This window comes from Crinia signifera, chromosome 4 (assembly GCF_055691185.1).
Source record: "Crinia signifera chromosome 4, ASM5569118v1, whole genome shotgun sequence".
Taxonomy (NCBI): Eukaryota; Metazoa; Chordata; class Amphibia; order Anura; family Myobatrachidae; genus Crinia; species Crinia signifera.
In genome coordinates, this window is record NC_139220.1 from 336696072 (window position 1) to 336840250 (window position 144179).

At 50.9% G+C, this 144179-nt stretch overlaps 1 protein-coding gene across 1 annotated transcript; it reads right to left on the reverse strand.

Moving 5' to 3' along the window:
* Positions 1-19601: 19601 nt before the first annotated feature.
* EPO (erythropoietin) lies at positions 19602-64391 on the reverse strand. The gene is made up of 5 exons (XM_083180080.1): positions 64003-64391; positions 25911-26029; positions 22741-22815; positions 21770-21934; positions 19602-19907 (listed from the first exon to the last, which is right to left on the reverse strand). The coding sequence occupies exons 1-5, from the start codon at positions 64013-64015 to the stop codon at positions 19764-19766; spliced, it is 516 nt and encodes a 171-aa protein (XP_083036206.1). The 5' UTR covers positions 64016-64391; the 3' UTR covers positions 19602-19763.
* Between the last annotated feature and the right edge of the window lie 79788 nt (positions 64392-144179).

Below are 144179 nucleotides of genomic sequence, written 5' to 3' on the forward strand. Positions count from 1 at the left end.
AAGTCGTCCACATTCGCCAATTCCCGATCATTCTCTGCTAGATCAATGCGCAGATACGGATATTTGTATGTCTGTATACAGATAAGTGTGTTTGCTGTCGCTGTTTATTCTGGAGTGTGTACACACGTCGGGGTGCGGAGTTTGTTATTTACTTTGCTTTTCTGTTTGTTTCAGACTTTGTTGTCGTCCTTTCTTTTGGTTTAATTTCCTTATTTGAGTGCGCTGATTGGCTCTGCCAGCCGACTGGCAGATTTATGGAATTGGCCACTTATACCCCTTTCACATCACACAAATAACCTTCTATTGCTGGGCTCAGGCTGCCCATGTGACCTCTGGGTGATCAGAGACAACGCCGGGCGTACTAGCAGGAAACAATTGGATGAGACAATAGGGCACTGGTAGAACGAGGCGTCACCAGCCTGTATGATGTCCATGGGAGCCCTGGGTATATTTATGTCCCTGACATCACGGTGCCATCCCAGAGTAAACAGGATCATTGTTAATGTAAATATGGCAGAGATGGCTGAGACCCGATCGCCCGAGCGGCAGCGTTCTGTTTACTGCGCCCTGATTACAGCCGCGATGGCTGCAGGAAGGGACTTGTTTCCTATCTGGGCGCCCAGGTTTTCTACGTACGGCACCGTACTGAAATCGGATCGCATCGCATCGTATACATACACGATATTGAACGATGCGATGCGATGCGATGCGATGCGATCCGATTTCCCATAGGAAACAATGTTAAATGGCTCAATTTAGCCAAATTATCATAGGAACAATAGTAAATGGGCCAAAAACACCCCTGAACATTGAAATGTCCCCCCAAAAGTAGTTGACGCCACCCCGCCATCAACGTGAACCCGAAGCGTGGCGAGCGCAGCGAGCCCGCGAGGGGCGGCGGTACGCGTCCTCCGACCTTTTCATGCCCTACTATCCACTAGGGCGTGGAGTGAGAATAGAATAGTGTGGCGAGCGCAGCGAGCCACCGAGCCCGAAGCGTGGCGAGCGCAGCGAGCCCCGCGAGGGGACGCGGATACCTTCACAGTTATACGCGTCCCCTCGCGGGCTTCCCAGGTGTCCATGGCGACGCGGACACCTGGAAAGCCCGCAAAGGGACGCGTTTACCTGTGAAGGTATCCGCGTCCCCTCGCGGGGCTCGCTGCGCTCGCCACGCTTCGGGCTCGGTGGCTCGCTGCGCTCGCCACACTATTCTATTCTCACTCCACGCCCTAGTGGATAGTAGGGCATGAAAAGGTCGGAGGACGCGTACCGCCGCCCCTCGCGGGCTCGCTGCGCTCGCCACGCTTCGGGTTCACGTTGATGGCGGGGTGGCGTCAACTACTTTTGGGGGGACATTTCAATGTTCAGGGGTGTTTTTGGCCCATTTACTATTGTTCCTATGATAATTTGGCTAAATTGAGCCATTTAACATTGTTTCCTATGGGAAATCGAATCGGATCGCATCGCATCGCATCGCATCGTTCAATATCGTGTATGTGTACGATGCGATGCGATCAGATTTCACTACGGAGAATAGCATGGTGCTCAATTAACTTAGTGGGCGCCCAGATAGGAAACAAGTACCGGGATGGCTACAGGGGGGCACACTACAGGAGCGGGGGGCTGAGGGATGGTTATAGGGGGGCACACTACAGGAGCGGGGGGCTGGGGGATGGCTACAGGGGGGCACACTACAGGAGCGGGGGGCTGGAGGATGGTTACAGGGGTGCACACTACAGGAGCGGGGGGCTGAGGGATGGCTACAGGGGGGCACACTACAGGAGCGGGGGGCTGAGGGATGGCTACAGGGGGGCACACTACAGGAGCGGGGGGGCTGGGGGATGGTTACAGGGGCACACTACAGGAGCGGGGGGCTGAGGGATGGCTACAGGGGGGCACACTACAGGAGCGGGGGGGCTGAGGGATGGTTACAGGGGCACACTACAGGAGCGGGGGGCTGAGGGATGGCTACAGGGGGGCACACTACAGGAGCGGGGGGCTGAGGGATGGCTACAGGGGGGCACACTACAGGAGCGGGGGGCAGAGGGATGGCTACAGGGAGGCACACTACAGGAGCGGGGGCTGAGCGATGGTTACAGGGGGGCACACTACAGGAGCGGGGGGATGGAGGATGGTTACAGGGGTGCACACTACAGGAGCGGGGGGCTGGAGGATGGTTACAGGGGGGCACACTACAGGAGAGGGGGGCTGGAGGATGGTTAAAGGGGGCACACTACAGGAGCGGGGGCTGGAGGATGGTTACAGGGGTGCACACTACAGGAGCGGGGGGCTGGAGGATGGTTACAGGGGGGCACACTACAGGAGAGGGGGGCTGGAGGATGGTTACAGGGGGCACACTAGAGGAGCGGGGGCTGGAGGATGGTTACAGGGGTGCACACTACAGGAGCGGGGGGCTGGGGGATGGCTACAGGGGGGCACACTACAGGAGCGGGGGGATGGAGGATGGTTACAGGGGTGCACACTACAGGAGCAGGGGGGCTGGGGGATGGCTACAGGGGGGCACACTACAGGAGCGGGGGGCTGGGGGATGGTTACAGGGGTGCACACTACAGGAGCGGGGGGATGGAGGATGGTTACAGGGATGCACACTACAGGAGCGGGGGGGCTGGAGGATGATTACAGGGGTGCACACTACAGGAGCGGGGGGCTGGGGGATGGTTACATGGGGCACACTACAGGAGCGGGGGGCTGGAGGATGGTTACAGGGGGCACACTACAGGAGCGGGGGGCTGGAGGATGGTTACAGGGGTGCACACTACAGGAGCAGTGGCTGGAGGATGGTTACAGGGGGGCACACTACAGGAGCGGGGGGCTGGAGGATGGTTACAGGGGTGCACACTACAGGAGCGGGGGGCTGGAGGATGGTTACAGGGGTGCACACTACAGGAGCGGGGGGGCTTGAGGATGGTTACAGGGGGGCACACTACAGGAGCGGGGGGATGGGGGATGGATACAGGGGGCACACTACAGGAGCAGGGGGGCTGGGGGATGGCTACAGGGGGGCACACTACAGTAGCGGGGGGCTGGAGGATAGTTACAGGGGTGCACAGTACAGGAGCAGGGGGCTGGAGGATGGTTACAGGGGTGCACACTACAGGAGCAGGGACTGGAGGACGGTTACAGGGGAGCACACTACAGGAGCGGGGGGATGGAGGATGGTTACAGGGGTGCACACTACAGGAGCAGGGGGCTGTAGGATGGTTACAGGGGGGCACACTACAGGAGCGGGGGGGCTGGAGGATAGTTACAGGGGTGCACAGTACAGGAGCGGGGGGCTGGAGGATGGTTACAGGGGGGCACACTACAGGAGCAGGGACTGGAGGACGGTTACAGGGGTGCACACTACAGGAGCGGGGGGATGGAGGATGGTTACAGGGGGGCACACTACAGGAGCAGGGGGCTGTAGGATGGTTACAGGGGGGCACACTACAGGAGCGGGGGGGCTGGAGGATGGTTACAGGGGTGCACACTACAGGAGCGGGGGGCTGGAGGATGGCTACAGGGGTGCACACTACAGGAGCGGGGAGCTGGAGGATGGGTACAGGGGAGCACACTACAGGAGCGGGGGGCTGGAGGATGGTTACAGGGGTGCATACTACAGGAGCAGGGGGCTGGAGGATGGTTACAGGGGGGCACACTACAGGAGCGGGGGGCTGAGGGATGGCTACAGGGGGCACACTACAGGAGCGGGAGGGCTAGAGGATAGTTACAGGGGTGCACACTACAGGAGCGGGGGGGCTGGAGGATGGTTACAGGGGTGCACACTACAGGAGCGGGGGGGCTGGAGGATGGTTACAGGGGTGCACACTACAGGAGCGGGGGGGCTGGAGGATAGTTACAGGGGTGCACACTACAGGAGCGGGGGGCTGGAGGATGGTTACAGGGGTGCACACTACAGGAGCGGGGGGCTGGGGGATGGCTACAGGGGTGCACACTACAGGAGCGGGGGGGCTGGGGGATGGCTACAGGGGGGCACACTACAGGAGCGGGGGGGCTGGAGGATAGTTACAGGGGTGCACACTACAGGAGCGGGGGGCTGGAGGATGGTTACAGGGGTGCACACTACAGGAGCGGGGGGCTGGGGGATGGCTACAGGGGTGCACACTACAGGAGCGGGGGGACTGGGGGATGACTACAGGGGGGCACACTACAGGAGCGGGGGGGCTGGAGGATAGTTACAGGGGTGCACACTACAGGAGCGGGGGGGCTGGAGGATGGTTACAGGGGTGCACACTACAGGAGCGGGGGGCTGGAGGATGGTTACAGGGGTGCACACTACAGGAGCGGGGGGCTGGGGGATGGCTACAGGGGTGCACACTACAGGAGCGGGGGGGCTGGGGGATGGCTACAGGGGGGCACACTACAGGAGCGGGGGGCTGGGGGATGGTTACAGGGGGCACATTACAGGAGCGGGGGGCTGGAGGATGCGTACAGGGGTGCACACTACAGAAGCGGTGGCTGGAGGATGGTTACAGGGGGCACACTACAGGAGCTGGGGGGTGGAGGATAGTTACAGGGGTGCACACTACAGGAGGGGGGGGCTGGAGGATCGTTACAAGGGGCACACTACAGGAGCGGGGGGCTGGAGGATGGTTACAGGGGGGCACACTACAGTAGCGGGGGCTGGAGGATGGTTACAGGGGGCACACTACAGGAGCGGTGGCTGTAGGATGGTTACAGGGGTGCACACTACAGGAGGGGGGGCTGGAGGATGGTTACAGGGGGCACACTACAGGAGCGGGGGGCTGGGGGATGGTTACAGGGGTGCACACTACAGGAGGGGGGGCTGGAGGATGGTTACAGGGGGGCACACTACAGGAGCGGGGGGATGGAGGATGGCTACATGGGTGCACACTACAGGAGCGGGGGGGCTAAAGGATGGTTACAGGGGGCACACTACAGGAGCGGGGGCTGGAGGATGGTTACAGGGGTGCACACTACAGGAGGGGGGCTGGAGGATGGTTACAGGGGTGCACACTACAGGAGCATGGGGCTGGAGGATGGTTACAGGGGTGCACACTACAGGAGGGGGGCTGGAGGATGGTTACAGGAGTGCACACTACAGGAGGGGGGGCTGGAGGATGGTTACAGGGGTGCACAGTACAGGAGCGGGGGGCTGAGGGATGGTGACAGGGGTGCACAGTACAGGAGCGGGGGGCTGGAAGATGGTTACAGGGGGCACACTACAAGAGGGGGGGGATGGAGGATGGTTACAGGGGTGCACACTACAGGAGCGGGGGGCTGGGGGATGGCTACAGGGGTGCACACTACAGGAGCAGGGGGCCGGAGGATGGTTACAGGGGGGCACACACAGGAGCGGGGGGCTGGAGGATGGTTACAGGGGAGCACACTACAGGAGCGGGGGGCTGAGGGATGGTTACAGGGGTGCACACTACAGGAGCGGGGGGGTGGAGGATGGTTACAGGGGGGCACAATACAGTAGAGGGGGCTGGAGGATGGTTACAGGGGGGCACACTACAGGAGCGGGGGGCTGGAGGATGGTTACAGGGGTGCACACTACAGGAGCGGGGGCTGGAGGATGGTTACAGGGGGGCACACTACAGGAGCGGGGGGGCTGGAGGATGGTTACAGGGGTGCACACTACAGGAGCGGGGGGCTGGAGGATGGTTACAGGGGTGCACACTACAGGAGCGGGGGCTGGAGGATGGATACAGGGGTGCACACTACAGGAGCGGGGGGATGGGGGATGGGTACAGGGGGCACACTACAGGAGCGGGGGCTGGAGGATGGTTACAGGGGTGCACACTACAGGAGCAGGGACTGGAGAACGGTTACAGGGGTGCACACTACAGGAGCGGGGGGATGGAGGATGGTTACAGGGGGGCACACTACAGGAGCAGTGGGCTGTAGGATGGTTACAGGGGGGCACACTACAGGAGCGGGGGGGCTGGAGGATGGTTACAGGGGTGCACACTACAGGAGCGGGGGGCTGGAGGATGGCTACAGGGGTGCACACTACAGGAGCGGGGGGCTGGAGGATGGGTACAGGGGAGCACACTACAGGAGCGGGGGGCTGGAGGATGGTTACAGGGGTGCATACTACAGGAGCAGGGGGCTGGAGGATGGTTACAGGGGGGCACACTACAGGAGCGGGGGGGCTGGAGGATGGTTACAGGGGTGCACACTACAGGAGCGGGGGGCTGGAGGATGGTTACAGGGGTGCACACTACAGGAGCGGGGGGCTGGAGGATGGTTACAGGGGGCACACTAGAGGAGCGGGGGCTGGAGGATGGTTACAGGGGTGCACACTACAGGAGCGGGGGGGCTGGGGGATGGCTACAGGGGGGCACACTACAGGAGCGGGGGGATGGAGGATGGTTACAGGGGTGCACACTACAGGAGCAGGGGGGCTGGGGGATGGCTACAGGGGGGCACACTACAGGAGCGGGGGGCTGGGGGATGGTTACAGGGGTGCACACTACAGGAGCGGGGGGATGGAGGATGGTTACAGGGGTGCACACTAAAGGAGCGGGGGGGCTGGAGGATGATTACAGGGGTGCACACTACAGGAGCGGGGGGCTGGGGGATGGTTACATGGGGCACACTACAGGAGCGGGGGGCTGGAGGATGGTTACAGGGGGCACACTACAGGAGCGGGGGGCTGGAGGATGGTTACAGGGGTGCACACTACAGGAGCAGTGGCTGGAGGATGGTTACAGGGGGGCACACTACAGGAGCGGGGGGCTGGAGGATGGTTACAGGGGTGCACACTACAGGAGCGGGGGGCTGGAGGATGGTTACAGGGGTGCACACTACAGGAGCGGGGGGGCTTGAGGATGGTTACAGGGGGGCACACTACAGGAGCGGGGGGATGGGGGATGGATACAGGGGGCACACTACAGGAGCAGGGGGGCTGGGGGATGGCTACAGGGGGGCACACTACAGTAGCGGGGGGCTGGAGGATAGTTACAGGGGTGCACAGTACAGGAGCAGGGGGCTGGAGGATGGTTACAGGGGTGCACACTACAGGAGCAGGGACTGGAGGACGGTTACAGGGGAGCACACTACAGGAGCGGGGGGATGGAGGATGGTTACAGGGGTGCACACTACAGGAGCAGGGGGCTGTAGGATGGTTACAGGGGGGCACACTACAGGAGCGGGGGGGCTGGAGGATAGTTACAGGGGTGCACAGTACAGGAGCGGGGGGCTGGAGGATGGTTACAGGGGGGCACACTACAGGAGCAGGGACTGGAGGACGGTTACAGGGGTGCACACTACAGGAGCGGGGGGATGGAGGATGGTTACAGGGGGGCACACTACAGGAGCAGGGGGCTGTAGGATGGTTACAGGGGGGCACACTACAGGAGCGGGGGGGCTGGAGGATGGTTACAGGGGTGCACACTACAGGAGCGGGGGGCTGGAGGATGGCTACAGGGGTGCACACTACAGGAGCGGGGAGCTGGAGGATGGGTACAGGGGAGCACACTACAGGAGCGGGGGGCTGGATGATGGTTACAGGGGTGCATACTACAGGAGCAGGGGGCTGGAGGATGGTTACAGGGGGGCACACTACAGGAGCGGCGGGCTGAGGGATGGCTACAGGGGGCACACTACAGGAGCGGGAGGGCTGGAGGATAGTTACAGGGGTGCACACTACAGGAGCGGGGGGGCTGGAGGATGGTTACAGGGGTGCACACTACAGGAGCGGGGGGGCTGGAGGATGGTTACAGGGGTGCACACTACAGGAGCGGGGGGGCTGGAGGATAGTTACAGGGGTGCACACTACAGGAGCGGGGGGCTGGAGGATGGTTACAGGGGTGCACACTACAGGAGCGGGGGGCTGGGGGATGGCTACAGGGGTGCACACTACAGGAGCGGGGGGGCTGGGGGATGGCTACAGGGGGGCACACTACAGGAGCGGGGGGGCTGGAGGATAGTTACAGGGGTGCACACTACAGGAGCGGGGGGCTGGAGGATGGTTACAGGGGTGCACACTACAGGAGCGGGGGGCTGGGGGATGGCTACAGGGGTGCACACTACAGGAGCGGGGGGACTGGGGGATGACTACAGGGGGGCACACTACAGGAGCGGGGGGGCTGGAGGATAGTTACAGGGGTGCACACTACAGGAGCGGGGGGGCTGGAGGATGGTTACAGGGGTGCACACTACAGGAGCGGGGGGCTGGAGGATGGTTACAGGGGTGCACACTACAGGAGCGGGGGGCTGGGGGATGGCTACAGGGGTGCACACTACAGGAGCGGGGGGGCTGGGGGATGGCTACAGGGGGGCACACTACAGGAGCGGGGGGCTGGGGGATGGTTACAGGGGGCACATTACAGGAGCGGGGGGCTGGAGGATGGGTACAGGGGTGCACACTACAGAAGCGGTGGCTGGAGGATGGTTACAGGGGGCACACTACAGGAGCTGGGGGGTGGAGGATAGTTACAGGGGTGCACACTACAGGAGGGGGGGGCTGGAGGATCGTTACAAGGGGCACACTACAGGAGCGGGGGGCTGGAGGATGGTTACAGGGGGGCACACTACAGTAGCGGGGGCTGGAGGATGGTTACAGGGGGCACACTACAGGAGCGGTGGCTGTAGGATGGTTACAGGGGTGCACACTACAGGAGGGGGGGCTGGAGGATGGTTACAGGGGGCACACTACAGGAGCGGGGGGCTGGGGGATGGTTACAGGGGTGCACACTACAGGAGGGGGGGCTGGAGGATGGTTACAGGGGGGCACACTACAGGAGCGGGGGGATGGAGGATGGCTACATGGGTGCACACTACAGGAGCGGGGGGGCTAAAGGATGGTTACAGGGGGCACACTACAGGAGCGGGGGCTGGAGGATGGTTACAGGGGTGCACACTACAGGAGGGGGGCTGGAGGATGGTTACAGGGGTGCACACTACAGGAGCATGGGGCTGGAGGATGGTTACAGGGGTGCACACTACAGGAGGGGGGCTGGAGGATGGTTACAGGAGTGCACACTACAGGAGGGGGGGCTGGAGGATGGTTACAGGGGTGCACAGTACAGGAGCGGGGGGCTGAGGGATGGTGACAGGGGTGCACAGTACAGGAGCGGGGGGCTGGAAGATGGTTACAGGGGGCACACTACAAGAGGGGGGGGATGGAGGATGGTTACAGGGGTGCACACTACAGGAGCGGGGGGCTGGGGGATGGCTACAGGGGTGCACACTACAGGAGCAGGGGGCCGGAGGATGGTTACAGGGGGGCACACACAGGAGCGGGGGGCTGGAGGATGGTTACAGGGGAGCACACTACAGGAGCGGGGGGCTGAGGGATGGTTACAGGGGTGCACACTACAGGAGCGGGGGGGTGGAGGATGGTTACAGGGGGGCACAATACAGTAGCGGGGGCTGGAGGATGGTTACAGGGGGGCACACTACAGGAGCGGGGGGCTGGAGGATGGTTACAGGGGTGCACACTACAGGAGCGGGGGCTGGAGGATGGTTACAGGGGGGCACACTACAGGAGCGGGGGGGCTGGAGGATGGTTACAGGGGTGCACACTACAGGAGCGGGGGGCTGGAGGATGGTTACAGGGGTGCACACTACAGGAGCGGGGGCTGGAGGATGGATACAGGGGTGCACACTACAGGAGCGGGGGGATGGGGGATGGGTACAGGGGGCACACTACAGGAGCGGGGGCTGGAGGATGGTTACAGGGGTGCACACTACAGGAGCAGGGACTGGAGAACGGTTACAGGGGTGCACACTACAGGAGCGGGGGGATGGAGGATGGTTACAGGGGGGCACACTACAGGAGCAGTGGGCTGTAGGATGGTTACAGGGGGGCACACTACAGGAGCGGGGGGGCTGGAGGATGGTTACAGGGGTGCACACTACAGGAGCGGGGGGCTGGAGGATGGCTACAGGGGTGCACACTACAGGAGCGGGGGGCTGGAGGATGGGTACAGGGGAGCACACTACAGGAGCGGGGGGCTGGAGGATGGTTACAGGGGTGCATACTACAGGAGCAGGGGGCTGGAGGATGGTTACAGGGGGGCACACTACAGGAGCGGGGGGGCTGGAGGATGGTTACAGGGGTGCACACTACAGGAGCGGGGGGCTGGAGGATGGTTACAGGGGTGCACACTACAGGAGCGGGGGGCTGGGGGATGGCTACAGGGGTGCACACTACAGGAGCGGGGGGGCTGGGGGATGGCTACAGGGGGGCACACTACAGGAGCGGGGGGCTGGGGGATGGTTACAGGGGGCACACTACAGGAGCGGTGGCTGGAGGATGGTTACAGGGGGGCACACTACAGGAGCGGTGGCTGGAGGATGGTTACAGGGGGCACACTACAGGAGCTGGGGGGTGGAGGATAGTTACAGGGGTGCACACTACAGGAGGGGGGGCTGGAGGATCGTTACAGGGGGCACACTACAGGAGCGGGGGGCTGGAGGATGGTTACAGGGGGGCACACTACAGTAGCGGGGGCTGGAGGATGGTTACAGGGGGCACACTACAGGAGCGGTGGCTGTAGGATGGTTACAGGGGTGCACACTACAGGAGGGGGGGGCTGGAGGATGGTTACAGGGGGCACACTACAGGAGCGGGGGGGCTGGAGGATGATTACAGGGGGCACACTACAGGAGCGGGGGGGCTGGAGGATGGTTACAGGGGGCACACTACAGGAGCGGGGGGCTGGAGGATGGTTACAGGGGGGCACACTACAGGAGGGGGGGCTGGAGGATGGTTACAGGGGGGCACACTACAGAAGCGGGGGGATGGAGGATGGCTACATGGGTGCACACTACAGGAGCGGGGGGGCTAAAAGATGGTTACAGGGGGCACACTACAGGAGCGGGGGGCTGGAGGATGGTTACAGGGGTGCACACTACAGGAGGGGGGCTGGAGGATGGTTACAGGGGTGCACACTACAGGAGGGGGGCTGGAGGATGGTTACAGGGGTGCACACTACAGGAGCATGGGGCTGGAGGATGGTTACAGGGGTGCACACTACAGGAGGGGGGCTGGAGGATGGTTACAGGAGTGCACACTACAGGAGGGGGGGCTGGAGGATGGTTACAGGGGTGCACAGTACAGGAGCGGGGGGCTGAGGGATGGTGACAGGGGTGCACAGTACAGGAGCGGGGGGCTGGAAGATGGTTACAGGGGGCACACTACAAGAGGGGGGGGATGGAGGACGGTTACAGGGGTGCACACTACAGGAGTGGGGGGCTGGGGGATGGCTACAGGGGTGCACACTACAGGAGCAGGGGGCTGGGGGATGGCTACAGTGGTGCACACTACAGGAGCGGGGGGCTGAGGGATGGTTACAGGGGGCACACTACAAGAGGGGGGGATGGAGGATGGTTACAGGGGTGCACACTACAGGAGTGGGGGGCTGGGGGATGGCTACAGGGGTGCACACTACAGGAGCAGGGGGCTGGGGGATGGCTACAGGGGTGCACACTACAGGAGCAGGGGGCCGGAGGATGGTTACAGGGGGGCACACACAGGAGCGGGGGGCTGGAGGATGGTTACAGGGGAGCACACTACAGGAGCGGGGGGCTGAGGGATGGTTACAGGGGTGCACACTACAGGAGCGGGGGGGTGGAGGATGGTTACAGGGGGGCACAATACAGTAGCGGGGGCTGGAGGATGGTTACAGGGGGGCACACTACAGGAGCGGGGGGCTGGAGGATGGTTACAGGGGTGCACACTACAGGAGCGGGGGCTGGAGGATGGTTACAGGGGGGCACACTACAGGAGCGGGGGGAATGGAGGATGGTTACAGGGGTGCACACTACAGGAGCGGGGGGCTGGAGGATGGTTACAGGGGTGCACACTACAGGAGCGGGGGCTGGAGGATGGATACAGGGGTGCACACTACAGGAGCGGGGGGATGGGGGATGGGTACAGGGGGCACACTACAGGAGCGGGGGCTGGAGGATGGTTACAGGGGTGCACACTACAGGAGCGGGGGGCTGGAGGATGGTTACAGGGGGCACACTACAGGAGCGGGGGGCTGGAGGATGGTTACAGGGGTGCACACTACAGGAGCGGGGGGCTGAGGGATGGCTACAGGGGGGCACACTACAGGAGCGGGGGGCTGAGGGATGGCTACAGGGGGGCACACTACAGGAGCGGGGGGGCTGAGGGATGGCTACAGGGGTGCACACTACAGGAGCGGGGGGCTGGAGGATGGTTACAGGGGTGCACACTACAGGAGCGGGGGGGCTGAGGGATGGTTACAGGGGCACACTACAGGAGCGGGGGGCTGGGGGATGGTTACAGGGGTGCACACTACAGGAGCGGGGGGCTGGGGGATGGTTACAGGGGTGCACACTACAGGAGCGGGGGGCTGGAGGATGGTTACAGGGGTGCACACTACAGGAGCGGGGGGCTGGAGGATGGTTACAGGGGTGCACACTACAGGAGCGGGGGGCTGGAGGATGGTTACAGGGGTGCACACTGCAGGAGCGGGGGGGCTGGGGGATGGCTACAGGGGTGCACACTACAGGAGCAGGGGGCTGGAGGATGGATACAGGGGGGCACACTACAGGAGCGGGGGGGCTGGAGGATGGTTACAGGGGGGCACACTACAGGAGCAGGGGGGCTGGAGGATGGTTACAGGGGTGCACACTACAGGAGCGGGGGGGCTGTAGGATGGTTACAGGGGTGCACACTACAGGAGCGGGGGGGCTGTAGGATGGTTACAGGGGTGCACACTACAGGAGCGGGGGCTGGAGGATGGTTACAGGGGGGCACACTACAGGAGCGGGGGGGCTGGAGGATGGTTACAGGGGTGCACACTACAGGAGCGGGGGGCTGAGGGATGGCTACAGGGGGGCACACTACAGGAGCGGGGGGCTGAGGGATGGCTACAGGGGTGCACACTACAGGAGCGGGGGGGCTGGAGGATGGTTACAGGGGTGCACACTACAGGAGCGGGGGGCTGGAGGATGGTTACAGGGGTGCACACTACAGGAGCAGGGGGGCTGGAGGATGGTTACAGGGGGCACACTACAGGAGCGGGGGGCTGGAGGATGGTTACAGGGGGGCACACTACAGGAGCGGGGGGATGGGGGATGGGTACATGGGGCACACTACAGCAGTGGGGGCTGGAGGATGGATACAGGGGGCACACTACAGGAGCGGGGGGATGGGGGATGGGTACAGGGGGCACACTACAGGAGCGGGGGCTGGAGGATGGTTACAGGGGTGCAAACTACAGGAGCGGGGGCTGGAGGACGGTTACAGGGGTGCACACTACAGGAGCGGGGGCTGGAGCATGGCTACAGGGGTGCACACTACAGGAGCGGGGGGCTGGGGGATGGCTACAGGGGGGCACACTACAGGAGCGGGGTGCTGGAGGATGGTTACAGGGGTGCACACTACAGGAGCAGGGGGCTGGAGGATGGTTACAGGGGGCACACTACAGGAGCGGGGGGCTGAGGGATGGTTACAGGGGTGCACACTACAGGAGCGGGGGGCTGAGGGATGGTTACAGGGGGCACACTACAGGAGCGGGGGGCTGGAGGATGGTTACAGGGGGCACACTACAGGAGCGGGGGGCTGAGGGATGGTTACAGGGGTGCACACTACAGGAGCGGGGGGCTGGAGGATGGTTACAGGGGGCACACTACAGGAGCGGGGGGCTGGAGGATGGCTACAGGGGGGCACACTACAGGAGCGGGGGGCTGAGGGATGGCTACAGGGAGGCACACTACAGGAGCGGGGGGCTGAGGGATGGCTACAGGGGTGCACACTACAGGAGCGGGGGGCTGAGGGATGGTTACAGGGGGCACACTACAGGAGCGGGGGGCTGGAGGATGGTTACAGGGGGCACACTACAGGAGCGGGGGGCTGAGGGATGGCTACAGGGGTGCACACTACAGGAGCGGGGGGCTGGAGGATGGTTACAGGGGGCACACTACAGGAGCGGGGGGCTGGAGGATGGCTACAGGGGGGCACACTACAGGAGCGGGGGGCTGAGGGATGGCTACAGGGAGGCACACTACAGGAGCGGGGGGCTGAGGGATGGTTACAGGGGTGCACACTACAGGAGCGGGGGGATGGAGGATGGTTACAGGGGGCACACTACAGGATCGGGGGCTGGAGGACGGTTACAGGGGGACACTACAGGAGCTGGGGCTGGAGGATGGTTACAGGGGTGCACACTACAGGAGCGGGGGCTGGAGCATGGCTACAGTGGTGCACACTACAGGAGCGGGGGGCTGAGGGATGGCTACAGGGAGGCACACTACAGGACTGGGGGGCTGGGGGATGGCTACAGGGGGGCACACTACAGGAGCGGGGGGATGGAGGATGGTTACAGGGGTGCACACTACAGGAGCGGGGGGCTGGAGGATGGCTACAGGGGGGCACACTACAGGAGCGGGGGGCTGAGGGATGGTTACAGGGGTGCACACTACAGGAGCGGGGGCTGGAGCATGGCTACAGGGGTGCACACTACAGGAGCGGGGCGCTGAGGGATGGTTACAGGGGTGCACACTACAGGAGCAGGGGGGCTGGAGCATGGCTACAGGGGTGCACACTACAGGAGCGGGGCGCTGAGGGATGGTTACAGGGGTGCACACTACAGGAGCAGGGGTGCCTATTGCCCAGCGAGCGCTGGCACAGTTATTATACAATAATTGCCTACTTTTGAAAACTAGTTTCAGGGAGATTATAGTTATTTAGAATTTTGCAAAGCACCCCATTGAGCGTGTCATGCTCTACCCAAAGGGCGTGTCCAGTTTCATATATGGAGAGATTGTGAATTGAGATTGTGAACGTAGCACCAAGAATGTGTGTTATATCCAAATGTAGATGAGCCCAAAGCAGTTAGTAAGAGCTACTATACTTGGTAAAGTGCTGGGAAAGGATTCAGTATTGAATACCGGCGGTCGGGATCCCGGCGTTCAGAATCCCGACGCCGGAATCCCGACAGCCGAAATGCCGACAAGGGGGGGACGTGGATCGCCCCCCCTTGCGGGCTCGCTGTGCTCGCCACGCAGCGGCCCAGTGCCTCGCTACGCTTGGCACACTAATTTATTCTCCCTCCAGGGGTGTCGTGGACACCTACGGAGGGAGAATGTGTCGGTATTTCGGCGGTCGGGATTCCGGCGTCGAGATTCTGAACGCCGGGATCCTGACCGCCGGGATTGTAACTGCATCCCCTGGGAAATGGTGCTGATGATTCAATGTAAATCATTCCTTTTTTCCCAAAAATGTAACAGTGTAATGTGGGCTAGGGAACATGAGAGAGAGAGGGAGATTGCTGCTATGTCAGGGAGTCTCCTGCAGAATGCAGGAGGGGAGGTAACTATGATGTAACAGTGTAATGTGGGCTAGGTGACATGAGGGAGATTGCTAGACTAATGAGGGAGAGAGGGAGATTGCTGCTATGTCAGGGAGTCTCCTGCAGAATGCAGGAGGGGAGGTAACTATGATGTAACAGTTTAGTGTGGGCTAGGTGACATGAGGGAGATTGCTAGACTAATGAGGGAGAGAGGGAGATTGCTGCTATGTCAGGGAGTCTCCTGCAGAATGCAGGAGGGGAGGTAACTATGATGTAACAGTTTAGTGTGGGCTAGGTGACATGAGGGAGATTGCTAGACTAATGAGGGAGAGAGGGAGATTGCTGCTATGTCAGGGAGTCTCCTGCAGAATGCAGGAGGGGAGGTAACTATGATGTAACAGTTTAGTGTGGGCTAGGTGACATGAGGGAGATTGCTAGACTAATGAGGGAGAGAGGAAGATTGCTGCTATGTCAGGGAGTCTCCTGCAGAATGCAGGAGGGGAGGTAACTATGATGTAACAGTGTAATGTGGGCTAGGTGACATGAGGGAGATTGCTAGACTAATGAGGGAGAGAGGGGATTGCTGCTATGTCAGGGAGTCTCCTGCAGAATGCAGGAGGGGAGGTAACTATGATGTAACATTTTAATGTGGGCTAAGTGACACGAGGGAGATTGCTAGGCTAATGAGGGAGAGAGGAAGATTGCTGCTATGTCAGGGGGTCTCCTGCAGAATGCAGGAGGGGAGGTAACTATGATGTAACCGTGTAATGTAGGCTAGGTGACATGAGGGAGATTGCTAGACTAATGAGGGAGAGAGAAAGATTGCTCTATGTCAGGGAGTCTCCTGCAGAATGCAGGAGAGGAGGTAACTATGATGTAACCGTGTAATGTGGGCTAGGTGACATGAGGGAGATTGCTAGACTAATGAGGGAGAGAGGAAGATTGCTGCTATGTCAGGGAGTCTCCTGCAGAATGCATGAGGGGAGGTAACTATGATGTAACAGTGTAATGTGGGCTAGGTGACATGAGGGAGATTGCTAGACTAATGAGGGAGAGAGGGAGATTGCTGCTATGTCAGGGAGTCTCCTGCAGGAGGGGAGGTAACTACGATGTAACATTGTAATGTGGGCTAGGTGACATGAGGGAGATTGCTAGACTAATGAGGGAGAGAGGGAGATTGCTGCTATGTCAGGGAGTCTCCTGCAGAATGCAGGAGGGGAGGTAACTATGATGTAACATTGTAATGTGGGCTGGGTGACATGAGGGAGATTGCTAGACTAATGAGGGAGAGAGGGAGATTGCCGCTATGTCAGGGAGTCTCCTGCAGAATGCATGAGGGGAGGTAACTATGATGTAACAGTGTAATGTGGGCTAGGTGACATAAGAGAGATTGCTAGGCTAATGAGGGTGAAAGGGAGATTGCTGCTATGTCAGGGAGTCTCCTGCAGAATGCAGGAGGGAGGTAACTATGATGTAACAGTGTAATGTGGGCTAGGTGACATGAGGGAGATTGCTAGACTAATGAGGGAGAAAGGGAGATTGTTGTTATTTCAGGGAGTCTCCTGCACAATGCAGGAGGGTAGGCATTGATGCCTTATACCCAGCGTGCCCTGGAACAGTCCTTATAGTCAGCGAGTCCTGGCACAGTTCTTATACCCAGTGAGCCCTGGCACAGTACTTATACCTAGCAAGCGCTGGTACAGTCCTTATACCCAACCAGCCCTAACACGGTCCTTATACCCAGCGAGCACTGGTACAGTCCTTATACCCAGCGAGCACTGGCACAGTCCTTATACCCAGAGAGCACTGGCACAGTCCTTATTCCAGTGAGCACTGGCACAGTCCTTGTACCCAGCGAGCCCAGGCACAGTCCTTATATCCAACCAGCCCTAACACGGTCCTTATACCCAGCGAGCACTGGTACAGTCCTTATACCCAGCGAGCACTGGCACAGTCCTTATACCCAGCAAGCACTGGCACATTCCTTATACCCAGCGAGCACTGGCACATTCCTTATACCCAGCGAGCCCTGGCACATTCCTTATACCCAGCAAGCACTGGCACATTCCTTATACCCAGCGAGCCCTGGCACAGTCCTTATAGTCAGCGAGTCCTGGCACAGTTCTTATACCCAACGAGCACTGGCACAGTACTTATAGTCAGTGAGCACTGGCACAGTCCTTATACCCAGAGAGCACTGGCACAGTCCTTATACACAGATCGCACTGGCACAGTCTTTATACCCAGAGAGCACTGGCACAGTCCTTATATCCAAGCAGCCCTGACATGGTCCTTATACCCAGGGAACACTAGCACAGTCCTTATACCCAACGAGCACTGGCACATTCCTTATACCCAGCGAGCCCTGGCATAGTCCTTCAATTTAGTGAGCACTGGCACAGTCCTTATACCCAGCGAGCACTGGCACATTCCTTATACCCAGCAAGCACTGGCACATTCCTTATATCCAGCGAGCCCTGGCACAGTCCTTATACCCAACCAACCCTGACACAGTCCTTATACCCAGCAAGCACTGGCACAGTCCTTATACCCAGCGAGCCCTGGCACAGTCCTTTTACTCAGCTAGGACTGGCACAGTCCTTATACCCAGCAAGCACTGGCATAGTACTTATAGTCAGTGAGCACTGGCACAGTCCTTATACCCAGAGAGCACTGGCACAGTCCTTATACCAAGAGAGCACTGGCACAGTCTTTATACCCAGAGAGCACTGGCACAGTCCCTATACCCAGCGAGCACTGGCAATGTCCTTGTACCCAGCGAGCCCAGGCACAGTCCTTATACACAGCGAGCACTGGCACAGTCCTTTTACCCAACCAGCCCTGAGACGGTCCTTATACCCAGTGAGCACTGGCACAGTCCTTGTACCCAGCGAGCACTGCCAAAGTACTTATAGTCAGCAAACACTGGCACAGTCCTTATACCCATTGAGCACTGGCACAGTCCTTATACCCTGCGAGCACTGGCCCAGTCTTTATACTCAGCGATCACTGGCAAAGTCCTTATACCCAGCAAGCCCAGACATAGTCCTTATACACAGCGAGCACTGGCACAGTCCTTATACCCAGCGAGCCCTGGCACAGTCCTTTTACCCAACCAGCCCTGAGACGGTCCTTATACCCTGCGAGCACTGGCACAGTCCTTGTTCCCAGCGAGCACTGCCAAAGTACTTATAGTCAGCAAAACCTGGCACAGTCCTTATACCCATTAAGCACTGGCACAGTCCTTATACCCTGCGAGCACTGGCACAGTCTTTATACTCAGCGATCACTGGCACAGTCCTTATACCCAGCAAGCCCAGACATAGTCCTTATACACAGCGAGCACTGGTACAGTCCTTACACCCAGCATGCTCTGGCACAGTCCTTCTATCCAGAGAGTACTGGCATAGTCCTTATACACAGCGAGCACTGGAACAGTCCTTATACAAAGTGATCGCTGGCACAGTTCTTATACCCAGCGAGCCCTGGCACAGTCCTTATACCCAGTGAGCACTGGTACAGTCCTTACACTCAGCATGCTCTGGCACAGTCCTTCTATCCAGAGAGCACTGGCATAGTCCTTATACACAGCGAGCACTGGAACAGTCCTTATACAAAGTGATCGCTGGCACAGTTCTTATACCCAGCGAGCCCTGGCACAGTCCTTATACCCAGTGAGCACTGGTACAGTCCTTACACTCAGCATGCTCTGGCACAGTCCTTCTATCCAGAGAGCACTGGCATAGTCCTTATACACAGCGAGCACTGGTACAGTCCTTACACTCAGCATGCTCTGGCACAGTCCTATCCAGAGAGCACTGGCACAGTCCTTATACCCAGAGAGCACTGGCACAGTCCTTATACCCAGCGAGCACTGGCACCTGCCCTGCAATAGTAATAGTCCCTCTGGTGTCAGTCTGGTCCGATCTAGGCACAGGGTGATTGTATTGTGGATCTATGTGGTCAGTAGCCCCTGAGTCTGCCTGCTGGGCACAGATCAGATCACTGGCCCTGATAGGATTGTTTGCGTCTGTTTGCTGGGAAGTGGCGTAATGAATATAGGAGACAGCAGGAAGACAGAGACTGGCAGAGCGGCTGGGAATTCCGTCCGTCCCTGGCTTTCCTTTCATGCTAATCTGATGTTGTTGTAAACAAGACCAATGATGGCGTTCACTGCGGCAGCTTCGTGCCGACTGTGCCGACAGGCCGTCCCCGTGCCGTCCCCAACCTGCGTTCTACACAGGTGTGTCAGACCCGGCTTCACAAACACCGCAAAACACCAGAAAATAGATTTATTTCACCTAAAAAGATAAATACATAGAAATCTTTACATTTCTCGTTCTTTAACTTAGTATCAAATATAAAATATCTCGATCGCGTTTTGACCTCTTTCTTTTTTTCTTTTTTGACCGTTAATGAAACACAAGCAGAACTGTCCAGTGGTGCGGTACAGGTGCAGCGGGTCTGCGCTGCGTGGAGTGACATCATGGTGGCGGGGCCGCGTCATCTGCGCTGAGCCCTCTTGCATACGGACAAGAGAAGGGTTTTGTATTTCCCTTGTAGAAAGTTTCTGTAAACAGTGTAGAATTGCTGCGCACTGCGCACAGCGAGTGTCCTGGCTTCTCTCTGCGACGTGTGCGTTCCGGCCTGCAGGGGAAGTGGGGGAGGAAGACAGGTTACACACGGAGACGGTGCTGCAGTGTATATATATATATATATAGATTCCTATGCGGAAACTGGACCCTTCAAACTCAGATCATATTGTAGTTGGGGGCTATAAATAGGACGTACAGGGGATGTTCTGTGCTCTGTAATAATCCTGAGATTCCTGTGCACCAGTCTCAGTGATTGTAATGCGGACGCCTGTAGCCGCACGTTCACTGTCCTCCTGTATCCAGTAATGGTCCCAGCATGTCCACCTGTCATACGGGTCCGTTATGTCATTCTGTCATTGTTACACCCCCCCCCGGGACTATGGCCCGATTCAGACAGGATCGCACTGCCCTATAATGTGCTCACTGTGCGATGGATGTGTACGACTGCGAATCTATCCACAGCCACACGAATATGTCACAGGGTCACCACCTAACGATTCTTACACTGGGCACTGGTCATCACAGGCTCAGGGTGCAGCAGCCCTGGACTTACTCAGCAGTGCAATGGAATAAGGCATATCCGGCCTGGAGCTGACTTCACACACCCTCCCCTACTCTGATCACGCCCACCTAGCATTATCCTGGACACGCCCAGCATTCCTCCACGGACACTCCCAGCGTTTCCCCCGGACACGCCCAGCATTCCCCCACAGACACTCCCAGCGTTTCCCCCGGACACGCCCAGCATTCCCCCACAGACACTCCCAGCGTTTCCCCCGGACACGCCCAGCATTCCCCCACAGACACTCCCAGCGTTTCCCCCGGACACGCCCAGCATTCCCCCACAGACACTCCCAGCGTTTCCCCCCGGACATTCCCAGCGGTTCCCCCGGACACTGCCAGCGTCCCCCCACGGACACTCCCAGCACTTCCCCGGACACTTCCAGCGTTTCTCCCGGACACTCCCAGCGTTGCCCCCCGGACATTCCCAGCGTTTCTCCCGGACACTCCCAGCATTTCAACTTGGACATTCCCAGCGTTTCCCTCAGACACTGCCAGCATTCCCCCACGGACACTCCCAGCACTTCCCCGGACACTCCCAGCACTTCCCCGGACACTCCCAGCGTTTCCCTGTAAACTCCCAGCGTTTCCCCCGGACACTCCCAGTATTTCCCCCGGACACTCCCAACGTTTCTCCCGGAAAGTCCCAGCGTTTCCCACGGACACTCCCAACGTTTCTCCCGGACACTCCCATCTTTTCCCCGGGACCCTCCCAGCGTTTCTCCCGGACAGTCCCAGCGTTTCCCCCAGAAACTCCCAGCGTTTCCCCCGGACCCTCCCAGCATTTCCCAGGACACTCCCAGCGTTTCTCCCGGACACTCCCAGCATTTCCCCCGGACCCTCCCAGCGTTTCCCCGGGACCCTCCCAGCATTGTTTCCTAGGCACACCTGCGTCTTTCTTAGCACTCCCACTAAATGTCCGCGTACCACCCCCAGACGCCTACTTGTGGTCGATCACCTTGCAAATGGCGTGTCTATAGAATGAGTTGCAGGACAGCCTTGCATATGTGTGCAGTGTATCGATAATCCGATGCTGTGCAAATTCGCAGTGGTGCAATCAGGTCTGAGTTGGGCCCTATGACCGGGATCAGCTGGAACTGTATCAGCTACCTGCAAGACTCTCACATAGGTATATAGGTGCCCCCATAAGGGTATATAGGTGCCCCCAAATCCCCCCACATATATACAGTAGGTGCCCCATTGCCCTAACAAAGGTATATAGGTGACACCATTGCCCCCATAAGGGTATATAGGTGCCCCCACAAGGGTATATAGGTGCCCCCACAAGGGTAAACAGATGCCCATATTGCCACATTACGGGGAACGAGTGGGCAGCAGCGGCACAATGCTCACCTGAGTGCGGAACCTCTCCAGTAGGTTCTTCAGTGTCCGCGTGTTGCTGGAGAATACTTGTGAGGACCAGTCCAGGTTGCATTTCAACAGGAGCGTCTTCACCTTGGGGGCAGCGGTGAGGAGCAAGGCAAGACCTTGCTGGGCCTCATCCTCCTGCTGCGGAGTCTAATGGGGGAAGCAGACGTAGGAATTACAATACTATTATTATTATTGTTTATTTATATGGCGCCAAAAGGGTTCCGCAGCGCCTCAGCGTGATTAGCATGGCATTCGGCCGGAGAGGAGAACATGGGGGCATGTGGGCACCGTATTCTAGGCCTGTATTAGTGTATCCTGCAATGGTTTGCAGAGAATAATCCCCCAGATGTCTGTATAGGCTGCAATGTTATGTAACTCCATACTCCCCCAGCCTTTACTGAGATTCTTATAGAATCTTGTCTGCTGGTCTTTGATGTGGTGACGTCAAATGCCTTCCTGTCCCCATGTCACTGTCATCAGGTGGTAATTATCTCCATCCCACCGCCACCTCCAGCTGGTATTCTTACGTAAAGTCTCCCATTTACGCCAAGCTTTCCTGGCTGGTATTGTGGGGCGGGCAGGGGGCACCGCGAGTCTCTGATGTTATTGTTTCCATGTCACTAGGGGATCACTACAGAAGACTGGCCAGTAACAGAGGATGTATGCGTGTGTCTATACGCCATATGGTGGGACATTCCTAGAGGGATCGGGTACCGTATAAGTCTTGCATATATCGCAGAATGAGCCAATCACAGGCATCAGAGTGGCGCCAGGCTGCGACTTTACCCCACACAGGACCCGGGCTCACACATGTGCACAGTCACAGCGGACTCGGAGTTAGAGATAGAGGGGGGGGTTCCACCACCTGTAATGTGGCAGGGCATGCTGGGATGTGTAGTTTCACAGCAGCTGGAGGGACACAGGTTATATTAGATAATTACATGTCTATGTACCTGCAGCTTCCGCCATTCCGCATTCATACTCGGCTCCGGCACAGCGACGTCTTCGCCGAAGTCACACGGGATGTTCTATATGGGAGAATAAGCATGAGAGCAGGGGATACGGTCAGTAGGTCTACAAGCAGATGTCGACATGCAGGAAGGTCCACATGGGTCATTAGGTCGACACAAGCATGGGATACATCGGGCAGCTTCGCATCCCCCATAGAAACCTATGGGGGATACGGACAGCGGAGCTGCAGGGGGGGGGGATCGGAGATTCCTGCTGTGGTCCCACTTAATACATTTAGGTGATACTTAGTATTTGCGGTTATTTGCGGGATTTAACCGCAAATATTACTTGATAAATTGGCCCCTTATACACTTATAAATGCCCACTGAGGAGCAATGCCATGACATCTTATAATCAGTCCCCTCTGTGCACCCTCTACATACCCTCTGTGCACCCTCTGCATGCCCTCTGTGCACCCTCTGCATACCCTCTGTGCACCCTCTGCATCCCCTCTGTGCACCCTCTGCATACCCTCTGTGCACCCTCTGCATCCCCTCTGCATCCCCTCTGTGCACCCTCTGCATACCCTCTGTGCACCCTCTGTGCACCCTCTGCATACCCTCTGTGCACCCTCTGCATACCCTCTGTGCACCCTCTGTGCACCCTCTGCATACCCTCTGTGCACCCTCTGCATACCCTCTGTGCACCCTCTACATACCCTCTGTGCACCCTCTACGTACCCTCTGTGCACCCTCTGCTTACCCTCTGTGCACCCTCTGCATACCCTCTGTGCACCCTCTGCATACCCTCTGTGCACCCTCTGCATATCCTCTGTGCACCCTCTGCATGCCCTCTGTGCACCCTCTGCATACCCTCTGTGCACCCTCTGCATACCCTCTGTGCACCCTCTGCATCCCCTCTGCATCCCCTCTGTGCACCCTCTGCATACCCTCTGTGCACCCTCTGTGCACCCTCTGCATACCCTCTGTGCACCCTCTGCATACCCTCTGTGCACCCTCTGTGCACCCTCTGCATACCCTCTGTGCACCCTCTGCATACCCTCTGTGCACCCTCTACATACCCTCTGTGCACCCTCTACGTACCCTCTGTGCACCCTCTGCTTACCCTCTGTGCACCCTCTGCATACCCTCTGTGCACCCTCTGCATACCCTCTGTGCACCCTCTGCATATCCTCTGTGCACCCTCTGCATGCCCTCTGTGCACCCTCTGCATACCCTCTGTGCACCCTCTGCATACCCTCTGTGCACCCTCTGTGCACCCTCTGCATACCCTCTGTGCACCCTCTACGTACCCTCTGTGCACCCTCTGCTTACCCTCTGTGCACCCTCTGCATACCCTCTGTGCACCCTCTGCATACCCTCTGTGCACCCTCTACATACCCTCTGTGCACCCTCTGCATATCCTCTGTGCACCCTCTGCATACCTTCTGTGCACCCTCTGCTTACCCTCTGTGCACCCTCTGCATACCCTCTGTGCACCCTCTGCATACCCTCTGTGCACCCTCTGCATACCCTCTGTGCACCCTCTACATACCCTCTGTGCACCCTCTACGTACCTTCGTCATACCCTCTGTGAACCCTCTACATACCCTCTGTGCACCCTCTGTGCACCCTCTGCATACCCTCTGTGTACCCTCTGCATCCCCTCTGTGCACCCTCTGCATCCCCTCTGTGCACCCTCTGCATCCCCTCTGTGCACCCTCTGTGCATCCTCTGCATACCCTCTGTGCACCCTCTGCGTCCCCTCTGTGCACCCTCTGCGTCCCCTCTGTGCTGTCTCTATGTCTATGGACAGCCTGGCGAGCAGGTCTGAATTACCACCTATGTCTAATGACAGCCTGATGAGCAGGCCTGAATTACCCCCTCTGTGGACAGCCTGGTGAGCAGGCCTGAATTACCCCCTATGTCTATGGACAGCCTGGCGAGCAGGCCTGAATTACCCCTATGTCTATGGAGAGCCTGGCGAGCAGGCTTGAATTACCACCTATGTCTAATGACAGCCTGGCGAGCAGGCCTGAATTACCCCCTCTGGACAGCCTGGTGAGCAGGCCTGAATTACCCCCTATGTCTATGGACAGCCTGGCGAGCAGGCCTGAATTACCCCCTTTGTCTAATGACAGCCTGGCGAGCAGGCCTGAATTACCCCTATGTATATGGACAGCCTGGCGAGCAGGCCTGAATTACCCCCTAAGTCTATGGCCAGCCTGGCGAGCAGGCCTGAATTACCCACTATGTCTTTGGACAGCCTGGCGAGCAGGCCTGAATTACCCACTATGTCTATGGACAGCCTGGCGAGCAGGCCTGAATTACCCCCTAAGTCTATGGCCAGCCTGGCGAGCAGGCCTGAATTACCCCCTATGTCTATGGACAGCCTGGCGAGCAGGCCTGAATTACTTCCTATGTCTAATGACAGCCTGGTGAGCAGGCCTGAATTACCCCCTATGTCTATGGACAGCCTGGCGAGCAGGCCTGAATTACCCACTATGTCTTTGGACAGCCTGGCGAGCAGGCCTGAATTACCCACAATGTCTATGGACAGCCTGGCGAGCAGGCCTGAATTACTTCCTATGTCTATGGACAGCCTGGCGAGCAGGCCTGAATTACCCCCTATGTCTATGGACAACCTGGCGAGCAGGCCTGAATTGCCCCCTATGTCTAATGACAGCCTGGTGAGCAGGCCTAAATTACCCCCTATGTCTATGGACAGCCTGGCGAGCAGGCCTGAATTACCCCCTTTGTCTAATGACAGCCTGGCGAGCGGGCCTGAATTACCCCTATGTATATGGTCAGCCTGGCAAGCAGGCCTGAATTACCCCCTATGTCTATGGACAGCCTGGCAAGCAGGCCTGAATTACCCCTATGTCTAATGACAGCCTGGCGAGCAGGCCTGAATTACCCCCTATGTCTATGGACAGCCTGGCGAGCAGGCCTGAATTACCCCCTTTGTCTAATGAGAGCCTGGCGAGCAGGCCTGAATTACCCCCTTTGTCTAATGACAGCCTGGCTTCCCAGTGTACACATCTCCATCCCAAGGCCTTTGTAGCGATGACCTACATGCAATATTTATCTAACCTCTGACAGTATGGAAAGGGGCGTGACCCCACACCGCGACCTGTGACCTGTGACGCCTGTCTGTGGCTCCTGCTACTCACCATTAGCTTCTCCTGTTCTATAGCAGCTCGGATTAGAGGATCCACAAAATTGCAGGTTGTGGGGGCGGCGGCAATAAGCTTCACATTAACAAGCAACATTTGTAGCAGGATAAGTAAACCTGTAACATAAAGCAGCACATGTCACTGGTGATCACGTGTGACCTGTGTCATGTGTGTACTGACATGTGACGTGTGAAGTGACACATATAACAGATTCCCCAAAGGTGTCAGTGACAATATCAATTGGAAATGTATACGGGTCTAATGGTCAACTCAATAAAGGCTGACATACATTGCGTCGACCACTGAAGGTAGACAGGGCTTAAGTCGACATCTGAAAAAGTTTGACATGGCTAAGGTCAACAGGGTCGGAACGTCGACATAAGCATTAGGGCGAGGCGTCCATTTGTGGCGTGCCTTTGGAAGGAAGAGACCCGCTGACATCATGGCGAACAGGGGGGAAATCCATTTGATGGTGAATGGATTTCTCTCTGTGTGCACGGCCAAGAACCAATTCACAGCCATGCACAGCGATCTACATCAGGCAAGCTGGCTGGTTACTAAGCGACAGAGCAGCAGCACAAACACATGGCAGGTAATAGCATATACAGTACGAGGCAATGCCACACAGCAGTGGTAGAACAGGAGGATGGTAAACTATACAACCCCATAGAAAGTAACCAAGAAGGTGTTCATTATTCAAGGACCAGCTCAAAATCCCGAGGGCAGTAAAGGGAAATGGAGGTGTAGCATGTAATTGAAGGCAGGTAAAGAATGATAGATTGATAGAATAGATTAGTAAAAAAAAAAAAAAAAGCAACTGGGAAAAGGTCATAAGAGAATACATGATTCATTGACTGATTATTTTTTTTTTATAAATTAACATGCGTGAGGCCTAAATTAACATGCGTGAGGCCTAGAAGTTTGAGAGCTATTGTCTGTTTTCAGCACTGTGAAAATTCCATGAAACAAATAATAAAATGAGTGACAATTAGTAAAGAATTTAGATCAATACGGAAACCAATACATTTGTTTGTCTCTGCAAAACAGAACATTACCAATGACCCCAAAAACATTAAAAGAAATGTTAATTAATTAATTAAAAGAAAATTTGTGCAAGATGTAATTGTCCCACCCGCCCTTATGCTGTATGTTAAAAAAAGGACATTCACAGTTTAACAAACCAATCACTTCAGTGACATGAAGTGCTTGGTTTGTTTGAGTGCCCTCAAAACAATAGTTTGGAAGGACTACCCCCGTTCATTAATGATGAGGTTGATGATGACGTTTTTGGTGTCAGACATTACAAGGCCAAATTGCTGGTAGCTGATATTGGACTGCTTGGTAATATTTTACAAGAAATAGGAAAAAATGGCTGTGCGCTACAGATCAGAACGCTCCGAAGACATAGAGCACGTTTTAACCTATTATTTGGGCAGCAGTCAGATGTGGGTACTCGAAAAATACAATAGAGAGTAACTATATAAAAATGGAGAAGAAACAGACTGCGCCAAGAAATAATAGTTAATGTAATCAAAATAAACATTAAAACGCAAGTGAACATACAGTAGAAACACAGAAAAATATGGCAAACAATGTTCCTAAAAATCACTGTGGATCAACAATAGCTAAGATTTCAGGGCAAGAGTCCCTAACAAACAGGGATTCATCACTCATCTGCCTGCTAACTACTACTGGAACTGTGTTCTAACATGTTCGTCATCATCATCATCATCATCACTCATCTGCCTGCTAACTAATACTGGAACTGTGTTCTAACATGTTCGTCATCATCATCATCACTCATCTGCCTGCTAACTACTACTGGAACTGTATTCATCCATGTTCGTCATCATCATCATCACTCATCTGCCTGCTAACTACTACTGGAACTGTGTTCTAACATGTTCGTCATCATCATCATCACTCATCTGCCTGCTAACTACTACTGGAACTGTGTTCATCCATGTTCGTCATCATCATCATCACTCATCTGCCTGCTAACTAATACTGGAACTGTGTTCTAACATGTTCGTCATCATCATCATCATCACTCATCTGCCTGCTAACTACTACTGGAACTGTGTTCTAACATGTTCGTCATCATCATCATCACTCATCTGCCTGCTAACTACTACTGGAACTGTGTTCTAACATGTTCGTCATCATCATCATCATCACTCATCTGCCTGCTAACTACTACTGGAACTGTGTTCTAACATGTTCGTCATCATCATCATCACTCATCTGCCTGCTAACTACTACTGGAACTGTGTTCTAACATGTTCGTCATCATCATCATCACTCATCTGCCTGCTAACTACTACTGGAACTGTGTTCATCCATGTTCGTCATCATCATCATCACTCATCTGCCTGCTAACTACTACTGGAACTGTGTTCTAACATGTTCGTCATCATCATCATCACTCATCTGCCTGCTAACTACTACTGGAACTGTGTTCTAACATGTTCGTCATCATCATCATCATCATCACTCATCTGCCTGCTAACTACTACTGGAACTGTGTTCTAACATGTTCGTCATCATAATCATCATCATCACTCATCTGCCTGCTAACTACTACTGGAACTGTGTTCATCCATGTTCGTCGTCATCATCATCATCATCACTCATCTGCCTGCTAACTACTACTGGAACTGTGTTCATCCATGTTCGTCGTCATCATCATCATCATCATCATCATCACTCATCTGCCTGCTAACTACTACTGGAACTGTGTTCTAACATGTTCGTCATCATCATCATCATCATCATCATCATCATCACTCATCTGCCTGCTAGCTACTACTGGAACTGTGTTCTAACATGTTCGTCATCATCATCATCATCATCACTCTTCTGCCTGCTAACTACTACTATGGAACTGTGTTCATCCATGTTCGTCATCATCATCATCATCACTCATCTGCCTACTAACTACTACTGGAACTGTGTTCATCCATGTTCGTCATCATCATCATCATCATCATCATCACTCATCTACCTGCTAACTACTACTGGAACTGTGTTCATCCATGTTCGTCATCATCATCATCATCATCACTCATCTGCCTGCTAACTACTACTGGAACTGTGTTCATCCATGTTCGTCATCATCATCATCATCATCATCATCACTCATCTGCCTGCTAACTAATACTGGAACTGTGTTCATCCATGTTCGTCATCATCATCATCATCATCATCATCACTCATCTGCCTGCTAACTACTACTGGAACTGTGTTCATCCATGTTCGTCATCATCATCATCATCACTCATCTGCCTGCTAACTACTACTGGAACTGTGTTCTAACATGTTCGTCATCATCATCATCATCACTCATCTGCCTGCTAACTACTACTGGAACTGTGTTCATCCATGTTCGTCATCATCATCATCACTCATCTGCCTGCTAACTACTACTGGAACTGTGTTCTAACATGTTCATCATCATCATCATCATCACTCATCTGCCTGCTAACCACTACTGGAACTGTGTTCATCCATGTTCGTCTTCATCATCATCATCACTCATCTGCCTGCTAACTACTACTGGAACTGTGTTCATCCATGTTCGTCATCATCATCATCATCACTCATCTGCCTGCTAACTACTACTGGAACTGTGTTCATCCATGTTCGTCATCATCATCATCACTCATCTGCCTGCTAACTACTACTGGAACTGTGTTCTAACATGTTCATCATCATCATCATCACTCATCTGCCTGCTAACTACTACTGGAACTGTGTTCATCCATGTTCGTCATCATCATCATCACTCATCTGCCTGCTAACTACTACTGGAACTGTGTTCTAACATGTTCGTCATCATCATCATCATCACTCATCTGCCTGCTAACTAATACTGGAACTGTGTTCATCCATGTTCGTCATCATCATCATCATCATCACTCATCTGCCTGCTAACTACTACTGGAACTGTGTTCATCCATGTTCGTCATCATCATCATCATCATCACTCATCTGCCTGCTAACTACTACTGGAACTGTGTTCTAACATGTTCGTCATCATCATCACTCATCTGCCTGCTAACTACTACTGTAACTGTGTTCTAACATGTTCGTCATCATCATCATCATCACTCTTCTGCCTGCTAACTACTACTGTAACTGTGTTCTAACATGTTCGTCATCATCATCATCATCACTCATCTGCCTGCTAACTACTACTGGAACTGTGTTCTAACATGTTCGTCATCATCATCATCATCACTCTTCTGCCTGCTAACTACTACTGTAACTGTGTTCTAACATGTTCGTCATCATCATCATCATCACTCATCTGCCTGCTAACTACTACTGGAACTGTGTTCATCCATGTTCGTCATCATCATCATCATCATCATCACTCATCTACCTGCTAACTACTACTGGAACTGTGTTCATCCATGTTCGTCATCATCATCATCATCATCATCATCACTCATCTGCCTGCTAACTACTACTGGAACTGTGTTCATCCATGTTCGTCATCATCATCATCATCATCATCATCATCATCACTCATCTACCTGCTAACTACTACTGGAACTGTGTTCATCCATGTTCGTCATCATCATCATCATCATCATCATCACTCATCTGCCTGCTAACTACTACTGGAACTGTGTTCATCCATGTTCGTCATCATCATCATCATCATCATCACTCATCTGCCTGCTAACTAATACTGGAACTGTGTTCATCCATGTTCGTCATCATCATCATCATCATCACTCATCTGCCTGCTAACTACTACTGGAACTGTGTTCATCCATGTTCGTCATCATCATCATCACTCATCTGCCTGCTAACTACTACTGGAACTGTGTTCTAACATGTTCGTCATCATCATCATCATCATCACTCATCTGCCTGCTAACTAATACTGGAACTGTGTTCATCCATGTTCGTCATCATCATCATCATCATCACTCATCTGCCTGCTAACTACTACTGGAACTGTGTTCATCCATGTTCGTCATCATCATCATCATCATCACTCATCTGCCTGCTAACTACTACTGGAACTGTGTTCATCCATGTTCGTCATCATCATCATCACTCATCTGCCTGCTAACTACTACTGGAACTGTGTTCTAACATGTTCGTCATCATCATCATCATCACTCATCTGCCTGCTAACTACTACTGGAACTGTGTTCATCCATGTTCGTCATCATCATCATCATCATCATCACTCATCTGCCTGCTAACTACTACTGGAACTGTGTTCTAACATGTTCCCCATCATTATCACTCATCTGCCTGCTAACTACTACTGGAACTGTGTTCTAACATGTTCGTCATCATCATCATCATCATCACTCATCTGCCTGCTAACTACTACTGGAACTGTGTTCATCCATGTTCGTCATCATCATCATCATCACTCATCTGCCTGCTAACTACTACTGGAACTGTGTTCTACCATGTTCGTCATCATCATCATCACTCATCTGCCTGCTAACTACTACTGGAACTTTGTTCATCCATGTTCGTCATCATCATCATCATCACTCATCTGCCTGCTAACTACTACTGGAACTGTGTTCTACCATGTTCGTCATCATCATCATCACTCATCTGCCTGCTAACTACTACTGGAACTGTGTTCTAACATGTTCGTCATCATCATCATCATCACTCATCTGCCTGCTAACCACTACTGGAACTGTGTTCATCCATGTTCGTCTTCATCATCATCACTCATCTGCCTGCTAACTACTACTGGAACTGTGTTCTAACATGTTCGTCATCATCATCATCACTCATCTGCCTGCTAACTACTACTGGAACTGTGTTCATCCATGTTCGTCATCATCATCATCATCACTCATCTGCCTGCTAACTACTACTGGAACTGTGTTCATCCATGTTCCCCATCATCATCATCATCATCACTCATCTGCCTGCTAACCACTACTGGAACTGTGTTCATCCATGTTCGTCATCATCATCATCATCATCACTCATCTGCCTGCTAACTACTACTGGAACTGTGTTCTAACATGTTCCCCATCATCATCATCATCATCATCATCATCATCATCATCACTCATCTGCCTGCTAACTACTACTGGAACTGTGTTCATCCATGTTCGTCATCATCATCATCATCATCATCATCATCATCACTCATCTGCCTGCTAACTACTACTGGAACTGTGTTCATCCATGTTCGTCATCATCATCATCATCATCATCATCATCATCACTCATCTACCTGCTAACTACTACTGGAACTGTGTTCATCCATGTTCGTCATCATCATCATCATCATCATCATCACTCATCTGCCTGCTAACTACTACTGGAACTGTGTTCATCCATGTTCGTCATCATCATCATCATCATCATCATCATCACTCATCTGCCTGCTAACTAATACTGGAACTGTGTTCATCCATGTTCGTCATCATCATCATCATCATCATCACTCATCTGCCTGCTAACTACTACTGGAACTGTGTTCATCCATGTTCGTCATCATCATCATCACTCATCTGCCTGCTAACTACTACTGGAACTGTGTTCTAACATGTTCGTCATCATCATCATCATCATCACTCATCTGCCTGCTAACTAATACTGGAACTGTGTTCATCCATGTTCGTCATCATCATCATCATCATCACTCATCTGCCTGCTAACTACTACTGGAACTGTGTTCATCCATGTTCGTCATCATCATCATCATCATCACTCATCTGCCTGCTAACTACTACTGGAACTGTGTTCATCCATGTTCGTCATCATCATCATCACTCATCTGCCTGCTAACTACTACTGGAACTGTGTTCTAACATGTTCGTCATCATCATCATCATCACTCATCTGCCTGCTAACTACTACTGGAACTGTGTTCATCCATGTTCGTCATCATCATCATCATCATCACTCATCTGCCTGCTAACTACTACTGGAACTGTGTTCTAACATGTTCCCCATCATCATCATCACTCATCTGCCTGCTAACTACTACTGGAACTGTGTTCTAACATGTTCGTCATCATCATCATCATCACTCATCTGCCTGCTAACTACTACTGGAACTGTGTTCATCCATGTTCGTCATCATCATCATCATCACTCATCTGCCTGCTAACTACTACTGGAACTGTGTTCTACCATGTTCGTCATCATCATCATCACTCATCTGCCTGCTAACTACTACTGGAACTGTGTTCATCCATGTTCGTCATCATCATCATCATCACTCATCTGCCTGCTAACTACTACTGGAACTGTGTTCTACCATGTTCGTCATCATCATCATCACTCATCTGCCTGCTAACTACTACTGGAACTGTGTTCTAACATGTTCGTCATCATCATCATCATCACTCATCTGCCTGCTAACCACTACTGGAACTGTGTTCATCCATGTTCGTCTTCATCATCATCACTCATCTGCCTGCTAACTACTACTGGAACTGTGTTCTAACATGTTCGTCATCATCATCATCACTCATCTGCCTGCTAACTACTACTGGAACTGTGTTCATCCATGTTCGTCATCATCATCATCATCACTCATCTGCCTGCTAACTACTACTGGAACTGTGTTCATCCATGTTCCCCATCATCATCATCATCATCACTCATCTGCCTGCTAACCACTACTGGAACTGTGTTCATCCATGTTCGTCATCATCATCATCATCATCACTCATCTGCCTGCTAACTACTACTGGAACTGTGTTCTAACATGTTCCCCATCATCATCATCATCATCATCATCATCATCACTCATCTGCCTGCTAACTACTACTGGAACTGTGTTCATCCATGTTCCCCATCATCATCATCACTCGGTAAATTGGAAATCTCATTCATTTCAAACTTCGTCTGTTCCCGTTTACATTCTAAGTGCAGTCAGCTATATATCATTTTGCTATTTTTAAGGTGTTTATTTAAACCCTTTCCCAATTACGGGGTGGCATTATAGTTGCATTGCTTCTGTACCGATATTTTTAACTATTGTGGATCCACAGTGATTTTTAGGACTATTGTTTGTCATATGGTTCTGTGTTTTGTATGTTCATTTCCTCAGTAGCCGCTGATTCCTACAAAGGCGGAGAAACGCGTTTTGTTGCTGTACCCTATTGCTTATCCAGTGACCGCTAAGGACTACTGCGAATACAAACAAATGAGCGGTTAACAATATTCATTTGCTGGGAAACTGGCTCTCTCTCCATAACATCAGGGGAGCACCTCCATTGAATTAGAGGTTGGACTGTCCATCACCAGAGCCGGAGTTCCACCATCAGAGACACTCTCTTGAAATTATTGCGGGACTGGTAACTATATATATACTGCATTTGCCTTGCGCAACAATCTCCAATTGATGCTTATACAATTATATTCTAGCCTCATACCAGCTGTTTTTGCTCCATTGGTACAGCTTCTGTTTGTTACATGTTGTCTGTCTTGTACTGTCTGGTCTATTGTAATATACTTGAAGTTCACTTCTTATTGTCATTATATATTTATACATGTTTCTTTTTTAAATAAATCTTTTATAGAAATCAACTGTCTATTATTGTGCTAGGCACGATTGCGCCCCTTGGAAGCACATGCTAGTGTAAACTACATGCGCTTTACTATTTCTCTTGTCTTGCTTGAGGCACACAACCTCTGACAAGGGGCTGCAACAGTGTATAGCAACTGGGGATCTTTAGATACATATCACCAGCGCTTCTAATAGCCCTAGGGCTACTTTTGTCTTTTTGCTTATGGTAGAGCCAGCCCTGGTTGTAGTACTATCGTGACTGGCAGCAGCCACAGTGCTAGTACTAGGTTGCTGCTCTTCTTTAATCCGGTTGTGAACTATAGAGACTCACAACAGTTACATTATTAATGAGCATTATTGTAACACAGTGCCACTGCCTGTTTCTGAACACACACAATATTATTATTATGGGGAGGGGGGGTGCCCCAAAGATGCTCAGCCCAATCCTATCACCCCTCCATACTGTCTACAATGCTAAAATTGCATTCAGTCATGGGAGAGGGACTTTTATATGGCTAAAACATGCAAGATCGCACCAGGAACAGGATGTTTTGCCTTGTTTCAGGATCTGAACATGGCTGGAATTTAGGTCTGGGTTCATGCATAATGGGTAAGTTCAGCTGGGTTCAGTTTCCTGGAAAAATGCATCACACACAGATGATAATAATAACGCACTCCGACCAGGCGGTGATAACGCACTCCGACCAGGCGGTGATAACGCACTCCGACCAGGCGGTGATAACGCACTCCGACCAGGCGGTGATAACGCACTCCAACCAGGCAGTAATAACGCACTCCGACCAGGCAGTAATAATGCACCCAGACCAGGCAGTAATAACGCACTCCGACCAGGCAGTAATAATGCACCCAGACCAGGCAGTAATAACGCACTCCGACCAGGCGGTAATAACGCACTCCGACCAGGCGGTAATAATGCACCCAGACCAGGCAGTAATAACGTGCTCCGACCAGGCAGTAATAACGCACTCCGACCAGGCGGTAATAATGCACCCAGACCAGGCAGTAATAATGCACCCAGACCAGGCAGTAATAACGCACTCCGACCAGGCGGTAATAACGCACTCCGACCAGGCGGTAATAATGCACCCAGGCCAGGCAGTAATAACGCACTCTGACCAGGCAGTAATAACGCGCTCCGACCAGGCGGTGATAACGCACTCTGACCAGGCAGTAATAACACACTCTGACCAGACAGTAATAAAGCACTCTGACCAGGCAGTAATAACGCACTCCGACCAGGCAGTAATAATGCACCCAGACCAGGCAGTAATAACGCACTCCGACCAGGCAGTAATAATAACGCGCTCCGACCAGGTGGTAATAACGCACTCTGATCAGGCAGTAATGACGTGCTCCAACCAGGCGGTAATAATGCACCCAGACCAGGCGGTGATAACGCACTCCGACCAGGAGGTAATAATGCACCCAGACCAGGCAGTAATAACGCACTCTGACCAGGCGGTGATAACACTTTCCGACAAGGCAGTAATAACGCACTCTGACCAGGCAGTAATAACGCACTCCGACCAGGCGGTGATAACGCACTCCGACCAGGTGGTAATAACGCACTCTGACCAGGAGGTAATAATGCACCCAGACCAGGCAGTAATAACGCACTCCGACCAGGCAGTAATAACGCACCCAGACCAGGCAGTAATAACGCACTCCGACCAGGCAGTAATAATATGCACCCAGACCAGGCAGTAATAACGCACTCCGACCAGGTGGTAATAATGCACCCAGACCAGGCAGTAATAACGCACTCCGACCAGGCAGTAATAACGCACTCCCACCAGGCGGTAATAATGCACTCCGACCAGGTGGTAATAATGCACCCAGACCAGGCAGTAATAACCCACTCCGACCAGGCGGTAATAATGCACTCCGACCAGGCAGTAATAACGCACTCCCACCAGGCGGTAATAATGCACTTCGACCAGGCAGTAATAATGCACCCAGACCAGGCAGTAATAACGCACTCCGACCAGGCAGTAATAATGCACCCAGGCCAGGCAGTAATAATGCACTCCGACCAGGCAGTAATAACGCACTCCCACCAGGCGGTAATAAAGCACCCAGATCAGGCAGTAATAACACACTCTGACCAGACAGTAATAAAGCACTCCGACCAGGCGGTAATAACGCACTCCGACCAGGCAGTAATAATGCACCCAGACCAGGCAGTAATAACGCACTCCGACCAGGTGGTAATAATGCACCCAGACCAGGCAGTAATAACGCGCTCCGACCAGGCGGTAATAACGCACTCCGACCAGGCGGTAATAACGCACTATGACCACGCAGTAATAACGCGCTCTGACCAGGCAGTAATAATGCACCCAGACCAGGTGGTAATAACTCACTCCGACCAGGCAGTAATAATGCACCCAGACCAGGCAGTAATAACGCACTATGACCACGCAGTAATAACGCACCCAGATCAGGTGGTAATAACGCACCTAAACCAGGCGGTAGTAGTGCACCCAGACCAGGCAGTAATAACTAACCTAGACCAGGCAGCAATAATGCACCCCAAGCAGGCGTTAATAATGCCCCTAGACCAGATGGTAATAGTGCACCCAGACCAGGCGGTAATGGCGCACCCAGACCAGGCAATAATTATGCACCCAGACTAGGCGGTAGTAGCGTACCCAGACCAGGCAGTAATAACGCACCCCAAGCAGGCGGTAATAATGCACCCAGACCAGACGGTAGTAGTGTACCCAGACCAGGCAGTAATAATGCACCCCGAGCAGGCGGTAATAATGCACCCAGACCAGGCAGTAGTAGCGTACCCAGACCAGGCGATAATGGCGCACCCAGACCAGGAGATAATTATGCACCCAGACCAGGCGGTAGTAGCGTACCCAGACCAGGCAGTAATAACGCACCCCGATCAGGCGGTACTAATGCACCCAGACCAGACGGTAGTAGTGTACCCAGACCAGGCAGTAATAACGCACCCCGAGCAGGCGGTAATAATGCACCCAGACCAGACGGTAGTAGTGTACCCAGACCATGCAGTAATAACGCACCCCGAGCAGGCGGTAATAATGCACCCAGACCAGACGGTAGTAGTGTACCCAGACCAGGCAGTAATAACGCACCCCGAGCAGGCGGTAATAATGCACCCAGACCAGGCAGTAGTAGCGTACCTAGACCAGGCAGTAATGACGCACCCAGACCAGGAGATAATTATTTACCCAGACCAGGCGATAATGGCGCACCCAGACCAGGAGATAATGGCGCACCCAGACCAGGCGGTAGTAGCGTACCCAGACCAGGCAGTAATAACGCACCCCGAACAGGCGGTAATAATGCACCCAGACCAGACGGTAGTAGTGTACCCAGACCAGGCAGTAATAACGCACCCCGAGCAGGCGGTAATAATGCACCCAGACCAGGCAGTAGTAGCGTACCTAGACCAGGCAGTAATGGCGCACCCAGACCAGGAGATAATTATGTACCCAGACCAGGTGGTAATGGCGCACCCAGACCAGGCGGTAATGGCGCACCCAGACCAGGAGATAATTATGCACCCAGACCAGGCAGTAGTAGCGTACCCAGACCAGGCGGTAATGGCGCACCCAGACCAGGAGATAATTATGCACCCAGACTAGGCGGTAGTAGCGTACTCAGGTTTCTGCTCTCGCTGCCCCCATTCTGCACCAAGGGCATAACTACCATAGGTTCAAGTGGTGCAGCTGCTATGGGGCCCAGAGCTGAAGGGGGCCCATCTTTACTGTCCAAGTAATATGTTATACATACATTTATCACCATCAGTTGCTAAATAAAGGGCCCTTACAAACTTTTGCTATGGGGCCTAAGAATATCTAGTTACGCCGCTTGTTCTGCACTATATATCTGCCTTAGGCCCCCATTTACCATTGATCGCATTTACAATGTGATCTGGGCGGAATATTACTGCCCAGGATCGCATTGTGAAATGCGATCATTTCACCCGAATGTATTACCGGCCAGGGTGCAGGGACAGGGCTCCGAAAAGAGCCCTTCCCTGCAATGCCCAGAGCCGGAAGCCGCATGCGCAATTACGCGCTGACCCCCCTGCGACCCCGCTGACTGCTCTGCCGCTCGCGCAGTGCGATATGTACCCATAGGCTACAATGGGCTATCGCCATATCAGAATGGCGATAGCCCAGGGGTGCGAAGCCGGGCTGCCCAATGTTGATACATAGGGCCGGTGGCGCTGCAAAGTGGCCGGTGGCGCTGCAGGGGGGATCGCAGCAGGGATCGGAGATTCCTGCTGCGGTCCCCTGTGATACATTAGGGGGATACTTAATATTTGCGGTTGACCCCCGAAAACAGGTGTTTTCGTGGATTAAGCCGCAAATATTAGTTGATAAATGCGGCGCTTAATGTGTTAATGTGAAGTAATTACACTTCTAGCTTTATAATCCCTCCTTCTCTGCGGGCTGGGATATGCGTAATAATGAGTGTGAGCTGTCACGTACGCCTGTGACTGACCCCTGCAGCTTCTGCCCTTAGTTTGTTTAACCCTTATTACCAGTAACCTGCAGCTCAATCCTGTATATTCCTAGAAACCTGGAGGTCAGAGCTTCCTGGGGGGAAGTAAAACCACACGGCCTCATGTGCTCTCCATCTGGAAGACAAATTTTGTAGGTTTCCTACACCATCGTCATCATCGTGAGGCGGACATGCTGCGGAGTTACAGATCCCAGAGGGGACCAGTAACCTGTGCTGACCATGGCGAGCCACCTTGCCCGTAGCACAGTGATCGAAGCGGGGCACTAACTCGGATCACACGTGGTCTCAAATGGTAAATGCCACCTGAATACAACAAACATTAAATTGTGTCCACTATTTATTGTGTCAACATTTTTTTACTGTGTTGATCTTTTGAATCTGATGACCTCCCTTCTCAGGTGTCTACTTTTTAAATGTTACCTATTTACCCTGTTGACTATGTCGGCCATATGAGGTTGATTTATTCACTGGCGGAAAAATTATGGTTGACCTGGATGATCAACACCCAAATGAAAGTGCCTCTGTGTCCACAGTTGTGTCAGCAAAGTTTGGAAATGTGGGGATAGATGGAGTCCAATCTAATGTGAATCATGGGGGTTCAAGCACTGAACGTCCCCACTATTCCGCTTCTCCACTCCTTTTCACGCTGAATACTTTCAAAATACTTTGGGTGACATTCTATGGATTCAGATAAATGCGCATGTTTTTATATCTCACCACAACGCACTTTAGAAAATCGCAAGATTGGCCCGTTATTCGCATATTTAATGAGATGCGAAAAACGGGCCAAATAGTGCGAATAGGTGCGATTTGGTGCGATTTCTTTAGTCCTGAAAATGTGCGATTTTCAGGTCTGAAAATCGCATATTTGCAGGAAATCGCAATTTAAAATAAAAAAAAAAACGAGCGCGGGGTCCCCCGCCAGAGCATAACCAGCCCCAGGCTCATTGAGCCGGTGCTGGTGACATAAAATCAGGGTCCCCGACAAATAGGGGTCCCCTTGATTTAATGAAACCAGCACAAGGCTCAAGGTCCGGCGCTGGTTCCCGAAATACGGGGGACAAAATGACTAGGGGTCCCCCGTATTTTAAGAACCAGCACCAGACCCAACCAGCCAGCAGGGTAATGCCACAGCCGGGGGACACTTATTATATAAGGTCCCGCGGCCAAAGCATTATCCCCCTGGCTGGTCAACATGGGCAGGGGTCCTGGTGAAGTGGGGACCCCCCCAATAAAGGGGTCCCCCCCCTCCAGGACTTACCAGCCCATGCTGAAAGTCCGGGGCTGTCCCCGATGCCCCTGGGCGGTGGGCATCGGGCTGATGCAAAGTGTAAAAAATAGAATAAAAACTATTGTTTTCTATTGTAGAACTATGAGTCCCAGCAAGCCTACCCCGCATGCTGGGACTTGGAGAACCACAAGTCCCAGCATGCGGGGCATTAAAGGGCCCGCTGGCACTTGTAGTTCTACAGTACAAAAAATAGTACAAAATATGGACCCCTGCCCATGCTGACCAGCCAGGGGGATAATGCTTTGGCCGCGGGACCTTATATAATAAGTGTCCCCCGGCTGTGGCATTACCCTGCTGGCTGGTTGGGTCTGGTGCTGGTTCTTAAAATACGGGGGACCCCTAGTCATTTTGTCCCCCGTATTTCGGGAACCTGCGCCGGACCTTGAGCCTGGTGCTGGTTTCATTAAATCAAGGGGACCCCTATTTGTCGGGGACCCTGATTTTATGTCACCAGCACCGGCTCAATGAGCCCGGGGCTGGTTATGCTCTGGCGGGGGACTGCGCGCTGGTTTTTTTTTTATTTTAACTGTTTAAACTTTTTTTTACACCAGAACCCTGCACAGATCATTGCGATCTGTGCAGGGTTCTGGCTAATTCCCCCATCAGAACCTGGCCTGATTTTTGGGCGAATTATAGACACAGTTTATACAAATCGCATACCATTAAATATGCGATTTGTATACTTTTTAATGTGAAAACATCTGGATGCGATGTGCTGCGAAAAGCAGCCATCGCATTTCCAGTGTGTCCAACTTGTTGGCCAAAATTGCCCTTTTTTAACATTTTCGCAGCTCATTAAATATGTGAAAATGGAAAAAAATGCGATTTCGGCAGTTTTTGCGAAAAAAATCGCCAAAGTCAGATTATCTCATCCCATAGAATGTCACCCTATGTATGTAATGTAACATTCCTTATACAGATACAGCCATGGTCACACCAGAATATAAGTATGTTGCATATCATATTACTGACACTGTAACGCAGCATTCTGTATGCAAATACAGCCATGGTCACACCAGAATATAGGCATGCTGCATATCATATTACTGACACTGTAACGTAGCACGCCGTATGCAGATTCAGCCATGGTCACACCAGAATATAGACTTGCTGCATACCCATATTACTGACAATGTAACAGAGCATTCCGTATGCAGATACAGCCATGGTCACACCAGAATATAGGCATGCTGCATACCCATATTACCGCCACTGTAACGCAGCATTCCGTATGCAGATACAGCCATGGTCACACAAGAATATAGACTTGCTGCATACCCATATTACTGACACTGTAACAGAGCATTCCATATGCAGTTACAGCAATGGTCACACCAGAATATAAGCATGCTGCATACCCATATTACTGCCACTGTAACGCAGCATTCCGTATGCAGATACAGCCATGGTCACACCAAAATGTAGACACGCTGCATACCCATATTACTAGAGATGTGCAGGTTCTGATTTACTCTGATTTCAAAGCAGGATCTTATTGGCTATACCAAATCACAATGACAGTTGTTGACAGTTGATAGCCAAAAAAATCCTGCTTTGAAATCAGAGAAAATCAGAGCCTGCACATCTCTACATATTACTGACACTGTAACAGAGCATTCCGTGTGCAGATACAGCCATGGTCACACCAGAATATAGGCATGCTGCATATCATATTAGTGACACTGTAACATAGCACTCCGTATGCAGATACAGCCATGGTCACACCAGAATATAAGCATGCTGTATGTCCATATTACTGACACTGTAACGAAGCACTCTGTATGCAGATACAGCCAGGGTCACACCAGAATATAGGCATGCTGCATATCATATTACTGACAATGTAAAGTAGCATTCCAAATGCAGATACAGCCATGAATATAAGCATGCTGCATACCCATATTACTGACACTGTAACCATATTCAGATACAGCCACGGTCACACAGAATATAGGCATGCTGCATATCATATTACTGACACTGTAACCCAGGATTCTGTATGCAGATACAGCCATGGGCACACCAGAATATAAGCATGCTGTATGCCCTTATTACTGACACTCTAATGAAGCACTCTGTATGCAGATACAGCCAGGGTCACACCAGAATATAGGCATGCTGCATATCATATTACTGACAATGTAAAGAAGCATTCCAAATGCAGATACAGCCATGAATATAAGCATGCTGCATTCCCATATTACTGACACTGTAACGCAGCATTCCATATTCAGATACAGCCACGGTCACACAGAATATAGGCATGCTGCATATTATATTACTGACACTGTAACCCAGGATTCTGTATGCAGATACAGCCATGGTTACACCAAAATATAAGCATGCTGCATACCCATATTACTGACACTCTAACGAAGCACTCCATATGCAGATACAGCCAGGGTCACACCAAAATATAAGCATGCTGTATGCCCATATTACTGACACTCTAACGAAGCACTCTGTATGCAGATACAGCCAGGGTCACACCAGAATATAGGCATGCTGCATATCATATTACTGACAATGTAAAGTAGCATTCCAAATGCAGATACAGCCATGAATATAAGCATGCTGCATTCCCATATTACTGACACTGTAACACAGCATTCCATATTCAGATACAACCACGGTCACACAGAATATAGGCATGCTGCATATCATATTACTAACACTGTAATGTAGGAAACGATGGTTAATTGCAGAGCGGTGTGAGTATCAAATTGTTTATTGAGCTTATCCCTTGTCTCCAATGTAAAACCAACAGAGCGGGATTATATCTTGCAGCACAGCAACACCAGCCAATCATAAAATAGACTTATCTGTGTAGTACAACGGAATATGCTGCGCTATATAAGAAACTGTCATTAAATAAATAAATAATAATAGTGCAAGCTAGAAATGAAAGCAAGCGTCTGCCTGGCTGCTTTGTGTAATATTAGTGCATAGCTCTCGGTGAGTTACTTGTGGATGAGCAGGAAGCCAGGAATATTCGTGTAGAATGACTCGCCCCATGAAGTATTGATGTGTATGATATCATGAATCTTATTGTATAGTCATGTGCTGGACGGGGGCCAAGGGCACTTAATAAGCGCAGTTCATAAATAGCCAGACTGCTATTTATATTCTTCAAGGACTTTCCATCCTCTGGCGCGGTGCCCTAGACTGGCGTGAACGGGTGTGCTGCCACTGTTTGCACAAAGAACACAATCTAGGTGAGCTTGGCACAGACACAGGATAAGGATAAATACAGGGCAATGGGTGTAAATGTCTCACGAACCTTACAATGTTTATCTATATTCTATATCTCTCACACACACACACCCCAGATGCTGCGGGAGACCCCTGGATTTCTTAGGTTGTCCCACAGCCCTGGTAGAGTAGGTGGCTTTCCTGCATGTGATGATCACTGATCGCAGGAACGAGTGGGCATAAATGACTGGAATCACCTCATTTGCCTTCACCCCTCATCACAGACCTACGAATGATGGGACAACTAGGCCTCACCCCTCAGAGTGGCCTGCAGTTTCTCCAGTCTGAGCTTCTCCTGTAGAGGAGGTAAGTATTTATCATCTACCAACCTATCTGGGGTGCCGTTTCCATGCTGGCAATTGGGATACTGGAGGTTAAAATCCTGGTGTCCGAATACCACTAGGTGGGGGCTGGGTTTAGGGACTACAGGGAGATGGTGGTAAGGGTTAGTCACTAAAAAGGGGGAAGGGTTAGGCTGTAGGGGGGTATGGTTAGGTTGCAGGGGGAGCAGTTAGGGTTAGGCTGTGGGGTGGGGGTAAGGTTAGGTTGCAGAAGGAGAGGTTAAGCCCTGTACACACGGGGGAGATATATCGCTCAGTTTCTCCTGTTCATCAGCGACCAGAGATGGTCGCTGATGAAAAAGAAACTGCCGGGGGAGCCCGGCAGTGGAAATCAGCTGGTCGCAGGAGCATGTTCCTGCGACCAGCGATCACCACAGGGGCAAAAACGGGAGCGCGCACCCTGCGCACTCCCAATGCGGGCAATATGGTCGCTCAGCGACCATATTTCCTGCGATTATGCACAAAGGGTGGTTAGGGTTAGGCTGCAGGGAGGGGAGGTTAGTGTTAGACTGTGGGGGGGGGGAGTTAGGCTGCAGGAGGGGAGGTTAGGGTTAGACTGCAGGAGGGGAGGTTAGTGTTAGACTGCGGGAGGGAAGGTTAGGGTTAGACTACAGGAGGGGAGGTTAGTGTTAGACTGCGGGAGGGGAGGTTAGGGTTAGGCTGCAGGAGGGGAAGTTAGGGTTAGGCTGCAGGAGGGGAGGTTAGGCTGCAGGAGGGGAGGTTAGGGTTAGGCTGCAGGAGGGGAGGTTAGGGTCAGGCTGCGGGAGGGGAGGTTAGGGTTAGGCTGCAGGAGGGGAGGTTAGGCTGCAGGAGGGGAGGTTAGGGTTAGGCTGCGGGAGGGGGGGTTAGGCTGCAGGAGGGGAGGTTAGGGTTAGGCTGCAGGAGGGGAGGTCAGGGTTATGCTGTAGGAGGGGAGGTTAGGGTTAGGCTGCAGGATGGGAGGTTAGGGTTAGGCTGCAGGAGGGGAGGTTAGGGTTAGGCAGCAGGAGGGAAGGTTAGGGTTAGACTGTGGGGGGGGGAGAGTTAGGCTGCTGGAGGGGAGGTTAGGGTTAGGCTGCAGGATGGGAGGTTAGGGTTAGGCTGCAGGATGGGAGGTTAGGGTTAGGCTGCAGGAGGGGGGGTTAGATTTAGGCTGCGGGAGGGGAGGTTAGTGTTAGACTGTGGGGGGAGAGCTAGGCTGCAGGAGGGGAGGTTAGTGTTAGACTGCGGGAGGGGAGTTAGGGTTAGACTGCAGGAGGGGAGGTTAGTGTTAGACTGCGGGAGGGGGGGGGGGGTTAGGCTGCAGGAGGGGAGGTTAGGCTGCCGGAGGGGAGGTTAGGGTTAGGCTGCAGGAGGGGGGGTTAGGGTTAGGCTGCAGGAGGGGGGTTAGGGTTAGGCTGCAGGAGGGGAGGTTAGGCTGCGGGAGGGGGGTTAGGCTGCAGGAGGGGAGGTTAGGGTTAGACTGTGGGGGGGGGGAGAGTTAGGCTGCTGGAGGGGAGGTTAGGGTTAGGCAGCAGGAGGGGAGGTTAGGGTGAGGCTGCGGGAGGGGAGGTTAGGGTTAGGCTGCAGGAGGGGGGTTAGGCTGCAGGAGGGGAGGTTAGTGTTAGACTGTGGGGGGAGAGCTAGGCTGCAAGAGGGGAGGTTAGTGTTAGACTGCGGGAGGGGAGGTTAGGGTTAGACTGCAGGAGGGGAGGTTAGTGTTAGACTGTGGGAGGGGAGGTTAGGGTTAGACTGTAGGAGGGGATGGTTAGTGTTAGGCTGCAGGAGGGGAGGTTAGGGTTAGGCTGTGGTGGGAGAGATTAGGATTAGGCTGTGGGGAGGGTTAGGCACGAATAGGGGAATGATAGGGTTAGGCTACAGGGGGTGGTTAGAGTTAGGCTGCAGGGAGAGATTAGGGTTAGAATGTGGGGGGTAGGGTTAGGTTGAGGGGAGGGAGGGTTAGGCACTAATATGGGAATGATAGGGTAAGGCTGCTTGGGGTGGTTAGGGTTAGAGTATGGGGGGAGAGGTTAGGGTTCGGCTGCAAGGGGTGGTTAAGGTTAAGCTGCAGGGGGTGGTTAGGGTTAGGCTGTGGGGGGGAGAGGTTAGGGTTTGGCTGCTGGGAGTAGTTAGGGTTAGGCTGTGGGGGGGGAGGTTAGGTTTTGGCTGCTGGGAGTAGTTAGGGTTAGGCTGTGGGGGGGAGGTTAGGTTTTGGCTGCTGGGAGTAGTTAGGGTTAGGCTGTGGGGGGTGGGAGGTAAGGTTTTGGCTGTTGGGAGTAGTTAGGGTTAGGCTGTGGGGGGGGAGGTTAGGTTTTGGCTGCTGGGAGTAGTTAGGGTTAGGCTGTGGGGGGGAGGTTAGGTTTTGGCTGTTGGGAGTAGTTAGGGTTAGGCTGTAGGGGGGGAGGTTAGGTTTTGGCTGCTGGGAGTAGTTAGGGTTAGGCTGTGGGGGGGGGAGGTTAGGTTTTGGCTGCTGGGAGTAGTTAGGGTTAGGTTTGGGGGCGGAGGTTAGGTTTTGGCTGCTGGGGGTAGTTAGGGTTAGGCTGTGGGGGGGGGGGTTAGGTTTTGGCTGCTGGGAGTAGTTAGGGTTAGGCTGTGGGGGGGGGTTAGGTTTTGGCTGCTGGGAGTAGTTATGGTTAGGTTTGGAGGCGGAGGTTAGGTTTTGGCTGCTGGGGGTAGTTAGGGTTAGGCTGTGGGGGGAGAGGTTAGGTTTTGGCTGCTGGGGGTAGTTAGGGTTAGGCTGTGGGGGCGGAGGTTAGGTTTTGGCTGCTGGAGGTAGTTAGGGTTAGGCTGTGGGGGGGGAGGTTAGGTTTTGGCTGCTGGGAGTAGTTAGGGTTAGGCTGTGGGGGGGAGGTTAGGTTTTGGCTGTTGGGAGTAGTTAGGGTTAGGCTGTAGGGGGGGAGGTTAGGTTTTGGCTGCTGGGAGTAGTTAGGGTTAGGCTGTGGGGGGGGGGAGGTTAGGTTTTGGCTGCTGGGAGTAGTTAGGGTTAGGTTTGGGGGCGGAGGTTAGGTTTTGGCTGCTGGGGGTAGTTAGGGTTAGGCTGTGGGGGGGGGGGTTAGGTTTTGGCTGCTGGGAGTAGTTAGGGTTAGGCTGTGGGGGGGGGTTAGGTTTTGGCTGCTGGGAGTAGTTATGGTTAGGTTTGGAGGCGGAGGTTAGGTTTTGGCTGCTGGGGGTAGTTAGGGTTAGGCTGTGGGGGGAGAGGTTAGGTTTTGGCTGCTGGGGGTAGTTAGGGTTAGGCTGTGGGGGCGGAGGTTAGGTTTTGGCTGCTGGAGGTAGTTAGGGTTAGGCTGTGGGGGGGGAGGTTAGGGTTTGGCTGCTGGGAGTAGTTAGGGTTAGGCTGTAGGGGGGAGAGGTTAGGGTTTGGCTGCTGGGGGTAGTTAGGGTTAGGCTGCGGGGGGGGAGAGGTTAGGTTTTGGCTGCTGGGAGTAGTTAGGGTTAGGCTGTGGGGGGGGAGAGGTTAGGGTTTGGCTGCTGGGGGTAGTTAGGGTTAGGCTGTGGGGGGAGAGGTTAGGTTTTGGCTGCTGGGAGTAGTTAGGGTTAGGTTGGGGGGCGGAGGTTAGGTTTTGGCTGCTGGGAGTAGTTAGGGTTAGGCTGTGGGGGGGAGGTTAGGGTTTGGCTGCTGGGAGTAGTTAGGGTTAGGCTGTGGGGGGTAGAGGTTAGGGTTTGGCTGCTGGGGGTAGTTAGGGTTAGGCTGTGGGGGGTGGTTAGGGTTTGGCTGCTGGGAGTAGTTAGGGTTAGGTTGGGGGGCGGAAGTTAGGTTTTGGCTGCTGGGAGTAGTTAGGGTTAGGCTGTGGGGGGGAGAGGTTAGGTTTTCGCTGCTGCGGGTAGTTAGGGTTAGGCTGAGGGGTAGTACAATTACCTCGCCCCATCAGGATTCTGTTCAGAGGAATGCCACTGTCGGTCATATGCTGTCTCTGTCTATTTTATATTATTAGTAATTTATATTATTTTGAAATACTTCTCGTGGCTCTTTGTGGCGGCGCTCAGGAGTATGCAGTACCGCCCCCTCTGGTTTGGTGCAATCAGTGAAATCATTCCAGAAAGGGATAAGACAAATATCTGCCCAAATCCCCCGGGAGAGGCCGCTATACAGCACTATCAGGAATACTCTTCTGTATATAAGAAAAGTCTGCGGCCCCTCCTGGTGGGAGGGGAGAGCTGGTGTTCAGTCAGGGGGAGCGTGGGCTGCTGTGGGCTTCATAGTGGACACAGGATCGGTGACAGGCGGTAAGGTCTGTGCGTTATCATATTCTATTATTTCCTATGAATGCGGCTGTCCCATCTATACTGTACATGTGAGTCAGGGAAGCCTGGGCAGGAATCAGCTGCTATCTGGGAGAGGGTGACGGGGTCAGGAGGAGGAAATGGAATGAACAATTACTCAGCAATAAGGAAACATCTCCACGTGCCGAATCTGGGCCTGTGATATGACGGCAGCGCTGGGGAATGCCATCTGGAAATACTATACAGTCCTGACACGGGAGCATTGGTCGCAGAGACACACGGGGCCAGATGTACTAAGCCTTGGGGGGAGAGAGATAGAGTTACTGTACATACTGATTGGCCGCTAGTTTATCACTTGGCTTAGTACATCTACCCCAGAGCGAGAAACGTTTAAACCAGGGGAGAGGAGTCAGTGTGTAGTTATGTGGGTAACACATAAACTCACCTCTAAACTCTGGCCAATGGCTATGTCGCTGCCCATGTAAAGAATTGTGGGGGGCAGAATTATTAAGCCAGGTGAAGTGATAAAGTACAAGATGATAATGCAGTAGCCAATCAGCTTCTAGGTAACCAGACCTTAATATCCCAACTGTGTAATTCACAAAAGCTCCCAACTGTACCGCTTACCGCGGGAACGTCCCAGTTTTTGGGGACATTCCTATGTCCCGCCCAGGGCCAGACATATCGATGGTCATCCATTGTATTTGATTGATTGGCCTGTTGGCCAATCAAAACACAGGGGGCAGGGCTTCGGGGGTGGAGCTATGCTCCGTGTCCCGGCACTTTGAAAAAAAAAACAGCAAAACATCATTTTGCTATTCCATCGATGGAGGGAAACCATCTGGTTCTCCCCCATGGATGGCAAAAGTATTCGACATCGGCCATGAACCATCGATGATTTTGAATCATTGATGGTCGATGGCCATCCCTACTTCCAAGATAATCTGGCAAATCTACTCATGCCTGTGTGTAGGGAGGGATTTATTTTATGCTTAATGATATATCGGGGGACAGAGAGATTTGGGAAGAAATCTCCAGTATTATTAAAGCGGCAATCATTTACACTGCAAAATCAAACTGGTTTTGCAGTGTAAATGATTGCCGCTTGAAGAAAACTGGAGATTTCTTACCAAATCTCTCAGTTTCTGAATCTCTCATCCTATTACATGTCACCCATAGTATCCTGGAATCATACCTCCCAACATGACCCTCTCCAGGAGGGACACAATGCCCTATTCCTGGACTTCCCCCTGAATGTATGATTACCCTCACCTGTGGTGAAACACCTTTCTTATTAGATAACCTGTTCAGAACAGGTGACAGCAATGATAAAGTAAGAGGAAAGTCCAGGAGTAGAGTAGTTTGTCCCTCCTGGCATGGGTCATGTTGGGAGGTATGTGGAATGCCAGAATTGTTTAGGTAAGCAACAGTCGGGACCCCGACAGGCATTTACCCAACGTTGCGATCCTGACAGCCATTACCTGATGTCGGGATCCCGACTGTCGGAACCCTATACCACACCCGTATTGCAGGGGGTGACGACTGAGCGAGTAGATTCCAGTTATTGGGAAGTGGGAATACGTGCATTGTTTCAGTATTTAAGTCTCATTGCATACGGCTGTGGCCATAGTTTAGCTGTGGGCCTACATTGAAGTGGGCCGTTATCAAAGTGGGAAAAATTGAATCATAACTACAGCGTTATATCAGCGTTAAACCGAAGTGAATCTGAAGGAGACCACTCTATCAAAGCTCAGCAAGCTAAAGACCAACTTTAACAAATGTGATTTCACTTGCACTCCTCACCATTCACCTCCCAGCTGCTTAATCTGCTACACAGCACAGAACACCATGTTTTGGACATTACAGAAACGTAACATTTCAACAGCAAATGCTCTTATCTCAACTGCCATCTTTATTTCTTGTTAATCCTGCAATTTACACTCTGTCTGTGATCACTATATAGCCAGTGTCAGTGTCTGTGATCACAATATAGTCAGTGCCTGTGATCACAATATAGCTTGTGTCAGTGTCTGTGATCACTATATAGCCAGTGTCTGTGTCAGTGTCTGTGATCACTATATAGCCAGTGTTTGTGTCAGTGTCTGTGACCACAAAATATCATGTCAGTGTCTGTGATCACTATATAGCCAGTGTCTGTGTCTGTGATCACAATATAGTAAGTGTCTGTGATCACAATATAGCTTGTGTCAGTGTCTGTGATCACTATATAGCCAGTGTTTGTGTCAGTGTCTGTGATCACAATATAGTCAGTGTCTGTGATCACAATATAGCTTGTGTCAGTGTCTGTGATCACTATATAGCCAGTGTCTGTGATCACTATATAGCCAGTGTTTGTGTCAGTGTCTGTGATCACAAAATAGCATGTCAGTGTCTGTGATCACTATATAGCCAGTGTCTGTGTCAGTGTCTGTGATCACAATATAGTCAGTGTCTGTGATCACAATATAGCTTGTGTCAGTGTCTGTGATCACTATATAGCCAGTGTCTGTGATCACTATATAGCCAGTGTTTGTGTCAGTGTCTGTGATCACAAAATAGCATGTGTCAGTGTCTGTGATCACTATATAGCCAGTGTCTGTGTCACTGTCTGTGACCACTATATAGCCAGTGTCTGTGTCAGTGTTGTGTGATCACTATATATCCAGTGTCTGTGTCAGTGTCTGTGATCACTATATAGCCAGTGTAAGTGTCTGTGATCACTATATAGCCAGTGTCTGTAATCACTATATAGCCAGTGTCTGTGATCACTATATAGCCAGTGTCTGTGTCAGTGTTGTGTGATCACTATATAGCCAGTGTCTGTGTCAGTGATCACTATATAGCCAGTGTCAGTGTCTGTGATCACTATATAGCCAGTGTCTGTGATCACAATATAGCCTGTGTCAGTGTCTGTGATCATTATATAGCCAACTCATGTTTAAAATGTTGTTTTTAATGCTATCATTTGTTGGACATTGTAATCCACTGGGTTAGAAATGTTGGTGTTCGGCAAATACTGTGGGTGACATTTAATGAGATGCGAAAATTTGATTTTTGCGATTCTTAGTAAAAAGAAAACGTCCGAAATCGCATATTTAATGAGATGCGAAAAACAGCAAAAACTGTGTTTCTTGATGCGAAATCGCACGTTCTGAAGGTGCGATTTTTTAGTAGCGCCGGAACTCGCATCCAGATGTTTTCCAATTGAAAAGCATATGCAGTAAATGCAGTAAAATGTGTCTGAAAATCCCCACACATGTAGACCAGGTTGTGACAGGTGAATTGGCCAGAACCCTGCACAGATCAGTGAGATCATCATGGTCCTGTCTTAAAAAACGTGTTAAAGTTTTTTGTTTTTTGTAAATGGCGTGGGGTCCCCGCTCCTGAGCATAACCAGCCCCGGGTTCGTTGAGCCGGACCTGTTTCCAAAAATACGGGGGACAAAAAGTGTAGGGGGTCTTCCATATTTCTGAATCCAGCACCAGACTCTTGGACCGGTCCTGGTTCCAAAAATCTGGGGGACAAGAAATCTGGGGGTCCCCCATATTTTGAAACCAGCACCGGACTGCAACAGATCGCGGTGTCATGCCACAGACAGCCGGGGGACACTTTTTACATAAGGTCCCACGGCCGAACCATGAGCACCGTGGCTGTTCGCCCTTGGACAAGGTCCCTGGGGGAGTGGGACCCCCCAATGAAGAGGTCCCCCCAGGCTTCACCTGTCCAGGGCTGAATCCCGGGGCTGCCACCGGTGTTTGGACGCCGGCCAGAAAGGGTTAAAACACTTATGCATAACATTGCTTTATACAGGTGAAATACAAGTGCCAGCAGGCCTCCTCGACGTGCTCAGACTTGGCGAACCACAAGTCCCAGCATGCTGGGCATTAATGGGCCCGCTGGGACTTGTAGTCCACCTGCAAAAAGAATGTTAAAATAAAACACAAAAACAGAAAAGTAGAACTTTATTACACACACAAACACACATCTCAGTTTTACACCAATATACTTACCGACCCAGGGTCCAGCGCTGACTCCCTCCTCCAGAGCCAGCTCACACCGCACTGATCACAGCTTCTATAGCGTTATCCCAGAGCTACAGAGGCTGCTAGCGTGGTTGGTCGATGCATCTCCATGGAGACGCATACCTCAGCCCTGATTGGCTGAGCTATGCATCTCCATGGAGACGCATTGAGCCAAAGATGCTAGCAGTCTCTGTAGCGCTGGGACAGCGCTATAGAAGCTGTGATCAGCGCCGGAGGAAGCCAGCTCACCCTGCTATCAGTGCTGTGTGAGCTGGCTCTGGAGGAGGGAGTCAGCGCTGGACCCTGGTAATAAGTATATTGGTGTAAAAGTGAGATGTATGTTTGGCCTGGGACACCGGTGACAGCCCTGGGCTTCAGCCCTGGACGGGTGAAGCCTGGGGGAGACACCTTTATTGGGGGGGTCCCCACTCCTCCAGGTACCCCGTTGAAGGCTGACCAGCCACGGTGCTCATGGTGCGGCCGGGGGACCTTATGTAAAAAGTGTGACTTGAAAGTCACTTTTATATGCATGTAGCTTCCACATCTTTCGATGGTTGGCGACCATCGATAGATGTGGGAGGTTACCCGCAGCATACGAATGGATGTTTATGCTAAAAGGGGGGCCACCCAGATCACATTGTAAATTATTATTCCACCCAGATCACATTGTAAATGTCTCCTACATCTCCTCCTCTCTCCTCTCCTCTGTCTCCCATCCTCCCCTTAGTTACCCTTCCCCTCCTCTCCTGTTACCCTATTGTCACTAACATCTACCCCATCACGGGCCCTCTACACCACCACTCAGCTCTGCTCCCTCATTCCTCCTACAGTTTCCCTTCCTATAAGGAGTCGGCACAATCACTGCACCCTCTACATCTCTGCCTTCCAAACTAATATCACCTTACTATCACAGGTAAGGGGAGGGGGGAACAGCTGGGTGGTGAGATGGGGGAGTCACAGGTAAGAGGAGGGGGGGCAGCTGGGTGGTGAGATGGGGGAGTCACAGGTAAGAGGAGGGGGGACAGCTGGGTGGTGAGATGGGGGAGTCACAGGTAAGGGGAGGGGGAACAGCTGGGTGGTGAGATGGGGGAGTCACAGGTAAGGGGAGGGGGAACAGCTGGGTGGTGAGATGGGGGAGTCACAGGTAAGGGGAGGGGGAACAGCTGGGTGGTGAGATGGGGGAGTCACAGGTAAGGGGGGGGGGACAGCTGGGTGGTGAGATGGGGGAGTCACAGGTAAGAGGAGGGGGGACAGCTGGGTGGTGAGATGGGGGAGTCACAGGTAAGAGGAGGGGGGACAGCTGGGTGGTGAGATGGGGGAGTCACAGGTAAGGGGAGGGGGAACAGCTGGGTGGTGAGATGGGGGAGTCACAGGTAAGGGGAGGGGGAACAGCTGGGTGGTAAGATAGGGGAGTCACAGGTAAGAGGAGGGGGGAACAGCTGGGTGGTGAGATGGGGGAGTCACAGGTAAGAGGAGGGGGAACAGCTGGGTGGTGAGATGGGGGAGTCACAGGTAAGAGGAGGGGGGAACAGCTGGGTGGTGAGATGGGGGAGTCACAGGTAAGAGGAGGGGGGACAGCTGGGTGGTGAGATGGGGGAGTCACAGGTAAGAGGAGGGGGGACAGCTGGGTGGTGAGATGGGGGAGTCACAGGTAAGGGGAGGGGGAACAGCTGGGTGGTGAGATGGGGGAGTCACAGGTAAGGGGAGGGGGAACAGCTGGAGAGGGAGATGGTGGAGTCACAGGGAAGGGGATGGAGAACAGCTGGAGAGGGAGATGGTGGAGTCACAGGTAAGGGGAGGGGAACAGCTGGGTGGTGAGATGGGGAAGTTACAGGTAAGGGGAGGGGGAAAAGCTGGAGGGGGAGACGGTGGAGTCACAGGTAAGGGGAGGGGGAACAGCTGGGTGGTGAGATGAGGTAGTCACAGGTAAGTACGCTGATACCGGTCACACCGCTCTGTATAATAATACTGAGTATATGCTGATACCGGTCACACCGCTCTGTATAATAATACTGAGTATACGCTGATACCGGTCACACCGCACTGTATAATAATACTGAGTACACACTGATACCGGTCACACCGCACTGTATAATAATACTGAGTATATGCTGATACCGGTCACACCGCTCTGTATAATAATACTGAGTATACGCTGATACCGGTCACACCGCACTGTATAATAATACTGAGTACACACTGATACCGGTCACACCGCTCTGTATAATAATACTGAGTATACGCTGATACCGGTCACACCGCACTGTATAATAATACTGAGTATACGCTGATACCGGTCACACCGCACTGTATAATAATACTGAGTACACACTGATACCGGTCACACCGCTCTGTATAATAATACTGAGTATACGCTGATACCGGTCACACCGCACTGTATAATAATACTGAGTATACGCTGATACCGGTCACACCGCACTGTATAATAATACTGAGTATACGCTAATACCTGTCACACCGCTCTGTATAATAATACTGAGTACACGCTGATACCGGTCACACCGCACTGTATAATAATACTGAGTATACGCTGATACCGGTCACACCGCTCTGTATAATAACACTGAGTATACGCTGATACCGGTCACACCGCTCTGTATAATAATACTGAGTATACGCTGACACCAGTCACACCGCACTGTATAATAATACTGAGTATACGCTGATACCGGTCACACCGCACTGTATAATAATACTGAGTACACGCTGATACTGGTCACACCGCTCTATATAATAATACTGAGTATACACTGATACCGGTCACACCGCACTGTATAATAATACTGAGTACACGCTGATACTAGTCACACCGCACTGTATAATAACACTGAGTATACGCTGATACCGGTCACACCGCTCTGTATAATAATACTGAGTATACGCTGATACCGGTCACACCGCACTGTATAATAATACTGAGTATATGCTGATACCGGTCACACCGCTCTGTATAATAATACTGAGTATACGCTGATACCGGTCACACCGCTCTGTATAATAATACTGAGTACACGCTGACACCAGTCACACCGCAGTGTATAATAATACTGAGTATAAGCTGATACCGGTCACACCACTCTGTATAATAATACTGAGTATACGCTGATACCGGTCACACCGCACTGTATAATAATACTGAGTATACGCTGATACCGGTCACACCACTCTGTATAATAATACTGAGTACACGCTGATACCGGTCACACCGCACTGTATAATAATACTGAGTATACGCTGATACCGGTCACACCGCACTGTATAATAATACTGAGTATACGCTGATACCGGTCACACCGCTCTGTATAATAATACTGAGTATACACTGATACCGGTCACACCGCACTGTATAATAATACTGAGTATACGCTGATACCGGTCACACCGCACTGTATAATAATACTGAGTATACGCTGATACCAGTCACACCGCACTGTATAATAATACTGAGTATACGCTGACACCAGTCACACCGCTCTGTATAATAATACTGAGTATACGCTGATACCGGTCACACCGCTCTGTATAATAATACTGAGTATACGCTGACACCAGTCACACCGCTCTGTATAATAATACTGAGTATACGCTGATACCGGTCACACCGCTCTGTATAATAATACTGAGTATACGCTGACACCAGTCACACCGCACTGTATAATAATACTGAGTATACGCTGATACCGGTCACACCACTCTGTATAATAATACTGAGTATACGCTGACACCAGTCACACCGCTGTGTATAATAATACAGAGTATACGCTGACACCAGTCACACCGCTCTGTATAATAATACTGAGTATACGCTGATACCGGTCACACCGCACTGTATAATAATACTGAGTATACGCTGATACCGGTCACACGGCACTGTATAATAATACAGAATATACGCTGATACCGGTCACACCGCTCTGTATAATAACACTGAGTACACGCTGATACCGGTCACACTGCACTGTATAATAATACTGAGTACACGCTGATACCGGTCACACCGCTCTGTATAATAATACTGAGTATAAGCTGATACCTGTCACACCGCTCTGTATAATAATACCGAGTATACGCTGATACCGGTCACACCGCACTGTATAATAATACTGAGTATACGCTGATACCGGTCACACCGCACTGTATAATAATACTGAGTATACGCTGACACCAGTCACACCGCACTGTATAATAATACTGAGTACACACTGATACCGGTCACACCGCACTGTATAATAATACTGAGTATATGCTGACACCAGTCACACCGCTGTGTATAATAATACTGAGTATATGCTGATACCGGTCACACCGCACTGTATAATAATACTGAGTATAAGCTGATACCGGTCACACCGCACTGTATAATAATACTGAGTATACGCTAATACCTGTCACACCGCTCTGTATAATAATACTGAGTATACGCTGATACCGGTCACACCGCACTGTATAATAATACTGAGTACACGCTGATACCGGTAACACCGCACTGTATAATAATACTGAGTACACGCTGATACCGGTCACACCGCACTGTATAATAATACTGAGTATAAGCTGATACAGGTCACACCGCACTGTATAATAATACTGAGTATACGCTGATACCGGTTACACCGCATGATATAATAATACAGAGTATACGCTGATACCGGTCACACAGCACTGTATAATAATACTGAGTACACGCTGATACCGGTCACACCGCACTGTATAATAATACTGAGTATACGCTGATACCGGTCACACGGCACTGTATAATAATACAGAGTATACGCTGATACCGGTCACACTGCACTGTATAATAATACTGAGTACACACTGATACCGGTCACAGTGCAGTGTATAATAATACTTAGTATACGCTGATACCGGTCACACCGCACTGTATAATAATACTGAGTACACGCTGATACCGGTCACACCGCACTGTATAATAATACTGAGTATACGCTGATACCGGTCACACCGCTCTGTATAATAATACTGAGTATACGCTGACACCAGTCACACCGCACTGTATAATAATACTGAGTATACGCTGATACCGGCCACACCGCACTGTATAATAATACTGAGTACACGCTGATACCGGTCACACCGCTCTGTATAATAATACTGAGTACACGCTGATACCTGTTACACCGCTCTGTATAATAATACTGAGTATACGCTGATACCGGTCACACCGCACTGTATAATAATACTGAGTATACGCTGACACCAGTCACACCGCACTGTATAATAATACTGAATATACGCTGATACCGGTCACACCGCTCTGTATAATAATAGAAACATAGAATTTGACGGCAGATAAGAACCACTTGGCCCATCTAGTCTGCCCCTTTTTTTAAACATGTTACCTCAAACCATATTTGATCCTTATTTTTTTGTAAGGATATCAATATGCCTATCCCAAGCATGTTTAAATTGTACTATTGTATTTGCGTCTACCACCTCTGATGGTTGGCTATTCCACTTATCTACTACTCTTTCTGTGAAAAAATTCTTCCTCACATTTCCCCTGAATCTTCCTCCCCCCAGTGTCAGTGCATGTCCTCGTGTTCTGTTGCTCTTCTTCCTGTGACTAATGTCTCCCACCTGTACCTTCCTCCCCCCAGTGTCAGTGCATGTCCTCGTGTTCTGCTGCTCCTCTTCCTGTGAAGAATGTCTCCCACCTGTACCTTCCTCCCTCTAGTGTCAGTGCATGTCCTCGTGTTCTGTTGCTCCTCTTCCTGTGACTAATGTCTCCCACCTGTACCTTCCTCCCTCTAGTATCAGTGCATGTCCTCGTGTTCTGCTGCTCCTCTTCCTGTGAAGAATGTCTCCCACCTGTACCTTCCTCCCTCTAGTGTCAGTGCATGTCCTCGTGTTCTGCTGCTCCTCTTCCTGTGAAGAATGTCTCCCACCTGTACCTTCCTCCCTCTAGTGTCAGTGCGTGTCCTCGTGTTCTGCTGCTCCTCTTCCTGTGAAGAATGTCTCCCACCTGTACCTTGTTAAAACCCTTGATATATTTGAAAGTTTCTATCATGTCCCCCCTTTCCCTTCTCTGCTCTAAAGTATACATATTAAGATATTTTAGTCTTTCCTGGTACGTTTTGTGATGTAGGCCATGCACCATTTTAGTTGCCCTTCTTTGTACAGTCTCTAATGTATTTATATCCTTCTGGATGGTCTCACCTTTAAAAGCCATAAGGACATGGCAGTTGAGCTTTAACCCAGGAAAATAACACATGTTCATTTTAGCTATGATGTGCAAACAGTTGCCAGGTTCCCATGAAAATCAGTTGTTAGTGTAGGACTTGCACTTAAATGGGGTCCCTTGGCGATGGGCTGCAAGCTTAAATGCATTGATCAGGGCCGGCTCTACCATTAGGCAGCTTTAGGCAGCTGCCTAGGGCGCTGGGATATGGGGGGCGCCACCAATTCTGCCTATCATAAAATCAAGGATGTCTATGAGAATCCTTGTTGTATTTAATTCAGGTGATAGCTGTGGAACTTCTAAGGCCTAGCCTCCATACTTTCCCTTGGGGCATACTTTCCTATTTTGCTGCCCTCTCCTGGGGGCCTCCAGGGAACGTGCCCACCTTCCCAGGGGGCTGCGAGGACCACCCGAGTTTTGGGAGAATCTATTCCGGATCGTTAAGCAAGTATGCCTTAAAGGGTTGAAAAGTGGGTATTGGCAGTATAGAAGGAAGGGGGGGGGGGGGTACAGTAGGTTGATGTTTTGCCTAGGGTGCTGAGAAGCATTACACCGGCCCTGGCATTGATCAATTCATGAACTAAAACCCCATTATTTATTTAATTGATTATTTGAATGTTAAGGTGAGTTAGTTTGTTGTAGTGAGTGCTGGGCCCCCTGTGTTTGTATTTACTAGAGTGTGTGGTCACAGGCCACCGCACCCCACCCTGGGAAGTGGGTGCTGTTTGCGCCCCATTCTTAGGAATGGCGAGTGTGTTGGTACTTCTGTATCTATATATCCTTCTGGAGATATGGCCTCCAGAACTGAACACAATACTGTAGCTGAGGTCGTACCAATGACCTATACAGTGGCATTATTACTTCTTTCTTTCTACTGCTGATACCTCTCCCTATGCAACCAAGCATCTGACTTGCCTTCTTCATTGCTTTGTTACATTGCCTCCCTGCCTTTAAGTCCCCTGAAATAGTGACACCTAGATCCCTCTCTTCCTCAGTAGTTTCCATTATAGTGCCATTTATACTATATTTAGTCTTTGGATTTCTGAGACCCAAGTGCAGGATTTTGCATTTTTGGGCATTAAACTGTAGTTGCCATTCTCTTGACCATTTCTCTAATCTACCTAGATCCTTAATCATTTGTTTTACCCCTCCTGGTGTGTCTACCCGGTTGCATACCTTTGTGTCATCTGCAAAAAGGCACATTTTACCCTCAATTCCATTTGCAATATCACCAATAAAGATATTAAAAAGCACTGGTCCAAGTACAGATCCCTGGGGTACTCCACTTGTAACCTTTCCCTCCTTTGACTGTACTCCGTTTACTACAATTCTCTGTTTTCTGTCCTGCAACCACGCTCTTATCCATTCAACTATCTTAGAATCCAATCCCAAGCTTTCAAGTTTATTTAACAGTCTGTGATGTGGGACAGTGTCAAAAGCTTTACTAAAGTCTAGATAAGCTACATCTACAGCCCCACCTTGATCTATTACTTTAGTCACCCAGTCAAAAAAGTAAATAAGATTTGTTTGACATGATCTTCCCCCAGTAAACCCATGCTGTTTTGGATCCTGTAAATTGCTGGTTTTGAGATATTCTACAACTCTTTGTTTTAAGAGTGTTTCCATCAATTTCCCTACTACTGATGTAAGGCTCACTGGTCAATAGTTGCTTACCTCTTCCTTGCTTCCACTTTTGTGCAGTGGGACTACATTCACTGTTTTCCAGTCCTCTGGGATTACTCCAGTAGCTAGTGACTGGTTGAATAATTCTGTTATTGGTTTTACCAGCTCCCCTTTAAGCTCTTTTAGTATCCTTGGATGTATCCCATCTGGTCCCATTGATTTATCCACTTTCAGTTTTGAGAGTTCTGTGAGAACTTTCTCCTCTGTAAATGTACTTGTCTCTCCCTCAGTTTTCTGACTATACTTGCAACTTAACTGTGGCCCCTTCCCCTCTCTTTCAGCAGTGAATACTGAGCAGAAATAATTATTAATATTATCTGCTATTACATTGTCCCCCTCAAGGAAACTTCCACTCTCTGTCTTCAGTCTAATTATTCCACTTTTTGTTTTTCTCCTTTCACTTATATACCTAAAAAAAGTTTTCCCCCCTTTACCCACTGACTGGGCCATTTTCTCTTCAGCCTGTGCTTTTGCACATCTGATTACCTTCTTAGCCTCCTTCTGTCTAACAAGATACACCTCTTTGTCCTCATTCTTCTGCGTCTGCTTAAATTTCTTAAAGGGCAACTTTTTTGCTTTCACAATACTTGCTACTTCCTTTGCAAACCACAATGGCTTTCTTTTTCTTGTGTTTTTCCTAACTCTTTTGACACAAAGTTCTGTTGCTTTTAGAATTGCACTTTTTAATTTTTCCCATTTATCCTGCACTCCTTCCAAATTCTTCCACTATGCCAAAGAATCCCTTACAGAGATTCCCATCTCTACAAAATCAGCCTTCCTAAAATCTAACACCTTTGTTTTTGTGTGCGATGAGTCAGTCTCTGTCTTTATTTTGAACCATACAGCTTGATGGTCACTGGATCCCAGATTTTCACCCACATTTATGTCAGATATTCTGTCACCATTTGTAAGTATTAAGTCTAATATTGCGTCCTTAATACTGAGTATACGCTGATACCGGTCACACCACACTGTTTAATAATACTAAGTATATACGCTGATACTGGTCACACTGCACTGTATAATAATACTGAGTATACGCTGATACCGGTCACACCGCTCTGTATAATAATACTGAGTACACGCTGATACCGGTCACACCGCACTGTATAATAATACCGAGTATATGCTGATACCGGTCACACCGCTCTGTATAATAATACTGAGTACACGCTGATACCGGTCACACCGCTGTGTATAATAATACTGAGTATACCCTGATACCGGTCCCACCGCTCTGTATAATAACACTGAGTACACGCTAATACCGGTCACACCGCACTGTATAATATTACTGAGTATACGCTGACACCTGTCACACCGCACTGTATAATAATACTGAGTATAGGCTGACACCTGTCACACCGCACTGTATAATAATACTGAGTACACGCTGATACCAGTCACACCGTTCTGTATAATAATACTGAGTATACGCTGACACCGGTCACACCGCACGGTATAATAATACTGAGTATACGCTGATACCGGTCACACCGCTGTGTATAATAATACTGAGTATACGCTGATACCGGTCACACCGCACTGTATAATAACACTGAGTATACGCTGATACCGGTCACACCGCACTGTATAATAATACTGAGTATACGCTGATACCAGTCACACCGCACTGTATAATAACACTGAGTATACGCTGATACCGGTCACACCGCTCTGTATAATAATACTGAGTACACGCTGATACCGGTCACACCGCACTGTATAATAACACTGAGTATACGCTGATACCGGTCACACCGCACTGTATAATAATACTGAGTATACGCTGATACCGGTCACACCGCTGTGTATAATAATACTGAGTACACGCTGATACCGGTCACACCGCTCTGTATAATAATACTGAGTATATGCTGATTCCGGTTACACCGCTCTGTATAATAATACTGAGTACACACTGATACCGGTCACACCGCACGGTATAATAATACTGAGTATACGCTGATACCGGTCACACCGCTCTGTATAATAATACTGAGTACACGCTGAAACCGATCACACCACACTGCATAATAATACTGAGTGTATGCTGATACCGGTCACACCGCATGGTATAATAATACTGAGTATACGCTGATACCGGTCACACCACTCTGTATAATAATACTGAGTATACGCTGATACCGGTCACACCGCACTGTATAATAATACTGAGTATACGCTGATACCGGTCACACCGAGTATAATAATACTGAGTATACGCTGATACCGGTAACACCGCACTGTATAATAATACTGAGTACACGCTGATACCGGTCACACCGCACTGTATAATAATACTGAGTACACGCTGATTACGGTCACACTGCTCTGTATAATAATACTGAGTATACACTGATTACGGTCACACTGCTCTGTATAATAATACTGAGTATAAGCTGATACCGGTCACACAGCTCTGTATAATACTACTGAGTACACGCTGATACCGGTCACACCACACTGTATAATAATACTGAGTATACGCTGATACCTGTCACACCGCTCTGTATAATAATACTGAGTATACACTGATACCAGTCACACCGCACTGTATAATAATACTGAGTATACTCTGATACCGGTCACACCGCTCTGTATAATAATACTGAGTATACACTGATTACGGTCACCCCGCACTGTATAATAATACTGAGTACACGCTGATACCGGTCACACCGCTCTGTATAATAATACTGAGTATACGCTGATACCGGTCACACCGCTCTGTATAATAATACTGAGTATACGCTAATACCGGGCACACCGCACTGTATAATAACACTGAGTACACGCTGATACCGGTCACACCGCACTGTATAATAATACTGAGTACACGCTGATACCGGTCACACCGCTCTGTATAATAATACTGAGTATACGCTGATACCGGTCACACCGCTCTGTATAATAATACAGAATATACGCTGATACCGGTCACACCGCACTGTATAATAATACTGAGTATACGCTGATACCGGTCACACCGCACTGTATAATAATACTGAGTACACGCTGATACCGGTCGCACCGCGCTGTATAATAATACTGAGTATACGCTGATACCGGTCACACCGCACTGTATAATAATACAGAGTACACGCTGATACCGGTCACACCGCACTGTATAATAATACAGAATATACGCTGAGACCGGTCACACTGCACTGTATAATAATACTGAGTATACGCTGATACCGGTCACACCGCTCTGTATAATAATACTGAGTACACGCTGAGACCGGTCACACCGCTCTGTATAATAATACTGAGTATACGCTGATACCGGTCACACCGCTCTGTATAATAATACTGAGTATACGCTGATACCGGTCACACCTCTCTGTATAATAATACTGAGTATACGCTGATACCGGTCACACCACACTGTATAATAATACTGAGTACACGCTGATACCGGTCACACCGCTCTGTATAATAATACTGAGTACACGCTGATACCGGTCACACCGCTCTGTATAATAATACTGAGTACACGCTGATACCGGTCACACCGCTCTGTATAATAATACTGAGTACACGCTGATACCGGTCACACCGCACTGTGTAATAATACTGAGTACACGCTGATACCGGTCACACCGCTCTGTATAATAATACTGAGTATACGCTGATACCGGTCACACCGCACTGTGTAATAATACTGAGTACACGCTGATACCGGTCACACCGCTCTGTATAATAATACTGAGTACACGCTGATACCGGTCACACCGCTCTGTATAATAATACTGAGTATACGCTGATACCGGTCACACCGCACTGTGTAATAATACTGAGTACACGCTGATACCGGTCGCACCGCGCTGTACAGTGCACATGCTGCTCCGTATAGTTATACTGAGTACTCTCTGGGATAGTTACACCCACCCACGTTACACAGACAGCGCAGGCAGCAGTGCTGTGATACTATATATATAGATGCAGGTGACACCAGCTCTCCGTCATCTGATCCACTGCAGGGATTATTAATGCAGGCAGGTTATATATATGTCGGCAGATGCCAGAACTGTAATAATTACCTACCAGTCACACCCATATCCAAGTCTTCACATGTAGGGGCCCCGCATTTTCCATCTCATCAGATGGAGATTTACTTTCATAAGAGAAAATCCAAAGTGATATTCCGGAGATTTATATCCAGAGGAATAATCCAGAAAGCGGAAAAGAATGAGAATCTTCAGGAGGATTTATAGGGTTGCGTGATTGGGAATCCCCGGTGCAGAAGGCTTATTGCCGGTGTAGGATCCTGGCTTCCATGGGAGAATGTGGTCTGCAGGACAGACAGTCGCGGTTAATATTTCACCAGCAGTTGGAACTGGGAGAAAGGTGCAGGGACAGTGATTCCCCGTCCACTTCACAGATGTGTCTGTACGGGAGGATTTCCTGAGGAAAGGAGATTTAGCCATCCTGGAGGAAGTAGGCAATGCATTAGGCTTCACGTCAGCACCCTCTGAGGATTGGGGACCTATATAAGCATATGCAAGCCTAGGAGAGTCCTAGTTCTTAATGCACAGAGTACAGACCGGGCTGGTAGGTGCACAGTTATCATGCCTAAACTGTAAACTGTGCAGAAGTTATTGCTGCTGCCTGTGGTTACCATGGATCAATGTGGTGCAACAGCAGCCAGCAAACCGGCCTGAGACATTAATGAGCAGCTTGTGGGATACTTTACTGTGTATCACTGTGATGCCAGCGATGGGACTGCGGAGAAAGCTCCCAGCAGTGCTGCTGATGCATTGGACAAGCAGAGCGGCCAGTGAGGGCACACAATGAGGGTTCCCTGACATACTGTACTGTAGCTTCATTACCAGGCTGGGGGGGGGGGGCTGGTACTCTGGCATAATGTGTACTGGGGGCACCGCAGGACTACAAATATTGTACAGCTGTGTACCACAAACCTGTATTATGTCTATCACTGTTATTGTGTGAGATTGAATACATGTTATATAATATTCTGGCCACAGGGTTGAATATATTAAGTGTTGATAACATTTTTAGTCTAGAACCCATACAAAGATTACTTTCTAAAGGCATCGACCGGAGATAAATCCACAGTAGCATAAGAACATGTAGCTCTGGTAAGAGACAGAAGCCTAGATGTATCAAGCTTCAAAAAGTTACAATGTGGAGAGTGATTAAAAAAAAACAGCCAATCAGCTTCCATGGCAGTTAGGAGCTGTTTGTTTATCACTCTCCATTTTATCACTTTTTGAAGCTTGATACATCTGGCTCTAACTGCTTTTTCCCACTTAGCGATAAAAGGCAATACCTTTCCCTTTTTTAGGCACCATCACAGTATATATATAGGATTATGTAGGTTGAAACACAGTCATTAACTGAAACAGGAACAGCTGTTAAAGGGCCGCATTTATCAACTAATATTTGCGGCTAAATCCCCAAAAACACCCATTTTCGGGGGTTAACCGCAAATATTAAGTATCCCCCTAATGTATCACAGGGGACCGCAGCAGGAATCTCCGATCCCTGCTGCGATCCCCCCCTGCAGCGCCGCCGGCCGCATCCCCCATAGGTTTCTATGGGGGATGCGAAGCTGCCTGATGTATCAACATCGGGCAGCCCGGCTTTGCACCCCTGGGCTATCGCCATTCTGATATGGGATAGCCCATTGTAGCCTATGGGTGCATATCGCACTGCCCGAGTGGCAGTGCGGTCAGCGGGGTCGCGGGGGGGTCAGCGCGTAACTGCGCATGCGCAGACCCCCCGGCTTCCGGCACCAGGCATCGCAGGGACGGGCTCTTTTCGGAGCCTTGTCCCTGCGCCTAGCAGGTAATACATTGGGGCGAAATATTCCGCCCAGATCGCATTGTAAATGCGATCAATGGTAAATGGGGGCCAAAGAGGGTTAAACTGGGTGAGGCACAGTCAAACTCTGCTACAAAGGTGAGGTGTGGAAGGCAGATTCCATCAACTCAAAACTGGTACCTGGTACCAGTGGGACCTCATCTACTGATGAGAAGTCTGGTCAGAAGTGGTCATCATAGTCAATTTACAGCAAAAAGCCATAGCTTCGATGTGGAAACAGGGCCAAGCAACTCAACTATGCATGAGAACATAGAAACCAGCAGGACCTTATCCATCATGTGATACCAACAGGAAAGGCATCTGATTGGCTCCTGATTTATTCTACAGCAGGACAATGACCCCATACATCCAGCCAATGTCATTAAGGACTATCTTCAGCAAAGGGCAGAACAGGGAGTCCTGGAAGTGATGATCTGAGCCCTGATCTCTACATCATGGAGTCCGTCTGGGATTACATGAAGAGGCAGAAGTTCAGTCACAATTTGTTAATCAATATATAGATAGATAGATAGATAGATAGATAGATAGATAGATAGATAGAAATAACCCTTTCACTGCGCTGTAGAACGTATATATATAAATATATATATATATATATATATATATATATATATATATATATATATATATATATGGCTGCAACTCTATAAATCCTCCCTGTTAATAGGGGATGGAGAACAAAATACACAGAAAGGATATAGAGTGCGCCTCTTCGTGTATCACCACCACCACAGGATTCAATGGTACATATCACTCATATAATCAATTGAGATAAAATAATTTAACAGACATTTTAATAAAAATCTTTAAAAGTGAACAGTCGTGTAAGATTCTTATGCAGCCCAATTTGATCCAATATTTCATAAGAAATCAATTCATATAGCAGTCATCCTAATTACCCGACGCGTTTCGTCAATGAGACTTCATCAGGGGTGAGAGTAAACTCGATGGTAGAATGCATCTTATTGTTAATCAATTTTATACTAGTCCGGTTCCTCTAGGACTCTCGAAAGAGCTAAAAAAAGGCGTTCACTGGTCTTAACTGAGTTTGATGTATATGGCAGGAGTTTGTATAATCCGATAAGGAACTTATTAGTAGATCCTGTCCAATAAATCTGAGTATCACACTGTGTTTCCAAGTGAATAAGACACTCCAAGTGCTGCAAGTGGACTTAAGTTCCTTATCGGATTATACAAACTCCTGCCATATACATCAAACGCAATTGAGGCCAGTGAACGCCTTTTTTTAGCTCTTTCGAGAGTTAAATTGGACTGCATAAGAATCTTACATGATTGTTCACTTTTAAAGATTTTTATTAAAATGTCTGTTAAATTCTTTTATCTCAATTGATTATATGAGTGATATGTACCATTGAATCCTGAGGTGGTGGTGATACACTAAGAGGGGCTATATATATATATATATATATATATATATGTGTAGGGCACACTCTCAGGCCCCACCCACACCATCCTTTGCCTTAGCCAGCATTGCCCCATGTAAGATATGTCTTACTCTGTGGCTATCCTTGCTGGGCGTCACCTTCTCTAGCTCCTCCTCTGGGACCCTGGTGGGCGACCTGTGCACATTGCCAACTGCATCATTGACCTGTGAAAAAAGGGAGCATCATAGATCAGGAATTTGGGTTTTATTTAACAACAACCAGTAATAAAGTCATCAAATATCTTCCCGATTACAAGTCGCCCTAATGTATACCCTTATCTGAGGTCTCCAGCCAACCTATTATTTCCCCATATGTTCTTACTGATCACACCCCCACCTCATAGTAATGCCACAGACAAGGATCACCACTAGGGGGTACGTTATACACTTTTGTCCTGAACCCCTACAGCAGTGGTTCCCAAACTGTGTGCCGTGGCTCCCTGGGGTGCCTCGGGACACATGCAGGGGTGCCGCAGCTTGGTGGTCCAGGACCAACTCAAACTATTAATGGTTAATTATTTAGGAGCAAAACCAGTGCTGGTGGCTGCCAATCATAGAATGTGTACAAACAGAAGCATATCCTGCCCTTTACCACATAACTGCCTCTAAGAATCGCATATAAACCCAATCTAATTAAAAAGAATTTGGACCTAGGGGTGCCGTGAAAAAAATTCTGATTCTCTAGGGTGCCGTGAATCAAAAAAGATTGGGAACCTCTGCCCTACAGACAGGAGTCCCAGGCTGCGTCTGCATCTGCGGAGAAGTGTATCAGTATATAAATGTCCTCAACAAAATGGCCACCACCATGCCAGAGACAAAGCAACTGACAATATGGTCAAACAAAGTTACAGGAGAACAATATGAATACAATGAAATATCACATTTAACATATGATTAAAAATACTCCACATTACAGTAGTCTGTAGAATCGCAGTGGACCAACTATCACACTGGGAAACTCAGACTGCCTGATGGCATAGATGGGAGAGGGAGGCAGGAACATATATGTGTGGAGAGGTAGGTGACTTATTTATGTGTGTGTGTGAGAGAGTGGGTAGGTGGCTGGGGCAGGGCTGGGGTGTCTATGCATACGAGGGAGGTGGCTGGGGTATATGTGTGTGAGAGGGAGGTGGCTGGTGTGTCTATGCATACGAGGGAGGTGGCTGGTGTATATATGTGCGAGAGGGAGGTGGCTGGGGTATATGTGTGTGAGGGGGAGGCAGGGCCGTTTCTAGACAATTTAGCTCCCAGGGCGAAGAAATAAAAACGCGCCCCCCCCCCCCCCCCCCCCAATACATAACATGGCATTGAAGACATTGGGGGGGTGGCTTAATTTAAAACGGGGTGTGGCTTAATATAAGGGCGTGGCCTAGCAGGAAAACAATTACCTTACATCACACTTTTGCAACCTGCATGACCAGACATTGGTTGTTGCAGGAATTGTCATTGTCCTCCCGCACTTAAGTTGGCCAGCTGAAGGCCACACAGTGACCTAGTACGCCTCACAGATCAAGGCCAAACAATGACAGGCTACTTATATCATTATACACTATTTATCCATGATGCCAATTACACATTACGCCGTACACTGTGATGACAATTACACATTACACCGCACACTGTGATGACAATTACATATTACGCCACACACCGTGATGACAATTACACATTATGTCGCACACTGTGATGAGAATTACACATTATGCTGCACACCGTGATGCCAATTACACATTATGCTGCACACCGTGATGCCAATTACACATTATGCTGCACACCGTGATGACAATTACACATTACGCCGCACACTGTGATGACAATTACATATTACGCCACACACCATGATGACAATTACACATTATGTTGCACACCGTGATGAGAAAGACACATTACGCTGCACACTGTGATGACAATTACACATTATGCTGCACACCGTGATGACAATTACACATTACGCTGCACACTGTGATGACAATTACACATTGCGCTGCACATTGTGATGACAATTACACATTATGCTGCACACTGTGATGACAATTACATATTACGCCGCACACCGTGATGACAATTACACATTTTTGTTGCACACCGTGATGACAATTAAACATTATGACGCACACCATGATGCCCATTCGGCCCCACACTGTGATGCCCATTACACCCCACACTGTGATGGCAATTACACAATACTCCCCACACCGTAAATGCCCATTACACATTATGCCCCACGCGCCGCTGCCGCACAACTGATGCCGTTTACTAATATGCCCCCCACAGTGCCAGATATGCCCCCACAGTGCCACACATATATGCCCCCACAGTGACAGCTATGCCCCCACAGTGCCACACATATGCCCCCACAGTGCCAAATATGCCCCCACAGATATTCCCCCACAGTGCCAAATATGCCCCCACAGATATGCCCCCACAGTGCCACAGATATGCCCCCACAGTGCCAGATATTCCCCCACAGCACCACACATATATGTCCCCACAGTGCAAAATATGCCCCACACAGTTCCACACATATATGCCCCCCAGTGCCAGATATGCCCCCACAGTGCCACACATCTATGCCCCCACAGCGCCACACATATATGCCCCCACAGTGCCACACATATGCCCCCACAGTGCCAAATATGCCCCACAGTGCCACACATATATGCCCCCAGTGCCACACATATATGCCCCCAGTGCCAGATATGCCCCCACAGTGCCAGATATGCCCCCACAGCGCCACACATATATGCCTCCACAGTGCTACACATATGCCCCCACAGTGCCAAATATGCCCCACAGTGCCAGATATGCCCCCACAGTGCCACACATATATGCCCCCACAGTGCCAAATATGCACCACAGGGCCACACATATATGCCCTCACAGTGCTAGATATGCCCCCCACAGCGCCACACATATATGCCCCCAGAGTGACAGCTATTCCCCCACAGTGACACACATATGCCCACACAGCACGACACATATATGCCCCCCAGTGCCAAATATGCCCCACAGTGCCAAATATGCCCCCACAGTGCCAAATATGCCCCACAGTGCCAGAAGCAGCATAACTCACTGTCTCACTCTCTGCATCTCCCCCCGCTGCCATCGCCTCTGCTGCTGCTTCTTCTTCCTTGGGGAGGGGAGGGGAGCGGAGCGCATCGCACGTCTCTACTTCCCCTTCACTGTGTACCTGAGCTGTCAGACATTCATACATCGCGGGCTGGCTCCTGATTGGCTGCCGGCCCGCGAGCTCTGATTGGCTGACAGCCCAGTGACACAGTGAGAGAGGGGAAGGAGAGACGAGCAATGCGCTCCCCTCCCCTCCCCTGGGAAATTAATCAGCAGCTGTGCCTGTGGCGCCGCGGTGGCGGACGGTGAGAGCCGAGAGGGGGAGGAAGGGAGGCGGCGCTGGGGGGAGCTGCCGGGTGCCCGGCTGTTTATCAGAGGCGGACAAGCCGTGCAGCGTCCCGGCTTGTCCGCTTCTAGAAACGGCCCTGGAGGGAGGTAACTGGGGTGTATATGTGTGAGAGGGAGGTGGCTGGGGTATATGTGTGTGTGAGAGGGAGGTGGCTGGGGTATATGTGTGTGTGAGAGGCAGGTGGCTGGGGTATATATGAGTGAGAGAGAGGTGGCTGGGGTATATGTGTGTGTGGGAGGGAGGTGGCTGTGGTATATCTGTGTGAGAGGGAGGTGGCTGGGGTATATGTGTGTGAAAGGGAGGTGGCTGAGGTGTCTATGTGTGTGAGAGGGAGGTGGCTGGGGTGTATGTGTGTGAGAGGGAGGTGGCTGGGGTATATGTGTGTGAGAGGGAGGTGGCTGGGGTATATGTGTGTGTGAGAGGGAGGTGGCTGGGGTATATGTGTGTGTGTGTGTGTGTGTGTGTGTGTGTGTGTGTGTGTGTGTGTGTGAGAGAGGGTGGTGGCTGGGGTGTATGTGTGTGATTGGGAGGTGGCTAGGGTATATGTGTGTGAGATGGAGGTGGCTGTGGTATATGTGTGTTTGAGAGGTAGGTGGCTGGGGTATATGTGTGTGAGAAGGAGGTGGCTGGGGTATATGTGTGTGAGAGGTAGATGGCTGGGGTATATGTGTGAGAGGGAGGTGGCTGGGGTGTATATTTGTGAGAGGGAGGTGGCTGGGGTATATATGTGTGAAAGAGAGGTGGCTGGGGTATATGTGTGTGAGAGAGAGGTGGCTGGGGTATATGTGTGTGTGTGAGAGGGAGGTGGCTGGGGTATATGTGTGTGAGAGAGAGGTGGCTGCGGTATATGCCTCCACAGTGCTACACATATGCCCCCACAGTGCCAAATATGCCCCACAGTGCCAGATATGCCCCCCACAGCGCCACACATATATGCCCCCAGAGTGACAGCTATTCCCCCACAGTGACACACATATGCCCACACAGCACGACACATATATGCCCCCCAGTGCCAAATATGCCCCACAGTGCCAAATATGCCCCCACAGTGCCAAATATGCCCCACAGTGCCAGAAGCAGCATAACTCACTGTCTCACTCTCTGCATCTCCCCCCGCTGCCATCGCCTCTGCTGCTGCTTCTTCTTCCTTGGGGAGGGGAGGGGAGCGGAGCGCATCGCACGTCTCTACTTCCCCTTCACTGTGTACCTGAGCTGTCAGACATTCATACATCGCGGGCTGGCTCCTGATTGGCTGCCGGCCCGCGAGCTCTGATTGGCTGACAGCCCAGTGACACAGTGAGAGAGGGGAAGGAGAGACGAGCAATGCGCTCCCCTCCCCTCCCCTGGGAAATTAATCAGCAGCTGTGCCTGTGGCGCCGCGGTGGCGGACGGTGAGAGCCGAGAGGGGGAGGAAGGGAGGCGGCGCTGGGGGGAGCTGCCGGGTGCCCGGCTGTTTATCAGAGGCGGACAAGCCGTGCAGCGTCCCGGCTTGTCCGCTTCTAGAAACGGCCCTGGAGGGAGGTAACTGGGGTGTATATGTGTGAGAGGGAGGTGGCTGGGGTATATGTGTGTGTGTGAGGGAGGTGGCTGGGTATATGTGTGTGAGAGAGAGGTGGCTGGGGTATATGTGTGTGTGAGAGGGAGGTGGCTGGGGTATATGTGTGTGTGAGAGGGAGGTGGCTGGGGTATATGTGTGTGTGAGAGGGAGGTGGCTGGGGTATATATGAGTGAGAGAGAGGTGGCTGGGGTATATGTGTGTGTGGGAGGGAGGTGGCTGTGGTATATCTGTGTGAGAGGGAGGTGGCTGGGGTATATGTGTGTGAAAGGGAGGTGGCTGAGGTGTCTATGTGTGTGAGAGGGAGGTGGCTGGGGTGTATGTATGTGAGAGGGAGGTGGCTGGGGTATATGTGTGTGAGAGGGAGGTGGCTGGGGTATATGTGTGTGTGATGGAGGTGGCTGGGGTATATGTGTGTGAGAGAGGGAGGTGGCTGGGGTATTTGTGTGTGAGAGAGGGAGGTGGCTGGGGTATATGTGTGTGAGAGGGAGGTGGCTGGGGTATATGTGTGTGAGAGGGAGGTCGCTGGGGTATATATGTGTGAGAGGGAGGTGGCTGGGGTATATGTGTGTGAGAGAGGGAGGTGGCTGGGGTATATATGTGTGAGAGGGAGGTCGCTGGGGTATATATGTGTGAGAGGGAGGTGGCTGGGGTATATGTGTGTGGGAGAGGGAGGTGGCTGGGTGTATATGTGTGTGGGAGAGGGAGGTGGCTGGGTGTATATGTGTGTGAGAGAGGGAGGTGGCTGGGGTATATATGTGTGTGATGGAGGTGGCTGGGGTATATGTGTGTGAGAGAGGGAGGTGGCTGGGGTATTTGTGTGTGAGAGAGGGAGGTGGCTGGGGTATATCTGTGTGAGAGGGAGGTGGCTGGGGTATATGTGTGTGAGAGAGAGGTGGCTGGGGTATATGTCGGTGTGAGAGGGAGGTGGCTGGGGTATATGTGTGTGTATGAGAGGGAGGTGGCTGGGGTATATGTGTGTGAGAGGGATGTGGCTGGGGTATATGTGTGTGAGAGGGATGTGGCTGGGGTATATGTGTGTGTGAGAGGAAGGAGGCTGGGGTATATGTGTGTGAGAGGGAGGTGGCTGGGGTATATACGTGTGAGAGGGAGGTGGCTGGGGTATATGTGTGTGAGAGGGAGGTGGCTGGGGTATATGTGTGTGTGTGAGAGGGAGGTGGCTGGGGTATATGTGTGTGTGAGGGATGTGGCTGGGGTATATGTGTGTGTGTGTGTGTGAGAGGGAGGTGGCTGGGGTATATGTGTGTGTGAGAGAGAGGTGGCTGGGGTATATGTGTGTGGGAGAGGGAGGCGGCTGGGGTATATGTGGGTGTGAGAGGGAGGTGGCTGGGGTATATGTGTGTGTGTGAGAGAGAGGTGGCTGGGGTATATGTGTGTGGGAGAGGGAGGCGGCTGGGGTATATGTGTGTGAGAGGGAGGTGGCTGGGTATATGTGTGTGTGAGAGGGAGGTGGCTGGGGTATATGTGTGTGTGAGAGGGAGGTGGCTGGGGTGTATGTGTGTGTGAGAGGGAGGTGGCTGGGGTGTTTGTGTGTGTGTGTGTGTGTGTGTGTGTGTGTGTGTGTGTGTGTGTGTGAGAGGGTGGTGGCTGGGGTATATGTGTGTGAGAGGGATGTGGCTGGGGTATATGTGTGTGAGAGGGATGTGGCTGGGGTATATGTGTGTGAGAGGGATGTGGCTGGGGTATATGTGTCTGTGAGGGAGGTGGCTGGGGTGTATGTGTGTGTGAGGGAGGGAGGTGGCTGGGGTATATGTGTGTGAGAGGAAGGAGGCTGGGGTATATGTGTGTGAGAGGAAGGAGGCTGGGGTATATGTGTGTGAGAGGGAGGTGGCTGGGGTATATATGTGTGAGAGGGAGGTGGCTGGGGTATATGTGTGTGAGAGGGAGGTGGCTGGGGTATATGTGTGTGTGAGAGGGAGGTGGCTGGGGTATATGTGTGTGTGTGAGAGGGAGGTGGCTGGGGTATATGTGTGTGAGTGGGATGTGGCTGGGGTATATGTGTGTGAGAGGGAGGTGGCTGGGGTATATGTGTGTGTGAGAGAGAGGTGGCTGGGGTATATGTGTGTGGGAGAGGGAGGCGGCTGGGGTATATGTGGGTGTGAGAGGGAGGTGGCTGGGGTATATGTGTGTGTGAGAGAGAGGTGGCTGGGGTATATGTGTGTGGGAGAGGGAGGCGGCTGGGGTATATGTGTGTGAGAGGGAGGTGGCTGGGGTATATGTGTGTGTGAGAGGGAGGTGGCTGGGGTATATGTGTGTGTGAGAGGGAGGAGGCTGGGGTGTATGTGTGTGTGTGTGTGAGAGGGAGGTGGCTGGGGTATATGTGTGTGAGTGGGATGTGGCTGGGGTATATGTGTGTGAGAGGGAGGCGGCTGGGGTATATGTGGGTGTGAGAGGGAGGTGGCTGGGGTATATGTGTGTGTGAGAGAGAGGTGGCTGGGGTATATGTGTGTGGGAGAGGGAGGCGGCTGGGGTATATGTGTGTGAGAGGGAGGTGGCTGGGGTATATGTGTGTGTGAGAGGGAGGTGGCTGGGGTATATGTGTGTGTGAGAGGGAGGAGGCTGGGGTGTATGTGTGTGTGAGAGGGAGGTGGCTGGGGTGTATGTGTGTGTGAGGAAGGTGGCTGGGGTATATGTGTGTGAGAGAGGGAGGTGGCTGGGGTGTATGTGTGTGTGTGAGAGGGTGGTGGCTGGGGTATATGTGTGTGAGAGGGATGTGGCTGGGGTATATGTGTGTGAGAGGGATGTGGCTGGGGTATATGTGTGTGAGAGGGAGGTGGCTGGGGTATATGTGTCTGTGAGGGAGGTGGCTGAGGTATATGTGTGTGCGAGGGAGGTGGCTGGGGTGTATGTGTGTGTGAGGGAGGTGGCTGGGGTATATGTGTGAGAAAGGGAGGTGGCTGGGGTATATGTGTGTGAGAGGGATGTGGCTGGGGTATATGTGTGTGAGAGGGATGTGGCTGGGGTATATGTGTGTGAGAGGGAGGTGGCTGGGGTATATGTGTCTGTGAGGGAGGTGGCTGGGGTATAATTTTGTGTGAGGGAGGTGGCTGGGGTGTATGTGTGTGTGAGGGAGGTGGCTGGGGTATGTGTGTGAGAAAGGGAGGTGGCTGGGGTATATGTGTGTGAGAGGGAGGTGGCTGGGGTGTATGTGTGTGTGTGAGAGGGTGGTGGCTGGGGTATATGTGTGAGAGAGGGAGGTGGCGGGGTGTATGCGTGAGAGGGGGAGGTGGCTGGGGTATATGTGTGAGAGGGGGAGGTGGCTGGGGTATATGTGTCTGTGAGGGAGGTGGCTGGGGTGTATGTGTGTGTGAGGGAGGTGGCTGGGGTATATGTGTGAGATAGGGAGGTGGCTGGGGTGTATGTGTGAGAGAGGGAGGTGGCTGGGTATATGTGTGTGAGAGGGGGAGGTGGCTGGGGTATATGTGTGTGAGAGGGGGAGGTGGCTGGGGTATATGTGTGTGTGAGAGGGAGGTGGCTGGGGTGTATGTGTGTGGGAGAGGGAGGTGGCTGGGGTATATGTGTGTGTGAGAGAGGGTTTAGGCTGGGATATATGTGTGTGAGAGAGGGAGGTGGCTGGGGTGTATGTGTGTGTGTGAGAGGGTGGTGGCTGGGGTATATGTGTGTGAGAGGGATGTGGCTGGGGTATATGTGTGTGAGAGGGATGTGGCTGTGGTATATGTGTGTGAGAGGGAGGTGGCTGGGGTATATGTGTCTGTGAGGGAGGTGGCTGGGGTATATGTGTGTGCGAGGGAGGTGGCTGGGGTGTATGTGTGTGTGAGGGAGGTGGCTGGGGTATATGTGTGAGAAAGGGAGGTGGCCGGGGTATATGTGTGTGAGAGGGATGTGGCTGGGGTATATGTGTGTGAGAGGGATGTGGCTGGGGTATATGTGTGTGAGAGGGAGGTGGCTGGGGTATATGTGTCTGTGAGGGAGGTGGCTGGGGTATATGTGTGTGTGAGGGAGGTGGCTGGGGTGTATGTGTGTGTGAGGGAGGTGGCTGGGGTATATGTGTGAGAAAGGGAGGTGGCTGGGGTATATGTGTGTGAGAGGGAGGTGGCTGGGGTGTATGTGTGTGTGTGAGAGGGTGGTGGCTGGGGTATATGTGTGAGAGAGGGAGGTGGCGGGGTATATGTGTGAGAGGGGGAGGTGGCTGGGGTATATGTGTGAGAGGGGGAGGTGGCTGGGGTATATGTGTCTGTGATGGAGGTGGCTGGGGTGTATGTGTGTGTGAGGGAGGTAGCTGGGGTATATGTGTGAGATAGGGAGGTGGCTGGGGTGTATGTGTGAGAGAGGGAGGTGGCTGTGTATATGTGTGTGAGAGGGGGAGGTGGCTGGGGTATATGTGTGTGAGAGGGGGAGGTGGCTGGGGTATATGTGTGTGTGAGAGGGAGGTGGCTGGGGTGTATGTGTGTGGGAGAGGGAGGTGGCTGGGATATATGTGTGTGTGAGAGAGGGTTTTGGCTGGGATATATGTGTGAGGTGGCGGGGTGTATGTGTGAGAGGGGGAGGTGGCTGGGGTATATGTGTGTGTGAGGGGGAGGTGGCTGGGGTATATGTGTGTGAGAGGGGGAGGTGGCTGGGGTATATGTGTGTGTGAGAGGGAGGTGGCTGGGGTGTATGTGTGTGGGAGAGGGAGGTGGCTGGGATATATGTGTGTGTGAGAGAGGGTTTTGGCTGGGATATATGTGTGAGGTGGCGGGGTGTATGTGTGAGAGGGGGAGGTGGCTGGGGTATATGTGTGTGTGAGAGAGGGTTTTGGCTGGGATATATGTGTGTGAGAGGGAGGTGGCGGGGTATATGTGTGTGAGAGGGGGAGGTGGCTGGGGTATATGTGTGAGAGGGGGAGGTGGCTGGGGTATATGTGTGAGAGGGGGAGGTGGCTTGGGTGGTATGGCATGAGGTATGGCATGTTATACAGCCACCCCACAGCCAATGCATGCCCCACCCCCTGCTTTAGCCTCGCCCACTGCACCCCCTTGGTTATCTGCACTTTATTGGCAGTCCCAAGTCCTACAATTTTTGATGGCAACTCTGACCACAGCATGCCTCCCAACTGTCACGATTTTAGAGGGACAGTCCCGATTTTCGGGTCCTGTCCCGCTGTCCCACCCGCGGCAGGCATTGTCCCGCTGCGGGGGGGGTGACAGTTGGGAGACCCCCAATCTAGTAGAATAGACGCTGTGCGCATGCGCACAGCGTCTATTCTCGTATGAAAATGAGGTTGTGGCTAATTAGCATAAACCGCGCCCTCATTTGCATAAGCCCCACCCCCTTTTCGGGTGTCCCTATTTCATACGGACAGAAGTTGGGAGGTATGCCACAGACGCCCCAGTAGTCACCCAGTAACAAGGTCATCCACAGCCAGACAGAAGTAAGGAGTGGGGCACATAGAGGATGCATACAGAAAGAGACACATTATTTCTCCCCTGGGGAAGATGGTCGCCTTCCAGGTGGCATCATATTGGCGCTGCGTTCTTCTGATGGACCCAACTTGTGGCATTATTCTCCCTGTCTCACCACTAGGAAGATGGCGGGAAGCAGAGGGGGAGCCTACACTTCAGTCAAGGGAACTTGAAGTAGAGTGTACCCCTGAACTGCCCCAATATTGGCAGGACAACCCCACTTTTCGGGTACCTTCCCGCTCGCAGCAATTATTTATGGGCTAGAGGGACCAGGGAGGCATGTCCAGCAGCTCTGGCAGTGCCAGGCACCGCCACACGGTGATAAGTTATGTAAGATTTGGGGCACTAAAATGTCCAAAAAACTTCAGAATTTTGGCGGTTCACCAGTACCCCTGGCAGAGTAGGCGTTGACCCACAAGTCACCTACTTCTCAAATGAAGTGGGCAGCCCAGGAGCCTGATGATACGATACACCCTGAATAGCGCCAACCATGGCCCCGCCCCCTTTCCCCGTAGTGCAAATTGCAGTTATATATTGAAATCAGCCAGAATATCCCCATATACAGAAACCATAAGAATAATTGCCCCCACCCTTGTATTGCAGCAAGGATATCCCAGCTCTGAATCCCCCTCTCCCAGCGCAAGCGGTGGTGATACATTTGCATACGGGAGCCATTGCCCGCAGTTCTTCACCATACAAAATGGCGCACTTGTGGAACGCAGCATCAGCTCCAAAGATGGAGGCGTCTCCTTGCTGCAGTGGTGAAGACTCCTGCATATCGCCCGTTCCCCATCCCGCACCCCAATAACGACCATGAAATAGTGAGCCATGAGTCATTACACCCCGTAATTCCCGCTGTCCTGTTGTTCATCCCGTCCCTCTCCAGACCCCAATAACGACCATGAAATAGTGAGCTGTGAGTCATTACACCCCGTAATTCCCGCTGTCCTGTTGTTCATCCCGTCCCTCTCCAGACAGTGGTGGCGTCTGTGTCCCAAGGTTTGTTTTCAGCTGCAAATACTTCTCCTTTGAATAATGTTTTTCCTGACGGAAGTAATAACAATCAGTGAATGAGCGCTCGCCGCTGGCAGAAGACGCTGAGGATCTGATCCAAGCTGCCGGAGGCAGACAGGCCGGGACTGCAGGCGATACAACAGAATGGAGAATACGTCTCTTCTACGTGATCCACTTATTACCGTGGAACATTCTGCGTAGGATAAATAGAAATCTCACAACAATACAGTTATGGGTCAAGTGGGGGACACGTCGTACAATACAGGTCAGCACCAGGGTGAGCGGCGCGCGTGTGTCTCTGGCACCTGGGCACGTAAACACGAGCAGGTGTATGTGACTATGGTGTAGTCTCAGATCAGCCCAGACGGTGCCGGAGAACAATAGTTACTTGTCACGCATTGGCCGGTCACGTCAGGCGGCTAGGGTTGAAGAAAAAGGTTATTACCACCCTGGATGCAGTAACCTGAATAGATGCCTACAGCACCAGTACCCCCCACCAAAGACCTTGGGCCTGAATAATAAGTACCCCCTTCCTGTAAAAAATGGCACATCAAGCTGTCAGGGGAGTTCTAAGGAAATCAGGTCTGACTTGTGCATCAGACAAGTCGCACCTGTGTATGGGCACCGTTAGTGCCAGCGACTCTCCCGTGTGATGCTGCATCGCTGGGCTTCTGCATAGAGAGATGGCGAGGGAGGGCTGCCTTTAAAGATGGTTCAGAAATGATTTTTAATCTGTGAGGAGGGGCGTTCAGATTTGTGATCTGATTTTAAATTTGATTGAAAATTGTCACAGGTCACTATAATGTTCTCTGTATTGTATAGATGTCACTATAAGGTTTAACTCGATGGATGCAAGTCTTTATTCAGCCTTAACTACTATGTAACTATGTTATGCTCTCTGTAATGTATAGCAATCCCTGTTATGCTCTCTGTAATGTATAGCAATCACTGTTATGCTCTCTGTAATGTATAGCAATCACTGTTATGCTCTCTGTAATGTATAGAGGTCACTCTTATGCTCTCTGTAATGTATAGCAATCCCTGTTATGCTCTCTGTAATGTATAGCAATCCCTGTTATGCTCTCTGTAATGTATAGCAATCCCTGTTATGCTCTCTGTAATGTATAGCAATCACTGTTATGCTCTCTGTAATGTATAGCAATCCCTGTTATGCTCTCTGTAATGTATAGCAATCACTTTTATGCTCTCTGTAATGTATAGCAATCCCTGTTATGCTCTCTGTAATGTATAGCAATCACTGTTATGCTCTCTGTAATGTATAGCAATCACTGTTATGCTCTCTGTAATGTATAGCAATCACTGTTATGCTCTCTGTAATGTATAGAGGTCACTGTTATGCTCTCTGTAATGTATAGCAATCTCTGTTATGCTCTCTGTAATGTATAGCAATCACTGTTATGCTCTCTGTAATGTATAGCAATCACTGTTATGCTCTCTGTACTGTATAGAGGTCACTGTTATGCTCTCTGTAATGTATAGCAATCACTGTTATGCTCTCTGTAATGTATAGCAATCACTGTTATGCTCTCTGTAATGTATAGCAATCCCTGTTATGCTCTCTGTAATGTATAGCAATCCCTGTTATGCTCTCTGTAATGTATAGCAATCACTGTTATGCTCTCTGTAATGTATAGCATTCACTGTTATGCTCTCTGTAATGTATAGCAATCACTGTTATGCTCTCTGTAATGTATAGCAATCCCTGTTATGCTCTCTGTAATGTATAGCAATCCCTGTTATGCTCTCTGTAATGTATAGCAATCCCTGTTATGCTCTCTGCAATGTATAGCAATCACTGTTATGCTCTCTGTAATGTATAGAGGTCACTGTTATGCTCTCTGTAATGTATAGCAATCCCTGTTATGCTCTCTGTAATGTATAGCAATCACTGTTATGCTCTCTGTAATGTATAGCAATCCCTGTTATGCTCTCTGTAATGTATAGCAATCACTGTTATGCTCTCTGTAATGTATAGCAATCACTGTTATGCTCTCTGTAATGTATAGCAATCACTGTTATGCTCTCTGTAATGTATAGCAATCACTGTTATGCTCTCTGTAATGTATAGCAATCACTGTTATGCTCTCTGTAATGTATAGCAATCACTGTTATGCTCTCTGTAATGTATAGCAATCACTGTTATGCTCTCTGTAATGTATAGCAATCACTGTTATGCTCTCTGTAATGTATAGCAATCCCTGTTATGCTCTCTGTAATGTATAGCAATCCCTGTTATGCTCTCTGTAATGTATAGCAATCACTGTTATGCTCTCTGTAATGTATAGCATTCACTGTTATGCTCTCTGTAATGTATAGCAATCACTGTTATGCTCTCTGTAATGTATAGCAATCCCTGTTATGCTCTCTGTAATGTATAGCAATCCCTGTTATGCTCTCTGTAATGTATAGCAATCCCTGTTATGCTCTCTGCAATGTATAGCAATCACTGTTATGCTCTCTGTAATGTATAGAGGTCACTGTTATGCTCTCTGTAATGTATAGCAATCCCTGTTATGCTCTCTGTAATGTATAGCAATCACTGTTATGCTCTCTGTAATGTATAGCAATCACTGTTATGCTCTCTGTAATGTATAGCAATCACTGTTATGCTCTCTGTAATGTATAGCAATCACTGTTATGCTCTCTGTAATGTATAGCAATCACTGTTATGCTCTCTGTAATGTATAGCAATCACTGTTATGCTCTCTGTAATGTATAGCAATCACTGTTATGCTCTCTGTAATGTATAGCAATCACTGTTATGCTCTCTGTACTGTATAGAGGTCACTGTTATGCTCCCTGTATTATAAAGAGGTCACCGTTATTCATTCTATAAGGTATAGGGGTCAATAGTATGCTCTCTGTATTGAACAGAGGTCACTATAAGTCTCAGCTTGTAGTATTGTATATTTTTACAGCTCTTTGACAACAATTGCTGATATGTTTAATGACATTAGATAAACCACATCTGCAGGATCTGCAATGCTAACGTTTCTCCATGCCCCGGAAGACAAGCTGAAGGCAATTTGCTTGTGTGAGTCCCCCCACCCAAGCAATCCATAATTCAAAGAATACTGATCTGTGCCCCCTTAGTATAATCTGTGCTCAGCTCCCCTAATGAATACTGGTCTGTCCCCCTTAGTATAATCTGTGCTCGGCTCAGCTCCCCTAATGAGTACTGGTCTGTCCCCCTTAGTATAATCTGTGCTCAGGTCAGCTCCCCTAATGAATACTGGTCTGTCCCCCTTAGTATAATCTGTGCTCGGCTCAGCTCCCCTAATGAATACTGGTCTGTGCCCCCTTAGTATAATCTGTGCTCGGCTCAGCTCCCCTAATGAATACTGGTCTGTGCCCCCTTACTATAATCTGTGCTCGGCTCCTCTAATGTATGCTGGTCAGTGCCCCCTTAGTATAATCTGTGCTCGGCTCACCTCCCCTAATGAATACTGGTCTGTAGCCCATTAGTATATTCTGTGCTCGGCTCAGCTCCCCTAATGAATACAGGTCTGTAGCCCATTAGTATAACCTGTGCTCAGCTCAGCTCCCCTAATGAATACTGATCTGTGCCCCTTAGTATAATCTGTGCTCGGCTCAGCTCCCCTAATGAATACTGGTCTGTTCCCCTTAGTATAATCTGTGCTCGGCTCAGCTCCCCTAATGAATACTGGTCTGTCCCCCTTAGTATAATCTGTGCTCGGCTCAGCTCCCCTAATGAATACTGGTCTGTCCCCCTTAGTATAATCTGTGCTCGGCTCAGCTCCCCTAATGAATACTGGTCTGTCCCCCTTAGTATAATCTGTGCTCGGCTCAGCTCCCCTAATGAATACTGGTCTGTCCCCCTTAGTATAATCTGTGCTCGGCTCAGCTCCCCTAATGAATACTGGTCTGTCCCCCTTAGTATAATCTGTGCTCAACTCAGCTTCCCTAATGAATACTGGTCTGTCCCCTTAGTATAATCTGTGCTCGGCTCAGCTCCCATAATGAATACTGGTCTGTCCCCCTTAGTATAATCTGTGCTCAGCTCCTCTAATGTATGCTGGTCAGTGCCCCCTTAGTATAATCTGTGCTCGGCTCAGCTCCCCTAATGAATACTGGTCTGTCCCCCTTAGTATAATCTGTGCTCGGCTCAGCTCCCCTAATGAATACTGGTCTGTAGCCCCCTTAGTATAATCTGTGCTCAGCTCAGCTCCCCTAATGAATACTGGTCTGTCCCCCTTAGTATAATCTGTGCTCGGCTCAGCTCCCCTAATGAATACTGGTCTGTTCCCCTTAGTATAATCTGTGCTCGGCTCAGCTCCCCTAATGAATACTGGTCTGTCCCCCTTAGTATAATCTGTGCTCAGCTCAGCTCCCCTAATGAATACTGGTCTGTCCCCCTTAGTATAATCTGTGCTCGGTTCAGCTCCCCTAATGAATACTGGTCTGTCCCCCTTAGTATAATCTGTGCTCAGATCAGCTCCCCTAATGAATACTGGTCTGTCCCCCTTAGTATAATCTGTGCTCGGCTCAGCTCCCATAATGAATACTGGTCTATGCCCCCTTAGTATAATCTGTGCTCGGCTCCTCTAATGTATGCTGGTCAGTGCCCCCTTAGTATAATCTGTGCTCGGCTCAACTCCCCTAATGAATACTGGTCTGTCCCCCTTAGTGTAATCTGTGCTCGGCTCAGCTCCCCTAATGAATACTGGTCTGTCCCCCTTAGTATAATCTGTGCTCAGCACAGCTCCCCTAATGAATACTGGTCTGTCCCCCTTAGTATAATCTGTGCTCGGCTCAGCTCCCATAATGAATACTGGTCTGTAGCCCATTAGTATAATCTGTGCTCGGCTCAGCTCCCCTAATGAATACTGATCTGTGCCCCCTTAGTATAATCTGTGCTCGGCTCCTCTAATGTATGCTGGTCAATGCCCCCTTAGTAGAATCTGTGCTCGGCTCAACTCCCCTAATGAATACAGGTCTGTAGCCCATTAGTATAATCTGTGCTCGGCTCAGCTCCCCTAATGAATACTGGTCTGTCCCCCTTAGTATAATCTGTGCTCGGCTCAGCTCCCCTAATGAATACTGATCTGTGCTCCCTTAGTATAATCTGTACTCGGTTCAGCTCCCCTAATGAATACTGGTCTGTGCCCCCATAGTATAATCTGTGCTTGGCTCAGCTCCCCTAAGGAATACTGGTCTGTCCCCCTTAGTGTGATCTGTGCTCGACTCAGCTCCCCTAATGAATACAGGTCTGTAGCCCATTAGTATAATCTGTGCTCGGCTCAGCTCCCCTAATGAATACTGATCTGTGCCCCCTTAGTATAATCTGTGCTCGGCTCCTCTAATGTATGCTGGTCAATGCCCCCTTAGTAGAATCTGTGCTCGGCTCAACTCCCCTAATGAATACAGGTCTGTAGCCCATTAGTATAATCTGTGCTCGGCTCAGCTCCCCTAATGAATACTGGTCTGTCCCCCTTAGTATAATCTGTGCTCGGCTCAGCTCCAATAATGAATACTGATCTGTGCTCCCTTAGTATAATCTGTACTCGGTTCAGCTCCCCTAAGGAATACTGGTCTGTGCCCCCTTAGTATAATCTGTGCTCGGCTCAGCTCCCCTAATAAATACTGGTCTGTGCCCCCATAGTATAATCTGTGCTTGGCTCAGCTCCCCTAAGGAATACTGGTCTGTCCCCCTTAGTGTGATCTGTGCTCGACTCAGCTCCCCTAATGAATACTGGTCTGTAGGCCATTAGTATAATCCGTGCTCGTCTCCCTGAATGAATACTGATCTGTGCCCCCATATCTGTGCTCGGCTTGACTCCCTTGATGAATACTGATCTGTACCTCATAGTATAATCTGCATACCTCCCAACTTTTGAAGTTCGGAGGTCGGGACGTTCCCGAAAAGGGGGCGTGGCCTCGAGAAAAGGGGCGTGGCCTCACGGGTGACGCGAACTCCGGCCATGCCCCCGTTTTCGCCGCTCGTCGGCGCTGAATAGATGCTGTGCGCATGCGCACAGCGTCTATTCTCGGCAAGCTGGGGGGGCTCCCAACTGTCCCCCCCACCGCGGGACAATGGCGGCCCCGGGCGGGACGCGGGAACGTCCCCGAATATCGGGACGTTCCCGCGGAAATCGTGACAGTTGGGAGGTATGTAATCTGTGCTCGGCTCTGCTCCCTGAATGAATACTTATATGTGCCCCATAGTATAATCTGTGCTCGGCTCCCTGAATGAATACTGATCTGTGCCCCGTAGTATAATCTGTGTTCGGCATGGCTCCCTTAATGAGCACTGATCTGTGCCCCCATAGTATCATCTGTGCTCGGCTCCCCTAATAAACACTGATCTGTACCCCCATAGTATAATCTGTGCTTGGCTTGGCTCCCTGAATGAATACTGATCTGTGCCCCATAGTATAGTCTTTGTTCGGCTCCCTGAATGAATACTGATCTGTGCCCCCATAGTATAATCTGTGCTCGGCTCCCTGAATGAATACTGATCTGTGCCCCCATAGTATAATCTGTGCTCTCCTTGTCTCCCTGAATGAATACTGATATGTGCCCCATAGTATAATCTGTGCTCGGCTCCCTGAATGAATACTGATCTGTGCCCCATAGTATAATCTGTGCGCCGCTCGGCTCCCTGAATGAATACTGATCTGTGCCGCATAGTATCATCTGTACTCGGCTCAGCTCCCTTAATGAATACTGATCTGTGCCGCATAGTATAATCTGTGCTCAGCTCGGCTCCCTGAATGAATACTGATCTATGCCCCCATAGTATAATCTGTGCTCGGCTTGGCTCCCTGAATGAATACTGATCTATGCCCCATAGTATAATCTGTGCTCGGCTTGGCTCCTTGAATGAATACTGATCTGTGCCACATAGTATAATCTGTGCTCAGATCGGCTCCCTGAATGATTACTGATCTATGCCCCGATAGTATAATCTGTGCTCGGCTTGGCTCCCTGAATGAATAATGATCTATGCCCCCATAGTATAATCTGTGCTCAGCTTGGCTCCCTGAATGAATAATGATCTATGCCCCCATAGTATAATCTGTGCTCGGCTTGGCTCCCTGAATGAATAATGATCTATGCCCCCATAGTATAATCTGTGCTCGGCTTGGCTCCCTGAATGAATACTGATCTATGCCCCCATAGTATAATCTGTGCTCGGCTTGGCTCCATGAATGAATACTGATCTGTGCCGCATAGTATAATGTGTGCTCGGCTTGGCTTCCTGAATGAATACTGATCTATGCCCCGATAGTATAATCTGTGCTCGGCTCGGCTCCCTGAATGAATACTGATCTGTGCCGCATAGTATAATCTGTGCTCAACTCGGCTCCCTGAATGAATACTGATCTATGCCCCCATAGTATAATCTGTGCTCGGCTTGGCTCCTTGAATGAATACTGATCTGTGCCCCATAGTATAATCTGTGCTCAGCTCGGCTCCCTGAATGAATACTGATCTATGCCCCCATAGTATAATCTGTGGTCGGCTCGGCTCCCTGAATGAATACTGATCTGTGCCCCATAGCATAATCTGTGCTCGGCTCGGCTCCCTGAATGAATACTGATCTATGCCCCCATAGTATAATCTGTGCTCAGCTCAGCTCCCTGAATGAATACTGATCTATGCCCCGATAGTATAATCTGTGCTCGGCTCGGCTTCCTGAATGAATACTGATCTGTGCCCCGATAGTATAATCTGTGCTCGGCATGGCAATGACTATTCAGTGGGCAGATTTGTTACTGCGGTACAATGCGTCACTATTCCTCTTATGTTACCCAATGAATACTGCATTTTTGGCTCCATCTAACATACAACAAACCAACAATAACAAATAAAGTGACCTGCAGGCAAATGCTATGTTCTCCTAATGAGTTACATTGCGGTTCCTGCGTTAATCCTTTCCAAGATTACGTCACCATGTGAGTTATACTTCGGAATGACTACTAGCCAATCAGCAGCCTCCGTTCTTGATGACCAGGGGAGCCCTGTCATATGGAGCAGTGACCCATGTGTGTGGTGAGGGAATGCTGGGTAAGGTAGAGACATCCAGCTTAATATTGTACTGGGGGGAGATGGTGACCTTCCATTCATTCCGGAAGCCTGGAAAGCAGAGATTCCTAGAATGCCGCTGATGTAATATTCTACAGCAAATAGAACCTGGAGGACTGATCCCAGCTGCTGCTGGACATGTCTCTGTGTATGATGTAACCGGCTCTGCCAGCAGGCAGCTGCCTAGGGCCTCCAGAATCTGAGTACATTCTCCAGCTGCAGCAGAGACTGGCCTGGACTATACCAGGTGGGCCAGTCAGCAGAGCCCCACCACCTGCTGCACTGTGATTGGTGGATAGTTCTAGCCATTCACGAATTGGAAAGTGGTGCCTTCTGCTACTATTACTGCATGCCTCACAACTTTTGTTTGTTCAAGGTCAAGACCTGCCGCGCCAAAGGCACATCTGTCCCAAAAAGGGGCATGGCTACAGTCCAAGTGGGTGTGGTTTTGTGTGAAGAGGTGGGGCCTAGCACAGCAACCCCCCATTTTAGGCACTTTGCGGGGCCGGCTCCTCCCAACTGTCTCCCACTGGAGGGACAGCAGGACAGTCCCGCTGTATTTGGGACAGTTGGGAGGTATGTGACTGGAGGTATACTTCATCATCACCATCATCACCACCAAGTCACATGACGCCTTGTATCTATTCCAGCCCATGTGGACGCATTTGATTTGTCATTTTCTGAAGCAGTGGAAGCCAAAGCATATTACTTGTGCATGCGCTCATCTCCAGCCTGGGGGCGTCATAGTAAGACACCCGAATCGGGGTATGGTGACCAAGTCAACAACCTTCCAACCCTGTAGAACTTAGAATTGTCATCCTATTTCAGGTGTCGACCTTCCGTGGTCCACCCAATGTATGTCGACCTATATTTGCTCCACGACCGACCCCTACTCCCTGAGCACATCAGCGCTCTTTGGGCCTTATTCTAGTTCACTCTTTCTGACAAAATCCTTCTTAGATGGACAAAACCATGTGCACTGCAGGTGGGGCAGATGTTACTTGTGCAGAGATAATTAGATTTGGGTGGGGTTTACTTCAAAGTGAGATCTATATTGTAGTGTAAAAATAAAGCAGCCAGTATTTACCCTGCACAGAAACAAAATAACTCACCCAAATCTAATTCTCTCTGCACATTTTACATCTGCCCACCTGCAGTGCACATGGTTTTGTCCATATAAGAAGGAATTTGTCAGAAAGAGTGAACTAGAATAAGGCTCTTTGTCCAGTTCTTGTTATTTCCTCCAGCCGTGTGTATGAGCCCCGCATTCCGCATGTGTCATATTCTGGGGAAATTCTGTCCCGCTGCGTCATGAAATGTATATATCCAGATAATGGACATATCTATGTGTGTGTGTCTGTTATCAGCAGGCCCTGTGTTTATGTATCAGTCCATTGCTGGTCCCGCTGCTATTAATGTCTGCATCCTGGCCGGACACAGGGGGATTCCACACAGACGGAACTGCAAGTAGCGCTCTCATCGGTCCTACGTGACTCCTGCGGCTCCTGTCTGACCTGCTGATGCCAAGTTATTAATGGTGCGACATAGGAAAATATCTGCACAATAATGATGAACGTGACACATGTCAGAGTGAGGTGACACAGAGGCCAGTCTGTGTGTGTGTGTGTGTGTGTGTGTGCGATGTTTGAGGGCTAAGAGCCAAACATACAGTAAATGTGGCAGCTCCGCTCTGTGCCTTACACTGTATGGTGTGGTGGCAGTTCCGCTCTGTCCCTTACACTGCATGATGTGGTGGCAGCTCCGCTCTGTCCCTTACACTGCATGATGTGATAGCAGCTCCGCTCTGTCCCTTACACTGCATGGTGTGGTGGAAGCTCTTCTCTGTCCCTTACACTGCATGGTGTGGTGGCAGCTCTGCTCTGTCCCTTACACTGCATGGTGTGGTGGCAGCTCCGCTCTGTCCCTTACACTGTATGATGTGGTGGCAGCTCCCCTCTGTCCCTTACACTGTATGGTGTGGTGGCAGCTCTGCTCTGTCCCTTACACTGTATGATGTGGTGGAAGCTCCCCTCTGTCCCTTACACTGCATGATGTGATGGCAGCTCCGCTCTGTCCCTTACACTGTATGATGTGGTGGAAGCTCCCCTCTGTCCCTTACACTGTATAATGTGGTGGCAGCTCCGCTCTGTCCCTTACATTGCATGATGTGGTGGCAGCTCCGCTCTGTCCCTTACACTGCATGGTGTGGTGGAAGCTCTGCTCTGTCCCTTACACCGTATGATGTGGTGGAAGCTCCCCTCTGTCCCTTACACTGTATAATGTGGTGGCAGCTCCGCTCTGTCCCTTACATTGCATGATGTGGTGGCAGCTCCGCTCTGTCCCTTACACTGCATGATGTGGTGGCAGCTCCGCTCTGTCCCTTACACTGCATGATGTGGTGGCAGCTCCCCTCTGTCCCTTACACTGCATGATGTGGTGGCAGCTCCGCTCTGTCCCTTACACTGCATGGAGTGGTGGCAGCTCCGCTCTGTCCCTTACACTGCATGATGTGGTGGAAGCTCCCCTCTGTCCCTTACACTGTATAATGTGGTGGCAGCTCCGCTCTGTCCCTTACATTGCATGATGTGGTGGCAGCTCCGCTCTGTCCCTTACACTGCATGATGTGGTGGCAGCTCCGCTCTGTCCCTTACACTGTATGATGTGGTGGCAGCTCCGCTCTGTCCCTTACACTGCATGATGTGGTGGCAGCTCTGCTCTGTCCCTTACACTGCATGATGTGGTGGCAGCGCCGCTCTGTCCCTTACACTGCATGATGTGGTGGCAGCTCCGCTCTGTCCCTTACACTGTATGATGTGATGGCAGCTCCGCTCTGTCCCTTACACTGCATGGTGTGGTGGCAGCTCCGCTCTGTCCCTTACACTGCATGGTGTGGTGGCAGCTCCGCTCTGTCCCTTACACTGCATGGTGTGGTGGCAGCTCCGCTCTGTCCCTTACACTGCATGGTGTGGTGGCAGCTCCGCTCTGTCCCTTACACTGCATGGTGTGGTGGCAGCTCCGCTCTGTCCCTTACACTGTATGATGTGGTGGCAGCTCCGCTCTGTCCCTTACACTGCATGATGTGGTGGCAGCTCCGCTCTGTCCCTTACACTGCATGATGTGGTGGCAGCTCCGCTCTGTCCCTTACACTGCATGATGTGGTGGCAGCTCCGCTCTGTCCCTTACACTGCATGATGTGGTGGCAGCTCTGCTCTCTCGCTTACACTGTATGATGTGGTAGCAGCTCCGCTCTGTCCCTTACACTGCATGCGGTGGCAGCTCCGCTCTGTCCCTTACACTGCATGATGTGGTGGCAGCTCCGCTCTGTCCCTTACACTGCATGGTGTGGTGGCACCTCCGCTCTATCCCTTACACTGCATGATGTGGTGGCAGCTCCGCACTGTCCCTTACACTGCATGATGTGGTGGCAGCTCCGCACTGTCCCTTACACTGCATGATGTGGTGGCAGCTCCGCACTGTCCCTTACACTGCATGATGTGGTGGCAGCTCCACTCTGTCCCTTACACTGCATGATGTGGTGGCAGCTCCGCTCTATCCCTTACACTGCATGATGTGGTGGCAGCTCCGCACTGTCCCTTACACTGCATGATGTGGTGGCAGCTCCGCTCTATCCCTTACACTACATGATGTGGTGGCAGCTCCGCTCTGTCCCTTACACTGCATGATGTGGTGGCAGCTACGCTCTGTCCCTTACACTGCATGATGTGGTGGCAGATCCGCTCTGTCCCTTACACTGCATGATGTGGTGGCAGCTTCGCTCTGTCCCTTACACTGCATGATGTGGTGATAGCTCCGCTCTGTTCCTTACACTGCATGGTGTGGTGGCAGCTCCGCTCTGTCCCTTACACTGCATGATGTGGTGGCAGCTCCGCTCTGTCCCTTACACTGCATGATGTGGTGGCAGCTCCGCTCTGTCCCTTACACTGTATGATGTGGTGGCAGCTCCGCTCTGTCCCTTACACTGCATGATGTGGTGGCAGCTCTGCTCTGTCCCTTACACTGCATGATGTGGTGGCAGCTCCGCTCTGTCCCTTACACTGTATGATGTGGTGGCAGCTCTGCTCTGTCCTTACACTGCATGATGTGGTGGCAGCTCCGCTCTGTCCCTTACACTGCATGATGTGGTGGCAGCTTCGCTCTGTCCCTTACACTGTATGATGTGGTGGCAGCTCTGCTCTCTCGCTTACACTGCATGATGTGGTGGCAGCTCCGCTCTGTCCCTTACACTGCATGGTGTGGCGGCAGCTCCGCTCTGTCCCTTACACTGCATGGTGTGGTGGCAGCTCCGCTCTATCCCTTACACTGCATGATGTGGTGGCAGCTCCGCACTGTCCCTTACACTGCATGATGTGGTGGCAGCTCCGCACTGTCCCTTACACTGCATGATGTGGCGGCAGCACCGCTCTGTCCCTTACACTGCATGATGTGGTGGCAGCTCCGCTCTGTCCCTTACACTGTATGGTGTGGTGGCAGCTCCGCTCTGTCCCTTACACTGCATGATGTGGTGGCAGCTCTGCACTGTCCCTTACACTGCATGATGTGGTGGCAGCTCCGCTCTATCCCTTACACTGCATGATGTGGTGGCAGCTCCACTCTGTCCCTTACACTGCATGGTGTGGTGGCAGCGCCGCTCTGTCCCTTACACTGCATGATGTGGTGGCAGCTACGCTCTGTCCCTTACACTGCATGGTGTGGTGGCAGCTCCGCTCTGTCCCTTACACTGCATGATGTGGTGGCAGTGCCGCTATGTTCCTTACACTGCATGGTGTGGTGGCAGCTCCGCTCTGTCCCTTACACTGCATGGTGTGGTGGCAGCTTCGCTCTGTCCCTTACACTGCACGATGTGGTGGCAGCTCCGCTCTATCCCCTACACTGCATGATGTGGTGGCAGCTCCGCTCTGTCCCTTACACTGCATGGTGTGGTGGCAGCTCCGCTCTGTCCCTTACACTGCATGATGTGGTGGCAGCTCCGCTCTGTCCCTTACACTGTATGATGTGGCGGCAGCTCCGCTCTGTCCCTTACACTGAATGGTGTGGCAGCAGCTCCGCTCTGTCCCTTACACTTCATGGTGTGGTGGCAGCTCAGCTCTGTCCCTTAAACTGCATGATGTGGTGGCAGCTCCGCTCTGTCCCTTACACTGCATGATGTGGTGGCAGCTCCGCTCTGTCCCTTACACTGCATGATGTGGTGGCAGCTCCGCTCTGTCTCTTACACTGCATGATGTGGTGGCAGCTCCGCTCTGTCCCTTACACTGCATGACGTGGTGGCAGCTCCGCTCTGTCTCTTACACTGCATGGTGTGGTGGCAGCTCCGCTCTGTCCCTTACACTGCATGACGTGGTGGCAGCTCCTCTCTGTCCCTTACACTGTATGATGTGGTGGCAGCTCTGCTCTGTCCCTTACACTGCATGATGTGGTGGCAGCTCCGCTCTGTCCCTTACACTGTATGATGTGGTGGCAGCTCTGCTCTGTCCCTTACACTGTATGATGTGGTGGCAGCTCTGCTCTGTCCCTTACACTGTATGGTGTGGTGGCAGCTTCGCTCTGTCCCTTACACTGCATGATGTGGTGGCAGCTCCGCTCTGTCCCTTACACTGCCTGGTGTGGTGGCAGCTCCGCTCTGTCCCTTACACTGCATGGTGTGGTGGCAGCGCCGCTCTGTCCCTTACACTGCATGATGTGGTGGCAGCTCCGCTCTGTTCCTTACACTGCATGATGTGGTGGCAGCTCCGCTCTGTCCCTTACACTGTATGATGTGGTGGCAGCTCTGCTCTGTCCCTTACACTGCATGATGTGGTGGCAGCGCCGCTATGTTCCTTACACTGCATGATGTGATGGCAGCTCCGCTCTGTCCCTTACACTGCATGATGTGGTGGCAGCGCCGCTATGTTCCTTACACTGCATGATGTGATGGCAGCTCCGCTCTGTCCCTTACACTGCATGGTGTGGTGGCAGCGCCGCTCTGTCCCTTACACTGCATGGTGTGGTGGCAGCTCCGCTCTGTCCCTTACACTGCATGGTGTGGTGGCAGCTACGCTCTGTCCCTTACACTGCATGGTGTGGTGGCAGCTCCGCTCTGTCCCTTACACTGCATGATGTGGTGGCAGCTACGCTCTGTCCCTTACACTGCATGGTGTGGTGGCAGCTCCGCTCTGTCCCTTACACTGCATGATGGGGTGGCAGTGCCGCTATGTCCCTTACACTGCATGATGTGATGGCAGCTCCGCTCTGTCCCTTACACTGCATGGTGTGGTGGCAGCTCCTCTCTCTCCCTTACACTGCATGGTGTGGTGGCAGCTCCGCTCTGTCCCTTACACTGCATGATGTGGTGGCAGCTCCGCTCTGTCCCTTACACTGCATGGTGTGGTGGCAGCTCCGCTCTGTCCCGTACACTGCATGATGTGGTGGCAGCTCCGCTCTGTCCCTTACACTGCATGGTGTGGTGGCAGCTCCGCTCTGTCCCTTACACTGCATGTTGTGGTGGCAGCTCCGCTCTGTCCCTTACACTGCATGATGTGGTGGCAGCTCCGCTCTGTCCCTTACACTGCATGATGTGGTGGCAGCTCCGCTCTGTCCTTACACTGCATGATGTGGTGGCAGCTCCACTCTGTCCCTTACACTGCATGATGTGGTGGCAGCTCCGCTCTGTCCCTTACACTGCATGATGTGGTGGCAGCTCCGCTCTGTCCCTTACACTGCATGGTGTGGTGGCAGCTCAGCTCTGTCCCTTAAACTGCATGATGTGGTGGCAGCTCCGCTCTGTCCCTTACACTGCATGATGTGGTGGCAGCTCCGCTCTGTCCCTTACACTGCATGATGTGGTGGCAGCTCCGCTCTGTCTCTTACACTGCATGATGTGGTGGCAGCTCCGCTCTGTCCCTTACACTGCATGGTGTGGTGGCAGCTCCGCTCTGTCCCTTACACTGCATGATGTGGTGGCAGCTCCTCTCTGTCCCTTACACTGCATGATGTGGTGGCAGCTCCGCTCTGTCCTTACACTGCATGATGTGGTGGCAGCTCCGCTCTGTCCCTTACACTGCATGATGTGGTGGCAGCTCCGCTCTGTCCCTTACACTGCATGTTGTGGTGGCAGCTCCGCTCTGTCCCTTACACTGCATGGTGTGGTGGCAGCTCAGCTCTGTCCCTTAAACTGCATGATGTGGTGGCAGCTCCGCTCTGTCCCTTACACTGCATGTTGTGGTGGCAGCTCCGCTCTGTCCCTTACACTGCATGGTGTGGTGGCAGCTCAGCTCTGTCCCTTAAACTGCATGATGTGGTGGCAGCTCCGCTCTGTCCCTTACACTGCATGATGTGGTGGCAGCTCCGCTCTGTCCCTTACACTGCATGATGTGGTGGCAGCTCCGCTCTGTCTCTTACACTGCATGATGTGGTGGCAGCTCTGCTCTGTCCCTTACACTGCATGGTGTGGTGGCAGCTCCGCTCTGTCCCATACACTGCATGATGTGGTGGCAGCTCCTCTCTGTCCCTTACACTGTATGATGTGGTGGCAGCTCCGCTCTGTCCCTTACACTGCATGATGTGGTGGCAGCTCCGCTCTGTCCCTTACACTGTATGATGTGGTAGCAGCTCTGCTCTGTCCCTTACACTGTATGATGTGGTGGCAGCTCTGCTCTGTCCCTTACACTGCATGGTGTGGTGGCAGCGCCGCTCTGTCCCTTACACTGCATGATGTGGTGGCAGCTACGCTCTGTCCCTTACACTGCATGGTGTGGTGGCAGCTCCGCTCTGTCACTTACACTGTATGATGTGGTGGCAGCTCTGCTCTGTCCCTTACACTGTATGATGTGGTGGCAGCTCTGCTCTGTCCCTTACACTGCATGGTGTGGTGGCAGCGCCGCTCTGTCCCTTACACTGCATGATGTGGTGGCAGCTACGCTCTGTCCCTTACACTGCATGGTGTGGTGGCAGCTCCGCTCTGTCCCTTACACTGCATGATGTGGTGGCAGCGCCGCTATGTTCCTTACACTGCATGATGTGATGGCAGCTCCGCTCTGTCCCTTACACTGTATGGTGTGGTGGCAGCTTCGCTCTGTCCCTTACACTGCATGATGTGGTGGCAGCTCCGCTCTGTCCCTTACACTGCCTGGTGTGGTGGCAGCTCCGCTCTGTCCCTTACACTGCATGGTGTGGTGGCAGCTCCGCTCTGTCCCTTACACTGCATGATGTGGTGGCAGCTCCGCTCTGTTCCTTACACTGCATGATGTGGTGGCAGCTCCGCTCTGTCCCTTACACTGTATGATGTGGTGGCAGCTCTGCTCTGTCCCTTACACTGCATGATGTGGTGGCAGCGCCGCTATGTTCCTTACACTGCATGATGTGATGGCAGCTCCGCTCTGTCCCTTACACTGCATGATGTGGTGGCAGCGCCGCTATGTTCCTTACACTGCATGATGTGATGGCAGCTCCGCTCTGTCCCTTACACTGCATGGTGTGGTGGCAGCGCCGCTCTGTCCCTTACACTGCATGGTGTGGTGGCAGCTCCGCTCTGTCCCTTACACTGCATGGTGTGGTGGCAGCTACGCTCTGTCCCTTACACTGCATGGTGTGGTGGCAGCTCCGCTCTGTCCCTTACACTGCATGATGTGGTGGCAGCTACGCTCTGTCCCTTACACTGCATGGTGTGGTGGCAGCTCCGCTCTGTCCCTTACACTGCATGATGGGGTGGCAGTGCCGCTATGTCCCTTACACTGCATGATGTGATGGCAGCTCCGCTCTGTCCCTTACACTGCATGGTGTGGTGGCAGCTCCGCTCTCTCCCTTACACTGCATGGTGTGGTGGCAGCTCCGCTCTGTCCCTTACACTGCATGATGTGGTGGCAGCTCCGCTCTGTCCCTTACACTGCATGGTGTGGTGGCAGCTCCGCTCTGTCCCGTACACTGCATGATGTGGTGGCAGCTCCGCTCTGTCCCTTACACTGCATGGTGTGGTGGCAGCTCCGCTCTGTCCCTTACACTGCATGGTGTGGTGGCAGCTCCGCTCTGTCCCTTACACTGCATGATGTGGTGGCAGCTCCGCTCTGTCCCTTACACTGCATGATGTGGTGGCAGCTCCGCTCTGTCCCTTACACTGCATGATGTGGTGGCAGCTCCGCTCTGTCCTTACACTGCATGATGTGGTGGCAGCTCCGCTCTGTCCCTTACACTGCATGGTGTGGTGGCACCTCCGCTCTATCCCTTACACTGCATGATGTGGTGGCAGCTCCGCACTGTCCCTTACACTGCATGATGTGGTGGCAGCTCCGCACTGTCCCTTACACTGCATGATGTGGTGGCAGCTCCGCACTGTCCCTTACACTGCATGATGTGGTGGCAGCTCCACTCTGTCTCTTACACTGCATGATGTGGTGGCAGCTCCGCTCTATCCCTTACACTGCATGATGTGGTGGCAGCTCCGCACTGTCCCTTACACTGCATGATGTGGTGGCAGCTCCGCTCTATCCCTTACACTACATGATGTGGTGGCAGCTCCGCTCTGTCCCTTACACTGCATGATGTGGTGGCAGCTCCGCTCTGTCCCTTACACTGCATGATGTGGTGGCAGATCCGCTCTGTCCCTTACACTGCATGATGTGGTGGCAGCTTCGCTCTGTCCCTTACACTGCATGATGTGGTGATAGCTCCGCTCTGTTCCTTACACTGCATGGTGTGGTGGCAGCTCCGCTCTGTCCCTTACACTGCATGATGTGGTGGCAGCTCCGCTCTGTCCCTTACACTGCATGATGTGGTGGCAGCTCCGCTCTGTCCCTTACACTGTATGATGTGGTGGGAGCTCCGCTCTGTCCCTTACACTGCATGATGTGGTGGCAGCTCCGCTCTGTCCCTTACACTGCATGATGTGGTGGCAGCTCCGCTCTGTCCCTTACACTGTATGATGTGGTGGCAGCTCCGCTCTGTCCTTACACTGCATGATGTGGTGGCAGCTCCGCTCTGTCCCTTACACTGCATGATGTGGTGGCAGCTTCGCTCTGTCCCTTACACTGTATGATGTGGTGGCAGCTCTGCTCTCTCGCTTACACTGCATGATGTGGTGGCAGCTCCGCTCTGTCCCTTACACTGCATGGTGTGGCGGCAGCTCCGCTCTGTCCCTTACACTGCATGGTGTGGTGGCAGCTCCGCTCTATCCCTTACACTGCATGATGTGGTGGCAGCTCCGCACTGTCCCTTACACTGCATGATGTGGTGGCAGCTCCGCACTGTCCCTTACACTGCATGATGTGGCGGCAGCACCGCTCTGTCCCTTACACTGCATGATGTGGTGGCAGCTCCGCTCTGTCCCTTACACTGTATGGTGTGGTGGCAGCTCCGCTCTGTCCCTTACACTGCATGATGTGGTGGCAGCTCTGCACTGTCCCTTACACTGCATGATGTGGTGGCAGCTCCGCTCTATCCCTTACACTGCATGATGTGGTGGCAGCTCCACTCTGTCCCTTACACTGCATGGTGTGGTGGCAGCGCCGCTCTGTCCCTTACACTGCATGATGTGGTGGCAGCTACGCTCTGTCCCTTACACTGCATGGTGTGGTGGCAGCTCCGCTCTGTCCCTTACACTGCATGATGTGGTGGCAGTGCCGCTATGTTCCTTACACTGCATGGTGTGGTGGCAGCTCCGCTCTGTCCCTTACACTGCATGGTGTGGTGGCAGCTTCGCTCTGTCCCTTACACTGCATGATGTGGTGGCAGCTCCGCTCTATCCCCTACACTGCATGATGTGGTGGCAGCTCCGCTCTGTCCCTTACACTGCATGGTGTGGTGGCAGCTCCGCTCTGTCCCTTACACTGCATGATGTGGTGGCAGCTCCGCTCTGTCCCTTACACTGTATGATGTGGCGGCAGCTCCGCTCTGTCCCTTACACTGAATGGTGTGGCAGCAGCTCCGCTCTGTCCCTTACACTTCATGGTGTGGTGGCAGCTCAGCTCTGTCCCTTAAACTGCATGATGTGGTGGCAGCTCCGCTCTGTCCCTTACACTGCATGATGTGGTGGCAGCTCCGCTCTGTCCCTTACACTGCATGATGTGGTGGCAGCTCCGCTCTGTCTCTTACACTGCATGATGTGGTGGCAGCTCCGCTCTGTCCCTTACACTGCATGACGTGGTGGCAGCTCCGCTCTGTCTCTTACACTGCATGGTGTGGTGGCAGCTCCGCTCTGTCCCTTACACTGCATGACGTGGTGGCAGCTCCTCTCTGTCCCTTACACTGTATGATGTGGTGGCAGCTCCGCTCTGTCCCTTACACTGCATGATGTGGTGGCAGCTCCGCTCTGTCCCTTACACTGTATGATGTGGTGGCAGCTCTGCTCTGTCCCTTACACTGTATGGTGTGGTGGCAGCTTCGCTCTGTCCCTTACACTGCATGATGTGGTGGCAGCTCCGCTCTGTCCCTTACACTGCCTGGTGTGGTGGCAGCTCCGCTCTGTCCCTTACACTGCATGGTGTGGTGGCAGCTCCGCTCTGTCCCTTACACTGCATGATGTGGTGGCAGCTCCGCTCTGTTCCTTACACTGCATGATGTGGTGGCAGCTCCGCTCTGTCCCTTACACTGTATGATGTGGTGGCAGCTCTGCTCTGTCCCTTACACTGCATGATGTGGTGGCAGCGCCGCTATGTTCCTTACACTGCATGATGTGATGGCAGCTCCGCTCTGTCCCTTACACTGCATGATGTGGTGGCAGCGCCGCTATGTTCCTTACACTGCATGATGTGATGGCAGCTCCGCTCTGTCCCTTACACTGCATGGTGTGGTGGCAGCTCCGCTCTGTCCCTTACACTGCATGGTGTGGTGGCAGCTCCGCTCTGTCCCTTACACTGCATGGTGTGGTGGCAGCTACGCTCTGTCCCTTACACTGCATGGTGTGGTGGCAGCTCCGCTCTGTCCCTTACACTGCATGATGTGGTGGCAGCTACGCTCTGTCCCTTACACTGCATGGTGTGGTGGCAGCTCCGCTCTGTCCCTTACACTGCATGATGGGGTGGCAGTGCCGCTATGTCCCTTACACTGCATGATGTGATGGCAGCTCCGCTCTGTCCCTTACACTGCATGGTGTGGTGGCAGCTCCGCTCTCTCCCTTACACTGCATGGTGTGGTGGCAGCTCCGCTCTGTCCCTTACACTGCATGATGTGGTGGCAGCTCCGCTCTGTCCCTTACACTGCATGGTGTGGTGGCAGCTCCGCTCTGTCCCGTACACTGCATGATGTGGTGGCAGCTCCGCTCTGTCCCTTACACTGCATGGTGTGGTGGCAGCTCCGCTCTGTCCCTTACACTGCATGGTGTGGTGGCAGCTCCGCTCTGTCCCTTACACTGCATGATGTGGTGGCAGCTCCGCTCTGTCCCTTACACTGCATGATGTGGTGGCAGCTCCGCTCTGTCCTTACACTGCATGATGTGGTGGCAGCTCCACTCTGTCCCTTACACTGCATGATGTGGTGGCAGCTCCGCTCTGTCCCTTACACTGCATGATGTGGTGGCAGCTCCGCTCTGTCCCTTACACTGCATGGTGTGGTGGCAGCTCAGCTCTGTCCCTTAAACTGCATGATGTGGTGGCAGCTCCGCTCTGTCCCTTACACTGCATGATGTGGTGGCAGCCCCGCTCTGTCCCTTACACTGCATGATGTGGTGGCAGCTCCGCTCTGTCTCTTACACTGCATGATGTGGTGGCAGCTCCGCTCTGTCCCTTACACTGCATGGTGTGGTGGCAGCTCCGCTCTGTCCCTTACACTGCATGATGTGGTGGCAGCTCCTCTCTGTATCTTACACTGCATGATGTGGTGGCAGCTCCGCTCTGTCCCTTACACTGCATGATGTGGTGGCAGCTCCGCTCTGTCCCTTACACTGCATGATGTGGTGGCAGCTCCGCTCTGTCCCTTACACTGCATGGTGTGGTGGCAGCTCCGCTCTGTCCCTTACACTGCATGATGTGGTGGCAGCACCGCTCTGTCCCTTACACTGCATGATGTGGTGGCAGCTCCGCTCTGTCCCTTACACTGCATGATGTGGTGGCAGCTCCGCTCTGTCCTTACACTGCATGATGTGGTGGCAGCTCCGCTCTGTCCCTTACACTGCATGATGTGGTGGCAGCTCCGCTCTGTCCCTTACACTGCATGTTGTGGTGGCAGCTCCGCTCTGTCCCTTACACTGCATGGTGTGGTGGCAGCTCAGCTCTGTCCCTTAAACTGCATGATGTGGTGGCAGCTCCGCTCTGTCCCTTACACTGCATGATGTGGTGGCAGCTCCGCTCTGTCCCTTACACTGCATGATGTGGTGGCAGCTTCGCTCTGTCTCTTACACTGCATGATGTGGTGGCAGCTCCGCTCTGTCCCTTACACTGCATGGTGTGGTGGCAGCTCCGCTCTGTCCCTTACACTGCATGATGTGGTGGCAGCTCCTCTCTGTCCCTTACACTGTATGATGTGGTGGCAGCTCCGCTCTGTCCCTTACACTGCATGATGTGGTGGCAGCTCCGCTCTGTCCCTTACACTGTATGATGTGGTAGCAGCTCTGCTCTGTCCCTTACACTGTATGATGTGGTGGCAGCTCTGCTCTGTCCCTTACACTGCATGGTGTGGTGGCAGCGCCGCTCTGTCCCTTACACTGCATGATGTGGTGGCAGCTACGCTCTGTCCCTTACACTGCATGGTGTGGTGGCAGCTCCGCTCTGTCACTTACACTGTATGATGTGGTGGCAGCTCTGCTCTGTCCCTTACACTGTATGATGTGGTGGCAGCTCTGCTCTGTCCCTTACACTGCATGGTGTGGTGGCAGCGCCGCTCTGTCCCTTACACTGCATGATGTGGTGGCAGCTACGCTCTGTCCCTTACACTGCATGGTGTGGTGGCAGCTCCGCTCTGTCCCTTACACTGCATGATGTGGTGGCAGCGCCGCTATGTTCCTTACACTGCATGATGTGATGGCAGCTCCGCTCTGTCCCTTACACTGTATGGTGTGGTGGCAGCTTCGCTCTGTCCCTTACACTGCATGATGTGGTGGCAGCTCCGCTCTGTCCCTTACACTGCCTGGTGTGGTGGCAGCTCCGCTCTGTCCCTTACACTGCATGGTGTGGTGGCAGCTCCGCTCTGTCCCTTACACTGCATGATGTGGTGGCAGCTCCGCTCTGTTCCTTACACTGCATGATGTGGTGGCAGCTCCGCTCTGTCCCTTACACTGTATGATGTGGTGGCAGCTCTGCTCTGTCCCTTACACTGCATGATGTGGTGGCAGCGCCGCTATGTTCCTTACACTGCATGATGTGATGGCAGCTCCGCTCTGTCCCTTACACTGCATGATGTGGTGGCAGCGCCGCTATGTTCCTTACACTGCATGATGTGATGGCAGCTCCGCTCTGTCCCTTACACTGCATGGTGTGGTGGCAGCGCCGCTCTGTCCCTTACACTGCATGGTGTGGTGGCAGCTCCGCTCTGTCCCTTACACTGCATGGTGTGGTGGCAGCTACGCTCTGTCCCTTACACTGCATGGTGTGGTGGCAGCTCCGCTCTGTCCCTTACACTGCATGATGTGGTGGCAGCTACGCTCTGTCCCTTACACTGCATGGTGTGGTGGCAGCTCCGCTCTGTCCCTTACACTGCATGATGGGGTGGCAGTGCCGCTATGTCCCTTACACTGCATGATGTGATGGCAGCTCCGCTCTGTCCCTTACACTGCATGGTGTGGTGGCAGCTCCGCTCTCTCCCTTACACTGCATGGTGTGGTGGCAGCTCCGCTCTGTCCCTTACACTGCATGATGTGGTGGCAGCTCCGCTCTGTCCCTTACACTGCATGGTGTGGTGGCAGCTCCGCTCTGTCCCGTACACTGCATGATGTGGTGGCAGCTCCGCTCTGTCCCTTACACTGCATGGTGTGGTGGCAGCTCCGCTCTGTCCCTTACACTGCATGGTGTGGTGGCAGCTCCGCTCTGTCCCTTACACTGCATGATGTGGTGGCAGCTCCGCTCTGTCCCTTACACTGCATGATGTGGTGGCAGCTCCGCTCTGTCCCTTACACTGCATGATGTGGTGGCAGCTCCGCTCTGTCCTTACACTGCATGATGTGGTGGCAGCTCCGCTCTGTCCCTTACACTGCATGATGTGGTGGCAGCTCCGCTCTGTCCCTTACACTGCATGTTGTGGTGGCAGCTCCGCTCTGTCCCTTACACTGCATGGTGTGGTGGCAGCTCAGCTCTGTCCCTTAAACTGCATGATGTGGTGGCAGCTCCGCTCTGTCCCTTACACTGCATGATGTGGTGGCAGCTCCGCTCTGTCCCTTACACTGCATGATGTGGTGGCAGCTCCGCTCTGTCTCTTACACTGCATGATGTGGTGGCAGCTCCGCTCTGTCCCTTACACTGCATGGTGTGGTGGCAGCTCCGCTCTGTCCCTTACACTGCATGATGTGGTGGCAGCTCCTCTCTGTCCCTTACACTGTATGATGTGGTGGCAGCTCCGCTCTGTCCCTTACACTGCATGATGTGGTGGCAGCTCCGCTCTGTCCCTTACACTGTATGATGTGGTAGCAGCTCTGCTCTGTCCCTTACACTGTATGATGTGGTGGCAGCTCTGCTCTGTCCCTTACACTGCATGGTGTGGTGGCAGCGCCGCTCTGTCCCTTACACTGCATGATGTGGTGGCAGCTACGCTCTGTCCCTTACACTGCATGGTGTGGTGGCAGCTCCGCTCTGTTCCTTACACTGCATGATGTGGTGGCAGCTCCGCTCTGTCCCTTACACTGTATGATGTGGTGGCAGCTCCGCTCTGTCCCTTACACTGCATGATGTGGTGGCAGCGCCGCTATGTTCCTTACACTGCATGATGTGATGGCAGCTCCGCTCTGTCCCTTACACTGCATGATGTGGTGGCAGCGCCGCTATGTTCCTTACACTGCATGATGTGATGGCAGCTCCGCTCTGTCCCTTACACTGCATGGTGTGGTGGCAGCGCCGCTCTGTCCCTTACACTGCATGGTGTGGTGGCAGCTCCGCTCTGTCCCTTACACTGCATGGTGTGGTGGCAGCTACGCTCTGTCCCTTACACTGCATGGTGTGGTGGCAGCTCCGCTCTGTCCCTTACACTGCATGATGTGGTGGCAGCTACGCTCTGTCCCTTACACTGCATGGTGTGGTGGCAGCTCCGCTCTGTCCCTTACACTGCATGATGGGGTGGCAGTGCCGCTATGTCCCTTACACTGCATGATGTGATGGCAGCTCCGCTCTGTCCCTTACACTGCATGGTGTGGTGGCAGCTCCGCTCTCTCCCTTACACTGCATGGTGTGGTGGCAGCTCCGCTCTGTCCCTTACACTGCATGATGTGGTGGCAGCTCCGCTCTGTCCCTTACACTGCATGGTGTGGTGGCAGCTCCGCTCTGTCCCGTACACTGCATGATGTGGTGGCAGCTCCGCTCTGTCCCTTACACTGCATGGTGTGGTGGCAGCTCCGCTCTGTCCCTTACACTGCATGATGTGGTGGCAGCTCCGCTCTGTCCCTTACACTGCATGATGTGGTGGCAGCTCCGCTCTGTCCCTTACACTGCATGATGTGGTGGCAGCTCCGCTCTGTCCTTACACTGCATGATGTGGTGGCAGCTCCGCTCTGTCCCTTACACTGCATGATGTGGTGGCTGCTCCGCTCTGTCCCTTACACTGCATGATGTGGTGGCAGCTCCGCTCTGTCCCTTACACTGCATGGTGTGGTGGCAGCTCAGCTCTGTCCCTTAAACTGCATGATGTGGTGGCAGCTCCGCTCTGTCCCTTACACTGCATGATGTGGTGGCAGCTCCGCTCTGTCCCTTACACTGCATGATGTGGTGGCAGCTCCGCTCTGTCTCTTACACTGCATGATGTGGTGGCAGCTCCGCTCTGTCCCTTACACTGCATGGTGTGGTGGCAGCTCCGCTCTATCCCTTATACTGCATGATGTGGTGGCAGCTCCTCTCTGTCCCTTACACTGCATGATGTGGTGGCAGCTCCGCTCTGTCCCTTACACTGCATGATGTGGTGGCAGCTCCGCTCTGTCCCTTACACTGCATGATGTGGTGGCAGCTCCACTCTGTCCCTTACACTGCTTGGTGTGGTGGCAGCTCCGCTCTGTCCCTTACACTGCATGGTGTGGTGGCAGCTCCGCTCTGTCCCTTACACTGCATGATGTGGTGGCAGCTCCGCTCTGTCCCTTACACTGCATGATGTGGTGGCAGCTCCACTCTGTCCCTTACACTGCTTGGTGTGGTGGCAGCTCCGCTCTGTCCCTTACACTGCATGGTGTGGTGGCAGCTCCGCTCTGTCCCTTACACTGCATGGTGTGGTGGCAGCTCCGCTCTGTCCCTTACAGTGCTTGGTGTGGTGGCAGCTTCACTCTGTCCCTTACACTGCATAGTGTGGTGGCAGCTCCGCTCTGTCCCTTACACTGCTTGGTGTGGTGGCAGCTCCGCTCTGTCCCTTACACTGCATGGTGTGGTGGCAGCTCCGCTCTGTTCCTTTCACTGCATGGTGTGGTGGCAGCTCCGCTCTGTCCCTTACACTGCATGGTGTGGTGGCATCTCTGCTCTGTACACTGCATGATGTGGTGGCAGCTCTGCTCTGTCCCTTACACTGCATGATGTGGTGGCAGCTACGCTCTGTCCCTTACACTGCATGGTGTGGTGGCAGCTCCGCTCTGTCCCTTACACTGCATGATGTGGTGGCAGTGCCGCTATGTTCCTTACACTGCATGGTGTGGTGGCAGCTCCGCTCTGTCCCTTACACTGCATGGTGTGGTGGCAGCTTCGCTCTGTCCCTTACACTGCATGATGTGGTGGCAGCTCCGCTCTATCCCCTACACTGCATGATGTGGTGGCAGCTCCGCTCTGTCCCTTACACTGCATGGTGTGGTGGCAGCTCCGCTCTGTCCCTTACACTGCATGATGTGGTGGCAGCTCCGCTCTGTCCCTTACACTGTATGATGTGGCGGCAGCTCCGCTCTGTCCCTTACACTGAATGGTGTGGCAGCAGCTCCGCTCTGTCCCTTACACTTCATGGTGTGGTGGCAGCTCAGCTCTGTCCCTTAAACTGCATGATGTGGTGGCAGCTCCGCTCTGTCCCTTACACTGCATGATGTGGTGGCAGCTCCGCTCTGTCCCTTACACTGCATGATGTGGTGGCAGCTCCGCTCTGTCTCTTGCACTGCATGATGTGGTGGCAGCTCCGCTCTGTCCCTTACACTGCATGACGTGGTGGCAGCTCCGCTCTGTCTCTTACACTGCATGGTGTGGTGGCAGCTCCGCTCTGTCCCTTACACTGCATGACGTGGTGGCAGCTCCTCTCTGTCCCTTACACTGTATGATGTGGTGGCAGCTCCGCTCTGTCCCTTACACTGCATGATGTGGTGGCAGCTCCGCTCTGTCCCTTACACTGTATGATGTGGTGGCAGCTCTGCTCTGTCCCTTACACTGTATGGTGTGGTGGCAGCTTCGCTCTGTCCCTTACACTGCATGATGTGGTGGCAGCTCCGCTCTGTCCCTTACACTGCCTGGTGTGGTGGCAGCTCCGCTCTGTCCCTTACACTGCATGGTGTGGTGGCAGCTCCGCTCTGTCCCTTACACTGCATGATGTGGTGGCAGCTCCGCTCTGTTCCTTACACTGCATGATGTGGTGGCAGCTCCGCTCTGTCCCTTACACTGTATGATGTGGTGGCAGCTCTGCTCTGTCCCTTACACTGCATGATGTGGTGGCAGCGCCGCTATGTTCCTTACACTGCATGATGTGATGGCAGCTCCGCTCTGTCCCTTACACTGCATGATGTGGTGGCAGCGCCGCTATGTTCCTTACACTGCATGATGTGATGGCAGCTCCGCTCTGTCCCTTACACTGCATGGTGTGGTGGCAGCTCCGCTCTGTCCCTTACACTGCATGGTGTGGTGGCAGCTCCGCTCTGTCCCTTACACTGCATGGTGTGGTGGCAGCTCCGCTCTGTCCCTTACACTGCATGGTGTGGTGGCAGCTCCGCTCTGTCCCTTACACTGCATGATGTGGTGGCAGCTACGCTCTGTCCCTTACACTGCATGGTGTGGTGGCAGCTCCGCTCTGTCCCTTACACTGCATGATGGGGTGGCAGTGCCGCTATGTCCCTTACACTGCATGATGTGATGGCAGCTCCGCTCTGTCCCTTACACTGCATGGTGTGGTGGCAGCTCCGCTCTCTCCCTTACACTGCATGGTGTGGTGGCAGCTCCGCTCTGTCCCTTACACTGCATGATGTGGTGGCAGCTCCGCTCTGTCCCTTACACTGCATGGTGTGGTGGCAGCTCCGCTCTGTCCCGTACACTGCATGATGTGGTGGCAGCTCCGCTCTGTCCCTTACACTGCATGGTGTGGTGGCAGCTCCGCTCTGTCCCTTACACTGCATGGTGTGGTGGCAGCTCCGCTCTGTCCCTTACACTGCATGATGTGGTGGCAGCTCCGCTCTGTCCCTTACACTGCATGATGTGGTGGCAGCTCCGCTCTGTCCTTACACTGCATGATGTGGTGGCAGCTCCACTCTGTCCCTTACACTGCATGATGTGGTGGCAGCTCCGCTCTGTCCCTTACACTGCATGATGTGGTGGCAGCTCCGCTCTGTCCCTTACACTGCATGGTGTGGTGGCAGCTCAGCTCTGTCCCTTAAACTGCATGATGTGGTGGCAGCTCCGCTCTGTCCCTTACACTGCATGATGTGGTGGCAGCTCCGCTCTGTCCCTTACACTGCATGATGTGGTGGCAGCTCCGCTCTGTCTCTTACACTGCATGATGTGGTGGCAGCTCCGCTCTGTCCCTTACACTGCATGGTGTGGTGGCAGCTCCGCTCTGTCCCTTACACTGCATGATGTGGTGGCAGCTCCTCTCTGTATCTTACACTGCATGATGTGGTGGCAGCTCCGCTCTGTCCCTTACACTGCATGATGTGGTGGCAGCTCCGCTCTGTCCCTTACACTGCATGATGTGGTGGCAGCTCCGCTCTGTCCCTTACACTGCATGGTGTGGTGGCAGCTCCGCTCTGTCCCTTACACTGCATGATGTGGTGGCAGCACCGCTCTGTCCCTTACACTGCATGATGTGGTGGCAGCTCCGCTCTGTCCCTTACACTGCATGATGTGGTGGCAGCTCCGCTCTGTCCTTACACTGCATGATGTGGTGGCAGCTCCGCTCTGTCCCTTACACTGCATGCTGTGGTGGCAGCTCCGCTCTGTCCCTTACACTGCATGTTGTGGTGGCAGCTCCGCTCTGTCCCTTACACTGCATGGTGTGGTGGCAGCTCAGCTCTGTCCCTTAAACTGCATGATGTGGTGGCAGCTCCGCTCTGTCCCTTACACTGCATGATGTGGTGGCAGCTCCGCTCTGTCCCTTACACTGCATGATGTGGTGGCAGCTCCGCTCTGTCTCTTACACTGCATGATGTGGTGGCAGCTCCGCTCTGTCCCTTACACTGCATGGTGTGGTGGCAGCTCCGCTCTGTCCCTTACACTGCATGATGTGGTGGCAGCTCCTCTCTGTCCCTTACACTGTATGATGTGGTGGCAGCTCCGCTCTGTCCCTTACACTGCATGATGTGGTGGCAGCTCCGCTCTGTCCCTTACACTGTATGATGTGGTAGCAGCTCTGCTCTGTCCCTTACACTGTATGATGTGGTGGCAGCTCTGCTCTGTCCCTTACACTGCATGGTGTGGTGGCAGCGCCGCTCTGTCCCTTACACTGCATGATGTGGTGGCAGCTACGCTCTGTCCCTTACACTGCATGGTGTGGTGGCAGCTCCGCTCTGTCACTTACACTGTATGATGTGGTGGCAGCTCTGCTCTGTCCCTTACACTGTATGATGTGGTGGCAGCTCTGCTCTGTCCCTTACACTGCATGGTGTGGTGGCAGCGCCGCTCTGTCCCTTACACTGCATGATGTGGTGGCAGCTACGCTCTGTCCCTTACACTGCATGGTGTGGTGGCAGCTCCGCTCTGTCCCTTACACTGCATGATGTGGTGGCAGCGCCGCTATGTTCCTTACACTGCATGATGTGATGGCAGCTCCGCTCTGTCCCTTACACTGTATGGTGTGGTGGCAGCTTCGCTATGTCCCTTACACTGCATGATGTGGTGGCAGCTCCGCTCTGTCCCTTACACTGCCTGGTGTGGTGGCAGCTCCGCTCTGTCCCTTACACTGCATGGTGTGGTGGCAGCTCCGCTCTGTCCCTTACACTGCATGATGTGGTGGCAGCTCCGCTCTGTTCCTTACACTGCATGATGTGGTGGCAGCTCCGCTCTGTCCCTTACACTGTATGATGTGGTGGCAGCTCTGCTCTGTCCCTTACACTGCATGATGTGGTGGCAGCGCCGCTATGTTCCTTACACTGCATGATGTGATGGCAGCTCCGCTCTGTCCCTTACACTGCATGATGTGGTGGCAGCGCCGCTATGTTCCTTACACTGCATGATGTGATGGCAGCTCCGCTCTGTCCCTTACACTGCATGGTGTGGTGGCAGCGCCGCTCTGTCCCTTACACTGCATGGTGTGGTGGCAGCTCCGCTCTGTCCCTTACACTGCATGGTGTGGTGGCAGCTACGCTCTGTCCCTTACACTGCATGGTGTGGTGGCAGCTCCGCTCTGTCCCTTACACTGCATGATGTGGTGGCAGCTACGCTCTGTCCCTTACACTGCATGGTGTGGTGGCAGCTCCGCTCTGTCCCTTACACTGCATGATGGGGTGGCAGTGCCGCTATGTCCCTTACACTGCATGATGTGATGGCAGCTCCGCTCTGTCCCTTACACTGCATGGTGTGGTGGCAGCTCCGCTCTCTCCCTTACACTGCATGGTGTGGTGGCAGCTCCGCTCTGTCCCTTACACTGCATGATGTGGTGGCAGCTCCGCTCTGTCCCTTACACTGCATGGTGTGGTGGCAGCTCCGCTCTGTCCCGTACACTGCATGATGTGGTGGCAGCTCCGCTCTGTCCCTTACACTGCATGGTGTGGTGGCAGCTCCGCTCTGTCCCTTACACTGCATGGTGTGGTGGCAGCTCCGCTCTGTCCCTTACACTGCATGATGTGGTGGCAGCTCCGCTCTGTCCCTTACACTGCATGATGTGGTGGCAGCTCCGCTCTGTCCCTTACACTGCATGATGTGGTGGCAGCTCCGCTCTGTCCTTACACTGCATGATGTGGTGGCAGCTCCGCTCTGTCCCTTACACTGCATGATGTGGTGGCAGCTCCGCTCTGTCCCTTACACTGCATGTTGTGGTGGCAGCTCCGCTCTGTCCCTTACACTGCATGGTGTGGTGGCAGCTCAGCTCTGTCCCTTAAACTGCATGATGTGGTGGCAGCTCCGCTCTGTCCCTTACACTGCATGATGTGGTGGCAGCTCCGCTCTGTCCCTTACACTGCATGATGTGGTGGCAGCTCCGCTCTGTCTCTTACACTGCATGATGTGGTGGCAGCTCCGCTCTGTCCCTTACACTGCATGGTGTGGTGGCAGCTCCGCTCTGTCCCTTACACTGCATGATGTGGTGGCAGCTCCTCTCTGTCCCTTACACTGTATGATGTGGTGGCAGCTCCGCTCTGTCCCTTACACTGCATGATGTGGTGGCAGCTCCGCTCTGTCCCTTACACTGTATGATGTGGTAGCAGCTCTGCTCTGTCCCTTACACTGTATGATGTGGTGGCAGCTCTGCTCTGTCCCTTACACTGCATGGTGTGGTGGCAGCGCCGCTCTGTCCCTTACACTGCATGATGTGGTGGCAGCTACGCTCTGTCCCTTACACTGCATGGTGTGGTGGCAGCTCCGCTCTGTTCCTTACACTGCATGATGTGGTGGCAGCTCCGCTCTGTCCCTTACACTGTATGATGTGGTGGCAGCTCCGCTCTGTCCCTTACACTGCATGATGTGGTGGCAGCGCCGCTATGTTCCTTACACTGCATGATGTGATGGCAGCTCCGCTCTGTCCCTTACACTGCATGATGTGGTGGCAGCGCCGCTATGTTCCTTACACTGCATGATGTGATGGCAGCTCCGCTCTGTCCCTTACACTGCATGGTGTGGTGGCAGCGCCGCTCTGTCCCTTACAATGCATGGTGTGGTGGCAGCTCCGCTCTGTCCCTTACACTGCATGGTGTGGTGGCAGCTACGCTCTGTCCCTTACACTGCATGGTGTGGTGGCAGCTCCGCTCTGTCCCTTACACTGCATGATGTGGTGGCAGCTACGCTCTGTCCCTTACACTGCATGGTGTGGTGGCAGCTCCGCTCTGTCCCTTACACTGCATGATGGGGTGGCAGTGCCGCTATGTCCCTTACACTGCATGATGTGATGGCAGCTCCGCTCTGTCCCTTACACTGCATGGTGTGGTGGCAGCTCCGCTCTCTCCCTTACACTGCATGGTGTGGTGGCAGCTCCGCTCTGTCCCTTACACTGCATGATGTGGTGGCAGCTCCGCTCTGTCCCTTACACTGCATGGTGTGGTGGCAGCTCCGCTCTGTCCCGTACACTGCATGATGTGGTGGCAGCTCCGCTCTGTCCCTTACACTGCATGGTGTGGTGGCAGCTCCGCTCTGTCCCTTACACTGCATGATGTGGTGGCAGCTCCGCTCTGTCCCTTACACTGCATGATGTGGTGGCAGCTCCGCTCTGTCCCTTACACTGCATGATGTGGTGGCAGCTCCGCTCTGTCCTTACACTGCATGATGTGGTGGCAGCTCCGCTCTGTCCCTTACACTGCATGATGTGGTGGCTGCTCCGCTCTGTCCCTTACACTGCATGATGTGGTGGCAGCTCCGCTCTGTCCCTTACACTGCATGGTGTGGTGGCAGCTCAGCTCTGTCCCTTAAACTGCATGATGTGGTGGCAGCTCCGCTCTGTCCCTTACACTGCATGATGTGGTGGCAGCTCCGCTCTGTCCCTTACACTGCATGATGTGGTGGCAGCTCCGCTCTGTCTCTTACACTGCATGATGTGGTGGCAGCTCCGCTCTGTCCCTTACACTGCATGGTGTGGTGGCAGCTCCGCTCTGTCCCTTACACTGCATGATGTGGTGGCAGCTCCTCTCTGTCCCTTACACTGCATGATGTGGTGGCAGCTCCGCTCTGTCCCTTACACTGCATGATGTGGTGGCAGCTCCGCTCTGTCCCTTACACTGCATGATGTGGTGGCAGCTCCACTCTGTCCCTTACACTGCTTGGTGTGGTGGCAGCTCCGCTCTGTCCCTTACACTGCATGGTGTGGTGGCAGCTCCGCTCTGTCCCTTACACTGCATGGTGTGGTGGCAGCTCCGCTCTGTCCCTTACAGTGCTTGGTGTGGTGGCAGCTTCACTCTGTCCCTTACACTGCATAGTGTGGTGGCAGCTCCGCTCTGTCCCTTACACTGCTTGGTGTGGTGGCAGCTCCGCTTTGTCCCTTACACTGCATGGTGTGGTGGCAGCTCCGCTCTGTTCCTTTCACTGCATGGTGTGGTGGCAGCTCCGCTCTGTCCCTTACACTGCATGGTGTGGTGGCATCTCTGCTCTGTACACTGCATGATGTGGTGGCAGCTCTGCTCTGTCCCTTACACTGCTTGGTGTGGTGGCAGCTCCGCTCTGTCCCTTACACTGCATGGTGTGGTGGCAGCTCCGCTCTGTCCCTTACACAGCATGGTGTGGTGGCAGCTCCGCTCTGTCCCTTACACTGCTTGGTGTGGTGGAAGCTCCGGTCTGTCCCTTACACTGCATGGTGTGGTGGCAGCTCCGCTCTGTCCCTTACACTGCTTGGTGTGGTGGCAGCTCCGCTCTGTCCCTTACACTGCATGGTGTAGTGGCAGCTCCGCTCTGTCCCTTTCACTGCATGGTGTGGTGGCAGCTCCGCTCTGTCCCTTACACTGCATGGTGTGGTGGCAGCTCTGCTCTGTACACTGCATGATGTGGTGGCAGCTCTGCTCTGTCCCTTACACTGTATGATGTGGTGGCAGCTCCGCTCTGTCCCTTACACTGCATGGTGTGGTGGCAGCTCCGCTCTGTCCCTTACACTGTATGATGTGGTGGCAGCTCTGCTCTGTCCCTTACACTGCATGGTGTGGTGGCAGCTCCGCTCTGTCCCTTACACTGCATGATGTGGTGGCAGTTCTATTGATCATATTATATATCAGCAGTGGCGTAAGTTCGTCCCAGTTGCCCGGAGGCAAGATACATTTTGTTAAACACACACACAGAACCTTATATAAATATATGTGTGCATGTGTGTATGTATGTATGTTATGTATATTATGTTTAAAATAAAGAGAGTGTGACGTCTATGTTACTGCTAGGAGGCGGAGTCAGCCACAGAGGTGATATTGGTGGCTTTCAATGAACTGATTACAGCTATCAGGGGAGGAGAGGTGTCCGGCAGCAGATGACTCCATTACCTCGCAGAGTTATGCCTCCATATATCAGTGCTATTGTCATAATTTGTCACTTACCAAGAGGAGGGGGGATTCCGGGCAACCAGGGTTAGATCTATTTATCTATCTTTGTCATATTTATATATGTATTCATCCATCTATCCATCCATCTATCTATCTATGTCATATCTATCTATCTATCTATCTATCGAATATCTATGTATCTATCTATCTGTGTCATATCTATCTATCTGTCATATCTATCTATCTATCTATCTCATATCTATGTCATATCTATTTATCTGTGTCATATCTATATATCTATCTTTGTCATATCTATCTATCTATCTATGTCATATATATATGTATTCATCCATCTATCCATCCATCTATCTATCTATGTCATATCTATCTATCTATCTATGTCATATCTATCTATCTATCTATCTGTGTCATATCTATCTATCTATCTATCTATGTCATATCTATCTATCTATCTATCTGTGTCATATCTATCTATCTATCTATCTATCTATGTCATATCTATCTATCTATGTCATATCTATCTATCTGTGTCATATCTATCTCATATCTATCTATCTCATATCGATGTATCTATCTATCTATCTATGTCATATCTATCTATCTGTGTCATATCTATTTATCTGTGTCATATCTATCTATCTATCTATCTATCTATGTCATATATATCTATCTATGTCATATCTATCTATCTGTGTCATATCTATCTCATATCTATCTATCTCATATCGATGTATCTATCTATCTATCTATGTCATATCTATCTATCTATCTATGTCATATCTATCTATCTGTGTCATATCTATCTCATATCTATGTATCTATCTATCTATGTCATATCTATCTATCTATGTCATATCTATCTATCTATCTATCTATCTATCTATGTCATATCTATCTATCTGTGTCATATCTATCTATCTATCTTATTTCTCATATCTATCTATCTATCTATCTATCTATCTATGTCATATCTATCTATCTATCTATCTATCTATCTCATATCTATGTATCTATCTATGTCATATCTATCTATCTGTGTCATATCTATCTATCTATGTCATATCTATCTATCTATCTATCTGTGTCATATCTATCTATCTATCTATCTATGTCATATCTATCTATCTATCTATCTATCTGTGTCATATCTATCTATCTATCTGTGTCATATCTATCTATCTATCTATCTATCTATCTATCTGTGTCATATCTATCTATCTATCTATGTCATATCTATCTATCTATCTATCTATCTGTGTCATATCTATCTATCTATCTATCTGTGTCATATCTATCTATCTATCTATCTATCTATCTGTGTCATATCTATCTCATATCTATCTATCTCATATCGATGTATCTATCTATCTATGTCATATCTATCTATCTATCTATCTATGTCATATCTATCTATCTGTGTCATATCTATCTCATATCTATGTATCTATCTATCTATGTCATATCTATCTATCTATCTATCTATCTATCTGTGTCATATCTATCTATCTGTGTCATATCTATCTATCTATCTATCTATCTTATTTCTCATATCTATCTATCTATCTATCTATCTATCTATGTCATATCTATCTATCTATCTATCTATCTATCTATCTATCTCATATCTATGTATCTATCTATGTCATATCTATCTATCTGTGTCATATCTATCTATCTATCTATGTCATATCTATGTATCTATCTATCTATGTCATATCTATGTATCTATCTATCTATGTCATATCTATCTATCTATCTATGTCATATCTATCTATCGAATATGTATGTCATATCTAATGTGACAAGGAATCACATACACTGGATAAAGATGAAGTCTTGGTGTTTATTTTGGAGCAGGTACTGTACACAGCATACCAGGTAATCCGCATAGGCTCCGTGACAGCTAATATGGTTACAGAAAGCGGACTAAGACAGCGCTAGAAGCAGTAGCCACACAAGCCAATATTAAAATACAATAGTATTTTTAATCTCAGTATTAAGGGCCTTATTCTGGTCGATGCGTAATTATCCGAATTCTTTCGGATGGCGTTTTTTAGCCGTCTGCGCATGCGTGGGGAACGCTATGCGCATGTGCCACGCATGGTCTCCGTACTTGTTCTCATTAATACCGTACAGAAATGTGCACCGCAATCACTCGGGAAATATGGGCGTATTATGGGCGTCATTCGGAAGTACACAGGGGGGTAGTTTCAAAGTGGGTTAAACTGGGCGGAAACATGGGCGTACACGAGGGAGTGCACTAATTCTGGTAGGCGTGCATTCGGACAGCACACCGAATGCACGCAAACCAAAAGGCTAGAAATATGCGGTGTTCATAAGCAAGTATTGCTTTGCGGACACCACTCGGTCATGCGCTAGGCATTCGGAATGCCCAATCAGTACGGGCGCACCTGAACCAATGTCAGCTGAACACATAGTCATGCGCACGGGGGGTGCCAGGGGTGCACAGGCACCTCCTAATGACCCCCCCGCACGAATGCAGCACTAACCTCCCCTGCCAGCAGCAGTGTGGAGCTGCCCGGCGGCTGCCTGTCGCCGGAAGCAGTTTCCTCCGGCGCTAGGACCTGCATCTATGCGCTGGGCGCCCCATCGCCAGCGGCTCCATAAACAGGGAGACGGGGGTCACCTGCGGCAGCGCTTCTCACTCCTCCCCCACCTACTAACCAGGAGCACCATGGACCTCAGACAGGGGTCACCTGCAGCAGCGCTCCGGCCTCATCAGCAAAGCTCCTTCCCCCGGCGCCCCCTCCTCTACCTGGCAGCAGCAGCTTTGTCCCCGGCCCACACACTGCTGCAGTGGCAGGCTCCAGGCAGTTCTGTCATATACACATGACACTGTGTATATAGCAAAATGGGGGCATTATATGTGTATGGAACTACAGGGGGCATTAAGTATGTGGCACTACAGGGGCATATATGTGTGGCACTATGGGGGTAGTATGTATGTGGCACTATTGGGGCATTGTGTGTGGCACAAAAGGGTCAGCATTATGTGTGTGGCACTTTGGTGGGCAGTATGTATGTGGCACTATTGGGGCATTGTGTGTGGCACCAAAGGGTCAGCATTATGTGTGTGGCACTACAGGGGCATTATGCATGTGGCACTATGCTGGGCATTATGGATGTAGAACTAAGGGGGGCATTATATGTGGGTACCGAGCATGTAATCACCCCAGACAATGAGCATGTAACCCCTTGGGCAACAGGCATGTAGTCCCTATGGCAATGAGCATGCAAACTCCCTCCACGACCATGTGAAGGGGCACGTAACCCCCTGGCATGGAGCATGTAAACCCTGGCATCGAACATGTAACTCCTGACAACAAGCATGTAGGTAAGAGCACTTATATGGCATAATAAGTAATGGGCATTATGGTGTGTGGCATAATGTGTAATGAGCAATATGGTGCATGGTATAATATGTTATGTACACATTTATACACCATATAAGTGTGGTGTAATGGGTAATTTGATGTGTGGCATACTGTGTAATGGGCATTGCTAAGTGTGGAATAATGTGTAATGGGCATTACAGCATATGGCATAATGTGTAATAGGCAATTCGGTGTGGGGCGTAATATGTCATGGGCATTATAGTGTGGGATGTAATAGGTAATTGGCATAACAGTGTGTGGCTTAATATGTAATTGGTATTATGGTATCTTTATGTGGCCTAATATGTAATTGGCATTATGGTGTGAAGCAAAATGGGCATAACAGTGTGAGGCATAACATGTAATGGACATCACAGTGTGGGGTGCAACGTGTAATGGGCATTACAGTGTGTGGTATAACGTGTAAGGCATATGGTATACTATGTAATGGCTGTGTGATGTGTAATAGGCATTATGGTGTAAATTTTTGGCGCATGCCTTTGGCATGCACTGTCGCTATTGTGAAGTCCTGGCATAATGTGGCAGTACGGATGTACGGATGGTGTAATGGTTAGCATTACTGCCTCACAGCGCTGAGGTCATGGGTTCAATACCCAACATGGCCCTAACTGTGCAGAGTTTGTATGTTCTCACCGTACTTGTGTGGGTTTACTCCGGGTACTCCGGTTTCCTCCCACAATCCAAAAATATACTGGTAGGTTAGTTGGCTCCCAAAAAATTTACCCTAGAATGTCTGTCTGTGTGTGCATGTACATGTGGTAGGGAATATAGATAGTAAGCTCCACTGGGGCAGGGACTGATGTGAATGCTCAAATATTCTCTGTAAAGTGCTGCGTAATATGTGTGCACTATATAAATAACTGGTAATAATCACTGTACAGCGCCGCGTAATATGTGTGCGCAATATAAATAACGGTACTCTTTACCTAGAACGGCGCCCGTCGCGGGCATCGCGGGTACATTTATGTGTGGCCGCGACGCGACCGACGCGATGCCCGCGATTTCCCATTGAAACCCATGTTAAACATGGAAATCGTGTCGGTCGCGGCCGGCCATAAATGTACCCGCGATGCCCGCGACGCGATGCTCCCGATTTCCCATAGGAATCAATGTTAAAAGGCGCGATGGACCCGATTTTACTGTTAAATGGCTCAATCCACCCGATTTGGCCATAGGAATCAATGTTAAATGGGCCACAGAGCCCATTAACCCTCAAATGTCCCCCCAAATTTTTAACGCCACCCCACGATCCACGCCAACCCGAAGCGTGGCGAGCGCAGCGAGCCCGCGAGGGGCGGCGGTACGCGTCCTCCGACCTTTTCATGCCCTACTATCCACTAGGGCGTGGTGTGAGAATATAATAGTGTGGCGAGCGCAGCGAGCCACCGAGCCCGAAGCGTGGCGAGGGGACGCGGATACCTTCACAGTTATGCGCGTCCCCTCGCGGGCTTCACAGGTGTCCGTGGCGACGCGGACACCTGTGAAGCCCGCGAGGGGACGCGTCTACCTGTGAAGGTATCCGCGTCCCCTCGCGGGGCTCGCTGCGCTCGCCACGCTTCGGGCTCGGTGGCTCGCTGCGCTCGCCACACTATTATATTCTCACACCACGCCCTAGTGGATAGTAGGGCATGAAAAGGTCGGAGGACGCGTACCGCCGCCCCTCGCGGGCTCGCTGCGCTCGCCACGCTTCGGGTTGGCGTGGATCGTGGGGTGGCGTTAAAAATTTGGGGGGACATTTAAGGGTTAATTTGGCCTATTTGGCCCCAAATCGGGTCCATTGAGGCATTTAACAGTAAAATCGCGGTCAATCTGCCGTGTTAACATTGTTCCCTATGGGAAAATCGCGGTGATTGCGGTCATCGCGGGCATCGCGGCCATCCCGATTTACCCGCGATGCCCGCGATGACCGCGATCACCGCGATTTACCCGCGACGCCCGCGATTTCAATCGCGGGCGCCGTTCTAGGTAAAGAGTACCGAAATAACTGGTAATAATAGTCTCTGTACAGCGCTGCGGAATATGTGTGTGCTACATAATAACTGGTAATAATAGTCTCTGTGCAGCGCTGCGGAATATGTGTGCGCTATATAATTACTGGTAATAATATTCTCTGTACAGCATACCTCCCAACTGTCACGATTCCGTCGGGACAGTCCCGATTTTCGGGTCCTGTCCCGACGTCCCACCCGCGGCAGGCATTGTCCCGCTGCGGGGGGTGGCAGTTGGGAGACCCCCCAATCTAGTAGAATAGACGCTGTGCGCATGCGCACAGCGTCTATTCTCGTATGAAAATGAGGTTGCGGCTAATTAGCATAAGCCGCGCCCTCATTTGCATACGCCCCGCCCCCTTTTCGGACGCTCGCTATTTCCTCCGGTCGGAAGTTGGGAGGTATGGTACAGCGCTGTGGAATGTGTGCGCTATATAATAACTGGTAATAATAGTCTCTGTACAGCGCTGCGTAATATGTGTGCGCTATATAAATAACTAGTAATAATAGTCTCTGTACAGCGCTGCGGAATATGTGTGCGCTATATAATAACTGGTAATAATAGTCTCTGTACAGCGCTGCGGAATATGTGTGCGCTATATAATAACTGGTAATAATAGTCTCTGTACAGCGCTGCGGAATATGTGTGCGCTATATAATAACTGGTAATAATAGTCTCTGTACAGCACTGCGGAAAATGTGTGCGCTATATAATAACTGGTAATAATAGTCTCTGTACAGCGCTGTGGAATATGTGTGCGCTATATAATACTTGGTAATAATAGTCTCTGTACAGCGCTGCGGAATATGTGTGCGCTATATAATAACTGGTAATAATAGTCTCTGTACAACGCTGCGGAATATGTGTGCGCTATATAATAACTGGTAATAATAGTCTCTGTACAGCGCTGTGGAATATGTGTGTGCTATATAAATAACTGGTAATAATATTCTCTGTACAGCGCTGTGGAATATGTGTGCTATATAAAAACTGGTAATAATATTCTCTGTACAGCGCTGTGGAATATGTGTGCTATATAATAACTGGTAATAATAGTCTCTGTACAGTGCTGCGGAATATGTGTGCGCTATATAATAACTGGTAATAATAGTCTCTGTACAACGCTGCGGAATATGTGTGCGCTATATAATAACTGGTAATAATAGTCTCTGTACAGCGCTGTGGAATATGTGTGTGCTATATAAATAACTGGTAATAATATTCTCTGTACAGCGCTGTGGAATATGTGTGCTATATAATAACTGGTAATAATATTCTCTGTACAGCGCTGTGGAATATGTGTGCGCTATATAATAACTGGTAATGATAGTCTCTGTACAGCGCTGTGGAATATGTGTGCTATATAATAACTGGTAATAATAGTCTCTGTACAGCGCTGCAGAATATGTGTGCGCTATATAATAACTGGTAATAATATTCTCTGTACAGCGCTGCGGAATATGTGTGCGCTATATAATAACTGGTAATAATAGTGTCTGTACAGCGCTGCAGAATATGTGTGCGCTATATAATAACTGGTAATAATAGTCTCTGTACAGCGCTGTGGAATATGTGTGCGCTATATAATAACTGGTAATAATAGTCTCTGTACAGCGCTGCAGAATATGTGTGCGCTATATAATAACTGGTAATAATATTCTCTGTACAGTGCTGCGGAATATGTGTGCGCTATATAATAACTGGTAATAATATTCTCTGTACAGCGCTGTGGAATATGTGTGCGCTATATAATAACTGGTAATAATATTGTCTGTACAGCGCTGCGGAATATGTGTGCGCTATATAATAACTGGTAATAATATTCTCTGTACAGCGCTGCGGAATATGTGTGCGCTATATAATAACTGGTAATAATAGTCTCTGTACGGCGCTGCGGAATATGTGTGCGCTATATAATAACTGGTAATAATAGCCTCTGTACAGCGCTGCGGAATATGTGTGCGCTATATAATAACTGGTAATAATAGTCTCTGTGCAGCGCTGCTGAATATGTGTGAACTATATAAATAACTGGTAATAATATTCTCTGTACAGTCCTGTGGAATATGTGTGCGCTATATAATAACTGGTAATAATAGTCTCTGTACAGCGCTGCAGAATATGTATGCGCTATATAATAACTGGTAATAATAGTCTCTGTACAGCGCTGCGGAATATGTGTGCGCTATATAATAACTGGTAATAATAGTCTCTGTACAGCGCTGCGGAATATGTGTGCGCTATATAATAACTGGTAATAATAGTCTCTGTACAGCGCTGTGGAATATGTGTGCTATATAATAACTGGTAATAATATTCACTGTACAGCGCTGTGGAATATGTGTGCGCTAAATAATAACTGGTAATAATAGTCTCTGTACAGCGCTGCGGAATATGTGTGCGCTATATAATAACTGGTAATAATAGTCTCTGTACAGCGCTGCGGAATATGTGTGCTATATAATAACTGGTAATAATATTCACTGTACAGCGCTGTGGAATATGTGTGCGCAATATAAATAACTGGTAATAATAGTCTCTGTAAAGCGCTGAGGAATATGTGTGCGCTATATAATAACTGGTAATAATAGTCTCTGTACAGCACTGCGGAATATGTGTGCTATATAATAACTGGTAATAATATTCACTGTACAGCGCTGTGGAATATGTGTGCGCAATATAAATAACTGGTAATAATAGTCTCTGTAAAGCGCTGAGGAATATGTGTGCGCTATATAATAACTGGTAATAATATTCTCTGTACAGCGCTGTGGAATATGTGTGCGCTATATAATAACTGGTAATAATAGTCTCTGTACAGCGCTGTGGAATATGTGTGCTATATAATAACTGGTAATAATATTCACTGTACAGCGCTGCGGAATATGTGTGCGCTATATAATAACTGGTAATAATAGTCTCTGTACAGCGCTGTGGAATATGTGTGCGCTAAATAATAACTGGTAATAATAGTCTCTGTACAGCGCTGCGGAATATGTGTGCGCTGTATAAATAACTGGTAATAATAGTCTCTGTACAGCGCTGCGGAATATGTGTGCGCTATATAAATAACTGGTAATAATAGTCTCTGTACAGCGCTGCGGAATATGTGTGCGCTATATAATAACTGGTAATAATAGTCTCTGTACAGCGCTGCGGAATATGTGTGTGCTATATAATAACTGGTAATAATATTCTCTGAACAGCGCTGTGGAATATGTGTGCGCTATATAATAACTGGTAATAATAGTCTCTGTACAGCGCTGCGGAATATGTGTGCGCTATATAATAACTGCTAATAATAGTCTCTGTACAGCGCTGCAGAATATGTGTGCGCTATATAATAACTGGTAATAATAGTCTCTGTACAGCGCTGCGGAATATGTGTGCGCTATATAATAACTGGTAATAATAGTCTCTGTACAGCGCTGCGGAATATGTGTGCTATATAATAACTGGTAATAATATTCACTGAGGGAGAGGGGAAAGTGGACTCTCTTTGTGGGGCACTCTTGTTTTTAATGATGAATTAATTAAAAATTAACTTTTATTGTTATTATTCTAATATAGGGCGGACATACTTTGTCCCACAGAAAACACAGTACAGACAGAGACAAACAACATAAATTTTGCAGTGAGCTTTAAAGTAATACGCTATGCAAATCACGTTCTATATTGGAACGAAAGGTTCAACAACTAAGAAAATTGCAGTGAGCTTGTAATTGATATGCTATGCAATAGTTGCGTTCTGTTTCGGAACAGAATTCTGGATGTGCCTAGCTGAGCTATTTGCTATATCCGCTAGGTATCGTCTGAAGGGTATTTGATAGAAAAATTCAAGGGAGTGATTCCCTACTTAGACTGATATCTGCACACTTAGATAATGGTATTATGTTGATGATTTTTGGTTTTTAGACAGTTTGTCTGTCACAATTGTGAACCCAAATTTCATCACCATAAATTCTTGTTTGTGATAGCCTTTTTCACATTGAGGTGACAAACACTGTCAGTGGTACTTAGATAGATATTTATGCAGTTTATAGTTCACCGTTCATACAGTATGTATAATCAAACACCAGTGTTAATAGATTATTCTATATATAATTTATAGATTGCTGCTTGCATATTGGGCGAGAGAAATTTCAAGAAAACGGTTGTAAATATAATCTGAACTCGTCGGCGCCGGCGGGACAGTGTCACTTAGACTGCTGGGCAACTCAGCCACAAGTCAGCTGCACACATTGGGGAACCTACTATACGGAGCAACACTGCATGGAGCCTGCCTGCAAACGAGTGATAGAGACTGGACTCTAGCGAACCCTCCACTCTCTTACTACTACACACAGGGCACCCTTCTCCGTTAAACAGGTATCCCACCACCTCTGAAACTGCTGATTTACACAGTCTGCCATGCTCTGTTGCATCAAACAACATGGTAGAAGGTACCTAACAGCATGAGTAAGAATGGTGTTCCTTTACTTATTTCTATCTATCACACTGAGAACCAGTGCCTGTCCTCTCTCATTACTGAAGTCCGCTGCTGGAGCAAGACTTATTTAAAAGCAGAAGGTGGCACTTTTTCCATGTGAACTACTCTGTGATATCCTTTACCCTTTTTAAACACCAACACTGTCTATGAGTATCTATACCCTCTATTTTCTGACACTCTCTCATTGGGAATACTACGCGGCATTTTTGCATTGCAATGTCAGTTTGACAACAAGGCAACCGTATCCGCAGTTTACCCAACAGCAGAAGTGCAACTATTCTACATCTCCCTCTGGCCCTGCAGCACAGAGAAAGACTTTCTCACCCTGAGTCCAATGCACGTCTGCAAGACTCAGAGAAAGCAGTAGGTCCGATCTGACTTGCTGAGGGGTCAATACTGTGAGATTTAAATTGCTGCACAAACCTTTTCGTTTACAATCTATTGCTTTATTATCAGTCCTGACTAGAGTTGCGTTATCTAGCCAGGAAAGACCTGCCAATACCTGGTTGTCAGCAATTCTAACTGACAAATTGTTTTTGGTCTGGTGACCATTTTTCCAGTCGACCGGCATAAGTGTCGACATCCTTGTGGGACTCTCCCATCTTTATTGTCATCCTTGATAAAATTGAGGTTATTGGCCAGGAGAGAACGCCAATGCCTGGCGGATAGCAATTCTAACTGACAAATTGTTGGGGTCTGCTGACCATTTCCAGTCGACCGTTGTAAATGTTGACATCCTTTTGGGACTCTCCCATCAAGGATACTAACAGCAATTTATAGATTGTGCACCTCACAAACCTGTTTGGATACACCATGTATTTGTGTCTCGGCTAAATCCGAAACAGTTTGAACCGAGAGTTCAGATTATATTTACAACTGTTTTCTTGAAATTTCTCTCGCCCAATATGCAAGCAGCAATCTATAAATTATATATAGAATAATCTATTAACACTGGTGTTTGATTATACATACTGTATGAACGGTGAACTATAAACTGCATAAATATCTATCTAAGTACCACTGACAGTGTTTGTCACCTCAATGTGAAAAAGGCTATCACAAACAAGAATTTATGGTGATGAAATTTGGGTTCACAATTGTGACAGACAAACTGTCTAAAAACCAAAAATCATCAACATAATACCATTATCTAAGTGTGCAGATATCAGTCTAAGTAGGGAATCACTCCCTTGAATTTTTCTATCAAATACCCTTCAGACGATACCTAGCGGATATAGCAAATAGCTCAGCTAGGCACATCCAGAATTCTGTTCCGAAACAGAACGCAACTATTGCATAGCATATCAATTACAAGCTCACTGCAATTTTCTTAGTTGTTGAACCTTTCGTTCCAATATAGAACGTGATTTGCATAGCGTATTACTTTAAAGCTCACTGCAAAATTTATGTTGTTTGTCTCTGTCTGTACTGTGTTTTCTGTGGGACAAAGTATGTCCGCCCTATATTAGAATAATAATAATAAAAGTTAATTTTTAATTAATTCATCATTAAAAACAAGAGTGCCCCACAAAGAGAGTCCACTTTCCCCTCTCCCTCATTTTGTATGTACATTTTGGACTCAGGGGAGCACCACCAACACATAAAGACCACTTACTCTGTAAAGTATATCACGTCTATAAAGTTGGTCAAAGGCAACTCAGGCCGAACCCCACCAGAGCGGTGAAAGGGGTCCCCCTTGACCCAATTCACACTCGGCGGGGAGAACCTTGTGCGGCTCTCAAACCCCCTTCTTTCTTCAATAATATTCACTGTACAGCGCTGTGGAATATGTGTGCGCAATATAAATAACTGGTAATAATAGTCTCTGTAAAGCGCTGAGGAATATGTGTGCGCTATATAATAACTGGTAATAATCTCTGTACAGCGCTGTGGAATATGTGTGCGCTATATAATAACTGGTAATAATAGTCTCTGTACAGCGCTGTGGAATATGTGTGCTATATAATAACTGGTAATAATATTCACTGTACAGCGCTGCGGAATATGTGTGCGCTATATAATAACTGGTAATAATAGTCTCTGTACAGCGCTGTGGAATATGTGTGCGCTAAATAATAACTGGTAATAATAGTCTCTGTACAGCGCTGCGGAATATGTGTGCGCTATATAAATAACTGGTAATAATAGTCTCTGTACAGCGCTGCGGAATATGTGTGCGCTATATAAATAACTGGTAATAATAGTCTCTGTACAGCGCTGCGGAATATGTGTGCGCTATATAATAACTGGTAATAATAGTCTCTGTACAGCGCTGCGGAATATGTGTGTGCTATATAATAACTGGTAATAATATTCTCTGAACAGCGCTGTGGAATATGTGTGCGCTATATAATAACTGGTAATAATAGTCTCTGTACAGCGCTGCGGAATATGTGTGCGCTATATAATAACTGCTAATAATAGTCTCTGTACAGCGCTGCAGAATATGTGTGCGCTATATAATAACTGGTAATAATAGTCTCTGTACAGCGCTGCGGAATATGTGTGCGCAATATAAATAACTGGTAATAATAGTCTCTGTAAAGCGCTGAGGAATATGTGTGCGCTATATAATAACTGGTAATAATAGTCTCTGTAAAGCGCTGAGGAATATATGTGCGCTCTATAAGAAACTGCTAATAATAATAATGTGTAATGGTCATTAACTTAAAATTTTTGCAGCGCTCCTTAGGTGCACACTGTCCCTGTTTATAGTATAGGGGGGGGGGGGGGGAATGATTCACTCTGAAGTGCATATACATAAATAAGTCACCTATTTATTTTGCATTTATGCTCATTAGGTCGTGAGAGACACGCCCAGTAGGCGGCGATGGACACGCACAGTAGGCGGCAATGGACACGCCCCTCCAATGGTGCACCCCCTAAAAAAATGGCTGAACACAATACAATCCACTCCTTTACTCATTACTCATTAATTACACTCTTTTCATTGCTTCAATTGGAACCATTGCAGCTTAAATGGACCATTACAAAACACACAAATCTATGCTGAAAGCACGGCTGCATTTTTTACACACATTTACACTGTATGCAATGGACAGAACTTGCTATCACTAATATAAATGTATATGTCACTTTTACATTCACCAATAACAGCACACATTTGGGGATAAAACGAAAAATTTATTACAGGAAGATTTAAAACATAACATTTTAAAAGCATGTTCTTTGGCACATGCCAAAAATTAAAGTTACCATAACAGGAATTTTAAATCGAATTTTTAAAAAAAAATAATGTATTCTTTGCATACAAAACCACAGCAGAATCATTAGGAACACATTAGGTGGCTTCACAACAAAAGTACAGCACAGGGCCGGCGCCACCACTAGGCAAGTCTAGGCATTTGCCTAGGGCGCCGGCCACTGGAGGGCGGCATTTCGCCCCCCCATGCCACCGGTACCTGTTGTGCCGTCTGGGGAGGAAGGGGTGTCTATGTCGGAATCTGACAGGAGCCCGCGCGGGTACCTGTCCTGCGACGCTTTGTGACCAGCACGGGAACTAGCATGTGTTTGCTGATAGCAGATAGCTGATGTTGCGGATAGCAGTGCCCTTATGCACAATATTCCCAGGCTCTGATTTACGTTCTGCCACTTATACACCTACTGGTCGACACAGGTGTATCACAACCTGGCAGCGGCGGCGGCGGCGGCGGGGGTCCCTGCAGTGAATAATAAATTACAAGCTCTATCCGGCGGCGCGGCAAGTGCTTCTATTTTGAAAACACTGGCCGCACGCTGATTCAGCCAATCAGCGTGCGGCCAGTGTTTCTTCAAAATAGAAGCACTTCCCGCGCCGCCGGATAGAGCTTGTTATTTATTATTCACTGCAGGGACCCCCGCCGCCGCCGCCAGGTACATAAAGCGTCGCAGGACAGGTACCCGCGCGGGCTCCGCCTCCTGTCAGATTCCGGAATAGACACCCCTTCCTCCCCAGAAGGCGCAACAGGTACCCCCCCCCACACACACACACAATGGCACTGGGGCGCCCCCACCCCGCCTCGCCTGGGGCGCTCCGGTGCCTTGCGCCGGCCCTGGTACAGCACCAACACTTCAAGTACAGCAGACAGTAATGCTAGCCGAAACAGGGCAACAGGGGAACCAAACAAGACATTCCAACCGAGGGCAAATGTGGGTACCCTCTGCACGGGATTGGGTTGCACACAGGAAGCTGACACACACAGCTAAGTGAAAGATTTGGGAAGACATAAGGGTGGAGATTAATGCGGACACAAGTTCATTTGCGGGACTTTTTGGCCGTGGTAGGGCCCTTGCCACGTGCAGCAGCCCCTCGGCCACGGCCACGTTGGGATGGTGGGGCAGGTGGAGCAGATGCTGTTGAAGGGGGGGGATGGTGTTCCCCTTCTGCCAGCAGGGAGTGCTAGTGTTGGAAATGCACCAGAAACTACTGACAATAGGGCCCTATTGGTGGTAACTAGCTCCACCATAAGCTCATTATGGTGGAGGAAGAGGTCATTTTGGTGCAGGGCTTGATCTGCCAGCACCTGCAGGCTGGCAGCTATGGCCTGCTGGGTGTCAGCAAATGTCTGCTGGCTCCCCGCAATTGCCTGCTGGCTCCCAGCTATTGGCTGCTGGGTGCTGACAATACCCTGCATGACCTCCTCGGTCCTACGCAGCTGCTCTGATGCTAACTCTCCCTGCTGGCGAATCTGCCCAAGCATCTGCACCCACCTGTCCAAATCCGGTGTGGCCGTTGGCTGCTGCTGCTGCACATGCCTGCCACTGGTGGCAGGTGGCACTGACTCCTCCGCCTCCTCAAGAGATTCACGACCAAACGGTGGGGATGCTGGTGAAAGAGAAAATTACAATTACAACACATTCCTTGAAAATTAGTACAAACCACTTATGCCATGCAAACAAATTACCTTCTAAAACAGAAACAAAAACGTCCACTGGGGCCTCACTATCCATGGCGCTCACCCCCCGGACCTCCTCAATTGCTATACAGCACTCAGCCATCTCCTCCAGGGGGGTGAGCTTCAGGCGGCCTGGCATGGGGCCAGCCCCAGAGGTGTGGCTGTGTTCCCACCGTTTGGACAGTTTCTTCTTGAGGTTGGTTTTGAAGTCGTGCCACCTGCAATCAAAGTTTACATATTACTACATGTCACTCCTGATGTTTGCTGTAGCAGCCATTGCAATCTGCAACAGATTACAACATGTGCTTCATTCCACATAACTTACATTATATTAAACTATAAAACCAACCCTTAGAAGATACATTCACACTCACCCTACAATAACTATCGACTAAGTGACATGGCAATCGTGTCTGTTGCTCCTAGCAACGTGACCGACCATTTACCAACTCCATCTAACATCTAATTATAACATTACTGGTCTTGTTCTGCTCAAATGTAACACACTTGAACTTGCCTCTTCTTCACATGCTTCGCCTCACGAACTTGTGGAGCTACCGCATTAATCTCCACAGTTATGTCCTCCCAAATCTTCCATCTCCTTGTGTGTGTCAACCTCTCCTGTGGACACTCTATCCAATCCCGTGCACGGGGTACCAGTATGGCAAGCTCCTGCGATTCGAATGCCATGTTCCTGCTGCTTGGTTCCTCTGTTGGCCTCTTTCGGCCACGCCGACGGCCACCAGTCGCTGTACTTGAAGGGCTGGCCAGGCTACTCTCTTGGGAAGCCACCTGCTGTGTTCCCAATGATTCTGCTGAGGCAGAAGATGGCACAGCTGCAGATTGGGCATCTGTCGATTGGCCTGCTATTGATGGCCCAGCTGCCTGCTCACCTCCCAATGGCTGGTCTCTGGTGAGGGGCACATAGGAGGTGCTGGAGTCCAGGCGAGCTAGGAGGCCCTGATACTCCTGTTCTCCCTCTGATTGAGAATCAGACATGTTTGCAACACCATTTTGTTTTTCTAGCACACCTTTATATACAAATTTCTGTCATTGGCGTACATCAGCCACACCCTGCGTTCTTTGCGGCAGCGTTCCGTACGGCAGCGTTCCGTACGGCAGCTTAGGCCACGCCCATACCTGCGGACAAACAAAAGTACAAAACCAGGCATACTTTCAAAGTCTGATTTTGTACTTATTGGCAGATTTGAACACCAATAAACACCTACAACTTTGGGCAGACATAAAATCTATATGTGAATGTTCATTTGTACTGTGCACTTGTTTGGTATGTACAACAAATGACACTAACCCATTCCATATGTTCATCCAGTCCAGAACTCATGCATTAGTAATCACTGCTTGCATCCAAATCACAGGTGATAGGCCTATAAATATTGCCTTGATGCTAGGTACATAAATGGCACCATGGGAAAGGGAAAAGGTAAAGCACTGTTTTGTATGTTAGTGGTGTATTGCTTTCTGACCACTAAGGCTGAATAATGTAGTACCTTGCACAGATATGTGTAACTGTATATTGTGGCACACTATTTCACCTGTTGTTTTCTGCCATGTTTGGTGATTACATTGGTTTTCAAACTTCTTTCACCCTGTCTGTTTGGAATATACTAAGTGCTGCCAAGGTCAGCGCAGCGATGCCAACCTACAGCAAGTGTTGTTTGGCTATGCGATGTTTTAGCGGTTTGTTGTGGCGCATACAAGCTGTTAATGTTAAAATGATCAATAAAGTTATAATAAAATTTCACTGTGAACAACCAATTACAGGACATGATTGGTTGTATTGTGCCATTGCTAAGATGGCGGCCTATGGCAGAGCAGCCCCATTCTCTCCTGCGGAGCTCAGGGCACTGGTCTCCGTTATGGAGAGAAGGCTGGGCCGTGCGGGGCCTTTCATCACCAATAGGCAGAAGCGTAATGCTTACGCCGCGGCCCGCCGCCGCATATTCGCACGCACCCAGGTGCGGAGGAGCATCGCCCAGCTGGAGCGGCGATGGTCAGACCTCCGGAGGCGACAGCCAGATTTGTGAGTGTTTACACAATAAATGGACATTTTTACATGATTGCTTACATGATCTTTTTTAAGTCAATAAGGTAAACTGGCTGATCATGAGTTTACATGCCATACACTATATGTGTGCTACTTCCTGTTTGACATCCAGTCATGTGGATATAATATGTAATTCTATAGGATTATTGATTGTGATGCATACAATGGGCCAGATGTCACATCATAACTGCCATGTTACAGGCTGTGTTTGATAAAAGTCCCGAAGGAGCTGATTGGCTGGACATTTATCTTTACTTATCACCCTCGCATTTATCGCTTGTTAAGGCTTAATACATCTGCCCCAATGACCCCTAATTGGCACTAATGTTTCTTTTCTCCAGCACGGGATCAAGCACGACAGGCCCGGGAGGAGGCAGAGGCGGGGCAGGCCCGGGAGGAGGTGCCGGAGGAGATGGTGGAGGAGATGGTGCCGGAGGAAGTGGAGGAAGTGGAGGAGGAGGTGGTGGCAGAGGAAGTGGAGGAGTAGGAGGTGGAGGAGGCCAGGGATGAAGTGGAGGAGGTGGAGCCAGAGGAGGAGGAGGCCTGTAAGGTGGTGCAGGCGGAAGAAAGTGGTATGTATACATAATGCATCATTATTCATTTTTTAGACTACTATTTGCTATGTAGCACTGGTGATTCAATTGTGTTTTACAATAGTATAAAGTCACAAACTGGGTACCAACAGACACACTTAGGGGTTAGATGGGGTGTCAAAGTCATCCCTTTCATCCTGGACACATGTTAATTACACAGGTTGTGGGGATGGCTTTCAGGTCGATTTTAAGTGCCACTGAACCTGTGTACTTAATCTGTATCCTGGATTAAAGGGATGACGTGCTCATCTAAGGGTTACATGTCCCTGCTGCAAGCGAACAATCTGTAGCCTCATATAGGTGAGTAGAGTTTACAGTTGATTGATATTTCTAAACTAGATTAAGTATGGCATAAATGGAGTATGGACAGGCGTGGCTTAGAATGGAGTCACAAGTGGTCAGTGCCCCTGGGCCCTCCTCTAGCTAGCCACCCCCTGTGGTTGGCATGTATTTTTGCAAACATAATTGTTGGTTGATTTTGTCTTAATAATGATTTTGTGCATGGGAGTGGGTTAGTGCTGCAGCTTCACCTACCTGGCATTATGACAATGATTTATGGAGCAGACCATCAGCAGCCAAGCCATCCATGATTGCACAAATGTACTGTGCATTCCTGAGAGTTGACTAAGTCCCATGCCACGTTGCATCAGAGAACAGACACTGAGCGCTTTTTGATGAGTTGTTATTGGTGGAGCTCATTACATGGTTCTCATAGCTTAGTCATGGGTGGGTTGGGATTCAGAAGGAGCACTATGACTGTGAGGTGTTCTACAGAGTAAAGGGTAGAGGGACAAAAACAGGCTTTACATTTAGTATGTATGCATGTATGTATAGATGTATGTGTCATATATATTTATATATGTCTCTCTCTCTCTCTCTCTCTCTCTCTCTCTATATATATACACACATGTCACCTTGCATTTATTAGATTTATGTATGACTATGTTAAATGTATTCTTGATTATCATTACTAATTGTACCCCCTTTAACATACTCACAGATGAGCCTACCCAAGCAGATGAGGGTGTACGTGGGGCCCTCCTGAGACTCAGGGAACACCTGCACCTGGTCCTGGCAGATCTGCACGACCTAACTGACCTGCTGCTTTGAATTTTTTTTTCCCCATTTTTACGTTAAAATATTTTGTTTAAAAAATAAATAGTTGTTCACAGTTAGAAGTTGTCTGTGTTTTTTTTTTACATTAAACAGTATATGTGTAAATTGTTTAGAATATTTTAAGTAGCAAAAGGTACATACTGTATATAGATGTATGTTATTGTAGTGTGCAGATCCTTGCAATACACAAAAGTACTATAATTGTAGAGCAATTAACATTATCCAAACAACAAAATACACACACACACACTGTGTTTATAACTGTTGTTAAGTTTCCTTTAGTATGTCTTAGTATTAATTAGCACATTGTAGAATATTGCATTTCACGTGCAATTATGATATAATATGCATACATAAAACCTAGATAAAGGGGTGACAATGAATAAATAGCACTTCACATGATGTAAGGGTTAATGTCTGTAATGAATGTAGTAGTAATGTGCTTAAGTATCTATTAGGATTTAATTGATTTCAATTCCAAACAAACACTTTTTAATGAGGTTGCCTAATTGCATAAGTGGGTCATGTGACCGATTTCGGAGTTCAGATAATAGTGGTGAGTTTTGCAAAAATACCCCGCATCGGTGCGTACGGGCAGGTTCCCGTCCGTTCTGACGCGGTAAGACCATGCAAACGCTGTAAGACCGTGCAGAATATGTGTGTGTCCACCGCACACGCCAGGTTTGGATGTGGTCCGTAAACACGCCCTGTTCTTAAAGTGTAAGTCCGTCCGTATGCGGAGGTCCAGTGGGCGTTTCTTCATACGATGTCCGCACAGCGTGGCGTGCGGACCGCTCCGAAAGAATTCGGAAATTTACGCACCAACCTGAATAACCTCAGATATGAAAATGGTGGACTCTGCCTAATTATTCTTCAACTTAAGTCCTATCGAGTGCCCGATCCCGGGATTGGCTTCCCTAATACAAAAACCCACCCCGATCGGGTGATGGAGCTGGGCGGATACAGCCAGGGCGTGTTGGCGGGAGGATGCAGCCTGGGTGGGTGGTTGACGGGCGATGGTACGGGGGTCCGGGACGGGTAGAGGCGAATGCAGGCTGGGTGGGTGGGAGGGCGGGTGGTGGAAGGTCAGCGGCAGCACGGTGCGCACAGGATGTTGGATGAGGCTGCTGTTTTGTAGGTTGCCTGGCAACATTGGTGAAGCCGGGACGCAGCAGAGAGACGTGCGGCGTTGTTAGGCAGACTGGAAGCGAGTCGGCCTGGACGTGGAGAGCAGAGGGGTGACGTCAGCGCGTTGTTACAGTGTGACGCGTCAACCGGATGCGACGCGACACATGGGGACTCGTATACAGATGCCAATTACCGCAATTACTCGCAGGTGAAACCGGTAAGCCCAGGTGATGCCTGATTAATGTGGGGGTGGGGATTTTATCTGCTATATATACTTTGCTGTTTTTAATTGCACTTGTATGTCCTTGGAAACGGGGTAACACCCGAAACGCCGTTGGAATAAAGGCTATTTTATATCACTGGAACCAGTCTGGAGAGTGCCGCCTTCTTCACATATCTCTATATCGGGGCAACCTGTTTGCTACCAGGGAAGGCACCTCAGCATCTACTTTGAAAAATTATACGAGTGCCGGGCCTACTTCTTGTCTATATATATATATATATATAGATACAGAAGTACCAACACACTCGCCATTCATAGGAATGGGGTGCAAACAGCACCCACTTCCCAGGGTGGGGTGCGGTGGCCTGTGACCACACACTCTAGTAAATACAAACACAGGGGGCCCAGCACTCACTACAACAAACTAACTCACCTTAACATTCAAATAATCAATAAATAAATAATGGGGTTTTAGTTCATGAATTGATCAATGCATTTAAGCTTGCAGCCCATCGCCAAGGGACCCCACCTCACTGCAAGTCCTACACTAACAACTGGTTTTCATGGGAACCTGGCACCTGCTTACACATCATAGCTAAAATGAACATGTGTTTTTTCTCTGGGTTAATGCTCAACTGCCAAGTAACATGGCTTTTATAAGGTGAGACAATCCCAAACACAGCACCTGAATTAGTATTAAAGGGGCAGCTGTCACAGGTTTCAGGTAAATGAGCTTATCAAGGGTGCATGAGAAAGCTATGATCACAGTAACAGAGGTTAATTAAAAATCAACCCAAATATATAGATACAGAAGTACCAACACACTCGCCATTCCTAGGAATAGGGTGCAAACAGCACCCACATCCCAGGGTGGGGTGCGGTGGCCTGTGACCACACACTAGTAAATACAAACACAGGGGGCCCAGCACTCACTACAACAAACTAACTCACCTTAACATTCAAATAATCAATAAATAAATAATGGGGTTTTAGTTCACTAGTTAACTAAAACCCCATTATTTATTTATTGATTATTTGAATGTTAAGGTGAGTTAGTTTGTTGTAGTGAGTGCTGGGCCCCCTGTGTTTATATATATATATATATATATATATATATCGGCCGGTATATTATAAAAAAATAATGATTAAGACCATTAACCAAAAAAGGTATATTACTGTCACAAGCCTTCACATACTCCGTTCTACCACCAGTTCCTTCACTCACATTTACATCATTTGAAGTTCACTCTATTAGGGTTTTTTCCCCTTTCTCTCTGCGTGTGGCTGCTATCTATCGCCCACCTGGGCTTCCCAAATCTCAATTTCTGGAAAATTTCTCTGCCTGGCTTCCCCATTTCTTATCCTCTGACATCTCCACTATCATCCTGGGTGACTTCAATATTGCTATTGACAGTCCACAATCTGTGCATGCTTCCAAACTCCTCTCTCTAACCTCCTCTCTCGGCCTCTCCCAGTGGTCAGACGCCGCTACTCATGAGGAAGGCCACTGCCTTGACCTTGTTTTCACCAGGCTATGCTCAGTCTCTGATTTTACTAACACTCCCTTCCCTCTCGCTGATCACAATCTCATAACCCTCTCGCTCTCCTCCATTACCCCAAGCTCACTGACACAGAAATCATGCAAGCCTACTCTAACCCGCAGAATTACTAAAGCTATAAATTCTCCACAACTTACCACCTCCCTGCAACAACAGCTCTCACTAATTTCTACACTTACCTCTCCTGACTCTGCTGTTTCCCACCTCTACCAGACTCTTGAAACAGCCCTTGATGACGTGGCTCCAGCTACCCATTACACCCCGCGTAGGCTTAGATGCCAACCGTGGCACACCAAAGCAACAAGACAACTACGAAATTAGTCACGTAAATTAGAACGCCAATGGCGTAAATCTCGTAATATGACTGATTTCCTCACATATAAGACTAGCTACTACTCCTACTGCAATGCTTTGGACACTGCCAAACAAACATACTACCAATCTCTCATCTCTTCTCATGCCACCAACCCTAAGCGACTTTTTAACACCTTCAAGTCTCTTCTGTACCCTCCCCCTCCTCCCCCACCGGCTACCATCAGTGCACAAGAACTTGCCTCCTACTTTAAGGACGATTGATAACATCCGAGATGAAATGGTATGCTCTTCTACTACCTCTAACCCGCTCTCTTCCCTACCTGAACCCTCTGGCACTTTCTCTTCATTTGAGCCCACAAATGAAAAGGAAGTATCTGCACTCTTCTTATCCTCCTACTCTACTACCTCTCCTCTTGATCCTATACCTGCACAAGTTATAAAAAATCTATCTCCTGTGCTTATTCCAACCTTAACTAACATCTGCAATCTCTCTCTTGCTACTGGTACTTTTCCATCTCTGCTCAAACATGCAGTGATTACTCCTATTCTAAAAAAACAAAATTCTGACCCTAACTCTCTCTCTAACTATCGTCCTATCTCTCAGCTCCCATGCCTCTCTAAGCTACTGGAGAGACTTGTCTACTCTCGCATCACAAACTTTCTTAACTCTAACACCCTATTAGACCCGCTTCAGTCAGGCTTCCGCTCTCAACACTCCACTGAGACAGCACTGACTAAAGTGGTGAATGATCTGGTAACTGCTAAGGCTAAAGGCCATTACTCACTACTTATTCTTCTAGATCTATCTGCTGCATTTGACACTGTGGATCACACTCTTCTTGTAGAAACACTACACTCCCTAGGTCTTAATGATACAGCCCTTTCCTGGTTCACATCTTACCTATCTGATCGCTCTTTCAGTGTTCGCTTCTCTGACTCTACTTCCTCTTCACTACCTCTGTCAGTCGGAGTTCCGCAAGGCTCAGTCTTAGGTCCTCTGCTGTTCTCCATCTATACTTCCTCTCTTGGCAAACTAATAAGCTCTTTCGGATTTCAGTATCACTTATATGCGGATGATACTCAAATCTATCTATCAACCCCAGACTTGTCACCAGTGGTTTTGGGCCGAGTTTCAGAATGTCTCTCTGCCATCTCATCTTGGATGTCTTCCCGCCAACTCAAACTCAATATTTCAAAAACAGAATTACTTATATTCTCGCCAACTAAGAACAGTTACCATCCTGATATCTCCATCACTGTTGACAACTCGACCATCTACCCTACCCCACAAGCTCGTTGCTTAGGGGTCATCCTCGACTCTGACCTGTCCTTTCTTCCCCACATTCAATCTGTCTCCAAATCATGTTACATGCATCTAAAGAACATATCCAAAATACGACCGTATCTCACACAAGAAACTACTAAATCTCTTATACATGCACTCATTATATCCCGCATTGATTATTGCAATAGTCTCCTGACTGGTCTTCCCAAGAACAGACTCTCACCACTACAATCCATTTTAAATGCTGCTGCTAGGCTGATCTTCCTTGCAAGACGCTCATCATCTGCTGATCCGCTCTGCCAGTCCCTCCATTGGTTACCTGTATCTTACCGTATTCAATACAAGACACTTCTACTAACTTATAAAGCTATTAACCATACTGCACCAGCATATATCTCTCTACTTATCACAAAATATCTCCCATCTCGACCACTCCGCTCTGCACAAGATCTGCGTCTCTCTTCTGCACGGATCACCAGCTCCCATTCACTATTACAGGACTTTCATCGGGCTGCTCCCATCCTATGGAATGCCCTTCCACGCACAATAAGACTCTCCAATAGCCTCCAAACATTCAAGCGTTCCCTGAAAACTCACCTCTTCAGGCAAGCCTATCATATTTAAGTTCTACATGCATAACCCTCTGAGGCACTTATGTATTATATAGCTACCCTTCTGGACTTGTAACTTGGTGGGACTGCTATGGTATTACTGGTGCCTGTCCTTGTGTTTCCACCAATATCCCTATAGATTGTAAGCTTGCAGCAGGGCCCTCCTACCTCCAAGTCTGTATGTTGTTACCCAGTTTGTTTTATCACTGTCTACTATTGTAAAGCGCAACGGAATCTGCTGCGCTATATAAGAACCTGTAAATAAATAAATAAATAAATAAGGTCCATGAACACCTTTTTTGGTATTCCCAAGCGGGTATATATGGTTAGTAGCTCTCTGGTAATATTGCCAGCTTTCATATTACACAGGGGTATAGCCTCCGGGCATCTGGCATAATCCACTACCACTAGTATGTATTAGTGCCCTCAAACAGATTTTTCCACTGGCCCTAACAGATCCATATGAATCCACTCATATGGCACAGAAATGGCAGGGAGGGGTACCAGCGGAGCCCTAAGCTCTGGCCTTGTGGCTGTCCTCTGGCACATCCTGACAATACCTCCTAATGGAGGCATAGAATCCTGGCCAAAAGAACCTGAACTGGATGCATTGGGGTGTATTCTCCTCCCCCAGATGGCCACCCCACAGTAGCAACACGATATATCAAATCATTTTTCAATACAATATATGGCACACGCTCTGACCAAGCACCAATTACCCTGCCATTAGCCACTTTAGCAGTCTCAAGACGTGTATCAAATTGCTGTCATCGCGTTGATCGTTGATTCAGTGATATCTTCTCACCAACAGGGTTCAATTGGGCTTGGTCTCCTGGGATGGTTTACCAGCTGCAGTAGCTCTCCCGGACGCCAAGCTTAGTAGTCTCTGTGAGGCCTCAGCAGCTGTCAGTGTGTTAGAGTCATGCCATGTATCCAGCTCCTGCAGCAATGTGAAGCATTGGCCGAGGATTAACTGACAAGGTGGTCTGGAGGTCATCGCAGCTACCACATTTGGGTGTGGTATGGGACTCCGACAGTCGGGATCCCGACAGTCATTATCCCGACGTCAGGATCCCGACTGGCCAGAGTCAGACAGCATGGCGAGTGCAAAAAAGCCCCTTCCGGGCGCGGTGGCTCGCTACGCGAGCCACCTATTCTATTCTCCCTCTATGGGGGTCGTGGACCCCCACGAGGGAAAATAGCGGGTGGCCGTCGGGCACCCGGCTGTCGGCGTTTTGACAGTCGGGATCCCGACGTCGGGTAAATGATTGTCGGGATCCCGACTGTCGGGAACCCGTCCGGCACCCCCACATTTAATGGCCGGCCTTGGATGATATGGGGTATGTATACACGTGGGCACTCCTCAACATCGCCATGGAACACAGGAGGCAGAACTTTGTCATCTCCTGGAGAAATCATGTTGGCAATGACAATGATGAGCTCACTACCAGTATCCACCAGTGCCCAGATTCCCCGGCTTTCCAACTATACCAGCATCCAGAACAGGGTGAACTCTACTTAGGATACTCCCACAGCCGCCATGCTGACCAACGGGCAAGCTGCTTTTTCCGTCAATGCAATCCATCGGCTCTCCTTATTTTGGGAAGTCCTGCCATACATAACCAGTCTCCCCACATTCAAAGCACACCATAGGAGGTGGAACCTTTGACTTAACCACCAGGACCTGAGTTCTGGGCCTTGGTATTGGCACGTATCCTGACCTGGCTTTACTCAATTTTCCAGTGTCAAGTGACGCTCAATCTCCACTGTCAGCTGCTCAAATGTCTGGGGGCCCGCCTGAAGGGCCTACTGCTGCACCGAGCAGCCTAACACCCGCATATCCAGGTACAGTGCAGCTATCTCCATAATTTTCAATGCAGAGATTTTTTGGGGCTGCAATTAGGCCTTAGCCAGTCGGGCTAGACTGACAAGCTGAATCGCGGAAGGCTGAAATGTGACAAGGAATCACATACACTGGATAAGATTACATCTTGTAGCAGGTACACAGCTTACCAGGTAATCAGCATAGGCAGGTATGGTCACAGCATAGTACAGACTCCCTACCGTAGCCCACTCCTCGCCTATCACCTGGCCGTCTATTCCACCATCAAGAGCCACGATCTCCTGCCCTGCAAACACCTTTATTAGGAAGCCACAGGTGCTGCTAATCAGTCCAACTGTGATCACATCCGTTCATGTTGCTGAACCTGAACTGGATCATCACATTACTTTCATGTAATGCTGTCTCTGCCACACACTATCCATCTCATACCTGTCATGTCTGTGTCACGTCTGTCTGTCTATCTACAGTATCATCTCATACCTCAGCCAGCTGTGTGTGTGGTGCATGCTCCACTGTTGTAGTGCCAGGCACTACCTGGTATCCCTACCCAGCAGATATTACTGGAGTGCCTCTAAGCCCCGGCAACAACTTTCTGTGCAAGTATAATACACAATGTTCTACCACCCGGCTTTCCTAGGACAGGACTGCACCTACGTCAACATCAGAGGCGTCTATCTGGGGACGTTGGGTGCAGTAGGACCGGAGGGGTACAAAAGGTCTGATCCCGCTGTCCCAGCAGGGCCGGTCCACTCCAGCCAATCAGGGCAGCTTCTATTACCAAGTTCATTAGGGAGCTGCTCTAGTGAATGATAAACCACCGATAGTAACCTACCAAGCCTAGGAAGGTTCACAGCTGCAACTTGGCCATCAAGTAAGTTCTGACCATGGTCACTCACGGAAGTGCTGTGCTCGACCTGGCCCTAAAACACTGACATGAGCCACTATCTCCATTTAAGGTCATGTAAACCAAGGCCTCCTTCTCCTCAAGGTCCAACCCACTGAGCTTTACCAGACAAATATGGCCCCAGCTTCTCCCCCCAGACATCCAGTGGCCATTTTGCCTTAGTTGTCTGGCGAGATAGGCTTCTGTGTCATTGTCAGCTGGCATTTTATGACGCTTGGGTTCCTCCTTGTTGTTGCTGGTATTGCCGCTGTTTTATCTCCCTCAGCTCACAAGCAGTTTGTATTTCCTCCATTTTTGGCTTCTTTGTGGGTTGAGAAGTGGTAACTAACATCAAGAGGGAGGAAGTCAACTCTGCACTTCGGGGGGGGGGGGGATCGGGTGCATACTGGGGGGGCAGAGTGGAATCGGGTGTGTCCCCAAAATCATGTAATGGCAGAGCTGCCCCTATACACAATGCAGTAGTTACAGACATTGTAAGGCGGGGGGGGGGGGGGGGGGGGGGCACAATGACATGACTCACTGCACATTACACCATCCCCCTAGCTGCAGTGATTATCAGGAGCTGACTCTGGGCTTGTGCATTATGGTTTATTTCATTAGGATGACCGAAAGGTGACAGAGGTGTTCATCTTCCGATAGCCCCTTCCCAAACATCCCTATCACTGTCTAACAGAGACCGGCTCTAAGGCCGGACTCAGACAGCAACAAAGTACCTTGCGGGTTCGCTGTGCTCGCCACGCTGCTCGCTACGCTAGCCACCTATTCTGGTCCCCCATTAGGGAGAATAGCCGGTGGCCATCGGGAACCCGTCTTTCAGTGTTTTAACAGTTGGGATCCTGACGTCGGGTAAATGACTGTTGGGACCCCGTCTGGCACCCCTCTAGCCACCGCCCAGCTTTTCCAGAGTCAGTCATACAGAGAAATACCCAAGTCTTTTTATACCTTAGACTCCTCCTCCCGCTCCCAGACTGACAGGCAGATGACACTCCCACATGATCAATTTGAAATCAATGATGATTGACCTCAAGACATCCTGTTATAACATAATATTTCCCCGGGGCCCAGGATACCTCTCTTGCATACCCGTGAATCGCAGCTTTTGTCCGAAGCCCCCAAAGTTCCCTGTAGAAAACAATAATGTGCCAGGCGCAGCGAGCCACGGGGTGCACTTTTTCGGTTTCCATGTCGACTGTGTTGACATTTGAGACAAAAAAAGTGAAAGCTCATGTCGACCTTTTGACTGTCGACATTCCCATTGACATACTGTTTGTGTCAACATTTTGATCCGCCAATATCGGGGGTGCTGCGGAAGGAACAATCTGCAGGGTAAACACCAAACATTATACTGAGCAATATCGTTCCATGACATCACCAGGCCCATCACAGGCACTCACTGTCTGGCTGGGGTGCTGGACGGGGTCCCGACAGGCATTTACCAGACATCGGGATCCCGACTGTCAAAACACCGGCAGCTGGGTTCCCGATGGCCACCCGCTTAGTTGCGCTCACCGTGCTGTCTGGGTGCGGCCAGTCAGAATCCCGACTGTCGGGACCCTGTACCACACCCGCCTGGCTGGACTGCGCATCATTAACAATACACGGGACATATATTGCGCATCTCATATAGTGTGTACCCACCTTTACTGCATCTGCCCCCCAGGGTTATTCTTATATAGCGCACACATATTCCGCAGCGCTGTACAGAGCATTCACATCAGTCCCTGCCCCAGTGGAGATTACACTCCTGTGGGAAGTATCACACTCACATGGGAAGGGGGGGGGGCGGACAGGGGGTGGCATTAGGGGAACACCAAGTGTTTTATGGGCATCCCCATGGGAACGCAGGTGGGTCGATGCCTGCTTGGGGCGGGAGGATGATGTCACATGACGTCTGTGTCCGCCCCCTTTTTCTCCCATCTCAGACTTATTTCCAAAGGGACAGAAATCATTTGATGTCGGCAAGTGGGGGAGGGGTTCTCCTGCTGATCCCCTCGCATGCTAGAAAGGGGATACGGGCGGTGTGGGCGTTCGGCGCTGACCAGTTTTCTAGGCTGCAAGTGTGCAGGAATGAATCAGGCCCTATATTCCCTACCACATGTACACGCACACGACATTCTAGGGTTAATTTGTTGGGAGCCAGTTAACCTACCAGTATATTTTTGGAATGTGGGAGGAAACCGGAGCACCTGGAGGAAACCCACGCAAGCATGGGGAGATTATACAAACTCCACACATGTAGGGCCATGGTGGGAATTGGAACCAATGACCTCAGCGCTCTGAGGCAGTATTGCTACCCATACCACAAGTCTACAGGTGTACCCATCACTGCTCCAATAGCTGGCAGTGTGGTGTCCTCAGCCAGGTGATATGTATAACACGTGACCCCGTGTAAAGGATGCATACATGACCAGTGTTGTGTGTGTCTCTCTGTATTAGCTCTGTAGGACACATAAGCTGATAACCCTTTGTATTGCAGTATGTGCATTGTTATTTTTATTGTCTGTAAAGCGCCTTGAGTCCTGTTGGAGAAAGTGCGCTATATAAATAAAACTTACTTACTTACTTACAATAGCTGAAGCATGAACGCTGGATGCAGCAGAGGATGAGACCTCTGGGTGACTGCTGACCGGGGGCACAGCGCCATCTAGTGCTCACACAGGAAGAGGACTGTGCTTGGTGTAAGAACTATTCTACATGGTGAAAATAGTGTAAATATACATTCAGACCCGCTCGTTCTTTTGCTGCTTAGCGAGCAGGTGTACGATGCCTGTTGGGCATGCAAACACCTGACCCCCCCTCCTGCCGTATGAATGTCGGCACAGGCATGCCAATGGATGTATACAGTATCCGCAGACATTCCCTCACATGTAGGCAAACGGGCGAAAAATAATCAAATTATTCTTTCCCTGTTCACAAATCAAGTCAGTCTGGACTGATGGCTGAGAACAGGGCGGAGTCATGTGACGTCAGCCATCCGCCCCGTGCAGCATTCACCACGCCTCCATTCGCATGGGGACACCCAGATTTTTTCTGGGCACAAACGCCATTTTTTTGTGGTGACGCCTAGGAAACGTTGGGCGTCCCAATGCAACCGCTCCCTGCCCAACCACTACACTGTGATAGTCGCACATCCGGTCTGCCCATGCGTATATTCACCAATACGCGGAACATCGGTGCCCTGACCGAATACGCTACATAGCATATCAATCTGAATCACCCCATAATTTTATAGGGCGTCACACAAAGGGCAAAAACTCAGAGAGCTGGAACAATAAACCAGAAGGAGTCCTGTGTGTCTGGGAATGAAGAGCTATGGGGCCCATTCACACCCCCTCATAGCATGCCGAATTCTGCCCCTTCCCCGATGTTTGGGGATTGTGCATTCTCATATATGGAGCAAACGGCTTCTGCGAGTTTCACAGTCACCGGGCCATTTACTCCAGAGGGCGCGGGTGCGGGCTGATCAGAAGGCTCCAGCGTTTTATGGGTGTCCCCACTGGGGGGCCCAGCTCCCCTCCCGCATCTCCGCCAGGTGCCCCAACTCCCCTCCTTCCACCCACCACTGCATCCCTGCCGGGTGCCCCAGCTCCCCTCCCTCCTCCCGGTGCCACATCCCCGCCAGGTGCCCCAGCTCCCCTCCTTCCACCCACCACTGCATCCCTGCCAGGTGCCCCAGCTCCCCTCTCTCCTCCTGCTACCACATCCCTGCCAGGTGGTCGAGGCTCCCCTCCCTCATCCCGCTGCCGCATCCCCGCCAGGTGCCCCAGTTCCCCTCCTTCCACCCACCACTGCATCCCTGCCGGGTGCCCCAGCTCCCCTCCCTCCTCCCGGTGCCGCATCCCCGCCAGGTGCCCCAGCTCCCCTCCTTCCACCCACCACTGCATCCCTGCCAGGTGCCCCAGCTCCCCTCTCTCCTCCTGCTACCACATCCCTGCCAGGTGGTCGAGGCTCCCCTCCCTCATCCCGCTGCCGCATCCCCGCCAGGTGCCCCAGTTCCCCTCCCTCCTCCCACTGCCGCATCCCCGCCAGGTGGTCGAGGCTCCCCTCCATCATCCCTCCACGGAATCCCCCGCCAGGTGGCCCGGCTCTCCTCCACCAGCCCGGTGCCAAAGGCTTGAAACTCTCCCCACATCCAGGTTGTCAATGTTACCACTGTCACTGTCCCTGCTGTCACTGTCCATGCTGTAACTGTCACTCCCTCTGCATCCCCACTGTCTCTGTCCCCTCTGATTAGGAGCTGCCACACCGCCAAGCTCCTCCCCTCATGGCATCACTAAACGGTGGTGCATCACTAGGGGGATTTATTATTTAACCACTTCATTGAGAGGGTCCCCACTCCAACAGGGACCCTTGCCAGGGGTGACTAGTTGGGACGGGTGATGCTACGGACCCTGGGGACCACTATAAACGTGTTCACGGGCTGTGACATTACCCTCCTGGCTAGTAGAGTGATACTGCATGCCCATATCCATGAATGTGAGCACACAGTATCCATGTACAAATACAGATATGGATAATGTCTGTCCATATACATGGATACTGTGTGCCCACATATACGGATACATGAATACTGCATGCCCATATACATGGGTACTGCATGCCCATATACACGGATACTGTGTGCCCATATACACAAATACTATTGGCCCACATACACGGATACTGTGTGCCCACATACACGGATACTGCGTGCCCATATACACAGATAATGCGTGCCTATATACATGGATAGTGTGTGCCCATATACACAAATACTATTGGCCCAAATACACGGATACTGCGTGCCCACATACACAGATAATGCGTGCCCATATACATGGATACTGTGTGCCCATATACACGGATACTGTGTGCCCATATACACGGATACTGTGTGCCCATATACACGGATACTGTGTGCCCATATACACGGATACTGTGTGCAGATATACACGGATAATGCATGCATATATACATGGATACTGTGTGCCCATATAAATGTATAATGCGTGCCCATATACACGGATAATGCGTTCCCATATACATGGATAATGCATGCCCATATACACAGATACTGCGTGCCCACATACACGGATACTGTGTGCCCATATAAATGTATAATGTGTGCCCATATACACGGATACTGTGTGCCCATATACACGGATACTGTGTGCCCATATATATGGAAACTGTGCACCCATATACATGGACTCTGTGACCTCGTCCCATCCCATCTATAGATTGGGCCCTTGTCCTGTCCCACATGAAGACAACTCCCTTGTCCCATCCTACCTGAAGATGCACCATGTCCGATCCCACCTGTAGATTGAGCCTGTATCCCATCTCACCTGTAGATGGCACCCTTGTCCCATCCCACCTGTAGATTGAGCCTGTATCCCATCTCACCTGTAGATGGCGCCCTTGTCCCATCCCACCTGTAGATTGAGCCTGTATCCCATCCCACCTGTAGATGGCGCCCTTGTCCCATCCCACCTGTAGATTGAGCCTGTATCCCATCTCACCTGTAGATGGCGCCCTTGTCCCATCCCACCTGTAGATTGAGCCTGTATCCATCCCACCTGTAGATGGCGCCCTTGTCCCATCCCACCTGTAGATTGAGCCTGTATCCCATCCCACC

Coding starts and splice junctions, on each gene's coding strand:
- EPO (XM_083180080.1), bottom strand. Junction 22,816..25,910: donor TAGAACAGGAGAAGCTAATG/GTGAGTAGCAGG, acceptor TCTCCCATATAG/AACATCCCGTGTGACTTCGG. Junction 21,935..22,740: donor CGGAATGGCGGAAGCTGCAG/GTACATAGACAT, acceptor TTCCCCCATTAG/ACTCCGCAGCAGGAGGATGA.